Raw genomic sequence first — 110,031 nt, 5'->3', positions numbered from 1 at the left:
AAAAAATCAGAAGAGACCAGACATTTTAGTGTCCGGTATTTTCTGAATTTTTTACTGGACGGGAGGCAAAAATACCGGACGGTCCAGGTCAATACCGGACTCCTGGCAACCCTAGGGTGCAGGGTTGGGGAGGGGGTACGGGTGCAGGAGAGGATTCTGGCCTGGGGAAGGGGTGTGGGAGGAGGTGTAGGGTCTGGGTGCAGGAGGGGAGGGGTGCAGAGGGTCTGGATGGTGACCTGGGGCAGGGAGTTAGGGTGCGGTAGGGGGTGGGATGCCAGGGGCAGGCTCTGGCTGGAAGGCACTTACCTAGGTGGTTCGCAGCCAGCAGCTCAGCCGGACCCTCAGGCATGCTCCCTGCCTGCCACAGCGCTAGGCCGCTCAAAGCCACTGGCTGTTCCATGTGCTGTTCTGCGCCACATGCCAGTGGGAGGTATGTGTGTGTGTTGAGATTTCACATGCTGCCCCCGCCCCAGCACAATCCTTGCAGCTCCCATTGGCCAATTTCCAGCCAATGGGAGCTGCGACGATTGTGCTGGGAACAGGGGTCCTGTGTAAGGTCTACCCTCCCCGCAAGGGGCACACGGTACCTACAGGCACAGGGCCCCAGCAGCTGGTTGCTTGGAGTGGCCAGGAGCTAGGCAGGCTGGGAGCCTGTCTGAGGGTCCCGGCAGGCCATGGGCCGGATCCAAAGGCTCAGCAGGCTGCATCTGGCCTGCCCCTGATGGAGGGGAACACTTGTAGTTGGTCAGACCCAGCAGGCCTCAGGGCCGAGCCGATCTGAGGGTCCTATCCGGGGTGGCCAGGGGTCTACCCCAGACTGGGTGCTAGCAGCGGGGGAGGGCAGTGGGGCCCCACTAGAAGGGCCTGTCACAGTGAAAGATGCTGGGAACTCCCTCCCTTGAACTTAACAGGGAGAAAACCCGGGGGTGACTTGGTCCCAGTAACACCAGGAGCGGATCGTTACTCAGGGGCGCTGCAGTTTAGCAGGGGCAGAGCTAACACTGCGTCCCCAGAAACTTTTCATAATCACGCCCTACCCCCTGTAGCTCTGCCCGCACCCCTGCCAACGGTGGGGTCCACGCCAGGGCCGGAATCTACAAATCTACTAGCCCTGGCCCCATTAGGCGCTGGTGTGGGAGGGGAATGTGGACAGAATCTTTCTCCTTCTCAGTCACGACCCACATCAGTGCGGGTTTGGGGTTTTTTTTGGCTTCTCACTTGTATGCAGCCCCTGACTGATTTTTTCCATGGGTCAGCAGCCCCCACCCTGAAATAGTTTCCCCAGCCCCGATGTAAATGACTGTGTTTCCAATGACGTTTTCTTCCCGTTTTCAAAGCTTAAGCACTGATGGAGCTGTGGCAACACAGCCCTGCGCCTCGTTTCTCTGTTTTCGGAGGTTTATGGAGAAACAATCCCATTCCAGGCATCTCCCGTTGTCCTGTCCCAACCAAACCCTCACGTGGCTTTCATGATGGGAAGAGCAAACTCTCTTACAGAGCCTGTATTATACCCCATTTGGGGGTCCCAGATCTTAACGTTTAGGGGGAGTTCTTGATCAAACAGACAGACAAACTCTCTAAAGCCAGTGGTCACCAACCAGTCCATCGGGATCGACTGGTAGATCTTGGAGCCTCTGACAGGTGATCCTGACTGGTTGGCCAAGAGGCTGTCAAGTTAAGCACTTCAGCTGCCTCCCCCCACCCCAGACTGCTCCTGCCCCTTGCCTTGGAGCTGTTCCCCCATCCCCCAGGAGCCTCCTGCTTGCTGTACAGGACAGGGAAGGGGGGGGTGCTGATGTCAGGGTGCCCACCTCCCACCCACAGAAGGGGAGTGAGGGGCACAGGGCGTGGGTTGGAGGGTGTTTGCTGGCTGCTTTTGAGAGTGGTGCAGGGCCAGGGCAGGGGGGAGCCTGTCTTAGCCCCTCTGCAGCACCCCCCAGGCGCCACCTGAGGTCAGCAGTGGCCAGCTGGAGCCAGCGCCGATCCCTGTCCCCGTCATGAACCCCTTTCTGCACCCCAAGTCCCTGCCTCAGCCCTGAGCCCCCTGGACCCAAACTCCCTTACAGAGCCTGTACCCTGAGCCCCCTCCTGCATCCCAACTCCTTGCCCCAGGCTCAGCTTAGACCCTTCTCAAACTCCAAATGCCTTAGTTCGGGGGTTCTCAAACTTCCTCAACTGCCCTTCCTCCCCCCAACCTCCCCATAAGTTGCTCACCATGCCCCGGGGGGGGGGGGGGGGGGGGGGGGGTTGGGACCCACAGTTTGAGAAACGCGACCTTAGCCTAAGACCAGAGTCTGCGCCCCCAACCCTCTGCCCCGCCTGGAGAAAGGGAGGGCGAATGGGGGAGGAAGGGAGGGGCCAGACTGTTTGGGAGTGAGGTAAATCCGGGATGAGACTTACATTCAAAAAGTGATCTTGTGCTTCGAAAGATTGGCGACCCGGGCACAAAGGTATCTAGTCGCTACATCCCCGGCGGTCGTCTCTTGTTCTACAGGGCCAATGAATCGGAGATGAATCATGATTCATTTTTTTAAATCAAGTCGATTTGTTCTGAGTGGATCACCTGAGTTAACAGCGATTAAGAGAGACTTCTCGTTCTTAATCATGCAAAGCGAAAAAGCCAACGTGATTCTGGGCGGCAGGAACAGGTGTGTTGTGAGCAAGACACGAGGAGTCTTTCTTCCGCTCTGCTCTGCGCTGGTTAGGCCTCCGTTGGAGGATTGTGGCCAGTTCTGGGCACCGCATTTCAAGAAGGATGTGGAGAAATCGGAGAGGGTCCAGCGAAGAGCAACGAGAATGATGAAAGGTCTAGAGAACATGAGCTATGAGGGAAGGCTGAAAGAATTGGGTTTGTTTAGTTTAGAAAAGAGAAGATTGAGGGGGGACATGAGAGCGGTTTTCAGGTATCTAAAAGGGTGTCCTAAGGAGGAGGGAGAAAACTTGTTCATCTTGGCCTCTGAGGATAGAACAAGAAGCAAGGGGCTTAAACTGCAGCAAGGGAGGTTTAGGTTGGACATTAGGAAAAAGTTCCTAACTGTCAGGGTGGTCGAACACTGGAATAAATTGCCCAGGGAGGTTGTGGAATCCCCATCTCTGGAGATGCAGCATCGTGCTGCATAGTCCTGACTTTTGTTTCAGCTAGACCAGACTAACACGGCTACATCTCTATTACTATTCTTCCAGTCCTAGTATTCTATGGTTCTATGAAAGTACGCCCGGAGCTGTTCCCGTTGTCCCCCGAGGAGGGCAGCATCCACCCATTAACTTAGCTATCAAAGGGCTGTTCCTCCTCTCGCTACCAGTGGCTAAGTTCCCCAGAGGTTATTTCTAGCGGATTTTCTCGGTTTGGCTCCTTATTCCTTTGCGTTGTTCCTTGCTTGCAGGATTGATGCCACTAGTGTATAATTCCGGTGCTCAAGAGACGTTGCCTGGGGTACCGGGGATACGCGTCCGTGCAGCGCCCGGCTCTCTGGGCAGGGCCCGGCTCTCAGCCCTGGTGTCACACCCAGTGGTCATTGCACCCAAACCTGGCTCACGGACCCCGCCCCTTTCCCGCCGGTTCCACCCCGCCCCCTGCTGGGCAGATGTTTGCAACATTCTGCTGCTCCCGGCCCACCCGTGAGCTGTCGTGGTGGCTCTGTCCTGGGGGTCTCTGCTGGGCGTGAGAGCCCGGCTCAGGGCAGAGGTGATGGGGCGTCTGGCAGGGAGCCCAGGGGCATGGGCAGAGCAGGCGAGATGTCAGCGGGGATCCCGCCCCACCTAAGACACCTGAGGCGGCAGAGCCCACCCTAGCCCCAGGCCTCCGGTTCGAGAGGCTCCCCGAAACCAAGCGGCGTGGCTGCCTGTCGCGCCCGATCACGATAGCACCTTACTGACACGTGGCCCGGCAGCCCCCCCGTGGACCGGGCCGAAACGGAGCGGGATGGTGCTCAGCGAAAGGGAGAGCAGCTTGGCGGTGGGACCCCTGTGTAAGACCTCCCCCCGTTTGCAGCGACTGCCTGCCCTGTGCAGACTCTGGGGGTCCCCCCCACCCCACCACTCCCCAGCCTGTGGCTTAGGGGAACGTGGGCTCCTCTGAGGTTAATCCATGTGAGCAAAGAACACCCCTCCTCCGGCCTGTCCATCGACTCCTGGAGCAGACACAGGAAGGGGGGAGGTCACCCCCAGGCTCAGACGAGCTAGCCCCTAGCTCAGGGCTCCCAGGTACGGACACCCTCCTGGAGCAGGGGTACCCTGATGTTCAGCCGCATGACCCCGGAACCTGGGCCCTCCCGAGCACCCCACTGGTTAGACACGTCCCTCTGGGTGTGGGGGGGTGGGCAGCGCTGCTCACTAGTTAACCCCTTCCGGGGCAATGTGGCACCACAACCAGGGACACCCAGCCACGGGATTTCTGAACCTCGGCTCTCACAAGAGCATCACAGCTCTGGGGAAAGCAGCAATCTCAGGAACGCAGTCCCCACCGTATCCGCACGCCGGAGGGGAACGCAGATGGGTAGGGCCCCGTGGCGAGTAGATTTCAGCCAGTCGCCCCGTTCACCGGCGGTTCGTGCATGCGGCGTTCGGGGTCTTACGCGTGCGCAGTGCGGGGCTGGCAAGTGGTTTTCGCCGCAATCGTTGCGCCCTGCAAATGAGGCTAAGCGTGGAATATCGCCGAGCCTCATTTGCATGCCTAATGAGCCGCCATTTTTGCAGACAAGGCTCTTGCGCCAGAAGGAGCTGTCTACACTGCCCCTTCTTGAGCAACAAAACCCCTCTTGCGCAAAGCCGTTATGCCGATTATTTTCAGGAGCCTAATCCGAACTATCTAGCCCGTGCCGCATGTAGCCGCGCGGCACGGGGTTCGCACTAGCCGGCTTTTAAAAATGGCGGTGCCGGCTTTATGCTAATGAAGCCCGGGAAATTCAAATCCCGGGCTTCATTAGCAAGTTCGGTATGCATACATTACCCCGCTAGTTCGAACTAGCGGGGTAGTGTAGACATACCCTCTGACTTTGTTATTGGAAGAAAAAATATATAATTATCAATATTTGATTTGAGATTTACAAAATAGCAGAGAACAAAACGTATAATTGTAAATGCTTCATTTGACATTTAAATAGCATGAATTAAAAACAGACCATTTATTTCATAACTATAAACGTGATTTTAATTTTATATATTGCATAATTTAAAAATAAACTGTTTAACAGAGTGTATAAGGGCTGGGGATAGCAAGTGATGGACAGGAGACTAGAGAGGGCAGGGCTTCAAGGAAGGGGCGGGGCGGTAGATCTTCGCCTGTTCTGAGACTTAAAAAGTGATCTTGGGTGTAAAAAGGTTGGAGACCACTGGGTTACAAAAAGCTGGTAGAGAAGGTTGTAGAGAAGGTGTTGTAAGCAAGACTCGTGAAGTCATTCTGCCGCTCTGCTCTGCACTAGTTAGGCCTCAGCTGGAGTACTGTGTCCAGTTCTGGGCGCCACATTTCAAGAAAGGTGTGGAGAAATTGGAAAGGGTGCAGAGAGGAGCGACAAGAATGATTAAAGGTTTGGAGAACATGACCTATGAAGCCAGGCTTCATGAACTGGGCTTGTTTAGTTTGGAAAAAAGAGGATGGGGGGGGGGACATGATAGCGGTTTTTAAATATCTAGGGGGGGTGTCACAAGGAGGAAGGAGAAAATTTGTTCCTCTTGGTTTCTGAGGACAGGACAAGGAGTAATGGGCTTAAAGTGCAGCGAGGGAGGTTTAGATTGGACATTGGGAAAAAATTCCTAACTGTCAGGGTGGTCAAATATTGGAATGAATTGCCAAGGGAGGTGGTGGAATCTCCCTCTCTGGAGATATTTAAGAACAGGTTAGATAGACATCTGTCAGGGATGGTGTAGACGGAGCTTGGTCCTGCCTTGAGGGCGGGGGGGCTGGACTTGATGACCTCTCGAGGTCCCTTCCAGTCCTATGATTCTATGATTCTAAGGTGCAAATTGTTCTTAAGACCCCACTGGTTGGTTGGTTAAGTCAGGAGGCTGTGGAAGGTCGTGTGCTAGCCAGGTAAGGTCTGATGGCTCCCAAACTTGTAAATGAAGTTAAGTTCCAACCCTTCCCTGTGTATTTGGCTGGTGGAATTGGCCTGAAACAACACAATAACTTGGAGATCCATGAATGAGTGCTCAGGCAGGTTAAAGTGTTCTTCAAATGGGGGGGGGGCTGAGGCTTGGCTCCAGTGGGGGGGGGCGGCCCCTTGGTAGAAGGGGCGTGGCTTCACCCACTGCCCATGCCCCCACCTCCTTGTGTCCCCGGCTTGCGGTTCCCGCGCCCTACTGTGACCGCTAGCCCAGACTGCCTGCACCCCGGTCCCTTGCGGAGGGCCGCCAGGGCATTTCACTGGACCTGGATCAATGCTTTGCGAGACTGCAAAAAATCACCCAGAAACAGGTACCCGCGCAGGCAAGCAAAGTACATAGAAACGGTCGCGGCGCCTTTGTGAGTGAGCCGGGCGGTTTGGACAGCCGGAGTTTTAAGGATACGCTTGTAGAGTAAACAGAGGAAAATCAACAGTGGAAAAGGCAGCGCTTGGCTTTCCCGTCAGAGCGGCTCAATCAAACCGCTCACCCGCTGGGCCTGCACTGGGGGAGGCCGCATTCCCAGCATGCGCCCAGAGAGCGTAGAGGGAGACATCACATCCTTCTGCTGCAGGGCTGCGTCGTGACAGGGCTTTCTGGCTGTGACCCCAGGAGCCTGACATATGAGACCCCAAACCAGGGAGAGACGCAGCAGGCGGCTCCGCAGGGCAAGGAGGTTCAGCGCCCCCATCGCGCGCGGGGCTGGCTCTTTGCAGGCTCATCCGGCGTGGACAGGACCAGGGAATATAACGACCCCGAGAATTTAAAGTGACGGCTTGTCATGTTGATACTTTCCCACTGCAGCACGGAGGGCAGATCTCTCGATGGCTCTGGTACTGAGCTGGCTGGGCCTTGGCCTCCACCCATCTCCACTCACAGGGGTGTTTGTTTTAGTTTGTCCCAGGGTTAGCTACAGCCAGGGGAAGGGGGTGGATTTCTCCTGGCTGGAAGGACAGATGGACACAAACAAACAAACTCTGAAATATATAGTAGCTGGGGTCCCTTCGCTGCCCCCTGCTGTCCCATGGGGGTTACAGCTGTCCTGGTCCCCATCTTTAGCCCCCTGGTGGTCATTCCACACTATAACGTCCCTCCTACCAGACCCCTCCCTTTCCGTTTTATGAGAAACAATCAAATTCCAGGTGCATCTCCCACCTCTGCTGGCACCCCTCTCTCCTGACCCTTCCATCCCAGCCTGGGGATTCCCCCCCCCCGCCAATGCCCCTCACTCTCGACCCACAGCCCCCTGCTAGCTCAGCCCTGGGCTCCCTGTAGCCTTTAATGTAAGTCTCTTCAGTGTACATTGAAAATGTAAATACTAATCCCAGTTACGCTCGGCCCCTCGGTGCAGTCCCAGCTTTGCTGCGGGGAATTCTGCGGGCACCGCAGCGAGGGATGGAGCCAAGGCCTTTCTTTCAACTCGAGTCGCAGGTTCCGAGCCAGCTGGTCTCCTGGGAACGTCGTGGGTGGCTGGGCTGCTCCGAGGCGCAGAGGAGAGAACTCTGCATCTCGTCCTGAGGGGACATGTACCCAGGCAATATGGGGATAATTGAAATCCCCTAGTATTATTGAGTTTTTTAGTTTGATAGCCTCTCTAATCTCCCTTAGCATTTCAACATCACTATCACTGTCCTGGTCAGGTGGTCGATAATTTATGTGTACAGATGTGGGCTCCTCATCTCAAAAAAGATATTTTGGCATTTGAAAAGGGCAACTAAAATGATTAGGGGTTTGGAACAGGTCCCATATGAGGAGAGGCTAAAGAGACTGGGACTTTTCAGTTTAGAAAAGAGGAGACTGAGGGAGGATAGGATAGAGGTCTATAAAATCATGAGTGGTGTGGAGAGGGTGAATAAAGAAAAGTTCTTCATTAGTTCCCATAATATAAGGACTAGAGGACACCAAATGAAATGAATGGGTAGTATGTTTAAAACTAATAAAAGAAAGTTCTTCACACAGCACACAGTCAATCTGTGGAACTCCTTGCCAGAGGAGGTTGTGAAGGCTAGGACTATAACAGAGTTTAAAAAAGAGCTAGATAGATTCATGGAGGTTAGGTCCATAAAAGTTAGCTGGGGGTAAGGAATGGTGTCTCTGGCCTCTGTTTGCCAGAGGCTGGAGATGGATGGCAGGAGACAAATCGCTTGATCATTGTCTTTGGTCCACTGCCTCTGGGACACCCAGCACTGGCCACTGGCGGCAGACAGGACGCTCGGCTAGATGGACTTTTGGTCTGTCCCGGTCTGGCTGTTCTTATGTTCTAACTCGTGTGGGGCGACCGGTCGCTTGCTGAGAGGATCAGGCCGTAGGCAGACAGAGCAGAGCACTAATCTAATCCCGACTCCCTTTCTTATAATCACTTACCAGAACAGTCCCTCCCTAATTGGCTTTACAGCTGCCTTCTGCCACAGCCCTTCTGCTCCCGGGGCGCCAAGGCCGTCTGCTCCCTCGCTGGCTGCCGAAGGCTCCAGCTCACCATAATTCGCATCTGCGTCACGGCTCCTCCCGGCACGGTCCCCGCGCAGCCGCCCCACCAGGCACGGTCCATCGGCAGCGCCAGTGAGACCCGGCGGAGACGGGGCCTAGCACGTCTGGCTGGCCTCAGCACGGCTGCTTGCAAGGCAGCACCAGCTTGGGTCGGGCACCACATCGGGGCCACTGACAGAACTGTGCAAACCCCTGGCGATTTGGACAGTTCGGTATTTTGGCCTCCTGTCTGGTAAAAAGCCCCAGAGAATACCGGATATGTGAAATGTCTGGTATTTTCCGTTTTCCTCAGCCAGACGGCCGGTGGCGTTTCCTCGGACGGAAGGCTGGGGAGTGAGGAGCCTGACCAATCTGATTAGCTTCTAGGATGAGGTCACTGGCTCCGTGGACGTGGGAAAGTCAGTGGATGTGATAGACCTTGACTTTAGCAAGGCTTTTGATATGGTCTCCCCCAATATTCTTGCCAGCAAGTGAAGGGAATGTGGATTGGATAAATGGGCGGTAAGATGGACAGAAAGCTGGCTAGAAGGCCGGGCCCAGCAGGTAGTGATCAACAGCTCGATGTCAGGATGGCGGTCGGTTTCTAGCGGAGTGCCCCAAGGTTCGGTTCTAGGACCGGTTTTGTTCAGTATCCTGGAGGAGGGGATGGATTGCACCCTCAGCAAGTTTGCAGGTGACACTAAGCTAGGGGGAGAGGTAGATCCGCTGGAGGGCAGAGATAGGGTCCAGAGTGACTTAGACATATTGGAGGATTGGGGCACAAGAAATCTGATGAGGTTCAACAAGGACAAGTGCAGAGTCCTGCACTTGGGACGGAAGAATCCCAAGTATTGTTACAGGCTGGGGACCAACCAGCTAAGTAGCCATTTTGTAGAAAAGGACCTGGGGGTTACAGTGGATGAGAAGCTGGACATGAGTCAACAGTGTGCCCTTGTAGCCAAGAAGGCTAATGGCATACTCGGTTGCATTAAGAGGAGCATTGCCAGCAGATCCAGAGATGTCATCATTCCCCTTTATTCGGCTCTGGTGAGGCCACATCTGGAGTATTGTGTCCAGTTCTGGGCCCCCACTACAAAAAGGATGTGGACTCATTGGAGAGGGTCCAGCGGAGGGCAACCAAAATGATTAGGGGGCTGGAGCACATGACTTATGAGGAGAGGCTGAGGGACTTGGGTCTGTTTAGTCTGCAGAAGCGAAGAGCGAGGGGGGATTTGAGAGCAGCCTTCAACTTCCTGAAGGGAGGTTCCAAAGAGGATGGAGAGAGGCTGTTCTCAGTAGTGACGGATGCAGAACAAGGAGCAATGGTCTCAAGTTGTGGTGGGAGAGGTCCAGGTTGGATATTAGGAAAAACTATTTCCCTAGGAGAGTGGTGAAGCTCTGGGCTGGGTTCCCTAGGGAGAGGGTGGAGTCTCCATCCCTAGAGGTGTTTAAGTCTCGGCTTGACAAAGCCCTGGCTGGGTTGATTTAGTTGGATTGGTCCTGCCTAGAGCAGGGGGCTGGACTTGACGACCTTCTGGGGTCTCTTCCAGCTCTATGGTTCTATGATTCGATGAGCGTGGTAATTTAAAGGTGCAGTGACCTTTTTTTTTCTCAGAAAGATGTCCAGTGGCATCTGCAAGGGCTGGGGGAGCAATGAGTGCGGTAATTTAAAGGCACAGCGGCCTCTTTTTTTTTTTTTTTTTTTGCTTACCAAGTTTGGTCTCCCTTTTTTGTTTGCTCAACCAATTTTCCCTGCCTTTTCAGGATTTTTTATGAAGGAATCTGGCAACCCCAGCGTCCGGCTGCCTTGGGCCTCTCGCCTCTCCCCGGGCCAGGCTGGCTTGCAAGGCCTCCGGCCCCGTCTGCAGGAGTCTGTTCTCCCCAGGGCTTTTTGTGGCCTCTCCCTCTGGCACGGCTGCGAGCCAGCCTTTCCCACTGTGCTGTGGTGAGTCTTGGGTCACCCCCGGCCCTGCAGCGTCTCTGGTTTTCTCTTCCTGCCCTTTGTGCAGCTTCCCTTACCTGAAACAGACCTGCAGGAAATGAACAAGCTGCAATTTTACCCCTCTCCAGCCTCGGGTCTTTATCTGGGGTGTGTGTGTGTACAGAATTCACTTTGTGCTTGGGCGTCAGCCCTCCCCGATCCCTGCCAACACACATACCCCCCACTCCATCTTCCTGGTCCCACCGTCTTGCTACAGGTCTGCACACCAAGCTCTCCGTGCACTACCCAGCCCCCGCCCCACCGGCCGCTTGCAGCCTTCCCAGATCCACTGTTCCCAAAGAAGCAGGACCCCCCAGCTCCCAAATTTCACCTCCAGGCCCTTCTCGCCCAACACCCGGCTGTGGGCACAGTGAAACTCTAAGAACAAGCAGACAGGGTCAGACCAAAGGCCCATCTAGCCCCATGTCCTGTCGGCCGACAGCGGCCAAGGCCAGATGCCCAAGAGGGAGTGAACAAAACAGGGAATCATCCAGTGATCCCTCTCTTGTCATCCATTCCCAGCCTCTGACAAACAACAGCTGGGGACACCATTCCTACCCATAGGCTACTAGCCATTGATGAACCGAACCGCCATAAATTTATCGAGTTCTTTTTTGAACCCTGGTAAAGTCTTGGTCTTCGCAGCCTCCTCCGGCGAGGAGTTCCACAGGTTGTTTAACAAAGCGCAGAGTCAACTAGTGGCCGGTAGCGGCGTTGGAAATGAACAGTTACACACGCAATAACGTCATAGCCCGCTGGCCACTCGTGTCGCAGGTGAAGGATTCGGGGTGTTTCTTTGCCTCCGTCCTTTGTTTCTATGATTCTTTGTCTTTAGTCACACTCCAGCTTTCCAAACAGCCATGGATTTGGGGGTGTCCAAGCTGCTGAGGAGCCCCCCTGGATCTCTGCAAGGCGTGGAGGGACCCCAGTGTCTGCTGGAGTTGGCAGGTGCTGGAAGCGGGTCCCAAAACCAGAGCCCGCCCGGGACCAAGACATGCAACGAGGGAGGGGCACTGGTTGGTGTAACATGCCTGTTTCAATCTCTCCTTGGCCTGAGGCTCGGGCTGCAAACAGGGAGAGCCAGGCCATGCCCCACAAACACCCCAGCAGCAGAGAGGGCCTGTATCGGGGCTATGGCCAGGTACACCGCACTGAGGCATTCCCTGCTCTCCCGTGGCCCTTAGGGGTTGATCAGGGGGTGCAATACAGGCAGTTTCGAGGGGCACTACTGAGAAGGTTTAGAGTCAGGGCTATTTCCAGCCCCAGCCTGGGGGGTCCTTCAGCACAAGGCACCGAAGCCGGCCCACAGACACCACACAAGCACCATCCTGTGCCGACGGGAGGGGAGGAATCATAGAACACTAGGACTGGAAGGGACCTCGAGAGGTCGAGTCCAGTCCCCTGCCCTCATGGCAGGACCAAATACTGTCTAGACCATCCCTGATAGACATTTATCTAACCTGCTCTTAAATATCTCCAGAAATGGGGATTCCACAACCTCCCTGGGCAATTTATTCCAGTGTTTAACCACCCCGACAGTTAGGAACTTTTTCCTAATGTCCAACCTAAACCTCCCTTGCTGCAGGTTAAGCCCATTGCTTCTTGTTCTATCCCCAGAGGCCAAGATGAACAAGTTTTTTTCCTCCCCCTTTTAGGGTATGTCTACACTACCCCGCTAGTTCGAACTAGTCATCCGCAATTGCAAATGAAGCCCGGGATTTGAATTTCCCGGGCTTCATTTGCATGAAGCCGGCCGGCGCCATTTTTAAATGCCGGCTAGTTCGAACCCCGTGCCATGCGGCTACACGCAGCACGGAGTAGTTCGTTTGGATTAGGCTTCTAATCCGAACTAGCTGTACTCCTCGTGGAACAGCTAGTAGCCTAATCCGAACAGCTAGTAGCCTAATCCGAACTAGCTACTCCATGCTGCGTGTAGCCGTGCGGCACGGGGTTCGAACTAGCCGGCATTTAAAAATGGCGCCGACCAGCTTCATGCAAATGAAGCCCGGGAAATTCAAATCCCGGGCTTCATTTGCAATTGCGGATGACTAGTTCGAACTAGCGGGGTACTGTAGACACACCCTTAGATACCTGAAAACTGCTATCATGTCTTCCCGCAATCTTCTCTTTTCTAAACTAAACAGCCCCAATTCCTTCAGCCTTCCCTCACAGCTCATGTTCTCTAGACCTTTCATCATTCTCGTTGCTCTTCTCTGGACCCTCTCCGATTTCTCCACATCTTTCTTGAAGTGCGATGCCCAGAACTGGACACAATACTCCAACTGAGGCCTGACCAGCGCAGAGTCGAGCGGAAGAATGACTCCTCGTGTCTTGCTCACAACACACCTGTTCATGCAGCCCAGAATCATGTTGGCTTTCTTTGGAAACATGATTCTTTGGAAAACCAATCTCAGCAAATCCAAACAGGTTCTCCCAGTCCCGCATGTCCCAGCTCAATTTCTACCTCAGCTCTCACCCCAATGGGCCTGTTGGGCCCGTCCTTTAGCCTCCAGAACCAACGGGTTTCTTCATACAAGGGAGGAAGAAAAGCAGGAGAGTTACACTTGTTAAAGGAATCGGCTCATGGCCAGTGCAAAGTTCGCGGTGCCGGCTTGTCGCTGAGATGCAATAATCTGGGATTCAGTCTCTGGAATCCATCCTCGGGGAGGAAGGGTCCATGGTCCTTCCAGGCTCCAGCGTCTAGCCGAGACTTTTCCGAGGGGAGGAGCCGGATTGAAGACAAATGGAGAAGCCTCCTCTTTATCCCATTGGTCTAGCTATGAGAAAGTACGTCCCAAGATGGGGTCTGTCCAGGAGTGGTTTGAGGCCGGCTGCGGCAGCTGGCACCCCAGGCGGGAGGCGTGATTGGTGCCCCCGCCTGCATGGCCGTCAATGGCCATAACATAATCACGGGGCACCCGGGCTGGTGGCGCCCGAGGCAACTGCCTACTTTTCCTAGGCTCATGGGCTACCCCTGGGTCTGTCGTGAGCAAGTCACCTGTCCAGGCAGGACTCGGTTCCTTTTAGGCAACAGCCGTTGTTCCCATGCTGGTCTGAACGATCACAGAAACGCGCATCACATGTGGTTTGGCACCACCCGAGGTGCATTGTCAGTCAAGTGCTGCTACATACTTGACTAGCTGCCCGCTCACAACAGACCGGCCACGCCGCTGGCAGCTCTGTCCCAAAAGCAAAGATTTAGCAACACAGGTACAGAGCCGACACTCAGAACTTCCGCTCCAGCAACGAGACGTGCCTATGAGCGGCGTAAACAGAATCAGCGAATCGAGAGACTCTTTGCTTGGCCCGCTTTGTCCAAGATTTAGTGCCAACATAGAACAGTGGTTGCACCAAGGATGTGTAAGGTCATGTCGAAAGCTAATATCACTGGGGCACGGACAGGGCACACGTAGGGTTACCATGTGTCCCGTTTTTGCGGGGACAGTTCGGTATTTGGGTCCCCGATCTGGTAAAAAAAGAAAAGAAAATACCAGACATGTGAAATGTCAGGTGTTTTTCTCAGACTGACGCCCAGCAGGGACAGTTTTGCCCTCTTGCGTCTGGTGGGGGCGGGGGAGTGAGGAACACGGGGCCAAGTTATTCTTTGCCCCCAGGGCCTATAGGGGGCAGATCGGGGGCGTGGCCAGGGCACACTGCACTGTGGCTATTCTCTGCCCCCAGGGCCCATATGGGGCAGATCAGAGGCATGGCCAACATCAATTGCACTGTGGCTAGTCTCTACCTCCCAAGGCTCAAGGCTGTTGTCCACCCCTCAGGGCGGTTACCCTGGGGCGGGGGGCAGCTTTGCCTTCCCTCCCACCATCCCCTTGGAGGGGGAACCCCGTGGGCCTAGGAGGCGCCCTGCCCCCCACCGCCATGATGCCTTCTCCTTGCTGCACATCCCAAGAGGGGGTTGGATTTGGGGAGCCCATGCAGCACATAGGCTGGATTTCCAGGGGGGCTGAGCCTCCCCTTGCCTGGCTCCCTGGCTCCAGCAGACACTGGGGTCGCTCTGCACCTCGGGGAGATCTTGGGGCCCGCCGGCAGCTCGGACACCCCAGCCAATTCGGTCTGCGAGATCCTGGCTCACAGCCTGTCTGGGCCCCACTACCGCCCGGGGCAGGCGTAGGGAGGGAAGGACAGACCCCCCCCCCACCATGGGAATGCTGTGGACCCGGGCTGGGCTCAAGGCGGGGGGTTCCGATGTGGGGCAGTCCCCCGTTTTAGCGTGTGCCGGGTGCCGTGAGGCGGGGGTCCCCCAGGACGCCGGAGCCCCCTTTCCCTGGCGCGGCGGTTCGCTGCGTCTCTGTAACGATGCTCCCCGAAATAGAACCGAGAGTGGTGACAATTTCCTCATTTTCTTCAAAAGCCTCCCCCCCCCCCCGCTTGCGGGGAGCCATTTTGCTAATGTGTTTACGCGCCTCTTCCCTGCCATCAGCAGCTCCCTGTGGACTCCCCTCCCAGCGGCTCGGAAATGAAGCGTGCCTACCGCCCCCGCCCCGCCCCGCCCCGCCGAGGCTCCGGGCACCGGCTGGTGGGGGTCGGGGGCCGCTGACCCCCGGAAATATCAGTCAGGGGCCTCACACAGGCCAGAAGCAGAAAATAACAACCCGTCCCGTGGCCCCCGACTGAGGAGAAAACATTCCCCCGTTCCCCACCCAGCCCACACCCCCGGGGGCCCGGCCTACGTGATTTTGGCCTGCTCCAGCCCCATGGGGGGGCGGGGGGGATGAAAAGTGGGGGGCTGGAGCACACAATGCTGGGCCTCAGGAGCCAGATCCAGGCAAGTCAGGGGTCACATTGCCCCCACCCTTGGCCTGTGCGAAGGGGTAACATCAGGGATTTTAAGGTCGGCATCTGCTCCAACAGCGGGGACCCGTTTGTGGGTGGGGGCTGCTCATCCACAGAAAAATCAGTTGGGGGCCGCGCCAAGGGGAGACGCAAAACCCCAACCCCACCACCAAACCCCGCCCCCAACACCTCGCTGCTGTGGCCCCCGAGAAGGAGAAAGACTCCCCGCATTCCCCTCGCACACCGGAGCCTGGGGACCCCAGGATAGTGGATTTTGTGGCCTCCCCCAGGCTCTGGGGCGGGGCCAAAAATGAGGGGTTCAGTGTGTGGGAGGGAGCTGGTGGGAAGCAGGTGGCAGGGGGGGTCTGGGTGGGAGGGAGGGTGCAGGAGCAGAGTGGGGATGTGGGTGAGAAGGAGGGTGCAGGAGGGGGTGCGGGGGTGGGTGGATCTGGGAGGGTGCAGGAGCAGAGTGGGTGTGGGGGGGAAGGTGGGTGCAGGGCGGGCTGGGGTGGGTGGATCTGGGAGGGTGCAGGAGCAGAGTGGGTGTGGGGGGGAAGGTGGGTGCAGGGGGGGCTCGGGTGGGTGGATCTGGGAGGGTGCAGGAGCAGAGTGGGTGTGGGGGGGCTGGGGTGGGTGGATCTGGGAGGGTGCAGGAGCAGAGTGGGTGTGGGGGGAAGGTGGGTGCAGGAGTGGGGGTGGGGGGATCTGGGAGGGTGCAGGAGCAAAGTGGGTGTGGGGGGGAAGGTGGGTGCAGGAGTGGGGGTGGGGGGATCTGGGAGGGTGCAGGAGCAAAGTGGGTGTGGGGGGGAAGGTGGGTGCAGGAGTGGGGGTGTGTGGATCTGGGAGGGTGCAGGAGCAGAGTGGGTGTGGGGGGGAAGGTGGGTGCAGGAGTGGGGGTGGGGGGATCTGGGAGGGTGCAGGAGCAGAGTGGGTGTGGGGGGGGAAGGTGGGTGCAGGATGGGGCTGGGGGTGGGTGGGAGGGTGCAGGAGCAGAGTGGGGGTCTGGGTGGGAAGATGGGTGCAGGAGGGGGCTGGGGGTGAGGGGTCTGCCCAGGAGATAGGGTGCAGGAACAAAGTGGGGGTGGGTGATCTGGGTGGGATGGGGGGGCAAAGGGCTGGAGTGCCAACACCGGCCCCCCAATGCTGGAGGGGGATAGCCCTGAGGCCTGGGGGCCGCATCCAGCCCCCGGGCCTTAGTTTCCCCACCTTATCTAGTCTGACCTCCTGCACGTTGCAGGCCACAAGCCTCCTGAAACAGCCCCTCCCCCCCCCCCACGCCTGGCTGAGCTACTGAGCCCTCAAATCCCAGTTTCAAGACTTCAAGGTTCAGAAAATCCAGCCTGGGCTCTAGTTCAACCCTACAAGGGAGCGACCCTGCAGTGGGGGGCGAAACCTCCCCAGCGTCTCTGCCAATCTGACTCGGGAAAATTCCTTCCTGACCCCAGCTATGGTCGTCCCCTCGGCCCAGATGCATGTGGGCAAGACGTGCAGGAAGGAATTCTCTGGGAGCCGTCAGAGCCCTCCCCGCCCCATGTCCCGGCCCGCCTGGGAACTCCCCCGCCGCGCCCCGCAAGGCACTGCGAAAGCAGATCCTGCCCGCGGAGCCGGAGCCAGGGCTCAAACATTGGGAGTTGCCCCCAACCCCAATCTGCCCATCCCCTTCCCAGCAGTTAATTCCCATCACTTCTCTCCCCCAGCCTCACCTCTGTTTCCCCTGGCACTCTTCCCTCCCCTCCCCCAAACCTGGGGGGCTCCTTCCCCCTTCCAGGCTGGGGGGCAGCTCCAGGGGTTTTCCCCCACCTCTGCCCCTTCCGGGGGGCAGGGAGAAGAGCAGAGAACCTGTCCCATCTCCGCACAGCCCGGGACAGCTTCCCATGGGAGCAGCGGGGGAAGCCTCCAGGTCGTGTGTCCGGGCTCTGCCATTCCCCTGGGGAGCTTTCTCTCCCCACCAGCAAGCAGACTGTGGTGACTGGATGCAGGGACCAATGTCCCTGCTAATCTTTTCCGTCCCTGTGCAGATTTGTTTCTATCCATGTGCAGAATAAGTTTTGTTTGGCGCGCCAGGGCACGTGCGGATGTGCACCACCAGGAGGAACAACCGTGCTGTGGGCACTGTGGTAATCAGCTGGGCGGCACTGGAGTCTCTCCTGAGTGGCCGCACAAAGGCCCAGCAGGCAGGGGACACTGACAGTGGCTCTAGGCTGTGTCCCGGAGCAGTGGTCGGGCCAGATGCCTGCACCAGGTGCTGGGGAAGACGACGGACACGTCCCCCGCCCCACAAGGATAGACACAGCCAGGGGCACACACAGACCCCTGGAAATAGATGCTGTAGGCCCGGTGGGGACTGCCTGGGGCTCTCCCGGCCGTGCCCCCAGCCTGTGGTCGACAGCTGTGGGTCCTTTTGGAGACCCCCCCGGACCAGGAAGGAGCTGTCACTTCCTGCCCCATAACTTTGGAGGCCTTGCTGCTGTGCCAAGGGGTGTGATTCCCAGATGCCACAAGCACAAAGCCGTGAAACCAGCCCCCCCCACCGGATCCCAGCTTTGGGGACCTGTTGGGAGACACCCAGGTGGCGCGTGTATGGGACAGACAAAGGCTAAAGAAAAGCAGGCGCGCCCCAGCCCTGCCGACAACAGGCCCAGCCACCCAGCGCCCGGCCTGGCCCGTCGGCTCCACCACCTCCCCTTTTCTCACGCAAGCTGCCCTTTGCCTCCGATCCGCCCGTGGCGGCCAGAGACTCCCCCGCCCTTTCTGGCTGAAACCCCTTCCCCCTCCCAGGATTTTTCTTGCCCCTCCACCCCTGGTGACGCATGGGGCTTTGGAGCAGGGAAATCCGGAGATGTCTCAATATCTTCCCATTAACCTAACGGCCCATCACTGGCTTTTCCTGGGGGGAACGTGGGGGGGGGGGGGGAAGATTGTTGGTTGTTTGGAGCAGGCTTGGAAGAAGCTCCTCCTCCCAGTAAATTTCTTGGACAAGTCATGAATAGTTTTCTAGAGACAGGAACCCCCCATGCCCCCATCTGGCTGCCAGCAACATTCCCACTCATTTTTACCACCCACGTGCGGAATAAATGTTATGTGCGCCCAGGCATGTGCGGATGTGCACCACCAGTAGCAACACACGCTGTCGGTTGTGGGCCAATCAGCTGGGCGGCACTGGAATCTCTCCCCCAGTTTTGATTGCTCTCCTCTGGACGCTCTGCCATTTAAAGTGTGGTGCCCAGAACCACTGCTAAGCCTGCACCGTGCCAAATAGAGCCGGGTAATTATCGGGTACCAAAGCATCGGGGTGCAGCCCTTGCTAGGGGGCATCTAGGGCAGAAGGGGCTGCGAAGTAACTTTCCCTCTGGGCAGTTCATCCCACCTGACCCCTGGTTCTTCTCCACTAACACCACTGACCTGGATGGAGTGCCTGTAGATGTACCCCACGCGACGTGTTACTTCATGACGCTGCTAGATTCCTAGTCTTCCGCGGCGCGCTCCTTTGACGGAAATGCAGCTACTTCTGGGGTGCGCGGGGGCAGCTGTTTGACACAGCACTGGGCACAAGAGTCTCAGACAGGACGTGAAGCAGGAGAAGTTGCCCAGGTGAGACTGCAGGGGGCAGTAAAGGCCAGCGGAGTGGTTAGCCCCAGAGTTGGGGTGTTACTGAATCCAATGCCAGCTGGCCACCACTCAACCTTCCTGCCCGGCCTCCAGGAGGGGCTGACGTCAGTCCCGGGGGTGCCAGCCTCCTCCCGGACTGGGCCCGGCACCTGCCGCTCCACGCAGCCTTGACCCACAGGCTCTGGGGCAGAATTCACGCCTTGTCCCTGCACCCTGGGGGGTGGGAGGGCGTCTCCTGGGCTGAGTGCGGAGAACCGGGCCGGCGTTGTCACTGTGTAAACTTCCTGCAGCTGCGACTGTCACTGGCAGATCTCCAAGATCGGGACCGATCAATGTCTGAATGGAGCCCGGCCCCTCTGCGCCCTCCCTGGCCCTCCTGCCGCGGGCCCCTGGTGCCAGAATCGATGCAGCCTCGGCTCCGTGCGGGAAGGTTTCCAGCTGCTACAGCAGAGCGGAGGGGAGGGAGAAGTGGACTCCGTGACTAGCCGGGGATCCTGGTCTGACCTCCGATGAGATGGGATGCAGGGCAGCCCTGAATTCCTGGGTGGAACGGGGCAGCCGTGGTGCTGGAATCAATGTTCCTTCTCATTCAATGGTTCCCAAACTTTCTGGCATCACGCCCCCTTTTTGATTTTTGAGAAACCCTCCCGCCCCGCCCCGCATAACAGCAAAACTTGTTGAGCACAAAAAAAAAAAAAAAGAAAAGGAACTGACGGGGGCAGAAAAACAAAAACAGCAGCAAAACTTGAGGGGAGGAGGAATTTTAAAGGGGGAGCTGGGTCATCTCATGCCCCTCCTGGAATTGCTTCATGCCCCCCCAGTTTGGGAACCCACGCTCTAATTGTTTCCATCCTTGTGCGGAATAAATTTTATGCGCACTGATGCAGGTGCGGGTGTGCACCACCAAGAGGAACAAAAAGCAGCCACCCACATGCACAACTTGACAGGAAACATTGGCTGGAACTAATTTTAGAGTGGGGGAGCCGAGCTTTCCCCCCCCACCTGTTTGTACCCCTCACTGCCCCAGGTAGAGGTCACACCTAGAGTTGCCAACTCTCCTGGACCAGCTCTATTGGATGCCATGGCCGTGGTTCAGCGGATCCGGGAGAGTTGGCAAGTGGGAGGTGGCTGCGGAGCCCTGGGCAGGCGGTGGGACCCTGGGATGACTGGCTGCAGAGACCCTGGGATGGCCAGTGGTGGGATCCAGGGCAGGGGAGTGGCCTTTGTCTGCCAGACGGAGGAGACCAATATGAAATCCTTGTAGGTATTTATAGGCTGCGATCTACTCCCCTCTTCACTGTCTTTTAGCGGCTCTCTTTTAGGGAGGTGCGAGTCCTGCCTCCCCCGGGTTGGGATGGGATGGGCAAAAGCCAGCTGGACCCAGAGCAGGCATGATAAGCAACATCCCGATGATAAGCTGGTAGGGCAGGTTACTGCGTGGGCTAGGGTGCTTGACTGGGGAGAGGAGGATTGTAGATTTGAGTCCTGTTTCCAACTGGGTAGGTAGGATAAGGGGCACCCCCATGGCAAGGTGGGGGGGCAGGCTCCTGTGTGGCCTAGGGGATAGGGTGCTTGCTCCTGAGGTTCCAAATGTTATGCATAAAGGCTTTGACGTGGGCCTACAAGGGGACCCTGGGACCTGTTTGTGACCCAGTAATGAACCATGAACCGAGTGTCCCATTGGAGGCTGCAGCTCTTGCAGAGCTGTGAATGGAAGTCACTCCGCCTGAGTGTGGAAGGTGCTGGGCAGGTGTTCCCAGAGGATACAGGGAGAAGATCAGGTATGGAGAAAGCACTTTGTGCAAAGTATTCGCCCCAGGGGACACGGCATTTTCCTCTTGCGAGTTCGTGCGGGAACGCGCTCATTCCACCAGCCCGCTTGCGAGAACCAATCCCAGCGTCTCAACTGCCAGATTTTGACTCTAATAAATTCTTCAGCGGGCTTTTTCCGCCCTGGGCCCGCCTGTAAATTTAGACTGCTGCTGGAAATAGCTTCCCCTCGCTTTCTCTGGGTCCCGGGTAATAGGTGTTTACAGACATTTACCGGAAAACGGCTCAGCCTCGCACGCGGCGCGAGCGTGACACTCAACCCATCGCGGGCCGCACGCCGCAGCTCATCGGCACGCAGCCGTCCCATTGGCTGTGGATGGGAGGCGGCGGCGCGGGTTCGGCGCCACTCGTTTCGTGCCGTACGCAGGTGGCCTTGAACCCTCGGGCGCCCCTGGGAGGCGCGAGGCAGAACGAGTTGTTCTGGTGCATGGTGGTTTGAGAGCGAGGTTCCCGAAAAACCACCTCCCCCGAATAACAGTTTCGTAAAGGTCACCACTTTTGTGCGAGGGGCGTATCCGCCTTCCCCAGCGCTCTTGGGATGAGAAGGAGGTCAGCTGGGAAATGCTCACTTAAGACAAGTCCCCAACCTGCCGGCTGCCTCAGTTTCCCTAGCTAGATGATGATACCCACTGGCCTCCCAAAGGCTCCGTGAAGCAAGCCGCTCCCTTCCACCCCACAGGGGATGAAGCTACAACAGAGCAGCGCCAAGTGCTGCCAAGTAGCCCCCTTTAATGAGACTAATTGATGCACACGGTCCAGGCCCTGCCCCACCTGGCAAGGATCAGCTCCAGGGCAGTATCTGGCTCCTCTGCTGTTGTCATCGCAAGGGAAGTGTCAGGCTGGGAGCACACGTCAGCACGGCCACGTGGACAATTGGCCCGGTGAGCCAGTTACTGTATTGGCAATGTGGTCTCCTCATCTCAAAAAAGATAGACTGGCATTAGAAAAGGTTCAGAGAAAGGCAACTAAAATGATGAGGGGTTTGGAACAGGTGCCATATGAGGAGAGATTAAAGAGACTCGGACTTTTCAGCTTGGAAAAGAGGAGACTAAGGGGGGATAGGATCGAGGTCTATAAAATCATGACTGGTGGGGAGAAAGTGAATAAGGAAAAGTTATTGACTTGTTCCCATAATATAAGAAGGTGGAGCCACCAACTGAAATGAATGGGCAGCAGTTTAAAACAAATAAAAGGAATTTCTTCACGCAGCACATGGTCAACCTGTGGAACTCCTTGCCTAAGGAAGTTGTGAAGGCTAGAACTAGAACAGGGTTTCAAAAAGAACTAGATACATTCATGGAGGTGAAGTTCATGAATGGCTATTAGCCAGGATGGGTAAGGAACGGTGTCCCTAGCCTGTTTGTCAGAGGGTGGGGATGGACGGCAGCATTACCTGTTCGGTTCACTCCCTCTGGGGCACCTGGTTTTGGCCACGGGTGGCCGACAGGCCACTGGGTTGGATGGGCCTTTGGTCTGACCCAGTCTGGCTGTTCTTATGAGCCATGTGTGGACAGTGCTCTGTTAAGGGAAGGATTCTTCCACCCACCTGGCCGCTGCTGCTCCGAGAGCTGGCGTGTTTTAAGCATCAAAGAGCCACAGCTGCAGGGTAGGGCTTAGCTCACAACGCAGGGCACACGGTGCTGCCTCCAGGGCAGGTGACCCGGCAGGTGAGGCTGGCCTGGGATTAGGGAGGCCTGGGGTTCAAGGCCTTGTCCAGCCTGAAACTCGCCTCCTCGCTCAACCCAGCTTGGCCAAGGTCTCCTGTTGATTTGCTCTCTTGCATCAGGCTCATCCTGTGAGGGCCCTGCTGCCTGAGAGGTTCACGATTTGGCCCAAAGCCGCCCCACGTTGGGGGCCAGGCTTTGAATCAGCCTCGGCTCTCCAGAAAACCTGGCGATGGATTTTGGGTGCTTACCAGGGGCTGCTGACAATCTGTCTGCTGTGAGTGGCCCCGGTTTTCGCTCCCTCGGCCGGCTTCCTTCCCCCCCCCCCCGACTTTCCAGCTGCCCAAAGCATGTGCAAATGTGCACCACCAATAGAAATACATGCTGCTGGCTGCGATCAGCTGTGGGCGCTCTGCTAATCAGCTGGGTGGCACCTGAATCTCTCCTGGGCAGCCGCACAAGCACCCAGCTTACAGGGAACACCTCTCCCCACCCTCCCAAAAGGGCACCTAGGGGATGGGAGGCTTGGGGCTGGGGTAGTCCCATCTAGTGGGGAGGGGAGCACCCCCAGCCAGCCCCTTTCACCTATCTGGTGATTCTGTCCCTTTTCTGGTTTTTGTTTTTGTTTTTATTTTTGAGAACAGTCCCATTCCGGGCATCTCCCATTTGTCCTGGCACAATCAAACCCTTAATATGGAATTTGCTCCTAGCTCTTACCGGTTAGGAGGAGTTCTCGAACAAACAGACAAACAGACCGACAGACTCTCAAATACATAGTAGATAGATGATTTACTCAACTAGCACTAGTATGGGCTGTGTCATCTTCCAAAGATATTTTAAAAGCCATCAATGTAATGTCTCCATTATACTCTTTTTTCCCCCCACAAAAATTCAAAAAGACTAAACATCTTGGGGAAAAAACAGAACATTCACAGACTGAAATGCAGCTAAGTCCTCCTTGGGAAAACTGGCTGGCTTTCTCCTGAGCGGCCCTTTGCCTTTTGTCTTGGAGTTACGTCAGCTGTTATTACTGGCTTTGGAAAGTGTCTACCGAGGTGGAACGGATCTAAGTGGTGAGGCCGGTGGACTATTTTTTGTTACTGTTGGAACCACTTGGGGAGTTCCTACAACGGAAGTAGGTCTTGGCCCAGCAATAGAAGCTATACTTGGCTCAATCAGAGAGAAACCCACCGGAAACGTACTGAAAGAAACAAAGACTTCATCCGGAAGTTGACTAATGAAGGTACTCCAGTTGAGTCCTGGAGCGAAGAAGACCAGAAGTGTTTGTTGAGCCAGCTGAAAAAAGATCCACGTGATTTTTACAACTGTACAACAGCGACTTCTGGATTCTCCTCAACCTCTCTGTAGCTTTTATGGACGCCTGTCTTATAAAACACCAAATAGTCTGGTAGCACTATAAAGGCTAACAAAATATGTAGATCAGTGTTTCTTAAACTTCTTAAGATCGAGGAACACCAAACAATAATTTTTTTTTCCATGAGGAACACCCAGGATTTTTTGTTGAGCAAAAAAACCAAAACCAAAAAAAGGTCGGTGGGGATAAAGGGTCCGGGGACAGTTATTGAGAAAAAAAAAGGTCTCCTTCCCCTTTAAGGGTGGCCATTTTGAACTCTGTTGTTCTCCGCGGCACACCTCCAACTGCCTCGCTGACGTAGATGGTATCATGAGCTTTCGTGGGCACAGCCCACTTCTCCAGTTTTGGTTCTGGACATCCGACTGTCCAGTCATCTGGAGAAGTGGGCCATGCACACAAAAGCTCATGATACCATCTACATGTTTCGTTAGTCTCTATAGTGCTACCAGACTCTTTGGTGTTTTATAAGTTTTTCCTGTTACAGACTAACTTGGCTACCCCTCTGAAGCTTATAAAACATCTCCCATTGAGTGGAATGAGGGACAACCAGTGATGGGGTAGCCATGGGATCGGGATGGAGAATTTGAATGCAGAGTAGACTAGCATCCTGTGAACAAAGATTGGACTTCAACGTCTTTACCGTCACCCGTGGGGCTGAACCAATCTTTGAGCCCTGTTTCCTGGGATGCAAGAAATCGGGATGCATCCCTTGCTGCTCACAGTCACCACCAGCTCCCGTGGAGCGTTCTTCATCGCTGGAAAGAATTCTGCATTCTGAAAGAAGGCACCGTCTCCCTGGCTGTGTGAATGAAGTCAAGAACATCTCAGTTGAAGGCCTCGGAAGAATTGGACACCCAAGAAGCCACCACCAAAGACAAACACGCTGCATTCGAGGACGGGCGGAACCGCTCTTATCCGGCACGCTCTAGTCCGGCAACACCTGTGGTCCGGCAAATTCTCCAGTTCGGGACCGGTTATGTCCCGAGGATGCTGGACTAGAGCCGTTCAATTCATAGATCATTAACAGACCTGTGCAGACTTCCCAGAAGAAAGCAAGAGCCTTCACTGAAGGCTCACGTAGCCTTAGAGTCACTGTGGAGAGTTCTCTGACAACATCCGCTCCATGTACAGTGGCCATCAAAAACAGCAAACAGAACGGTGGGAATTATTAAAAAGGGACAGAGAATTAAACAGAGGGCATCTTATTGCCTCTGTATAAAACCCTGGAACGCCCACATCTTGAATTCTGCGTGCAGCTGTGGTCGCTTCATCTCAAAAATGTAGCTTGGCACTGGAAAAAGTTCAGAAAAGGGCAACAAAAACGAGGCGGGGTTTGGAGCGGCTGCGGAATGAGGCGAGATTCATAAGACGGGGACTTTTCAACTTAAACAGGAGAAGAGTAAGGGGGGATAGGATAGAGGTCTATAAAATCATGACGGGGTGTGGAGAAAGTAGATAAAGAAAAGTTATCTCCTTGCCCCATAACACAAGAAGGAGGGGGTCATCAAATGAAATGAATAGGCAGCAGGTTTAAAACAAAGCAAAGGAAGTTTTTCTGCACGCAACACACAGTCAACCTGTGGAACTCCTTGCCGGAGGATGTTGTGAAGACCAGGGCCTTAACAGGGTTCAAATACAAACTAGATAGATTCATGGAGGTTAGGTCCATCAATAGCTTTAGCCAGGCTGAAGAGAAATAGTGTCCCTAGTCTCTGTTTGTCAGAGGCTGGAAATGGGTGTCAGGAGAGGGATCACTTGATGATTGATTCCCTGTTCTGTTCACTCCCTCTGGAGCACCTGGCATTGGCTGCTGTGGGCAGACAGGACACTGAGCTAGATAGATCTTTCTGACCTGGTCTGGCCCCTCTGATGTTCTTATGAATCCATGGCCCTTGCCCCTCTGTAAATTTGAACCCCCTCCCCAATTTCAGTTCCTGGGGAGAATACTGCCTGACTTCGGCTGCTGCGCTTGACGCAGGAAGGGCTTTGTTCCCCAACAGTAAAATCATCCGCTCCCAGCTCTGCCCTGCGGAACCCCGGGCGAGTTAGTCCGGAGCTGCGTGCCTCAGTTTCCCCACACCCACCCGCCTGTGTGAAAACGGCAAGGGGCCTATGGGAAAAAAATGCAGCAGCTGCTGCCTCTAATCCCGCCGAAATCTGATCTTATCTTTCTCAGACACAGGCCCCCTCCGCTCTCGCAAGGGTTAACGTAAGTAGTCACCTCCGAGACTGGCACCTGCGCTGCCCAATAGCGGCCCCGCCCTCGGGCACGGGCTCTCCGCGGTGCGCCCTGGGCGCGGTGGCTGGGGTGGCCCCAGGCTCCGGCGGGACGTGCCATTGAGCTGCCGCGAGGAGGGAGAGCGGAGCCCGGCGAATTCCAGCGCCCCCCCCAACTCTCTTGCATAAACCCCCCCGCTCCTTCCCCAGTCACCCCCGCGCTGCCAGCTCCAGCCGGGCGGGGGGGGGGGGGGGAGCCGAGCGCCCCTTTAAACTTCGCCGCGCGCCCGGGTTGCGGGGCTCGGGCATGGAGGCTGCGGGCGCAAGGCGGCGCTCGGACGGAGCGCGCAGGTAAGGGGCCGCGTCCGCCGGCGGGGGGCGCTAGGGAGCTGGGGGGCGCCTGCCGGGGGAGGGCGCTGGGGAATTCGGGGGAGCGCGAGAGGGTCAGGGCAGCGGGATCGCTTCTGGGGGGCTTTAGGGGGTTACCAGGGCTCCGGCTGCCTGCGCTCCCCCGGCGTCTCTTTGGCACAGCTAGATCCAGCGCAGAGACAGCGGGTCGCTTCCCTCCAAGTTCTGGCCTCTGCCCAGCAGGAGCCACCCGAAATCGGTCTATGGGCACGGGGATCAATCCGGATTCTGGTCTGTGTATACAGGGAGCAATCCGGATTCTGGTCTCTGTGTATGGGTCCGTTTGGATTCAGATCCCTGTTTACAGTCGGAGTTCTCTGGTCTCTGTACTCAGGGATCAATCCAGATTCTGATGTGCACAGGGATCAATCCGGATTCTGGTTTCTCTCTGTATGGGTCAGTTTGGATCCAGATCCCTGTTTACAGTCGGAACTCTCTGGTCGCTGTACTCAGGGATCAATCCAGATTCTGATGTGCACAGGGATCGATCCGGATTCTGGTCTGTGTGCACAGGGATCAATCCGGATTCTGGTTTCTATGTATGGGTCCGGTTGGATCACAACCCCCTTTCCAGCGGGGGCCATGTGGACTCAGGTCTGTGTACGCAGGGATCAGTCCAGAATCTGGTCTTTGTCCGTGTGTCATTTTGGATCCAGATTTCCATTTCCAGCAGGGGCCATCTGGACTCTGTGCTCAGTACACAGGGATCAGTCCGGATTCCCGCAGCTCTGCACGGCCACTTTGGATCCGGCCCCCCATGTCCAGCAGGGGCCACCCAGGCTGTGGGCTCCGCCTAGTGGGGTGAGAGTGGGAGGATGTCAAACTCTGGTCTCCTTGCACTCTGGGGTCAATCTACGTTTGGGTGGTGGCCTTCCCAGAGTGGAGATGAACCCTGTATCAGTGCACGCTGGCTCCAGGCCAGAATGTCTCCCTTGATACAAGTGGTGCTACTGCCGGTTAAAGCGATCTGGGCTTGGCCCCACTGGTGTTGCATTTAAAGGGACACGCTTCCAGAAAGGGGGGCTTTAAAAGAGCCACAGAGGAAGCGGGACAGGCCGGAGTTGGGAGAGGGGGTGGGCTACGGAGACTCTCCCAGCCTGGATGCAGAGTCGGAAACCTCTGCCGCTTGGGGGCTGGTGTTTCCAACTGGGATGGAGGGCTGCCCCCTGGAGCGCTTTGTGGAAACTCCAGTAACTGTATGAAGGGCCCAGGAACAATGTTTTCTCTAATTTTTTTCCCACCCATGTGCGGAATAAATTTTGGCGCATGCACCAAGGTGCGTGTGAATGTGCACCACCGGGAGAAACACAGGCTGTCGGCTGTGGGCACTCTGTTAATCAGCTGGGTGGCATCTACATCTCTGCCGGGTAGCCACCCAAACACACAGCTTACAGGGGACCACTGCCCCACAGAGAGGGGGCCACAAAGCAGGCACAGACACAGCGGCCCCCGTCCATGGCATGGGGAGGCATGTGGGCCGGGGCTGGGAGGGCACAAAGGGGGGGGGGCTTGCCCTGTGGATGAATCTGGCCTTCTGCATGGCTGTGAATCAGGCACCACTGTCCCCCCAGGTGGGGCTGAGCTGGGTTTGTCAGGGGAAGCGTGGGGCTGGCGTGTGATGGCTGTTCTGGGTGGGGCAGGGGGTACCCAGCCGGGGCTTTGGGCAGCAGGGTGAGTCAATAGCTGCACCCGGGTTCATTCACCCCTCGCAGATCTCTGCGGGGTTCAGACCTGGCCGGGCGGTCTGTGGGGAGGGAACCAGAACAGACCGGAGTTCACCTCCCAGCTGACGGGATTGGGGGTGAGACCCCTGCAGAGGGGCAGGGTCCCCCTGATCCCAGCAACCCCCCAAATACAGGGAGAGGCCCCCCCCCAGAGAGACTAGCATGCAGCCTTTACCTTCTCGCTGATGCTGTTCCTCTGGCTTTACTCAGGTTCCTGGCCGAGCTGCCCGGGAGTGGAGTGGGAACAGGTGCCGGGCAGGGCGGGGGAGCGCTTGGCTCTTGGCTCCTGTGCCCAGTTGCAGCTGGGCTTTTTAATCAAATCACAATGTTTGTGTTTCGTTTAGACGTGCAGAGGATGGCAGCAGCAGAACATGCCTCTGCCAGGAGCCAGCCTGGGAGGCAAAGCCAGGCTGGCCAGGGAACTCGGGGTGTGATAGAGACGGGCCAGAGGAGACGTCCCCCTCAGAGCTGGGAAAGGAACTCAGGAGTCCTGGGCTCCTGGCTCTCTTGCTCTAACCACTAGGCCCCATTCCCCTCCCAGAGCTGGGAAAAGAACCCAGAAGTCCTAGCTTGCATGCCCCCCCTGCTCTGACCACTAGGCCTCACTCCCCTCCCCTCAGATTGGAACCCAGGCATCCTGGCTCTTGGTGCAATACCCTGCCCCCCAGACCACGTAGCCAACACTCCCCCCCCCCCCCCGTGGCTGCGTGACTTGGCTGGGTGCAAGGGACCATCCCACATGGAACAGAAGGGGGGGGGATGAAACTTCCACCCCTAGGCCTTGGTGTGCGAGGGCTTCTAATGGCTCTGGCCAGAGAGTCCCTTGCTCCCCAGGGGCTGGTTCTGGGGTCCCCACCCCCGCCACCCTCCCCCCGCCAGCTCGGCTCTGACGTGAGGGGCCGGATGCCGGGAGACGCTGAGAGTGAACATTGATTTTTTAACTTCCCCGGTGGCTTTTAGCCGAGTAAATATTATTGCGCAGCGTCCGGGGAGCTGGCGGGTGATTGATTAGAGATGGGAACACGGAGCAGCTGGTTTGCATGGCTGGCTCCGGCTGCTGCGTTCCTCCCCTGCCACCTCCTCAGTGGCGGGGAGCGTAAGAGGGGAAGCACTGCCTAATGGTGAGAGCACAGGACTGAGCATTAGGACTTCCATCCACCCCCATATACACCCACATCTGTCTGTCCATCCGTCCTTCTGTCCTCACACACACCCATCCATGCATCCATCCTTCTGTCCTTCCATCCATCCATCCATCTGAGCCCACTCATCTCCTTACCCATATATCTATGCATGCATCCCGGCACATACACATCCCTCCATCTCCATACACACCCATCTGTCCACCCATCTCCCTACACATTTGTCCTCCCCTGTCCACCCCCTCCCTAAACATCTGTCCACCCATCTCCATACGCATCTGTCCACCTGTCCACCTATCCATCGCCTTACACATCTGTCCACCCATCTGTCCATCCAACTCCCTACACACCTGTCCACCCATCTGTCGATCCATCTCCCTAAACATCTGTCCACCCATCTCCATACTCATCTGTCCACCCATCTGTCCACACATCTCCCTACACATCTGTCCACCCATTTCCATACACATCTGTCCACCCATCTGTCCACCCATCTCCCTACACATCTGTCCACCCGTCCACCCATCTCCCTACACATCTGTCCACCCGTCCACCCATCTCCCTACACATCTGTCCACCCCTTTCCATACACATCTGTCCTCCTCTGTCCACCCCTCCCTAAACATCTGTCCACCCATCTCCATACACATCTGTCCATCCATTATCCATTCCTCCTCACATTACACCGATCAGTCTCTCCAATCCCAGCTCTAGCCTTTGGTCTCTCTGTCTGCAGTGAGTGTGTGTGCGTGTTGGGGGGGCTGCATGTAGCTTACACGCTGCAGCACGGCCAGTTCACACGTGGCCACCAGCTGGTTGGCTTTGCTGGGGCAGGGTCGCTGGGGCCCCTTCTGCTCTGGGAGCCGGGAGGCGCTTTGCTCAATGCTCGGCGCTCCCTTTCCGATGGAGGCTGAAGGCCCAGCCCGGAGGGCTCCAGGGAGCCGTGCCGTTGCATCCAGACAGGATGGCCCTTGGAGCTGCCCAGCTGTGAGGCGGCGGCGGGGGGGAGGTGATGGAGCCCTGTGCATGGTGCCCCTCGCCTCCCAGCCTGCTGCCTGCTTGGCTGAGTGACCCTCCAAAGGGGCCCAGGGGTCGGGGCAGGTTCTCGAGCACCCACAGCCCCACCGCTGCCCGGTGCAGGAGCGGCCATGGCTCTGGGTGCAGACAGAGCCTCCCCGTCTCCCCGCTGCCGACGCAGCACCCAGGGCTGCCCTGACACTGAGCTCCCATACGGGAAGCTGCTGGAGGGCTTGGCGTGGGCAGGGTCCCTACCCCGGCCACTCAGCAGCCCATCCAAGGGACAAAGTCCAAGGCCAGCCACGCCGATCCCCATGTGTCCTGATCTCAGACAGGGACGCCGCTCCCCGGCTAGCCCCAGAACACGCCACTCCCCAGCAGCAGCCGCATATCCGGGTGTCTGAACCAGAGGCACCAGCAGGGGCCTGGCATGGGTCAGAGGGGGGACTGGGGTGTCGCTGGCTGTCTTGCTCTGGGGGCAGCTGGTTTCAGTGGTTTTCTACCTGGGGTTGCGGAAACCCATCTCCTTCATTTCCAAAGGGGCCGGCCCGTCCATTTGAAATGTTTGGGGCCCACAGATGCAAGAAGGTGGACCCCCCCCCCCCCCAGCTCCAGAGTGCCTGGCTGTGCTCCCCGTGGGCGGAGCATTTGGGCAGCCGCTCAGGAGAGAGTCAAATGCTGCCCAGTGGATTCGCAGAGCGTCCACAGCTGGCAGGCTGCGTTGCTAAGGGTGGTGCACATCCACACGCGCCTTGGCGCACGGAACAAAATGTATTCCGCGCACGGATGGAACAAATTAGAGGGCGCCTTGGTGCCTGCCCTCTGACTCAGTTCCCGGCCACTAGAGGGTGAAATCCCACTCACTAGGAGAACTGTTCCTCTCCCCAGACATGGCAACTTTGGGGCAGAAACTGCTGTGGGGAGTCTACCTGTGCGATACCCTGCCTTCCCAGCCCCCAGCCATAGTAGCACCCCCTGGAGGAGTCAGCCCAGCTAGGCCAGCCTCCTCTGACACGTAACACCCCAGGACATCGGGGCCGTCCTGGGCCCATTGAGCTGGTGCTGGGCTGCTGAAGGGTCCGAGTTCAAATCCTCCCCCCTCCCTCCCCCAACTTGTGGGTCTGGATTCCCTTGGGAGTTCGTTATTCCAGGCCTTTGCAGGGGGGAGTTGTTATAAGACAAGATGGGGGGGGGGGGGAATTTGCTAGTCAATTGAGGAATGACTCCTTCCCCTCCCAGAGCCAGGGGGACAGAACCTGGCACCCAGCCCCCTTGCTCCAACCAGTGGACTCCACTCCCCCTCAGTGCAGGGGGTAGCACCCAGAGGCTTTGGCTCCCAGCTTCAAACCTGGCCCCATCCCTCAGAGCTAGAGAAGAAGCAAGACAAGCCGCCTCGAGGGAGATGTTCCCCCAGGGCCTGCCCTGGGGCCAAGAACGCCTCGGGAGCATGAAGACGCCAGGGAAGGGTTTGCACGTGGATGCTGAGCTCTGGCAAACTCGGCACGGGGATGGCCGCCTCGGCCCCGGGAGCTAAGGGAGGTTCTGGCCCATGGGGCAAGAGGAAGGGCTGGGGGGGCAGCCGTGCCAGGCTGAGGGTGGCTCTTTCTTCAGGCCTGCGTCTCTCCCATCCCCGGGAAACTGGGCTTGGCAGGGCCTTTCCGCCTGACAGCGCCCGCTCCGGAGAGGGCGCCCCCCCGCCTCCTCACCGTGGTAACCCCGGCAGGGCTGCGTCAACACCAGCCTCTCGGCGGCAAAGTGCCTCGGGGCTCTTGTTTGGGCAGTGAGTGGCACCGCGGGGGGCGAGGGGGCGACGGTTCGGGAGGAGACAAGAGGCTCCACGGCCTGCCCGACACTGGGCGGGGTGGCACGTTCCACCCCAGAGGTGGCCGCATCTCAGCGCCAGGGGAGAGAGCCATGTGGAAACAGCCCCCTCTAGGCAGCACGGGACTCTTCTAGGGGCAAACCCGCCCAGCCCTCAGGCTCCAAACTGCCTCCTTGCCTGCCCCTAGGCCTGTCTGTGGATCTCAGACCCAGCCTCCCTGCCCAAAACCCCCGATCCTCCCGCCCGCTGTCAGGTCTCGGGCGAAGGTCCAACCCGCCCACCCGTGTCACTCAGCCGGGGTCCCGGACACGTTGAATGTGCCCTATAAATAGCCCCTTCTCACCAGCTGCTGCTGCTGAGGGTTCTCACGGGAACCAGGCCCTGCTCTGGAGGGTGGGGAAGCCGAAAGGGCTGGAGCCCGGCTTGCAGGTGGGATCTGTCTGTGCCCATCCCCGTGGCATCAGATCCCTTGGCAGGCAGGCCGGGTGGGCTGAGCTCACGGCCTTGCCCCCAAGGGGGCTGCTGGAGAGCGGGGCCGGTGCTCTGGGTCTCTGTTCCATCGCTGAGACTGGCAAGAAGCCCAACATGCCCCCGGGCCAACCTCAGCACCGGGGACTCCCCCTTTTCAATCCGTTCCTGCTGCTTCCCCCTAGGACGCCTCTCCCCGGGTGCGCCCCAGCTCGGCTGGAGAGGGACGGAGACGGCTGCCGGAAGCCACGCCCGCAGGATCCCTGAGCTGGACGCTGTGCACTGGCCTCATGACTGCACCGCGGCCGAAGCATGTGGGAGCCTCTTACTCTCTTCCTGCTGCTTGTGTCGCTCCGGGGAACAGCCGAGGTAAGATTGCGCCCCCCCCCCGCTCTCCTTGGCTGGCACGCAGCTCAGGGCCTCCCCCCACGCCACACCCCTCGCTGTGGTGCAATACTGCACCGCCACTGGGTTCTGCCCCACTGCCGACAGCGCCCCCTTCTGGGAGAGGCCGGGGCTGCAGTACCCACAGTCAGGATCTGCCTTGCTCCCTACAGCGCCCTCTACTGGGAGAGGATGGGACTGGAGTAGCTGGGGGCTCTCCCCACAGCCAGGGTCTGCCCTGCTCCCTACAGCGCCCCCTGCTGGGAGAGGCCGGGGCTGGAGTGCCCACAGCCAGGATCTGCCCTGCTCCCTACAGCGCCCCCTGCTGGGAGAGGCCGGGGCTGGAGTGCCCACAGCCAGGGTCTGCCCTGCTCCCTACAGTGCCCCCTGCTGGGAGAGGCGGGGGGGCTGGTGTACCCACAGTCAGGATCTGCCTTGCTCCCTACAGCGCCCCCTGCTGGGAGAGGCGGGGGGGGGGGCTGGTGTACCCACAGTCAGGATCTGCCTTGCTCTCTACAGCGCCCCCTGCTGGGAGAGACGGGGGGGGGGCTGGTGTACCCACAATCAGGGTCTGCCTTGCTCCCTACAGTGCCCCCTGCTGGGAGAGGCTGGGGCTGGTGTACCCACAATCAGGGTCTGCCCTGCTCCCTACAGCGCCCTCTGCTGGGAGAGGCGGGGCTGGTGTACCCACAATCAGGGTCTGCCTTGCTCCCTACAGCGCCCTCTGCTGGGAGAGGCGGGGCTGGTGTACCCACAATCAGGGTCTGCCTTGCTCCCTACAGCGCTCCCTGCTGGGAGAGGCGGGGGGGGGCTGGAGTAGCTGGGGGCTCCCCCCACAGCCAGGGTCTGCCCTGCTCCCTACAGCGCCCTCTGCTGGGAGAGGATGAGACTGGAGTAGCCGGGGACTCCCTCCACAGCCAGGGTCTGCCCTGCTGCCAACAGCGCCCCCTGCTGGGAGAGGTTGGGGCTGGAGTAGCCAGGGGCTCCCCTCACAGCCAGCTTCTGCCCCACTCCCCACACAGCTCCGTTCCGAGCCCTTTGCCTTGGACCCCCTCCCGTTGCAGGCGAGCTCCTCGGAGAAGACAGCCAAGGACACGTACGCAGCCTGGAGGCAGTACCAGCAGGAGTGCGAGCACAGCTTGGCGGAGGAGCCGTATCCCACAGGTGTGGGGAGCGGGGTGTCCCTCCCAGGCCGGGGCTGGGGTCGGGCACCTGGGTCCCTCGAGAGCACCCAGCGCTCGCGGGTGCAGCCCAGCCCCCCTCCCGGCATGTCTTGCCATGTGTGTGAACCCATGTCAGGCATGTGATAGCATGCTGGCGTGGTCCGTGGGCATCCATGAGCGTGGCTTGTCTGTGCGTGGCCTCTTCTCTGTGTTTGCACAGCAAGTTTCTGTGCGAGGTTCACACGTGGGGACATAATTTGCACATCTGTGTTTGCGTAGGTGAGTCTGGGCGCGTGGTTTATACTCGTGCGTGTAATTTGCACAGACTGGTGTTGGCACAAGTGAGTTTGTGTGCGTTTTACATGCCTCGTGATTAGCATGTATGATGTAGTGTCAGGGCCTTGCTGGTTGCGGTGCTTGGGCTGTGGGCTGTGGGTGACCCCTACTGGCCTCTGTCTGTAAGCACAGCCCAGCGGGGGGGGGGGGGGCGCTTTGAGGGCCCCCATGATAGTGACCAAACCGGTTCTACCGGTTAAGGGAAGGGAGGGAACAAAGGAAGTGAGAGTTGGGGGAAGGGGCAGTTGCTGGCTGGAATCATGAAGGAGACAGACTAAAGGGGGGGCTGGGAGTCTAGGGGTCCAGGGACCCCATCTCAAGGGGTCTGAGGCATCCTGGCCCGTACTCCTGCCGCCACGTCCCGTCTATGCTGTGCTCCATCCTGGAAAAGCAATAAACCCCCTGGCTACGTCTACACTGGCATGATTTTCCGGAAATGCTTTTAACGGAAAAGTTTTCCATTAAAAGCTTTTCCGGAAAAGCGTGTCTAGATTGACAGGACGCTTTTCTGGAAAAGCACGTTTTGTGGAAAAGTGTCCGTGGCCAATCTAGACGCGCTTTTCCGCAAAAAAGCCCCGATCGCCATTTTCGCGATCGGGGCTTTTTTGCGGAAAACACTACCGTGCTGTCTACACTGGCCCTTTTGCGCAAAAGTCTTTCGGAAAAAGACTTTTGCCCGAAGGGGAGCAGCATAGTATTTCCGGAAAATCACTATCGATCTTACATGAGCTCGTCAGTGCTTTTCCGGAAATTCAAGCGGCCAGTGTAGACAGCTGGCAAGTTTTTCCGGAAAAGCGGCTGATTTTCCGGAAAAACTTGCCAGTCTAGACACAGCCCCTCTGTTCTACTGGCTGGTGGAGTCTGTTCTTGCTGCTACGGGGCTGCATGTTCGGGGGAACTCTGCCACTCGGCCACAGCACGTAATCTGTGTTTGAATAGGCGTGTTTGTGGGTGTGTTTACACACCTGCCTGTGATTAGCACATCTGTGTTTGCACAAGGGTGTTTGCGTGCATGGTTTACACCCATGCCCGTGATTTGCACATACCAGTGTTTGCACAAGGGAGTTGGAGTGCCTATGTGGCTGACACACACGTTTGCACCGGCCTGCTTGCCGGGCATGGGTCACACACGTGGGAGTGTGATTTGCACACGGCGTTTGCCCATCTCTGTGCTGGTGTGTAAAGCCGCCTCTCCTCTTGGCCCCCTCCCAGGCCTGGTGTGTAACCGGACCTTCGACATGTACGCCTGCTGGAGGGACACGCCACCCAACACCACCGCCATGGTGCCCTGCCCGTGGTACCTGCCCTGGCACGACCGTGGTGAGTATCCCTTCCACCGGGGCTCAGACCTCCACACGCCCCTTTCCCGGGTCCACCCCTCGGCCGTCCTGCAGCGACCTGCTCTCTGGGCCGAAGCTGTCGCTGATCTTAGCTGTAGCGGGTGGGACCGTCACGGACTCACCCCCGAGGATGCAAACCGCTTGCAGGGGGGGTCCCTTGCACGGGGGGTCCGTGGTGGAGCCCCTCCTCACCTGCCCCTTGGCTCCCTCTGATCTCCTGCCCGGCAGTGCGCGGCGGGTTCGTGATGCGGCTCTGCGGCCCAGCTGGCCAGTGGGTGATGGACGACTCGGGGCTGCCCTGGAGGGACCACTCGCAGTGCGAGGATGTCAGCACAGACCACCCCTTCCAGGTGGGTGCCAGAGGCCAGCGCCCGGGCTCCTGCAGTGTGGGGGGGAGTCGCTGCGGGAACCTGGGGTGCAGGGTTGGATCCGTCGGTGTGTAGGAGCCCGCGACAGCAGAGGGACTGCAGGGGCCAAGACCGTCCCAAGCGGGGAAGCAGGTTCCCAGAAGTGCAGGGGCTGGGACGGCCGCCCCAAATCATCCTAGGGCTCTGACAGGGGCCGCAGTCCCAGGGTGGCCAGCAGTAAATGGGTCCCGTGCCCGATGGCGTGAAATCTCGTGCGGGCCTGTGCTTGGCTCTTCCCCCTGCCGGCCACAGGCGGCGGCTTCCCAGCCTGGCCCCGTTTGCAGATCAGTGCAGACCCCCTGTCTGCCTCCCTGCCCTTGCTCCCAGCATCTGGGGTGGGGCGGCAGGAGGGGGCGCAGGGAGGGGCATGGAGCTGGGCTTGATCCTCCGTCGCTTTGCAGATGCGGCTCCTGGAGCAGTTCCGACTGATGTACACCGTGGGCTACTCCCTCTCGCTGGTCTCCCTGCTGCTCGCCTTGCTCCTGCTCCTAGCATTCAGGTAGGGCAGCGCCCCCGGGCATGTTTTATCGGGAGCGGGTCCCTTTAATGAAGGGCCTGATCCTGGATTTGCTCCCCGTTTGCTGGAGGAGTCACTCCGGTTTGATACTCCTTTTGCTCTGGGTGTGCGCCATGTGGACGGGATGCAAGGAGCCAGGCCCACTGCAGCGCTACAACGTTGCTCGGGGGGGGGGCGGGGCTTTGAGAAGGGGACTGGGGGTGGGGTGGGGGTGCAGTGTAGACACTCCCCGAGTGACCCGGGCTGAAACCGGAGTAAGCCAGACTGGGCTCAGGCCTGGACGACTCCTCTTGATGTTCAGTTATTGGCACCAGGCTGTCACTTTCTGCCCTTGGTCAGTTTCGCTCCTGGTGCGTCAATGTCTCGCGCACGCTGGCTGGGCACAGGGGTACTCCTCAGCGCCAGCTGCAGGTGGAGGCCTGACGCTCAGCACAAGGGCCCAGGCCTGGCTCCGAGCCCGGGGACACTTGCAGACACTCAGTGCAGCTGGTCGCAGTTGGCAGTGTCAGCGCCGGAGTGTGGCTGCCCCCCATCTCCCCCCCTCCAACTCCCCCTCATTTGCAGGAAGCTGAGGTGCACCCGCAATTACATCCACGCCAACCTCTTCCTCTCGTTCATGCTGCGAGCTGTCTCCATCCTCACCCGGGACGCCCTCCTCCGCGTGCGCTTCTCCAAGGGCCTGCTCTACGAAGGGGACCTCTTCCAGCTCCTCGGAGACCAGGTACCGCCTGGCCGGGGAGTATGGCTCCAGCAGCTTCGCCCCCAATTCACGCCGGGACTTGGGAAGGGGGGATCCAGCCAGCTGGGCCAAGTTCCAGGTCCCCCCATCTCTCAGGGAAAGGAATTCCATGTGGGGCGCCGTGCCCAGTGCATGGGGGGTGAAAGCCAGGGGACTCCTAAGATCGGCGGCTTGGCAGGCTAGGCCAGACCCCACCTGCCTTAAATTCGCACTGAAATTCATGGAGGTGGGCCAGCTGCCATAGGCGGTCGGTGAAGGCAGGTGGTCAGTGAACCCACCTCCAGCCCCGCCCCTTCTATTAGGCCACGCCCCTGGGAGGCGGGGCAGAGGCCACGCATGTGTTCCCCCTTCCAACTACGGGGAGGGGAGGGGAGCAGGCGCGCGCTAGCCACAGTCTCCCAGCCCCACGGGAAGGCACGCTGAGCCCCACCCAGCCTGCATATCCATGGGGTCTCCCCACCAAAGAGTCAGGATGAAAGGCAGTCTAGGGAAACTGAGGCTGGATTGTGGGCAAGGGGCCAGGCTTGGAGATCCATGGGGCCAGGGAATTCCTCCTCCCCCAGAGGAAGGGCTGGGAACTCATCCCATGGGCCAAACCATGGGGGCACAGATCGTGGGAGATGTCCCTGCCCCGAGCAGGATGGACTGGCCGAGCCGGGATGCGGCTCCTCCGCCCGCCACCCGCCAGCGCTCCCATTTCTCTCGCCCTCTCTGCTCCGCCCCACAGGCTGTCGTTGGCTGCCGCCTGGCCCAGGCGCTGACCCAGTACTGCGTGGGGGCCAACTACTACTGGCTGCTGGTGGAAGGGCTCTACCTGCACAACCTGCTGGTGCTCATGGCCATCTCGGAGGAGAGCTGCTTTGTGGGCTACCTGCTCGTCGGCTGGGGTGAGTGGGGCCAGGGGGATGTGGCCGGGAGGGGGCACGGTGGAGGTTGGGCCGTGCTGGCCGGGGCCCAGGGAGACCTGGTTTGGTGATGCTGGGCAGTGCCGGCTGGGAGCACGAAAGGACCCCAGGATCTGTCTGCAGCCGGCAGCCCCCCGAAAGAGTCCACTTTAGATGCTCCCCCTGCCCAGCCCCGCTCTGCCGTGAACGGCCCCTGTGGGGCTCCACCCACAACCCCCGCAGTGAGTCTGGGCATCCCGGCAGGCAACGCCCCGGAGTCCCGCCTCCCCTAGCATGGGCAGCGACTTTCTGATTTCCCTGCGGGCGCCTGACCCCACCTCTGCCCCCGCTCCACCCCTTCCCCCAATGCCCCGCCCCACCCAACCGCTTCCCATACCATTCCGCCCCTCCCCTGAATGTGCCCCACCTTAGCACTGCTTCTTGCTGCCCCCTCCTTTGCCCCCAGCACCTCCTGCCTGCCCCTGAACAGCGGGTTACAAGTGGGAGGGAGGTGCTGGGGTGGGGGGGTGATCTCTGGGGCTGGCGGGTGGGTGTGAACTCCCCTGTTTTCCTTCTGGGGCACCCACGGAGTCAGTGTCGCTAACCACTAGCGCTCCCACCAGCGGCAGGGAGGCACCTGCTGGAGAGAAGGGGGCAAATGCTATTGTGCCTGATGCTGCATATAGTGCATAGGTTCCCAAATGGGGGGGACCCCTCTAGGGGGTGTGACGAAATTCCGGGGGGGGGGGGCGCGAGGCGACCCAGCCCCACTGTAAATCTCCCTCCAAGAAAGAGCCCAGTTCTGTCCAGTAAAAAAAGACCATGTGAAAATGGCCACCTTAAAAGGGCAATGCCTGCTCTGCTCTTAAAAGGGCAACTTTCTTTTTTTTTTTTTTGCTCAGCAAGTTTTGCTGCAATTTTGGGCGGGGGGGGGAGGGGGCATGAGGGTTTCTCAAAAATCAAAAAGTGGGCATGATGCCGAAAAGTTTGGGAACCACTGATGTAGTGGGCCATCTCATGGAGAATGAAATTCTTAACGTCTGCGTCTGTCTCTCCCTGCAGGAGCCCCCATCCTGTTTGTCATTCCCTGGGTGATCATCAGATACCTCTACGAAAACAACCAGTGAGTCCAGCCAGCGGGATCCCTTTGGCTTGGGTGTGGCACAGAAAGGACGTGGTTGGAAGTCTTGGAAGGCAGGGGAACAATTTCACACTCGGTTTTGTTTTCCTCACCAATGGCCAGGTTTTCATTGAAACCCCCTGTGACGTAGTGGGGGTACCTGGCTGGTTTCTATGCTGCTGGCTCTGGGGTAACCCCCACTGGCTGCCGTGGGTACCACGACCCAGCAAAACAGGATGAGTCACTATGCAAACCAGTGGCCAGACACCCCCCATGGAGAGGAACAAAGGAAGGTGGAATGCTGCCCTGGCTGGGGGGCAGGGCTGGAAGAGAGTTAGTGAGTTGCTGGCTGGGAGCATGGAGGAGATGGGGGACCCCCAACGCGCCGTCACACCCCCAAAGCCTGATTTAAAGGGAATGTGTTTTATGGTTTTCACCAGAATGTCTCATCCTCGGGTCCCAGAAACAGGGAGCAGAACATTGCTAAAAATGACCGGTCCCAGTTTGATGAAAAAGTCACTTCTTTACAAAAAATTGAATCAAACACCCTGAACAGCTCCAACCTGAGATGGACGCCGGTATCCCCATCCCTATTCCTGCCCCTGTGTAAATCTCTCTGGGTGCGGGAGCTCGCTGCTTTTGCATTGCTGGGCAACTCCGGATCCGTGCGTCTAGAACTGGAACCGTCTGCATCTGGAGCATCTGCTAATGGGTTAATTCTGTGAGCCAGAGCGAGTAGCAGATCTGAGGCTCCCATATGCTCCAGCCACCTGAGGGATTTAGGACAGAATTTCCTCCCCTCTCCCGGTGTATTCTGGGGTTGGGGCTTTTTCATCTCCACCCTCTGAAGCATCAGGGATAGGCACGGCCAGAGATGCGACCCTGGTCAGGGCGTGCCAGCGAGGGCAACCCCCAAAATTTTCTCACAAGCTGTCTGGTTCTTGATCCCATGCTCAGGGTTGAACTAATCACCAGATATGGGGTGCAGAAAGAACTCCCCCCCCATCAGGTTGGCTGTGGTTGTGGTGGGGGTGTAGTCACAGTCGTCCCCTTGGGGTTGTTCCCCAGTGTGCTGCCTTGCTCTATGAGGATCCCTGCCACCGTGTCCTACTGGGTCAGAACCTCTGGTCTCCCTCAGCCAAGGCAGAGTTGGGGTTACCACCCCGCCTGCAGAGCAACACAGATACTAAACCAGCTCACCTCCGGGAGGAGGACTTAGTTCTAGGCTCAGCACCCAGAAAACTGAACCCGCAAAGGGGATGAACCCCTCCAAAGAAACCTGTCTTTTTCTGGGTAAAACTTTTACACAGGAAGAAGCTCATAAGATTAATTCCCTTTATCAATGAAAGAGAGATATGCACAGTGGTTGCTCCCCCGGATACCAGTTATTTACACTGGCTTGTTAATAAACAAAGGAGCTTTTATTAATCATAAAAAGCAGGATTGAAGTGGTTGCAAGGGACTGCAGACAGATCAAAGTAAGTTACTACATTAAAATGAATAGAAAGCGCATGGCTGATTCTAATCCACTAAGATTATCCCTGGTAAAAGCTTCCAGTCAGAGTTGTTCTTTTGCTCTGACTTGAGTCTTCAGCCCTCTGCAAAGTTCCTTGCATCCTCTCAGTTTGGACCAGACAGTTTCCAAAGCTAGCCGGAGACATGGGATTTCCCATTGCTTAATAGACTGTCCCCCACGTTGGGAATCCTTTGATTGCTACCACCACCCCTTGTTCCCATGGAAAAACACCAGGTTCAAGATGGATTCCAGCACCAGCTGGTATGGCCACATGTCTTTCTAGACCAACCACCGTGTGGGCTGACAATTCAAACAAGGCTGTTTCCGAGGCGCTGAGTTGATCACTGAGCCTTTAGGCTTCCGGGACACCGGTCTTAGCACATTTCAAACTATACGCAGATTCACACTTCATCTTCCCAGCCTCACAGACAGGATACACGCGCCAAAGGAGGGTACCCGGATCCAACAGACTGGAACTATAAGATGGGGATGTTACATGACCTGTTTTGCATAAAGCATCTCCGAGCTATGCATATTCATATTCACAAGCCGATTCTTATAAGGCATGGGAGGGGGGGCTGTCATAGTGTTCTTGGGGGATTTTTTTTTGTCTTCCTCTGCTGCAAGGGGCATGGATCACTGAATGAACCCCCGCTCCTGGGGCATCAGGTCCTCTTTGTTCTTTATTACGTGACCCCAGTGGGGAGCAAAGGCCTGTCCTCAGCTGCTTGGGGTCACAGACAGAATCTGTGCTCCCCAGGGGAGCAGCCCGTGGTGGGGGGAGAGAAGGTGGGTGCAGTCTGGGAGGCTGCTGCCCTCCTGCCATCACCCCCATCCTGCTGTGCAGCTTCGTCCCGCCCGGCCAGATTGACTGGAGTTGGTTTTCCAGGTGCTGGGAGAGAAATGATAACATGGCCTATTGGTGGATCATCCGCTGCCCCATCCTGCTGGCCATCCTGGTGAGTCACAAAGCCCCTACGGCCTCCGCCAGCAGGGGGCGCTGCAGGGAGGAGGGTGCTGGATGTATAGGGATCGTCTAGTGTCTCCAGTCTCAGTGTTGCCCTCCAGGGGGCGCTGTGGGGAGGGAGCGCTGGATGTGGAGAGAGCACCTGGTGTCTCCAGTCCCAGTGTCATCCAGCAGGGGGCGCTGTGGGGAGTAGATTGGGGCACTGGGTGTGAGGGAGGTTCTGTGAGGAGTGGGGGGGGGCAGTCCCAGTTGCTCCAGTCCTGGTATCCCCCAGAAGGGGGCGCTGTGGGGAATAGATTGGGGGTACTGGCTGTGGGGGGAAAGGGGGTTCCGTGAGGAGCGGGAGGGACACTCCCAGTTGCTCCAGTCCTGGTCTCCCCCAGAAGGGGGCGCTGTGGGGAATAGATTGGGGGTACTGGCTGTGGGGGGAAGGGGGTTCCGTGAGGAGCGGGAGGGACACTCCCAGTTGCTCCAGTCCTGGTCTCCCCCAGAAGGGGGCGCTGTGGGGAGCAGGCGTGGGGTACTGGCACTGGGGAGCAATGCTGTCTTCCCCCCCATGTACAAACACCTCCCCTTCGTAAACACCAGCCCTGCTGCGGGGGCTCCCAGCCCATCCCCAGGGCAGAGGGCACCAGTGGGAACTGATGCCCCCGACCTCCCCACCCCCGGGTGACCCCCTCTGTCTCTCTCAGGTTAACTTTGTCATATTCGTCCGCATCATTAAGATCCTGGTCTCCAAACTCCGGGCTCACCAGATGCGCTACACGGACTACAAGTTCAGGTAGGCAGGGGCCAGCCCTTGTGGTGCCCCCGGCCGGGAGTCCCAGCTCCCTGCGGCAGCATCAGCTCCAGCTCTTCGGATCTGGCAGGCTAACTGTGCTCAGGCCTGGCTGGGCCTTGGGTGGTACCATCCCCAGCAGGGCAAATCCAGGGCACAGAGCAGGGACTCACTAGGGGGCGCTCTCCCCTGGCAGTCCGTGCTTACTGCAGTACCTCAGTGTGGCCCTAGGGGGCGCTGTGCTGCATAGAGTGGAGCTGGGGCTCACTAGGGGGTGCTCTCCCCTGGCAGTCGGTGCTAACTCCAGTACCTCAGTGTGGCCCTAGGGGGCGCTGTGCTGCATGGAGTGGAGCTGGGGCTCACTAGGGGGCGCTCTCCCCTGGCAGGCATAGCTGGCCCCACTGCCCCAGTGAGGCCCTAGGGGGCGCTGTGCTGCATAGAGTGGAGCTGGGGCTCACTAGGGGGCACTCTCCCTTGGCATGCACAGCTGGCCCCACTGCCCCAGTGAGGGCCTAGGGGGCGCTGTGCTGCATGGAGTGGAGCTGGGGCTCACTAGGGGGCGCTCTCCCCTGGCAGGCATAGCTGGCCCCACTGCCCCAGTGAGGCCCTAGGGGGCGCTGTGCTGCATAGAGTGGAGCTGGGGCTCACTAGGGGGCACTCTCCCTTGGCATGCACAGCTGGCCCCACTGCCCCAGTGAGGCCCTAGGGGGCGCTGTGCTGCATGGAGTGGAGCTGGGGCTCACTAGGGGGCGCTCTCCCCTGGCAGGCACAGCTGGCCCCACTGCCCCAGTGAGGGCCTAGGGGGCGCTGTGCTGCCGGGAGTGGGATGGGAGCTCAGAAAGGGGCACTTGTAACGTGATCCCCAGGGGAAAGCCTGGCACGGTGGAACCACCGTACCCCAGATTTCTCCAGCCCGGACTGTCGCACACAATGTTCCACTAGCCCAACCCTCCGGGCCCCGTGAGCGCTCGGTTCCCCTTCTGTGGCGCCCACCCCAGCCACGTGACACGGATGCTCTCGGAGGCGCTCGAATCCGACAGCGAGGGACCCCTGGCGTCCCGGCAATACACCAGCGGCGACTGCTCCAGCCGCTCCTGGGCAGTGCAGGCTCGTGAATTCGTTTGCCAGGCAGTCCAAGGACAGAGACCAGCCTTTGCAATCGGAGCGAAGAGTCGCCAAGCCCTTCCGCCGAAACCACCCTGGTTTAGATAAGCGGCCGAGATACCAGCTCCAGAGAGAGATTGTAGGGGACTAGAGACGGTGGACAGAGAGCTGTTACCTACACAATCCAAATAGAAACCATCTCAGTTCTAACCCTAGCAGAGAGCCATGTGCCGGAGACCTTTCCTGCCAGCAAAATAACCCCTCCCCCTGACAAGGGAGAGCGTCTCCCCCCGACAAAGCGCTGTCCACCCCGCCGCTTTGATCCGTCAACCCTTTGTCCGTCGGGGGGTGTTTCTTCCCCCGCAGACCTGATGGACAAAAGTGCAGAGCAGACGAAGCCGGAGCAACACTGGAATCTCATAACAGCTTGGGACCAGGGTCCCCGGCCTGCAGACGATCTCCCAGGGGTTGAGATGGGGTGGGGGGGAGGGTCTCTGTCCCTTTTTTATACTTTCTTCTGGCTGCTAGAAGGATCCTTGCTGGGCCATGGTCAGGTTGACTCCACTGCTCCTCCTTGCCGCATGGGACAATCTTCAGACACTCGAGAGCCAGGGCATGCCTGCTCGGGCACATCAGACCGGAGTCCCAAAATCCCCTTCTCCAGGGCTGTCCCTGGGGGGTACGGGACCCAGGGCAACACCTTCCCCGTGCAGACACCACCCCTGCCCCACACCCTGCAGGGCGGGAGCTTAGGCGGTGCTGGGCTGCAGGGAGCGGGGGAACAGCAGGGGGCGCTGGGCTGCAGGGGGCAGGGCAGTGGCTCAGCAGGGGGCGCTGTGGGGCACGGAGTGGCGTAGGGGTCCAGCAGGGGGCGCTGGGTAGGGTTGCCAGGTGTCCGGTATTCTAACAGACCGTCGGGTTTTTGCGCCCTCTGTCCAGTAAAAACATTCTGAAAATACCGGTCGGTATTTTTGGGGAGACCATCTGGCAACCGTAGCGCTGGGCTGCAGGGGGCAGGGCAGAGGGGGACTTGACCCCGCTCCTCTATTGCTGTCTCCCAGGCTGGCCAAGTCGACGCTGACGCTCATCCCGCTGCTGGGCATCCACGAGGTGGTGTTTGCCCTGGTGCCGGAGGAGCAGGCCCAGGGCACGCTGCGCTACATCAAGCTCTTCTTTGAGCTCTTCCTCAGCTCCTTGCAGGTGGGCAGCGGAGCTGGGCCCCCAGGGCTGGCAGGGCGGGAGCTGCGGCAGGGCCCACCCTGCCCCGAGGACACGGGACAAAGGGATCGCCCTACACGGGGGCTGCATTTGAGTTCTGGGGCCTCTCAGGTCGGACATAGGCATGACCCTAGCACCTCCCCAGCTATGTGGGGCACTGTCAGGCCAGCCCCCCCCCAGTCCCTTACTCCCAGGGGCCCATGGGACGCAGCTGTGGGGCTGCCAGCTTTGCAGAGAGCCAGCGAAGAGCAGCCCCACACCCAGCCTGTGGTTGGACGGGGGAGTGGTGGGTTCCCTGGGCACAGACACTCCTCAAAGGGAGCCTCCCCCTCCTCTCCACCCCGGGGTATTCCCAGGCAGGGCCCCTCCTGTGCCGACGCCCCCTGGTGCATCCCGAGGAGCTGGGCCCAGCCCTGCCTTATCTGCTCTTGTCTTGCAGGGTCTCCTGGTGAGCATCCTCTACTGCTTTTTGAATAAGGAGGTAGGTTCCCCTCACTCTGGGGCAGGGCTGGCTGGCCTACTTCTGAGTCCCATTAACCCCTCCCGCACCACCGTGCTGGCTCCCCGGTGAACGGCTGGGGGCCCATCCCAGACGCCAGCGAGAGAGAGAGAGAGCCCAGCCCATGAGAGCCGGCAGAGGGCAGAGGCGAGGTGTCGCTCCTAACCTACTGCAGGGGGGCAGGGGAGGGGCTGATCCCTTGGCAGGGCTGAAGTGGCTCTTTCTGGGCTGGGTCCTCCACTGGGGTAAATCAGCTGAATTCTGATGAACTTCAAGGGAGCTCTGCTCATTGACCCCAGCTGGGATGTGAGCCCATTGGCCTACAGCCCATTGACATGGGCTGGGATCTGGCCCATTGACTCCCATGAACCCATTGACCCCAGCCGGGGTCTCACCATTGATCCCAGTGGAGCTACGGCCCATTGACCCCAGCCGGGGTCTCACCCATTGATACCAGTGGAGCTACGGCCCATTGAGTCTCGCCCATTGATCCCAGTGGAGCTACGGCCCATTGAGTCTCGCCCATTGATCCCAGTGGAGCTACGGCCCATTGAGTCTCGCCCATTGATCCCAGTGGAGCTACGGCCCATTGACCCCAGCCGGGCTCTTGCCCATTGATCCTAGTGCAGCTACAGCGAACAATTTTCTGGGCATCCTGCTCTCTCTGCTCCTCTCCGTGCACAAGACCCAATGGGATGGCAATACCTCACCCTCATTCACCCCACACTGGGCTGCGTGACCCCTCCTTGCCCTGCTGTGGCCTCCTGCTGCCCCCCCCCCCCATGAACCAGGGTCTCCTCCCTCCTGGGCATCACTTAACATCCCCCCCCCCCCCCCACTTTGCTCTGCTCTGCTCCAGGTCCAGTCTGAGATCGGGAGGAAGTGGCAGCGGTTCCAGCTGGGCATGCTGGAGAAGCACCGGCCGAGTTGCAGCCGCGGGTCGTCCTGCCACTGCCAACTTTGCAAGCCCCCCCAGGGCAGCTGCCCCCGGTCCCCCAGCCACCTGGGGAAGGGGGGGGCCGAGGCGGACTCGAACTCCAGCTGGGAGAACTCCTTGGGCAGCTCCCAGCGGCTGCGTTGCCCCCCCACAGGCAGCAAATCCTATGGCTACCTCCCCGTCCCGACGCAGCCAGAGGGCAAAGAGCTGCTCCCCAAGGCCAGGGGGCCTACGGGCAAGGTGGCAGAGAGCTGCTGTTGAGATCAGCCGGGGAGCCGGGAGAGGGGAGCCGGGTGGGGGACTCTGACTGGCATTCCCTGTCTTGGGCGAGGGAGGCAGTTGCTGCACCGCTAGAGTGGGGGGGCTTGGGGGCTGGGGCACGGCCCAGAGGGTCTGCAGGACCAGTGTCCCCGCTCGGCCTGGTAGCCTCTCGGCAGGGGGCAGTTCCCCCGGGTGCGCCCATGGACAAATGGAGTGGGCACGAATGAGTCCACTGTGGTCCCCAGATGCACGTCTCCTTGGGCCTGAGGGGGACGCCTCTGGCCCCCTGGGATTCCACTGCCCTGTTGGGGCCTCCCTGGCTACTGTAGAGCCGGCATAAGGGCCCTGAGCTCCACCCGAAGTGTAGCAGTGGCTCGGGGCCGGCCTAGAGTTCACTGCTCCCTCTGTGGCTATTCTCTGCCCCCAGGGACTATAGGAGGGCAGCGAGAGGGTGGGGCTGGAATCCACTGGCCTCTAGGTATTGCGCCCTTGGTTAGAAGATGGAACAGCAGTTAGGTTGCCCTGAGGTCCCCTAACAGAGAATAGGGGCCAGGCAGGGCCTAGTAAGCCCCTCAGAGCTTAAATTCATCTCCAGCCAGTCTCGCCTCAAGTGCTGAGCTGGGGAACCGGGCCTCTGAGGCGCGGCCACCTCTTTGGAACCGTCTGCGGCTCTTGGCCTCGGCGACGTCCTGCAGCAGCAGGTTCCACAGGTTAACTGTATGTGGTATTAAAAAAGCATTGACTTTTGTGGTATGTGTTCCCTTAGCATGTGAGGGGGCTGGAACCTACAAAGCCACAGGGCGTTGCCTGCAACTGTACAGGGCTTATAGAGGTGAGTGAGAGGGGAACCTGCGTCCCCCAACCAAAGCTAACACGAGTGCAGGGGGCCAGCCACCAGTTTAGCCCAGGATCCTGCCGGACTGGGACAATTGGCTTTTCACACCTGGTGTTCCACCTCCAGCTCTAGCACAAGCATGTGAAGAACCCACATGTGCCTCGCCCCCTCCCACATTGCTCTACCCTACACCAGAGCCTCAGGCAGGGGGTGGAGGGAGTGGAAGAGCCTCCAGAAATTGCTCTTGCGCCCCACCCTCGCCTTTTAAAGAAATAAAATAAAACAGCAGCTCATTGCTACAGCAGCAAAACTGCATTAACAAGGCAGGGCGCTGCGTTCTAGCTCGCCCACGAGGCAGGGGCTGCACGCCTGCATCAGGGTGGGCCCTGCAGGCGTTAACTCCGTGGCTGGGCAGAGGGAGAGTACAAGGCCTGCTTCTGGCAGGTGGACGGCTCCTCGCTTAGCCCCAGTGGCAGCGCCTGGGGCTAAGAGAAGGTGAGATCTAGTCCTGCTCTCCAGGGTTATGTCTACACTTGCGGCTTCTTGCGCAAGACTCCGCAGAGCGTCCAGGGGTAAGAGCTGCCCGCCTGCTCTTGCGCAAGGAAATTTACAGCACGGCGTGGTAAGAGAGGGCTTCTTGCGCAAGAGCTACGCTCTTTTTTAACAGGTATAAGCCCTCTAGCGCCGGAGCTCTTGCGCAAGAGGGCAGTGTGGACGCTCAGCAGGTGTTTCTTGCGCAAGAAAGCCCTATGGCTAAAATGGCCATCAGAGCGTTCTTGCACAAGAGCGTCCACACTGCCATGGATACTCTTGCGCAAAAGCACATCTCCCACATGGCAGTGCGGACGTTTTCTTGAGCAAGAGTTCTTGCACAAGAACCCTTGCGCAAGAAGCCGCCAGTGTAGACATAGCCCAGATGTGGTCCACAGCTGGGCTATGTCTACACTCGCTGCTTCTTGTGCCAGACATATGCAAATGAGGCTCATTTGCATACCTAATGAGCCGCCAATTTTGCAGAAGAGGCTCTCGCGCCAGAAGGAGCGCTCTGCGCTGCCCCTTCTTGCGCAACAAAAACCCTCTTGCGCAATGCAGCTATGCTGATTATTTTCAGACATAACGGGCTTTTCTTGCGCAAGAAGGGGCAGCGTAGAGCGCTCCTTCTGGCGCAAGAGCCTCTTCTGCAAAAATGGCGGCTCATTAGGTATGGAAATAAGGCTCGGCGATATTCCACGCTTAGCCTCGTTTGCATATTTCTGCTGCAAGAAGCCGTGAGTGTAGACATAGCCCTGTAGTACCCAGACTCCCAGCCTTGGCTCATGGGTGTCCCCATGATAGGACAATTTGCCCTGGGATGTGAGATATGCCCCACCATGATGCCCCCCCCACCCCAGAAAGCCAAGTGCAAGGATGTGGTGGCTAGGAGAGTGTCAGAAACTACAGCTCCCAGCATGCCTCTGCTCAGGCCAGAGACTACAGCTCCCAGCATGCCTCTGCTCAGGCCAGAGACTACAGCCCCCAGCATGCCCCGGGTTGGATCAGCGACTACAACCCCCAGCATGCCTCTGGCCGCGCCAGAGACTACAGCTCCCAGCATGCATTACTGCTCCCTTATCTGTGCCAGAGACTACACTTCCCAACATGCCCCTGGCTGGCTCAGAGACCACAGCTCCCAGCATGCCCCAGGCCTGGCCAGAGACTACAGCTCCCAGGATGCAATGCGAGGGCGCGGCGGGCGGCCGGCGCGGACCCCGGCTGCGCCTGCGCAATGCAACCCGGAAGTGTTGGGAGGAGGAGCGGCTGGGGGTGGGCAGCGCCTGGCCCCTGCCCAGGGGTAAGAGCTGGGGCGGGGGAGGGGCGATAGGGTTTGGGTCTGTGGGTGGGGGAGGGGCGTGTAGGGTGTGGGGCAGGGGCAAGTGGGGGGGTCGGGTGATGAGGGGGGCTGCTGGGGGGCGGGGTAGAGGAGGGGGATGGGGGGGTTGCTGGGGGGCGGGGTAGAGGAGGGGGATGGGGGGCTGCTGGGGGGCGGGGTAGAGGAGGGGGATGGGGGGGTTGCTGGGGGGCGGGGTAGAGGAGGGGGATGGGGGGTTGCTGGGGGGCGGGGTAGAGGAGGGGGATGAGGGGCTGCTGGGGGGCGGGGTAGAGGAGGGGGATGGGGGGGCTGTTGGGGGGCGGGGTAGAGGAGGGGGATGGGGGGGTTGAGTATGAGTTCCCAAGGACTGTGCCATTGAGCATCCGGGCTGCAGGGCCCCCCCCTCACTCCCCCCCCCCACGAGCTGGCCATTGGTTCCCATTTGCAGTGCCAGGTGTGAGGGGCTTGTCCCTCCCCTGGCGAGTCCGTATTCACCGCCCGCCAGCCGGAGACATGGCGCTTTTCCGCCTGGTCTGTTTCCCTTGTGAGCGTTTTGGGGCGAGGGCCCTCTGCACAGCACCTTGGGGGGGCCCTGTTCTTGGCTAGACGTTGGGTGCCACAGATGAGTAACGACCAGGATGCATAACAAGGATTCCGTTGTGAAGCTGCATACACAGAACCAGCCCCTCGCTCCAGACCTCAACTAGGATGTGCTCGAGGGAGTTCGGCTTTGGGGAGTGGAAGGGATTGATTGGCCCAGCAATGCTGAGGATCGATTATTTAGCTTGGCTAAATGAAGACTAAGCCCTCGGTCTTACCTACAGCGCATTGTGGACGAAGGGGTCAACCGGGGTGAAGTTCTGTGCGGGATCAGAAGCGAGAGGGCTGGGGGGCCTAGTGGGCAGAGCACGGGGCTAGGACTCAGGATATCTTTGTCTGTCTCTGCCATTGCCCTGCAGGATAATTGTGGGTGAAGTCGCCACCCTCTAGGTACCTTAGTTTCCCATCTGTGAAACAAGGATAATGATTCTACCATCCTTTACGCAACAGCTTGACAACTATTGAAAAGTACCATGTGACAGATAGTGCTTCCCAAGAGGGATGTGAATGATTAGTTGCTCGTACCCCCACTTGCTGCCTCTATCAGAAAGAGGCAGTGGAGGGAGGAAAAGGTGTTTCAAAGAGGCAGCGCTGTGTGGAGCCCGGGGTCTGCTGGCTCCATGCGGCGCTGCCACTTTGAAACGCTGCGGGGAGTACGGGGCCAGCGGGGGACTGCTCGAGTTCCCTGCTGGCCCCGTGCTCCCTCAGGCAGTCGCTACACTTCAAAGGCAGAGGTGCCCTTATCGACTATCCGATTAGCCGATTCATCTAAATTTAACATCCTTAATACCAGCACTGAATTTTCTGAGGCCAGATCCACACACCTGTGTCAATATAGCGGTGTCACTCAGGTGTGAAAAATCCACTGACCGCTACTGCCTCTCCGGGGGTGGATCATAGCTCTCTCCTGTCAGTGTAGGAGTGTCTTCACTAACTTGCTACAGCTGTACAGCTGCAGATTTGCCTGGTTTCAGTGTCCTCTGGCCTCAGCCAACTGCACAGCCTGCACACCAGTTGTGCAGTTCCCTGGGCTCTGATTGGCTGTGTAAGGTCTGATTTGCATAACAGTGGTGTGGTTGTTTCCCAGAAACTGTGATTTATATAATCCTGGGAGTCTGGACCGTGACCTCAGCTTGCCCATAACAAACATGGCTGCCTCCGCTTCTGGCTACCCACCCATCCCTCTCCGCTTCCTGGCCATATTCCCACAACAAACATGGCACCTCTTGTTTGGCAGTGCACCCTTCCCTCTAACCAGTGAGCACATATAATCCCCCCCCCACACACACACACCCTCACCGAGAAGTTGTCTTTAAGCTGTTGGAGTGGGGAGTGTGAAACAGCGCAGAGGCAGTGCGGTGCAGTGGTTAGCAGAGGGCATGTGGCTCCTAGATTCTTTCTGTTCTTTTGTCGCTGGAGACAATGTCAACTTAATTTCTGCTCGTTGAGTTCTCTCTCATCTCCCTGTTGTTTTACCTCCTGACGCCCTTTGCCTGAAAAACACTGCACAGTGCTCAGTCATGTATTGAAAGGGTGGTGGGAGCCACGTTTGGTGGGGACGTACGGCTCACAGGGAAGGGGGTGAGAGGAAAGAAGGTCAGCATAACAACAGGCGGGGGTGTGTGAACCTGGGAACAGCCTTATTCTGGGCTAATCTGCGTCTCCGAGTTTATTCAGCTCGGGGCCTGGTGGTCAACTCGTCTCAGTGTCTCAGATACGTTGGCAGTGGTGCAGCCTATGAGCTTGAAAAAGAATCCACAGGCTAGAGATGCCAGAAACAGCCCCTCCACCCCGCCCCATGTGTGCAGGGGAAATTAACGACATTCTTCCATGTAAGGATGTAAGAGTGTCATTGTTTAAATGAGTAACTGATAAACGTGAGCTTATCAGTTACCCAAACGGCTACCTACAGCTCCTGGTCTGGTTCACAAGGAGCTGGCTGCCACCTCATGCTGCAGGGCAGCAGGCAGATGCTGGTACACCCAGGGAGCTGGTTTAAAAGCCTGCTCCCAGTGCACATTGGCTCCCAGGAAGCCGACTCCCATCAAACAGGAGATCAAAAAGGGTTAACCCCAGGGCATGCCTATGAGCAGGCTGAATGCAACTGTCATTCACCTACGGAACTCACTGCAGCAGGGTTCTCACCGAGGCAAGGCTCAAGAAAGGAATTAGGCATCTACGGGTAAGGAAAGCACCCACTATCTGATTAGTCAGTTGAACAGTAGAGGAGGGCTTTGCCTCTTCCTGAGCCAATTAGGAGAGATGGTGGCAGGCAGGAGCCGGTGCATGCCAGGAGCCAGCTTTTAAGCCAGCTCCTGGGGATCTGGCTGCCACCCTGCTTGTCACCATCTAACTTTCAGCGGTTACACAGTTAGCTTCCGGAGCACCAGTGGGTTGAGTAAGCCTTCCGCAAACAAATCAGAAGATCTCGCCGCGTTCCCAGCACCCGGCTTGTATTTTGGACTTGGCTGTGTTCTGGCTGAGACCTGAGTAGATTTGAGGGCGTTTCTGAGCAGGAAGCAGTTGAGCAAACCGGGTTTTCTCACTGGAGGCGAGGGTTTGTAGGTGCGCCGACTTCCTGCTTTGGCCTGTGGCTCGTGAGGTTGGCTGGAAAACGAGAGGCTAATGTGCTGGCCAGAAAAGCTCTGGAGAAGAGCTGGCCCAAACTGGGAAGCTGCTGCTCAGCTGGAGGAAAGAGACTGTCCAAACAGCTACTGGCATTTGGTCTGCTTCCTTGCTCTTGATCATCCTCAGCCAGGCCTGGCCAGCCTCTTGCAAGGCAGGTATTACCCCCTGTTATGGATGGGGAAACTGAGGGTCAGAGAGGGGAAAGGGGTCTCCTAGGAGGAATTGATGCCACAGCTGGGAGCTGAATCCAGCTTGCTTCTCTGGACATTTGTGCACCATTGGTGGTTCCAGGTCAGTTCAGATTCCAGCAGTCGCCTCTCCTCATTGGCTCAGGAAGGGACAAAGCTCTCCCCTACTGTTCATCTGAGCAATCAGATAGGGGGTGCTTTCCTTACCCATAAATGCCTAATTCCTTTCTTGAGCCTTGCCTCGGTGAGAATCCTGCTGCTGTGAGTTCCGTAGGTGGTTGTGCTCAGCCTGCTCGTAGGCATGCCCTGGGGTTACCCTTTTTGAGCTCCTGTCTCATGCCACCCCTCTGCTCTCCAGCCCGGGAGCGCGCGGCAGCGGATGAGGCATGTGGGCGCGTGCATGAAAGGGGTTGAGGGTTTGTAAATGTCAAATTCCTGCCTATGCCCTATGAAGCAGTTGTCACTGGTCAGGAAAGGCTGCTGCTGGGCATCGCAAGCCCAGCCCAGAGTCACAGCAGCAGCTGCTGCCCAACGGCTGTGCTGGAAGGGAGCTAATCGAAGCTCTGAGACGCTTGTGCTGGGTGGTGTCACAAAATACCACAATATCTGTCCCTGTGGGACTTACAACACCCTCTTCATCAGGGCAGCTGGCCGATTCCGGCTAGGGGTTGTCCGAAGGGCTGCGTTTGGGTGGAGATGAGGCTTGGAAACCGCAGCAAACCACACCTCTCCCGCTGCATCCCTGCGGTCAGCAGCCCTCCGGAGAAGCAGCCAGATGCTGCAGCAAGGGGGACTCTGGGAATTCTTTGTGTGCTGGAACTTGTGGTGGTGGTGGTGGGGGGGGGGGAGAGAGACTGGGTCTGAGACTGGGATGCTGGGGCAGCTCCCTGCTTGATCTGACTTTGCAGCTGGCGACAGGTGTTGGCAGCCAGATGTGGTCATGGGGGGAGGGGGTGCTGCGGAGTGGGGGTGCAGAGCAGGGCTGGTAAATCCCCCTCTGTACTCGGGCCAGTGTTTCCATGCTGAGGCTTAGCTCCCCAGAGCAGATGGCTGTAGCTTTGCCTGTGTACCAGGGGCTGCAGTCCCTTTAAATGCAGCTTGTCAATCAGGGCAGAGGCAAGGGAGTGTCTCAAATTGGCAACTTTCTTGCAGAAGCGAAACAGAAGGCAAGAGAGGCTGATGGTGCCAGAGTAGCTTAAAGGGGCGCCCCACAACTGACTGGCCCGGTCTGTGCCCTCCTGAGGCTCCTCACGTCCAGAGCCTTTTGGGAGGGGGGGCAGGCTAGTAGATTTTGTGTTCTCCAGTCCCACAGGGGAACTGGAGTGCAGTGCAGGCTCCTCAGTGCTTGGGGGGGGCAGAGCCTGAAGCTTTGGGGGGGTGGATCCAGGCAAGTTGGGGGCCACATCTGGCCCCCAGGTTCCCCTCCCCTGCTTTAGGGTATTGTTTGCTGCCCGTGTAGAGGCCTCTTGTTCTTAGCTGTTGCTGTGGTCTGAGTGCCACTGCATGGGACAGTGAGCGACACTAGGCGTGTGGGTTATACCAGCACTCACCCACCTGCTCCTCTGCCTTTCCTTGTGCGTCTCTGGCTTGCCTCCTGGTGCTTTGCAGTGGCCCTGGGCTTCAGGCAGCCAGCATCTCGCTGCTGTGTGGCTCCGGGGAAGGTGTGTGGCCTTTGGGTGAGTTTTGATGGACAGATCCCCAGACCTACCCTGGCCGGAAGTGAAGCCGTGCAAAGTCCCACATCCGCAGGCATCTCCCCTGTCAAGCTGGCCTGGCCACAACTTCTTCAGGCAGGAGTCGCTTTGGAGCCTCAGAGACTCACACCCCAGAGAGGAGGCTGAGGGGAGGACAGTGGAGACCGGCAGGGAGGCCTGGAATGGGGGCAGATCTTGCCTCTGCTGTGGTGACCTCATTGGAGGGATGGCCAGAGACTGTGCTACCCCACAGAGACCTGGACCTGGCCTTTTGGAGGCCTCCCCGCCCCAAAGGGGATATTTCTGCTGCTGGCTCCGGGAGATCAAGTGGGGAAGCCCTGAGTTTACAGAGCTAAAGGTTCAGGGTCTAGGAGTCCAGCGCTGCTGGGTACCCCCACGCAGCTGAGATTCGTTCAGAGGCTCAGTTGGTGGATCAAGGGCCCCATGGTGATAGTGTAAAGGAGGTGGGGCCGGCCTGGAGGCCAAGGAGTGAGTCTGCTGCCCCAGAAAGGCCTAGGAAGGGAAGGACCCCCCCCCCCATCCCCCAGCTGGCATAATGGGCTGCAGGATTCCCTGGTGCTTGGAGACTTTCCAAGAGCTGGGGTGGGTCTGGTTCTAGCTCACCCAGAAATATCCCCTTGGGGGGGGGTCTCTGCTGGGGGTTATGCAGGGGGGAGGCTGGCTCGGAGGGGGGGGCGAAGCGAACCAGGAGCTCCAGGGCTTTTGGGCCCTGTGCACCTGTCGGGGGAGGCTCTGGCCTTTGGCCCCCTGAGCTTCAGGCTCTGCCCCGACCCACAGCAGGAGGCAAGAGTTGAGAGAGGCTGCTCCAGGTCCCTAGGCCCCCAGCAGGGCAGTCTGCGGCTCCCAGCTGCCAGGGCAGCGCAAGGTGCGCGGCTGCGCTTGCGGCCGGGGTTGGGAACACCGCGACGCTCCCTCCGCGGGCAGCCCCTGGGTAGGCTGAGGTTCGCCTGTCATCCATATATGGGCATGCCCCAAACTCGGCCTTCTGATTGGCTGCCTGCCCCATGCATATGTCTGTCAACAAATGGCTGGAGCGGGCCGGGGGGGGGGCCGGGATCAAAGGCCCCTATTGTAGTGTAGGGACCGGCGGGCCCGAGGAATGGGGACGCGGCCCCTTTAAGGACCAGGTGCCCCCGGCAGCCGGAGGGGGGGGCCGATGCGGGGGCGGCCCGGCCCTGGGTGGCTCCGGTGTCGATCCCCCGCCCCCCCCAGCTGCTCTGCAACCGGTGGCTGCGGGGCCCGGGCGCGGATCGGGGCCCCCCCGCCTGCGGGGCTCGGGTAAGGCAGCCGGGCTGGGCGGGGGGGAGGGGCTGGGCGTGTTGGGGGGCGAGCCGCGGGCGCCCCCTCCGGCCAAGCGGGGCGCCCCGGGCCAGGGGAAGGTCGCGCCGCCCTTACAGCGGCGGACCCCGGGACACTGAACCCTGCCGGGGCTGCAGGTGCGAGGGGGAAACTGAGGCACGGGGAGACCCAAGTGACTTGCCCAAGGTGGCCGGGGTTGGCTCCCAGGGCTGAGCTGGCCGTGGGGGTGGGGATTATTATTTAGCTCCGTGGGGAGGCCAGGCAGCGCTGGATCGCTGGCCTGGGCCCGACATTTGGGTTGGGTTTCTTCCCGAGTTCTGGCGCGGAGCACCCGAGCCGCTTGTTTTAATTTCAGAGGGGACCCCACATCTTCTCCAGCTCCCGTGAATGGGGAGGGGGGGATGCCGCCTGGGGTGGGGCGGGCAGGTGCAGCAACTGGCCCCTCTGCCTGCGGAAAACGAGGCAGCTTGGGAAAAGCGAGGGGGTGGGCAGGCGAAGGGGTATCCTCACCCCCCACCCCCAAACCGCTGTCCTGAGGGAGCGAAAGGGCTCAGCAGATAAGGCAGGTTTGGGGTCTGTGCGTGGTGCAAGTAACACCCCCCACCCCCTCCCCGAAGGGCATGTGGGGTGTTTTGTGCTCTTGTCCCCCCCCCTTGCTTGAGTGCAGGGGGGGGTAGCTAGAGGACTTAGCTTCCCGCTTCCCTGCCCTGCGTCTTCAGACCAAAGCCAGCTCTGCCCTGAGCCACTCCGAGACTGCCCCGGGGGCTGGTTATCATGCCCTTGCTGCTTGGGTTTGTCTGGTGCTGGCGGTGCCCAGGACTTGCCCCACGGCTCTGATCCGATACGGGGCAGCACCTGTCTCTCTTGCAAAGGGCGCAGCCCCTGATGGAAAGCTGGCTGCGTGCCCTTGGGCTCCTGTTGTGGCCCGGGGGCGGGCATGCCTGGGAGCCCTCAGCATAACAACAACTAGAACCCCGTCCTCATGTTACAGATGGGGAAACTGAGGCACGGAGGGGCAGTGATGTGCTAAGAGTCAGGGCAGAGCTGAGAACAGAATCCAGGTGCCATCCACTGGGGCACGTCCCTGGCCTGGGATGTTGGGGGTGCCTGCTTTTAAATACCCCTCTGACATCTCCTTTTAATATCAGCTCCCTGCTGCCCTCTCCAGCCCACGCCCACGGCTGTCAATTCTGCCAGGATTTCTGCCCCCGCCGATGTTCCCTCTCGTTTTTTCCATCCATGCCCGTAATAAATTTTGTTCTATGCACTCAAGCAAGTGCAAATGTGCACCCCACGGCTTTGCCTGGCAGGCTGGGTGTCTGTCTTGCTGGCAGTGTTGCCCACCGCACAGGGAGGAGTTTAACTGGCCGTCTCAGAGCCTTGCATGCGCCATGCTTGACTGGCCCCGGCTCCTGCGAGGGCCCCTGGCAGCTACCCCTTGAGCCCTCTGAGCTTGGAAGAGGAGCCTGCTGCTCTGTCCCCTAGCTCCTGTGACGCTCCCAACCCGTGGAGCAAGACTTGTGCCAAAGGCTGGTTGCTTTTTCTCCCTTCTGCCCCTCCCTAGCAGGGGCAGGGCAGCGAAACTGAGCGTATAGTGAAAGGAGGCTGGGAGTTGCCCGATGAGCTTGCGGAACTCATTGCCACATGATGCTGCGGAAGCCAAGCGTTCGATTGGCTCCCAACGGGAACGGCCCACGGAGGCTTGCTAGGCTCTAGGTGCATGTTTCGGCGAGATTGGAACTGACCATTAACTGATGGGGGCAGCTATTCTTGCACCTTCTCCTGTGGCAGCCGGTTGGAGCCGGGATACCAGGGCAGATGGGCTCCTGGTCTGATGAATTCTTTTACGCATCTCTAGCCCTGCTGGCCTAGGGAGGCGGGTCTGTGCCCAGTGTGTCTCCCAGAAATTCCTTCTGCTGCCCAGGGGGCGAATGTGCCAGTTGCTTCTGCGACCACCGCCTGGAGAGGTAGCAGAAGTGGAGGCTTCAACCTGCCTCTCGTCCCCACTTGCCATGGCTCCCCCAGAGGTACGAGAAGACCGGCAGGAGAGAGCTCTTCTAGTCCTGTTTGGCAGCTTCATTGTCCTAGAGCTGGAGTGAGGAACCTCAGGCCCCGGGGGCCGGATGCGGCCCTCGGCATGTCTGGATCCGGCCCCTGAGGCTCAGGGCCCAGCCCCAACGCTGGGGAGCCCCTGCTGGCCCCTTGGGGGCTGGTGCACACAAAATCTCCTAGGCTGCCCCCCCCCCCCCCCCCCCCCCCCCAGGCTGTGGTGTGCAAGGGGAATGTGGAGACTGTTTTTCTCCTTCTCGGTCGGGGGTGTTGCGTGCGGCCCTCAACTGATTTTCCTGTGGGTCGGTGGCCCCCAACCCAAAGCCGGGAGACACAGGGAGACGTAGCGGGCCTGGGGAAAGTGCTGCGTGCGGGTGCCTATCCCCGAGCTGGGACTGGTTCACACAGGCTGGATTCCCCAGGGTCCTGATCCTATGGGGGAGAGCAGCAGGCCAGGCCAGCTGCGGCCCTTCAAAGACCTTTCTTTGGGTTAATGAATTGACTGAGGACTGCATGCTGGCTTCCCCCCCCCCCAAATGATGGCAGAATGGTCCCCCCCACTCCCGGCCACGTCCAGACCCAGGGCTTTGACCCCGTGGCCGTGTTGGCCACCTGGGGCCTGCCTGGTGGCTTGATGGGATATCAGAGCCGTACTTTGCCACCCCTTCCTGGCAACTCCCCTTCCCTTCTGCTGGTAAATGACTCGGGATGGTCCTTGGCCCTGAATTGGGAGGGGAGCGGGTGAAGGCCGGGGCACTGTACGCTGCCACCGGCGCCTTGGTGCAAATCGGGCACGGAACAGGCTCCGGAACGCCCCCAGCTGGGGCACTGAGTCTGCTTTTCCACACTGCCACAGGCTCCTCTCGGAGAGGGACTGGGATGGGGGGAGCTGCTTTCCCGATCACCGGCTGGCTCGGGACCACCGAACGCGTTCCCTCTCTGGGAGAGGCGGAAATCGCACGAGCTGCAGAGTATCTGGGGCGTCTCCCATCTGTCAGGCAGGGATCGGTTGTGCAGAGACCGGCCTGGGGACAACGTGCTCGCCAGCTTGTCCTGCAGCCCCACGCCCTGGCCAGCCCCCCTTCGGCCCTCGCCTGTCTAGCTTCTCTGGCTGGCGAGCCTGGCGCTGAAGTGGGATGGAGGGACGGGGGGATTGGAGTAGGAGCAGCGAGGTTGTTTTCCTTTGGGTTTGGTCCTGTGGCCACTGCCGTGGGGATCCGGTTCTGAGCACCACGTTTCAGGGAAGAGGTGGAGAAATCGGAGAAGGTTCAGAGAAGAGCAACAGAAGTGATGAACGCTCTAGGAGACATGTCCTAGGAGGGGAGGCTGAAAGAACTGGGCTTGTTTAGTTTGGAAAAGAGAAGACTTAGAGGGGACATGAGAGCAGTTTTCAAGGACCTAAAAGGGCGTCACAAGGAGGAGGGAGAAAACTTGTTCTCCTTGGCGTCTGAGGCTAGAACAAGAAGCAATTGGCTTAAACTGCAGCAAGGGAGGTTGAGGTTGGACATTAGGAAAAACTTCCCACCTGGCAGGGTGGTGAAACACTGGAATAAATTGCCTAGGGAGGTTGTGGAATCTCCATCACTGGAGATATTTAAGAGCAGGTTGGTCAGGGATGATCTAGACGGTGCTTGGTCCTGCCGTGGGCAGGGGGCTGGACTCGATGGCCTCTCGAGGTCCCTTCTAGTTTGAAGATCTATTGGAGAGGGGTCAGGGAAGAGCTACAAGAATGGCTGAAGGCTTAGAAACCTGCTTTGGAGAGATTCCCACAGCGCCGTCTCTTTAACAAAGAGCGGGTTTGGGGCAGGGGAGCTGTTGCCGGAACACCCTGGTCTAGGGAACCGGAGGATCCGCTGTAAGAACCGGGCCCGTTGGGATCCAGGAGCTTGCGGGCGATGGAGCTCCTGGCTCTTTCCTTAGTTGGCTCCGTACAGAAGCAATGCTTTGCGGCCCACGATGCTGATCCTGGGTTTCCCTAAGGCGCTAGGATACACTGCTGCTGCATAGGGTGCAAAAAACTTGGGGAGTGGGGAATGTTCCCTCTGATCTTTTCCATCCATGTGCAGATTTTGTGCGGAATAAATGTTTGATGTGCACCAAGGCGTAGAAACCAAAAAACCACCCCAGTGGCGGGCGGTCTGCTAAACAGCTGAGAGACATCTGACTGCCTCCTTAGGGACCGCTCAAGTGCACGGCTTACAGGGGACACTGCTGAGGCAGCCCCCACTTCCCCCCGGCTTCCCTGCCCCATTGCTCTTCAAGGCTTGACAGGGATAGGGCCCTTCCCGAACCCCATGTCGTCAGGGTCCTCGGGTTTGCTGCTGTTCTGCCTCGGGTGCTATACCCCCCCAATCCCCCCGGGCAGCGACTGATCCCGTTTTGTTCTTAGCTTTGGTGGTGTCCAGTGGCAGAGAGTTCCGCAGGCTCGTGTAGTGTATTCCCTCTCACCCGTAGGAGCTTGCTGTCTGTCCTTTCGGCTGGCGGTCCTGCCTGCTTGTCCCAGGACATGGGGCGAAGGGACGCACCCAATTCGCTTTCCCGGCTGTGCTCCATCCCCTCTCAAAAGGGGGTGATCGCCAGTGCCCCCCCCCGCTGTGGGGCCACCGGAGGGACGGGGGGTCAGCAATGGGTTGGTGCTGGAAGGCTCCCCTCCTGCCCAGGGAGAGGGGACCACCCCAGGTTGGCAGAGCACGACAGGTTCCCGCAGCCTTGCTGATCGACGTGTCTCTCTCCCTCCCCAGGTGGCTCCGAGCCGGTGACGACCTCGGGGGCCGGCGCCAGAGCGCCATGAGCTAGGGGGGCCCGGCCTGCGCCGTGCGCCCGTGATGGAGCAAAACGCCTTCCCGCACGTCCAGCTCTGGTGCCCCCGGCCCTTCGGCACCTACTCCCAGAACAAGCCCTGCAGCGGGGGCGGTCCGGTGAAGAAGGCCTTTGGGGACTTCGCCTGCAGGACCAAGGAAGGGGAGGGCAGTGGGGAGGCCTGCTCCGAGAACACCCCGCCTGCCCCGGCCCCGCCACCTCCCCCGGCCCCCCCCAGCCCCAGCCAGGGGGAGGAGGGCCGGGTGCTACTAGACACCTGGTACGTCATCAAACCGGGCAACACAAAAGAGAAGATCGCCTTCTTCGTGGCCCACCAGTGCAGCAGCGCCAGCCGCGCCAGCGCCATGAAGGTCAAAGGGAAGTGGGGGAGCGACAGCTCCAAGGCCAAGCGCCGCCGGCGCTCACACGACCCCAGCAGGGGCAAGCCGGGCCCGGGGAAGGAGAAGGACAGCAGCAAGGAGGCGGAGGACGTGTTCCTGTGCCCCGAGGCCCCCGCCGAGCCGGCCGGTGACACGGACCTGCTGTCCGTGGCCGAGATGGTGGCCCTGGTGGAGCAGCGGACGGCGCTGGCGCTGCAGAGCTACTCGCGGCCTGGCCCCGGCGGGGCGCCCGCCGCCCCGGCCCCCCCCGTGGTCTTCCTGGCCACGGAGCAGGAGAAGAAGGCGGCGGGCGGCGGGGAAGGCCCCGACTGCAGCCGGGTGGCCGAGGCGGTGGCCCATTTCGAGTCGCAGCAGCAGGAGCGGGGCGCGCTGCGGCCGAACGGGCTGTGCCGCGAGTCGGCCGAGTGCGTGGCCAATGCCCAGCACAGCCCCGGCGAGGTGCGCATCGCCTTCCGCATCTCCAGCAGCCGGGACCCCCGCTCACCCCCCGAGGCGGGCGCCGGTACCCGCCCCAGCTGCATGTTCATGAGCTGCGGGGCCGGGGGCGCGCCCGCCAGCGCCAAGGACAAGATCACCTGCGACCTCTACCAGCTGATCAGCCCCTCCCGCGACGCCCTGCCCAACAACGTGGACTTCCTGCTGTCCAGCGCCGCGCCCAAGGGCGATGGGGCCGGCGAGCCGCCCGACGTGGAGATGAGCTGTGGCGAGAGCCAAGCCTTGCCGGGCAAGCTGGAGGCCGGGCCGGACGGCAGGGCCGGGGAGAAGCTGGGGGGGCCGGCGGCCGCGCCCCGGGACTGCGTGGCCGGCTTCCACGTGGACGTGGTGGTGACGGGCGTGGTGGATCAGTGCGTCTTCTTCGGCAAGGACAGCACCAAGAACATGAAGGAGGAGACGGTGTGTCTGACGGTGGGGACCCCCACCCCAGACGGGCTGTGCTCCTCCTGTGAGGACCCGCCCCCTGGCCAGCTCTTCTTCCTCCACGCCCCCAGGCCCGAGGACACCCGCGAGGCCACTGGCTCTCTCCTGGACAGCAAGAACAACACCTGCGACGGGGGCGCGGATTGGCCGGATGGGCCCGGGCTGGAGCCGGCCAGCTCGGACACCTCGCTCTGCCGCCTGTACCGGCACGTCTCCCACGACTTCCTGGAGATCCGCTTCAAGATCCAGCGCCTGCTGGAGCCCCGGCAGTACATGCTGCTGCTCCCCGAGCACATCATGGTGAAGATCTTCAGTTACCTCCCCACCCAGTCGCTGGCCGCCTTGAAATGCTCCTGCCACTACTTCAAGTCCATCATCGAGACCTTCGGCGTGCAGGCCACGGACTCCCGCTGGAACCAGGACCCACTGTACCGGGACGACCCCTGTAAGCAGTGCAAGAAGCGGTACGAGAAGGGGGACGTGTCGCTGTGCCGCTGGCACCCCAAGCCCTACCACCACGACCTGCCTTACGGACGCTCCTACTGGATGTGCTGCCGGCGCACGGACAGAGACACGCCGGGCTGCCGGGTGGGGCTGCACGACAACCACTGGGTGCTGCCCTGCGACATGCTGAGGGACCGAGCGGCCAGGCGGGAGGACGGGAGGTGAGGGGGGCGGGGGGCAGAGGCGGGGGCCTGCGAGGCCGCGTGTGTGTGTGTGTGTGTGTGTGTGTGTGTGTGTGGGGTTTGGTTTGGTTTGGTTTGGTTCGAGTGCCTGGTTGTCTGGGGCCGATCAGAACGGAACGGCAGTCCCCTGCCCGAAGAAATTGACTCGCCCACGTGCAAAGCTCTATGGGGCCCGATCGCCGGCTCCCCCCATCACCCGCCTTCCTCAGGCGGGAGCCGTGGTGTGCGCCGGCCTTGCAGCGTGCTGGTGGCTCGGGGGGGACCGACTGGGACGTCTGCCTACGCCCGTATCTGGCCCCTCTTCCGCCGCTCATCCCCGGGGGTGACCCCTGGTAAGTGAGGGCTGGTGGGTTTGCCCCCATTCTCCTCCTCCAGCCCCCTTTTCCGGAGCAGAGCCTGGCGGCGGGCGGGAGCGTGGGCGCGGAGCTCAGATCGGCCTCTCCGAGAGAGGGCGCTGTGCCCCCGGCCTGCCCAGGGGCCCGTTTCCCACCCGCATCGCTGGCGCCGGCACGGAGCAGGGGCGAGAGGCAGGCAGGCGGGCCTGGCGCTGCGCGGGAGACCTTGGCAAGCCAGGACTGGGCAGGCCTTGCCCACGCCTGCTTTGTTGCCGCCCACAGCCGGCTGCAACTTAACAGGGTCCTAGCAAGCGGGGCCGGGCGTTGGGGGTGGGCACGACTGGGCTTGTCTCCATTTCAAGGGTGCTCAGCGCCTCCCCGCTGCGTTGGCGGCTCCAAGCCCGGCGCTCCCCACTGCGTGGTCCCCCCCAGCCCTTCTCCAGCGGCTCACAGCGGCCAGGGACTGGTGGGGGGGGTCCCTCGCCCTCTCTGGTGCCCCTCCCACCCCCGTCCCTGCCTACATGCGGCAGCTTCTCCGGAGCCGAGGGCCCTGCTTCAGTTTGTGGCTGCCAGTCTGCGGGGGCGGCGGCTACGGGCCATCGCCTGGTCCCTCCCCTTCTAGCCGCATTGCCTGGGGGGGGTTCAGCAGGGGATGCCCCAGCCTGGCCCCGATCCTATCGGCCGACATCACTGTTTTGGGGTCCAGCTCTGTAGCTCCAACCCGCTTCTGCACTGGTGGGGAAAGGGACCCAGCTCGCCCCACCCCAGGCTACAGCGTGACCCAGAGGTAGCCCAGAGGCGTTTCCGATGGGCCCTGCCGCCGGCTGGAGGTCGGCCGGGGCCTGTTGGCTTCACTGGGGCCCTCAGCCTGTGCCTGGAACTGGGGCAAACAGCTATCACGGCCTTCACCCTGCCCCTTCGCCCTCCACACGGCCTTATCCCCCATCCAGCCTCTGGCAGCCGGCAGTGTGATGCCACCAGCGGGTCCAGGGGCATTTCTCCCCCGGCTACCGACTGTTCCTGGCCGTCCTTTTCGCAGCCTTTTCATTTGAACCCATAAACTCCCCCCCCCCCCCCCTTCCGCCACCACAAGTTGCCTTGAAATCCTCTTTCCTGGTCCCCCGGTTCACACTCTAGTAGGGTCCGTCTACGCTTGCTCCCTAGTTCCAACTACGGCTGCAAAAGTAGGCGACCGAACTTGCTAATGAAACGGGGATTTGAATATCGCGCGCTTCATTAGCATGATCTTGCCTGCGCGTTATTCCGATCGCCAGCTGATTGGAACCAGGAAGTGCGCTCCGGGCCTCATTTTTTGAGGAGTAACGTGAGTTCGAACCAAGGGGTTTGATTCACACTAACGCGGCCCGGAGCGCACTTCCTGGTTCGAATCAGCTGGCAATCGGAACAGCGCGGGCGAGATCACGCTAATGAAGCGCGGGATATTTAAATCCCCGCTTCATTAGCAATGTCGGTCGCCTACATTTGCATCCCTAGTTCGAACTAGGATGCAAGTATAGACGGACCCGTATAGTGGGGCCGGCGCCGGGTCTCGTATCGCTGAGCCCCCGTGGGCTAGGGCTGCGCCTCAGGCCCCAGCTAATATGCTCCCAAATCGGGGAGGGTCTCCCCCACCTTCCCCCCCCCCCCGTGCCCCAAGGAAGCCGCCAGCCCGTGGTGCTCTGGTCCTCCAGGTGCTGATCCGGTTTGGGGTCCCCCTGCACGGGCCCGGCGCCGCCTGGTATTTATACGCCTGTCTCTGCATGTGTGACATTTCAAATGACTGTTGAGTGGAAAACAAATTAAACGGCAGAAAAACCGACCGGGGGGAGCGTGTGTGACTTTTCTTTCTCGCTCATGGTTGGTCTCGGCCCTCGGCGCAAAGAGGCTTGTGGAAGTTGGGGCGCTCGCTTCCCATACTTTGCTGTGCGAACGGCCGTCCCGCCGGACCCAATCAACCCCGTCCCTCTGCCGCCCAACCGGGTGCCGTGAAAGGCTGGCTGTGCATTTCCCATCGGCTCGCCTGCCTTTCCCTGGGCTCGTTCCTCAGAGCGGGCTCCGCTGCCCCGTTCACGTGCTAGTGGCATTGAGGGCTGCCTCTGGGGTAGCCCCATTGAAACGAAATGGGCAAACCAGCCGTTTGACCCCCCGTGTCCGGCTCGCTGCAAATTCAGGCAGGCACCTGCCTCACGTTTGGGTCACGGGTGGGAGGAGCAGCTAGAGCCAAAGAAATAAAGTGAGACGCAAGAGGGGGACAGGCGGGAAACTTTCTAAGAACGAACAACAGAATTTTTGCCAAAATTTGCCATGGGAATGTTGGAACTGTGGGGGGGGGGGGGAGTTAAAATATTGCAATCGGGCTTCCCTGCTGCAGTGCCTCATGGGAGTTGTAGTTTGGATGTGTCACCTTGTCACTGGGAACCCTGGCTTTCCAGATGCACCTTGCACGCTGCTCAGGTCTACGCTGCACCCGGAGCTGAAATAAGCAACCCAGTTTGAGCGCCGCAAATGGCCTCGCTTATTTCGAAACAGCTTCTTCCGTACGTTTCGAAAGAACCCGCGGTTCCGAAACGACCCTTCTTCCACGTGGAACGAGGTTTGCGGGGACGTCGGAATGGCGCGCCCGTTGTACTTCGAAATAACGGGATGCTGTGAAGACGCAGGAGAGCTATTTCAGACCCTCCGGTATCTCGAAATAACGCCGCAGTGTCGACGTAGCCAGAGAGGGGCTGCTGAAGTTGGAAAGTCCAGCCTGTAAAAGGTAACGGGCATATTGGCGGGGTTAAAGTTGGGGGGGATCTTTTTTGAATCTAAGCTGTCTGCTGGAAGCAGCTAGCTGCCTTTTGTGAATAATTTTGTTAACAGCCCAGTTTTTTGTCCAAAAAGTGGGGGTGGTAATTTGTGGCCACATTGAGGGCTGTCTCTGCCCCCCAGTCTGGCTAGACTTTCCCTTCCTCTGCACTCTAGGAAATACCCACATCCACATTTTATGGTGGCAAGATTTGGCTGGGTCCCTGGGGTGATTATGGGAAGGTGGAGGACTCGCAGTGCTCGTCCGGAGCTAGCCTGCCACCCCCACTGCTGGGCATGAGTTGTGCTAATGCAGATGTCAGCCCTGCTGCGCTGTGGATGAGAGATGAATGAGGCGCAATGCTCCGGTTCTAGCTCGATCAATAACTCTGCAGTGAAGAGATGTGTGTGCATTCCTAGCAGGCATGGTGCTAGGTACGTGCCACCCGCCCTCCTAACTTTCCGCCTGTGTTGAGGGGCACTACAATTTAAAGGCGACCAAGTCAAAACTGATTTAAGCCAGGTTGCTTCCCATGCTGCTCCACTGACTGGTGGAACTCCCTGCTGCATGATGCTACAGAGGCCCAAGAGTTGAGAGAGCTTCTGGAAAGGACTGTGTGCTGCTATGGCTAACAAGCCTCTCAAGCAAATGCTGAACAAGTCCCGGAAGGTCTCCTCATGTCAAAAAAGATATTTTGGCCTTGGAAAGGGTTCAGAAAAGGGCAACTAAAATGATTAGAGGTTTGGAACGGGTCCCATATGAGGAGAGGTTAAAGCGACTGGGACTTTTCAGTTTAGAAAAGAGGAGACTGAGGGGGGATATGATAGAGGTCTATAAAATCATGAGTGGTGTGGAGAGGGCCGATAAAGAAAAGTTATTTATTAGTTCCCTAAATAGAAGAACTAGAGGACACCAAATGAAATTAATGGGGAGCAGGTTTAAAACTAATAAAAGAAAGTTCTTCACACAGCGTGTAGTCAACCTGTGGAACTCCTTGCCAGAGGAGGCTGTGAAGGCTAGGACTATAATAGAGTTTAAAGAGAAGCTAGAGAATTTCATGGAGGTTAGGTCCATAAAAGACTATTAGCCAGGGGATAAAATGGTGTCCCTGGCCTCTGTTTGTCAGAGGCTGGAGAGGGATGGCAGGAGACAAATCACTTGATCATTGTCTTTAGTCCACCCCCTCTGGGGCACCTGGTTCTGGCCACTGTCGGTAGACAGGATACTGGGCTAGATGGACCTTTGGTCTGACCCAATACGGCCGTTCTTATGTTCTTATGTAAGGACTGTGAACCAGCCTGCTTCTGGGCAGGAGGGAATTCGCCGAGGGTAGGTTATCCACTAATGATCCTTCCACAGGGATATGTGCACCCCCCTCTGGCACTAGTCACCAATGTTCCCTCTAATTTTTTCCATCTGGGTGTGGAATACATTTTATGTGCACCAAGGCACATGCCGATGTGCACCACCAGTGGTGGGTGTCCGTGGGTGCTCGTTAATCGGTTGGATCTCTCCTGAGAAGCCACTCAAGTACTCAGCTTATAGGGAACACTGCTGACTATTGGGTGGCCCCGCTCACCTGCGGGAATGGCTCACCTTGGTGGCTGGGAGCACAGGGCCTGCGGCCTGCCTTCCTGCACCCCCTCTCTGGTCTTACTTCCCCAGCTTGATGCCCAGCAGTTGCTTTACCAAGCTGGTGGGGGTGGACAGGGCTTGGAGGGAGAGCCGCCTGGAGTTTGGGCTTAGCAGAGAGAAAGGGAAGAGGGTGACTTGCTCCCGGTCCGGAAGAACCTACCTGAGGATCAAAACTTTGCTCCTGGCCACGCAAAGGACGTACCTCAGGGCTGGAAGGTGCCGCCGGAGGAACTGCGAGTGGAATTTCGTAACAGGTAAGAGGCCGTCTGTAAACCATGTAACCTTGGGCGACTGATTTCTCCAAAGCCCCCTTCTAACACGGAAACAACCGGGCAAAACTAAGGAGTCCGTCCTAGGGGTTAGGTAACGCACGGACCGCTCCTAATGAACAAGTTGCGCAGTTTCCTCGGGTGCATAGGGGAGTCATGGCAGCTTTGAAATCAGGGCTGGGTTTCTACCAGCTCTGCCTTAGGAACAGATCTCTGGCCCGTGCTATCCAGCAAGGCTGGATCCCAGCTAGCAGATCTCTGGCCCATGCTATCCTGCAAGGTTGTGGTCCCAGCTAGCAGAGCCAGTCTTAGGGGCGGGTGAGCCAGGTGGCCTTAGAGCCATCTCCGGGCTCCCCCGGGCTGGTAATGTGCTTTAGGTAACCACCCTCGTGTCCAGAAGTCTCAGGGGGAGCCGTGTTAGTCTGCAACTGAAAAACCGTAAACAGCCAATGGTCCTCGGGGATGTTAAAATTAGATTAATCATCTGATCGAATCGTGGATGGAATTTCCATGGACAATCTGATGAGTCGATAAGGGCGCTTCCCCTTTGAAAAGTAGCAAGAGTCCGCCCGGCTGTTGCTACCTTTCAAAGGGGGAATACTCTGAGTCCCCCACTGCCCCGGGCTCCACACGGCTCTACGGCTTTGAAATGTACAAGAGCCCCAGTGGAACACCACCACTGCGCCCCCTGCTTCCTCTCACGGAGCTGGAGCTGGGGGGGGGACCGGCTTTTAAGCCAGCTCCCCCCCAGCACCCCTTCCTCTCCCCCCCCCTTTGCTGCCTCTTTCTGATAGAGGCAGCAAGGGGGAGAAGCGACGAGTCGCCCAGTGTGTCGATTAGTCGCTTACATCCCAAACGGTCCTGCAGCACCTTATGGACGGTATCGTGAGCTTTCGTGGGCACAACCCACTTCTTCGGATGACTGGAGCAAGGGGTCCAGAGGGACAAGTAAATCGCAGAAAAACAGGGGACGGGGAGGGAAAGAGAAGGTGGAAAAAATCTTGTCAATTAGAGTGTCCATGTTACATGAGGCTACTAGAGTGGGCTGTAAGTGCCCGATACTTGGCTTTGGATGTCACGAGGGGCTGGAATGGATCTTTGTTCAACTTTGATTAAAGGTGTCATATTGCAGATGAAGGCAAGTTGGGCAGTTTCTCCCTCCAGCGGGTTTTTGAAATGGCTCTTGGATCCCTGAGAGCCTTTGGCGGGTGATCCCGACAGGTTTGGCCGGGAGGCTAAGCGCTGGCCCTTCATCTCCCCATCTCAGCTCTGCCCTGCCGCTCCTGCCCTCTGCCTTGGAGCTGCCCATTGCTTGATGTGCAGCACACAAGAAGAAGAAGAAGAGGAGGAGGGGGCACTGACATCAGGGTGCCCCTTCCTCCACCCTGGACTCCATCCCCACAGAGCAGAGGGGGGCAGGGGTAAGGGGGCAGACTCTGGGGTGTGTTTGGGGGTGTGATGGACCCAGGGATGAGCTGGGGGTAGGGGGTCAGACCCTGGGGTGTGTTTGGGGGTGTGATGGACCCAGGGATGAGCTGAGGGTAGGGGGTCAGACCCTGGGGTGTGTTTGGGGGTGTGATGGACCCAGGGATGAGCTGGGGGTAGGGGTCAGACCCTGGGGTGTGTTTGGGGAGTAGGGGGAGGCCCAGGGGTGTGTTTGGGGGTGTGATGGACCCAGGGATGAGCTAGGGGTAGGGGGTCAGACCCTGGGGTGTGTTTGGGGAGTAGGGGGAGGCCCAGGGGTGTGTTTGGGGGTGTGATGGACCCAGGGATGAGCTGGGGGTAGGGGTCAGACCCTGGGGTGTGTTTGGGGAGTAGGGGAGACCCAGGAGGTGCAGGGGGGCGCGTGTATGACGCTTTTCAACATGCCCGTGTGATGAGGTGTCCTTATCTGGCCCTGCCCCCATGTGGGCGTGTCCTGATTTAACCCCTCCCCCGAGGGCGTGGCCCTACCCCCTTCCCACGCCCCGCTCCCATGGCCCCGCCCTGGCTCCCCCTCTTGTGGGCGGGTCTTCAGGCTCGCCCCGCCCACAAACGGGAGGGGGCCTTTATCGGGAGCGGCCGCGCGGGGGGCGTGGTTGGATTGTGCCCCGCCCTCCGGCCGGGGCTCCCCCTCGGTGGGCGGGGCCTGGCCATGCCCCGCCCAGGGGGCGGAGCTCGCGGTCCGCCGGCAGCGCCATGCGGAAAGGGCCGGCTGCGGGGGCCCGGCGCGTCCGGGGAGGGGGCGGCCCGGAGCCCAGCCCCCCCCCGCGCCGCGGCCCCCCCCGCCGCCTCAAGCTCCTCCTCCTGCCCCCCCTGCTGCTCCTGCTGCTGCTGCTCGGCGCCCGCCTCTACGGGCAATGGGGGGCCGGCGGGGGGCAGCCGGGGGGCGCGCCCGGGGCTCAGGTGAGGGGGGGGGTTAAGGGAGCATGGGAGTGGAGGAGGGGCTTACGAGCTGGGGGGGGCGTAGTGCCTGGGGGAGTGGGGATAGGGAGTTGGGGGTGGCTGAGGGGGTGTTTGGCCAGGGTGCCCAGTGGTGGTGGCGGGCATGGTGGGGAGGCGAGGACGGTGCGGGGGGGCTGGGCGATGGTGCCCAGTGGTGGGGGCGGGCATGGTGGGGAGGCGAGGAGGGTGCGGGGGGGCTGGGCGATGGTGCCCAGTGGTGGGGGCGGGCATGGTGGGGAGGCGAGGAGGGTGCGGGGGGGCTGGGCGATGGTGCCCAGTGGTGGGGGCGGGCATGGTGGAAGGTGCAGGGGGGCTGGGTGAGGGTGCCCAGTGGTGAGGGCGGGCATGGTGGCCAGGAGTGGAAGGTGCAGGGGGGCTGGCCAGGGTGCCCAGTGGTGGGGGCGGGCATGGTGGCCAGGAGTGGAAGGTGCAGGGGGGCGGGGCCAGGGTGCCCAGTGGTGGGGGCGGGCATGGTGGCCAGGAGTGGAAGGTGCAGGGGGGCTGGCCAGGGTGCCCAGTGGTGGGGGCGGGCATGGTGGCCAGGAGTGGAAGGTGCAGGGGGGCTGGCCAGGGTGCCCAGTGGTGGGGGCGGGCATGGTGGGGAGGCGAGGAGGGTGCGGGGGGGCTGGCCAGGGTGCCCAGTGGTGAGGGCGGGCATGGTGGCCAGGAGTGGAAGGTGCAGGGGGGCGGGGCCAGGGTGCCCAGTGGTGGGGGCGGGCATGGTGGGGAGGCGTGGAAGGTGCAGGGGGGCTGGGCGAGGGCGCCGCCATGTGGGGCAGGCCTGTCTCGGGGTGCGGTGTGGATGAGCCCAAGGGCAGCCGGCCTCTGGCAAAGGGGCTGGCCTGGCTGTGGGTGCCCAGAGCCCTCCGAGAGGTGCCAGGATTGCGTCTTGGTCCCTCTCCCCTGTCGAGGCTCTTTCGTTCTCGCCGGCTCTTCTGCGCCCTGCTGGGGGGTGGCCCCACCTCCTCGGTTCTCACTCCCTGCCTGTCTGGGCCGCAGGCTGCCTGGGGAGCCCTGGCCAGCGAGCAAGGGGCCGTCGTGCTCCCAGGACACGGACCTGGAGACCCCCCTCTGCTTCCGCCTGAGTGCTCTAGGCCCGGCTCCGTCCCCGGTGCGGGCGTTTGGAGCAGGCCCTTGGATTCGAGCCGCGTTCCTTCCCACAGGCCAGCCACAAGCCCCGGAGCCTCTCCAGCACCCAGGTGAAGCGGCTGACCTCCCTGGTGGACCTCCGGCGCCTCTGGAGCTCCTTCCTGAAGCCCATGCTGATTGAGCGGTACCCGGGCAGCCCGGGGAACAAGAAAGTGCGGCAGGTGAGTGCGGGGGCGCCGTGCCGGAGACCAGGGCCTGTCCCGGGCTTGGCTGGACTCCCAGGACCCCGGAGTCACACCCCAGGGCTTTGCCCCAGCTGCAGCCAGTGGCTCAAAGCCGGGAGTTGCTGTGGGCAGCCTTGCTTTGTTTCAGGCTCCAGTGCAAACGAATTAGCCGCTGGACAGTCACTGCCGCCAGTGTTCCCTGAAAGCCAGGCGCTTGTGTGGCCGCGCAGGAGAGAGTCCGCTGCCGCACAGCGGAGTAGCAGGGCGCCCATCCCTCACTATTGTGTTTCTGTGTGTGGTGCACATTTGCACATGCCTCGGTGCACATGCAAAAATTATTCCGCACGCTGGTGGCAAAAAGCCTAGCAGGAAAGTTGACTGCCGCTGGTGTGAAGCGGGTGTGCAAATCGAGAGAGCTCGGTGCCCGCACGGCCCTGGTGTTTGCGATTGCACGAGGGAGCGTTCAGCCGCGAGGCGCGACATGACCCTTGGTGACTGGTGCCTGTGAGGGGAGACGGCATGAGGGAGCACCCCATTTAGCGATGAAAATTTTAGTGCACCTCCTGGGCTTTCTGCAGTGGGGGTGGGGTTACTCTGAACCCTTGCCTTCATCAGTGTTTCTCAGCCAGCAGTACGAGTCCCCTTAGGGGTTCTCGAGAGAAGTCTGGGGGTGAACAGACTTCAACAACTGAAATTTGGAGAAAACGGAATTTTTGTTTTAAGTTTTACAGTGTTTTTATTATTTTTGTACTTTTTACACCCCCAAATTTCATCGCCCGCCAAGCTGCGATTAAGTTGTTTAAACAAATGCGTTGCAATGGGAGACAAACAAACAATTTATGTGTCTGAAAACTGTAGGTACTGGGGGTTACTTATAATTTTTTTTTTAAAAATAAGGGGTACTCAAAAAAAAAAAAAAAAGGATGAGAAACACGGGTCTACACTACTCTGCTAATCCCGCGAGCTGTCCGCGCAGCACCCCCTAGTGGAGATGCCGGGAAAGCTGACCGATGCTTCAGAACAATTTCCCTGAGGGGGAAGGGGAAGCAAGCGCAGCTGTGGCAGCCGGGGGCTGTGTCTTTTCCACCCCCCCCCAAACAGCAAAGCGACGTTGAGCTGCAGGAGTAGCCCTGGTTTAAATCCGAGAGGTGGAAAGTCTTTGGGGTGGGGGCTGTGGGGAGCGACGCCCTGTGGAGCGCCCTGTCTCCATAATTCACTAGGCTGTCTACCTCAAGCTTATTAGCATATATGTTAATTAGCTACCATTGGGTTCCTTTGGCTGGACTGCACAAGGCCTTAAGCCACCTGCATCTGTGGAGACTGCTCGTTGGAGCGCTCGGCCCGGCGTGCAGCTGGGAGCTAATGAGGTGACAGCGGAGAGAGTTCTGCGACTCTGGGTAAATCAAAGGTTGAGTTGGATTTGGTTAATGAAAACACCCCTTGATGTGGTGCGTGATTGGCCTGTGGAACTCCCCGCCACTGGAAGTCACCAGGGCCGAGCACTTACTAAGATGCCCAAAGGAAGAGGAGGCTTGTTTGGAGAACAAGGCTCTCCGGCGCGGTGGGTGGTGAGAACCAGCGACCTGGCCGGGGGAGTGAACCCGCGCCGGTCTCCGACTCCGGATGAGCCCAGGCGTGGGAGGCAGATGGTCCCACGTCGGCTCCTGCAGGGTTCTGTTGCCTCCCTCTGCAGCAGCTGGCGCTGGTTGGAGGTGGGATGCCAGGCTGGGCAGGCCATGGAGCTGGTCCTGTCGGGCAGCATGTGGGGTCCGTCTCGGAGCCTCCCAGGCCCTTTGCATCTCTCCAGCTTTTCCCCATAGCTTAGAGGAAGCAGTCCCCCCTTTGCCCCCCCAGACCTTCCTGCTGGCAGCCTCCCCTTTCCTGTTGCCCCCTGACTTCCCCAGCCAGCACCCTGACGCCTCTCTGTCTTGCCCCAGCACATTGTGGACAGCCTGGGCAGGCTGGCCGCGGGCTGGCGGGTGGAGCTGGACGCCTTTGAGGACCGGACCCCGCGGGGTGTCGTGGGCTTCGCCAACGTGGTGGCCACGCTGGACCCCGCGGCCAGGAAGCGCCTGGTCCTGGCCTGCCACTATGACTCCAAGTACTTCCCCCGCGACCGGCAGGGCCGCACCTTCCTGGGGGCCACCGACTCAGCCGTGCCCTGCTCCATCCTGCTGGAGCTGGCCACGGCCTTGGACACGGAGCTGCTGAGGGCCAAGAAGCAGGTGAGAGCTCTCAGGTCAGGGGATCTATTCTCTTGGCTCAGGGAAAGGAGTGGGGTCTAGTGGTTAGAGCAGGAGGCCTGGATTCCATCTCCGCTCTGGGAGGGGAGTGCGGTCTAGTGGTTAAAGCGGGAGGGGGGGCTTGGCGCCAGGTACCCGGATTCCATTCCAACTCTGGGAGGGGAGTGCGGTCTAGTGGTTAGAGCAGGGGGGCTTGGTGCCAGGTACCCGGATTCCAGTCCAACTCTGGGAGGGGAGTGCGGTCTAGTGGTTGGGGGGGGTGGGGGGCTGGGAGCCAGGAACCTTGGGTTCTATCCCAGCTCTGCTGCTGTCCGGGGTGCTGTCCCCTCGCCTGCCTGGAAAGGCCGGGTGCTGAGCCAGCCCCGTGTCTCCCCCCAGGGCTCCGAGGTGACGCTGCAGCTGCTGTTCCTGGACGGCGAGGAGGCCTTTGGGGAGTGGAGCGAGACGGACTCCCTGTACGGGGCGCGCCACCTGGCCGAGCACATGGCCAAGGCCTGGCACCCGGCGGGGATCAGCCAGCTCCAGGCTGTGGTGAGACCCGTCTGCCTGCCCTGCCCTGCGCGTGAGGGTGGGGGGTCCCCATGGACAGACTGGAGGGGATGGGGGGGCTTTTCCTAATGGGGGGGGGCACTGTCTATACTGGAGCGTCCACCAGTCCCTGCCACTGCGGATTTAACCCCTCGGTGCCTCCCCGCAGAGCCTGTTTGTCCTGCTGGACCTGCTGGGGGCCCGGCAGCCGACCATCCAGAACCACTTCCCCCTCACGGCCTCCTGGTTCGACCGGCTCGTCGGCATCGGTACTGCACCGTCCCTCCTCGCGGGGGAGGGGGGAAGGGGAGGAGAGAAGGGGGCGGTGGCCCCGCCAGTGCCCACAGGGGCACCACGCCGCCCCCGCCCTTGCCCGGCGGCTACTGCTTCTGTTGGACTGAATACAAGGGTCTGGCTTCTAGCCCCAGCTCTGGCAGGGGAGTGGGGCTTAGTGGTTAGAGCCGGGGGGGCGCTGGGAGCCAGGGCACCTTGTGGGGGGAGGAGTTGGGGATTCCATCCCCCCACAGCGGTGGGCCGGGCCCCTTTCCCCAGCTCTTGACTTCCATCAGACAACTTGTCAGGCTTCAAATGCCCCGACCTCCCTCCCCCATGTTCCTTCCTGCCCCTGGGGGCAGCAGCGTCTCCGCGCCCCCTGGGGGCTCTCCAGCCTGAGCAGCCAGTAAGCCCTGTGGGTCCCAGCATCCAGCCCTGTCCTCACTCTTTGTCGCCCAGAGAAGCGTCTGCACCAGCTGGGCCTGCTGCAGTCCCACCCCCGGGAGCAGATGTACTTCCAGCGGGAGCCGATGTACGGGCCAGTCGAGGACGACCACGTTCCCTTCCTCCGCAGAGGTACCTGCCCTGCCCCGCCCCATGCTCCTGGGCAGCCGGGCATAGAGCCTTGTGGGATGGGCAGCCGGGAGGGGGGGGTGGGTATGTGCAGACAGTCCACAGTGAGCTCTCCCCTGCCCCAACATGGTGTCATGGAGAGAGCAAGGGATCAGGTCCTGGCTTTGCCCCCTTCCTGCCTCAGTTTCCCCATCTGTGAAGGGGCAGGCATCCTGCAGCCCCTCCCCTTCTTGGAAAGTGCTTTGAGATCCACCAATGACAAGGGGCTGTGTGAGAGCTTCGTGGATATGATTGGCCGGCCTGGCACGCTTCACCCAAGAGGGGGCTGCATTTTGAACTGATCTTTGAGGGGGTGAAAGACTGTAAATACATCAGTGCTATCTCGCCGCTTGGCCCTAGTCCACGTTCTGTGTCTGGCCAACCCAGTTCCCACAATGCACCAGGCCAGCTGCTCCATGCTAGCTCGGGAGGATGTCACACGTCGCCCTCTAGTGGCTAAGGCACATGGGGGTAACAACCTACTACTGCTGGCGGTAGCGGCAGCAGTAGCAGTCTGTGCTTGCTGAGCTGCCGGTCCCCATCGGGATCCCTGCTGACCGTCTGTGTGTCTGTCTGGCCGCAGGAGTGCCGGTGCTGCATCTCATTGCCACCCCCTTCCCATGGGTCTGGCACACGATGGAGGACACGGAGCAGAACCTGCACCCCCCGACCGTGGAGAACCTCTGCAAGATCCTAGCCGCCTTCCTGGCCGAGTACCTGCGGCTGTGAAGGCCGGGAACTGACCCCGCCTTGGGCCGAGCGCCATGGAGCCACTGGCCAAAACACTGTAGGGACCAGGCTGGCTGCGTGGGGCTGGGCGGCCCAGGCTGGGGCAGCCCCACAGGCTGGGGGAGAGGAGTTGCTGTGACGTGGGCGTGCCAGGAGGAGCACGGGAAGGAGACTACTTCTTGCTGAGGCCGGCCCAGGAGTGAAACTTCTTGCTGGAGCCCTTGAGGGGTCTCTGGTGCTGCCCAGGCTGAGTGGGCTTTTGTGGGCGTTCACACTCCCTCTGGAGCTCTGGCCCCCAGCTGATTGGACTCTGCGCCCCCAAGCGCTGGGGCCTGGACCAGCCTCCTCCCAGCAGGGCCCCGGCCCCAGCTGGTCGCATCCCCCCGGGGCCAAGATGTGGAAGCAGGAATAACTAGGCTGAACCGTGCTGAGCCGGGGCCAGACACGGGATTGTGGGGAACCCTGGCCTATGCTGCAGTGAGGCCCCCCAGCTGCCGGCCCACCAGGCTTTGCTCCGATAGACGGGGCCCATCCAGCCCGGAGGCACGGGGGCATCAGGCCACAGAGGGTGAGAATCATGAGGCTGCCCCCTGCTGGCGGGCAGAGGTGCTGCAGGGGGAGGCAGAAGCAGCAGGGACTCAGGCTTTGAACGGGGGCCGCTGGCTGATGCCCCCGTAGAGGGCGTTGCCGGGGTAGCTGGTGGGTCTCCCGTTGCGATGCCCCTTCAGGGTGTAGCTGCGGCTCCACAAGCCCCGGGCGACGGAGCATCGGGCCAGGCTCCTGGCAGCTTTCAGGGCAGCGGCCGTGGGGGCTCTGTCTGCAGGACAAAGGAGCCCCAGTGAGTCTCGCCCTGGTCCCGTCTGCACCCAGGGGCCGTGCTGGAGACCACAATAAAGAACCTTCCCCTGTGCACACTGGATTGGCCACCTCAATATCCCCCCCCCCCCCCAGGCTCAGGGTAGAATCTAAGGGTCCCAATGAACAAACTCCCTCCCCCCTCCCCCCGTGCCCGCAGGGTGCTGTTTCCAGCCAGGTCTCTCTGTAGCAGTGACCATCCCTGCAGCACCCGGCGCTGGTCCCTGCCCAGGCATCTGGGGGCAGGAGCCTGCAGAGGGGCCCTCGCTGGGGAAGGGGGGGACCCACGTACCGGAGAAGCTGCCCAGGAAGCTGAGTCCCAGCGACTTAGGGTGAGTGATGCTGGCGTGGGACCCCCTCGTGCTCCAGCCGCGGCCCTCGTAGACTCTCCCGTCCTCGCCGACCAGGACGCTGCAGGCCAAGTAGGGGCTGACGGTGGGGTAGCCTGTGCTGAGTGGGGGAGGGGAGAAAGGGCTGGATGAATGGGGGTGCCTCCTACCTGCCCTGGCCACGCAGCAGGCTCAGGCCCAGGGCCGGTGCTCCGAGTGGGGCCGGAGCTGCTGCGATGGGGCCGGCCGGCCAGCAAAGGCCGTGGGCTGGCGGTCCAAGGTCACCCTGGCCTGGGGAAGCTCCTACCCAGGGCGTGCGGCTCAGTGGCTGCCTGTCTCCTCTGCTCCCTGCGGCCATTTGCACCCCTGCGGCCTGTCCCCTCCCCTCTGCAGCCTCTTCCCCCCCCCCAGCCCCTGAGCCTTCCGCTCTCCCAATGCAGACGCCACCTCCCCCTCTCCTTCCCGGGACCTTCCAGAGATGGGGCGACCAGGGGGCCATGGAAACAGAGGAGGCTCCTTCCACCGGCGGAACTCCCTGCCCCTGGCTGTCGCTGCACCAGGAGCAGGGACCAGCCACAGAGCCGAGGTGTCTGGAGCATGAGAACACGGGTGATGCTTAGTGGGTAACAGTTAACCGGTCCCCAGGAACAGCCCGTCGCAGGCGCAGTCAACCAGTTAAACTTCACAGTAGCCCACTTAACTAATCAACGCAATGGGACGCGGATGGGAAGGAAATTCTCCAGTGGCTGGGTGATCCCACCATGGGCCACTAGGGGGCGCCTCACACCTCTCGGAACAGCTGGCCACTGGTGCAGACCAGACGCCGGGGTAGATGGGTGCTCCCCGGACACACGGGCTACGTCTACACTGGCATGATTTTCCGGAAATGCTTTTAACGGAAAAGTTTTCCGTTAAAAGCATTTTTTGGAAAAGAGCGTCTAGATTGGCACGGACACTTTTCCGCAAAAGCGTTTTTTGCGGAAGAGCATCTGCCAATCCAGACGCGCTTTTGCACAAAAAAGCCCCGATCGCTATTTTAGCCATTGGGGCTTTTTTGCGCAAAACACATCTGGGCTGTCTACACGGGCCCTCTTGTGCAAATGATTTGTGCAAGAGGGCTTTTGCCTGAACGGGAGCAGCGTAGTATTTCCGCAAGAACACTGACGATCTTACATGAGCCGTTGGCCTTCTTGGCTACAAGGGCGCCTGTTGACTCATCTCCAGCTTCTCAGCCACTGGAATCCCCAGGCCCTTTTCTGCCGAATGGCTGCTTAGCCCGTCGGTCCCCAGCCTGTAAGGATGCCTGGGATTCTTCCGCCCCAAGGGCAGGACTGTGACTTGTCCTTGTTGAACCTCATCCAATTTCTTCTGGCCCAACCCTCCAGGACACCCTGGGAGGTGTGAGCCTCAGGGTCCAGCTTCCCCTCTCCAATCTCTCTGCCTTTACTCATAGACTTTAAGGTCAGAAGGGACCATTATGATCATTTAGTCTGACCCCCTGCACAGTGCAGGCCACAGAATCTCACCCACCCCTCCTAGAATAATCCTCTCACCTGTATCTCAGATATTGAAGCCTTCAAATACTTTGAAGACCCCAAGATGCAGAGAATCCTCCAGCTGTGATCTGTGCCCCATGCTACAGAGGAAGGCGAAAAACCTCCAGGGCCTCTGCCAATCTACCCTTTACGGAGCCCCTGGGCACAGCTCCAAGAGGACCTGCTGGCTCAGGGGTTAGAGCCGCTGTGCAGGTCTCTGCTTCCCTTTGGCTGAGGGGAGAATGGCACCCGGGTCTCCCACCTCCCAGGGAGCCCTGATCACTGGGCTCAGATCTGGGGGGGCACATCTCTGGCTGGATTCTGCCTGGGACCCTCAACCGTGGCCACCTACGTACGCCAGCCCTGCAAGGCACTCGGGCAGATGAATGCCAATCTCTCCCCAGGCTGTGGAGCAATGCCTGATTTTCTAGGTGCCTAAATCCTCCCCCTTCCCCCCCAAAAAACACAGCTGGTGTTGCAATACTCCCGTTCTTTGGAGGAGCTGGGCCCTCCCTTCCCACCTGTCTGCCAAACACTTCTGGGGCAGCCCGGAGGCCTGGCTTATTGCCCAGGGTATTTCTGCTGGCAAAAGTTACAGAGCAGCCGGCTGGAGCTGAGCGGGGTGGAACTGGCCAGTGCCGGGACTAGGGGCTGCTGCCACGCGGCCCCTGGTGTGACATGGTTCCATGATGCACAGGTTTGGGTCAATGTGCGCTCAGTGCCGCCGCTGTGCAAACCATCCCAGCAGCTCTGGTGGCAGCTTTTCGCTGTTCCCATGGCTCCCCAAACCTCAGAGGGATCAGGCTAGGCTGTAACTTTCAAACCAGCGTGTGGTCCTGGCACGCTTTGGAGCCTACCCAAAATATAGAGACTCATGAGCTTTGGTGGGCAACACGCACTTCATCAGATGAGTTGGAGTGGACGTAACAGAGAGAGCTATAGAAATCAGGGGACCCCGTCCATTGCAGGACCCCTGTGAATGAGGCTACTGAAGTGGGCCATTCATAGCTTTCCATGTGGAAATGCAGATGTTAAAGGCAGGAGAAACGGGCTTTGTAATGCGCCAGCAGTTAATGTCTTCATTCAAGCCCAGATTAGCGGTCACATCTGTAGACGAATTCCAGTTCTGCAACCTCCCTGTAATTGGCCTAGTGCAATTCCTTTGTAGCATCCTGGAAAACGCCGCCTGGCTCTCATGACCCCTTTGGGGGAGACGTGACGCTCCGGCAGAGCCGGCGCGAGCCATTCCTGCGTCCCGGGCAGCCGGCGCGCGCCGCATGCGTGGCTCCGCCCTTGGGCGCACGGCGCATGTGCAGCCCTGCCCCCCGGCACGCTGCACACCTTAAAGCTGCAATCGGGCACGTGGCGCCTGATTGCAGCTCTAAGGGGCGCCGTGCGGCTCCCGGCCCCGGGTGCACAGCGGCCTTTACAGCTGCCATCAGGCACCTTCCATAGATTGGCACCCCCGGCAGCTGCCTGGCTAGCACCCCCTCTTAATCCAGCCCTGCCTCCGGGAAGGGTCAGGCCCTTCGCAGGACACTTGGGAGCTAATGGACCGTCCAAGAAGGTGCCGCTGAGCCATACCAAGTGAGGACCGTTTCCGAGGAAGCCCATACATGGTGGGGAAGCTGAGATGCTCCAAGGAGCCAGCCGATGGCTGCAAAAGTCCCATTCTGGGCTCCGGGGCCTGGCCTGCCCCGCAGGGATTCCTGGTGGGACATATTCAGAGCTGCAGCTCTGCTGAGCTTGGAAGCACCGAATAGCCCCTGGGTGGGGATGGAGGGGCTGCATCCCCCTCCGGAGCCCTGGCTGGAATCGGGAGGGACCCCTGGACAGTTGATTAGCAGGTAGGTGGGTTTGGTCTCTGCAGCGTTGGCCCCGTGACACCGGGTGTTGCTGGGCGGGGCCAGAGCTGTGCTACTCATCAGGCGTGTAGCCGCTGCGGGGGCTGGACAGCAAGGGTATGTCTAGACTAGGCTCCATCGACGGAGCCATGTAGACGAGTTTACTAGACATAGGGAAATGAAGCGGCGATTTAAATAATCACGGCTTCATTTACATCAAAATGGCCATACTGGAGCAGTCAACAAAGGGGTAGGGCAGAGGAGCGGCCAGGGACGCCAGAGGACGATGTCACCCAGCGCGCCTCAGGGATGACGCGGCCGGGTGCGCCCGGGGACGCCGGGGGCGTGACGTCAGCCAGGGCCATGGAGAGAGATTTTAAAAGCTGCACAGGGCAGAGGAGGGGGGAGGAGCGGAGAGCGTGGAAGGAAGACCGGGGACGAGAGACCCAGAAAGACCGACGGACGGGGGAGGTGGGGAGGTGAGTGGTGAGTCTGGCCAGCCGTCGAGTAGGGCCGTGAAACCCGAGAGCGGATGGGTTTGGGGCTACAGCCCCGTCTGCTGAGCAGGGACAAAACTCCCTGCTTAAGGGCCCTGGGTCGGGGCTTGGAGTGAGGGTGGGTCCGATCCCCCTTTTTCCCCACCCCGGGGAGCGATTCACGAACCCCCCCCCCAGGCGAGGATGGAGAGGGCGATACGGGCGCCTAATAGGCCCACGGAGACCCGCTTGGGTGAGCATCCGGAGGGTGGATTTAAAGAGACGATTTTTTTTGTTTTGGGAAAAGAACCCGACGAACTAGATGGGGGTTGACTCGAGATTCCTCCCGGGAACTTGGTACAGGCTGTCTGACCGGAGATGGGACAATTCTACAGGGTCCCGGAAAGCCTCATCTATGTACCTCTGTGCCTCCCTCAGCTCCTCCAGGTCAGCCGCCCTGGCCTCCAAAGCCCGGACGCGGTCTCAGGGGGCCAGGAGCTCCTTGCACCCAACGCACACAGACGCCACCCGCCCCCGGGGCAGGGAATCGTACATGCTACACTGAGTGCAATAAACAGGAGAGCCCCCACTCTGCTGCTGGCCTTCTGCCTGCATTCCCTCCTACAGCTACCAAGGTTTTTATTTAAGTCAGGAAGTTTGGATTACCGTTTAGTTTAAAGGTTTTATAGAACGGCGAGTGTCCCTCACCCCCTTCCCACCTCCCTCTCCAAACTCCCTGTTTGCTGCTCCTGTTCGCAAAGCTCCCTGGTCGCTGACTCACTGTTTTAGAAGACCCTGACCTTCCTGATAGCCCCGCCCCCTGTCTAAGGCTCAACCAATGAACAGAGGCGTCTAGATTTCAAACCTTGTTTAGGATCTCACAGCTTCCAGCTGCCGGCCACAGCACAGGGTCCTTCAAACAGACAGACTGACAGACAAACACACGCTCGGCACACAGCAAGTAACCCCTGAACACAAGCATGCACTACAGACAGCCAGGAGCGCCCTGAGGCGGGCTGCGGCAGCTGGAGCCCCAAGCAGAACGCGTGATCGGCGCCCCCCGCTTGCACGGCCGTCAGTGGGGTGATGTCATCATCGGGCACCGTTGAAGGCTGCGCCCTAGGCGATGACCGAGTTGGCCTGTAGCCACAGGCCGTCCCTGCAGACAGCCACTTCCCTCCAGAGTCCTGTACTTGCTTCTCCTTCACCTGGAGAACTCCCTCTCGAAACTCCTTCTTAGCTGCTCCTGTTCGCCAGAGAGGCACCAGCACAGGGGCAGACAGCTCCACGGGAGCTCGTCTGTACAGGAGCCAGCTTGAAAGCCACTATCTGCACTTACCAACCACTTTCTGCATGTACCAGCTCCCAGCTCCCTCCCCATCCCCTCTGCCTACTGCTGCCTCTTTATCAGAGGCAGCAGCACCAGAGGGAAAGGGAGGCAGCTCCATGGGAGCCAGTGTTCATGGGGACCGTGTGTGGAAGGCAGCAGCAGGGCGAGCAGGCGGCTCCGGTTTATTAATTAATTTTGTAAATGGCTACAGGCTAACACCTGTACCGTGGACCAGGACTTCTCTGCGGGAGCAGCCCGGGCTCTCCGTGGACAGAGGCTGCTGTGGATGCCAGAGCACCCCGATTTCAGGGCGCCCGACACACCACAGATAGGGGCTGCGGTAAGCATTGCCCGAGTAGGGTGCTACTTACCGGATAACCAGGTCACCCGGTAACCTTGCACATCCCTAGTTTCCAGGGCCACTTGCGACTCCTGTGGTGTGGAGGGAATCCCGTCACTCTTCCTGGGGAACAGCACAGCACGAAGGCAGGGAGTGATGAGGGGTTCCCAGACACCTCGCCTGGCGCACACGGTGCAAGCTCTGTTGCAAACATGAAACCGGGTTGCCACAGGGAACTACAGAGTCATGTACTGCTAATCAGATAATAACACCTGCGCCCAGGTGAGAGGGCGGCTGCGGTGCCAGGAGCCCAGAGCAGTGCCTTTGCCAACCTGTGGCGGGGCAGGACAGGTGCAGTCACCCTTCATGCCCCTTCCTCAGCGACACGGGGCACCAGCCATGTCCCAGCCTGGGGTGGCTGCAGCGCCCCCTGCTGAGCTAACAGCGCCGGGTGCTCCCTTAGCCCTTCTCAACAGCAGATCTCGCTGCCCTGGGCAAGAGAGGCTGAACCACTATCCCTGCTTCGAAAGGGGAAACTGAGGAACTGGGCGTGAGAGGGATCTTAAAGGCCGGCCTCGTCCACACACAGCTGCAGTAGGCGTTTAACTGTCCACAGCCTCGTCTCTACATTAGAGTCCTGGCAGGGCCACAGTTCTACCCCGCCATGGGCTAGAATTAACCCTCTCTGGGAAAGGGAGATGGGCCTGGGCCTAGGACCAGACACCTTTACCAAAATGCACGCTGGTAGAACTGTACCAGTAAAACCAACACCACAGCTACACTGATTAAAAAAACCCCAGTGTGTACGCTAAATCTGAAATGTTGGGGCCCTGATCTCGGTCACTGTGTGTCTGGGCGGCACCCGGCCCGACGGGCCCTGATCTCGGTCACTGTGTGTCTGGGCGGCGCCCGGCCCGACGGGCCCTGATCTCGGTCACTGTGTGTCTGGGCGGCGCCCGGCCCGACGGGCCCCGATCTCGGTCACTGTGTGTCTGGGCGGCACCCGGCCCGACGGGCCCCGATCTCGGTCACTGTGTGTCTGGGCGGCGCCCGGCCCGACGGGCCCTGATCTCGGTCACTGTGTGTCTGGGCGGCGCCCGGCCCGACGGGGCCCTGATCTCGGTCACTGTGTGTCTGGGCGGCGCCCGGCCCGACGGGGCCCTGATCTCGGTCACTGTGTGTCTGGGCGGTGCCCGGCCCGACGGGGCCCTGATCTCGGTCACTGTGTGTCTGGGCAGCGCCCGGCCCGACGGGCCCTGATCTCGGTCACTGTGTGTCTGGGCGGCGCCCGGCCCGACGGGGCCCTGATCTCGGTCACTGTGTGTCTGGGCGGCGCCCGGCCCGACGGGGCCCTGATCTCGGTCACTGTGTGTCTGGGCGGCGCCCGGCCTGACGGGCCCTGATCTCGGTCACTGTGTGTCTGGGCGGCGCCCGGCCCGACGGGCCCTGATCTCGGTCACTGTGTGTCTGGGCGGCACCCGGCTCGACGGGCCCTGATCTCGGTCACTGTGTGTCTGGGCGGCGCCCGGCCTGACGGGCCCTGATCTCGGTCACTGTGTGTCTGGGCGGCGCCCGGCCCGACGGGGCCCTGATCTCGGTCACTGTGTGTCTGGGCGGCGCCCGGCCCGACGGGCCCTGATCTCGGTCACTGTGTGTCTGGGCGGCGCCCGGCCCGACGGGCCCTGATCTCGGTCACTGTGTGTCTGGGCGGCGCCCGGCCCGACGGGGCCCTGATCTCGGTCACTGTGTGTCTGGGCGGCGCCCGGCCCGACGGGCCCTGATCTCGGTCACTGTGTGTCTGGGCGGCGCCCGGCCCGACGGGCCCTGATCTCGGTCACTGTGTGTCTGGGTGCTTTAGACGGGAGCAAAACTACCCCGGCTATAATATAACAGATTTATAGGAAACTGGGAGAATTCCTTAACAACAGGGCTACTTACAGTCCAGGACTGGGAGTCCTTCACTGTAAGGCATTAGACCAGTCACACAGAGCTCTTCTGCTTGCCCCACTAGCCAGCAATCAGTCCCACACACAACTCCCCATCCCCTTCTCCTGTGCACAACCAACACCGCTTCTTACCCACTGAGAGGGCATGAAAACCAGTCTCACCAAATCCAAACAGGGACTCCTGCTCCCAAAGGACCAGCCACAGTCCCAGGTCAATGAATACCCCTGGGCCGGTCCTTTAGCATCGAAAAGCTCGCGGTTTACTAACAAGAGGAGGAAAGGGATGGCGGAGGGTAAAACGGGGAAAGGAAACAAACCCATGTACCAGATACAAAGTCCCTGGTGCAGGCTTGTAGCAGCGGTGGAATAAACGGCTCCCTGAAGAGTCTGGAAGACGTCCTTTGTGCGCATGGGGCATCGGTCCATCTGGGCTCAGGTCATAGCAAAGATGCTCTTGAAGTAATGAGCCGGAATGAAGCCGGAGATGGCGGTTCCCCCTCCCCGGTCCTCTCTAGCCTGGCCCTGGGGAGGGAATCCCATTGGTCTTGCTATGGAACGGTAAGCCAACACGATGGTGGTTGCAGGCACGTGGCCCGGCTTGGCTCGGGTCCTCCCAGGGGGAATCCCCGGCTCCCAGGCTCGTCGGAGCACCCGCAGGACGGCCCAGCAGAGGTGGACGGGCACCTCCCAAGGCCCCTTGTCGGCACTTTACGAGTCCTTCCCTCGCCGGCCAATCGCTCAGCCTCCACCCCATTGGCAGCCCAGTCCATGGGCAAAGCCCAGAGCTTCACCCACACCCCTGCTCCCTGCAGCCATGTGGCGTTACCCGCAGCAGTGAGTCACGAGCGGTTCCCAGACACCCCGCCTGGCGCACACGGTGCAAACTCTGTTGCAAACATGAAACTGGGGTTGCCACAGGGAACTCTAGTGTCATGTGCTAAACAGATAATAACACCCGCACCCAGGTGAGGGGGCAGCCGCGGTGTCCGGAGCTCAGGGCAGTGCCCCTGCTAACCCGAGGAGGGGCAGGACGGGTGCATGGCCCTGAGCTGCGACGGCCTCGTTAACCCTGCTGCAGGGACACGGGGCTCCAGCCCTGTCCTAGCCTGGGGCAGCTGCAGTGCCCCCTGCTGGTGCTCCCCTAACCCTTCTCACCAGCTGCCCTGGGCAAGAGAGGCTGAACCGCTATCCCTGCTTCAAAAGGGGGAAACTGAGGAACTGGGCAAGAGAGGGACCTTAAAGGCCGGCCTCGTCCACACACAACTTCAGTAGGAGTTTAATGATCTCAGGCTTGTCCGTACATTACCCTGCCATGGGCTAGAATTATTCCTTTCTAGGAAAGGTAGATGGGTCTGGGCCTAGGATGGGCCCAGATCTCGATCACTGTGTGTCTGGGCAGCGCCCGGCCCGACGGGCCCTGATCTCGGTCACTGTGTGTCTGGGCGGCGCCCGGCCCGACGGGCCCTGATCTCGGTCACTGTGTGTCTGGGCGGCACCCGGCCCGACGGGGCCCTGATCTCGGTCACTGTGTGTCTGGGCGGCGCCCGGCCCGACGGGCCCTGATCTCGGTCACTGTGTGTCTGGGCGGCACCTGGCCCGACGGGGCCCTGATCTCGGTCACTGTGTGTCTGGGCGGCGTCCGGCCCGACGGGCCCTGATCTCGGTCACTGTGTGTCTGGGTGGCGCCCGGCCCGACGGGGCCCTGATCTCGGTCACTGTGTGTCTGGGTGGCGCCCGGCCCGACGGGCCCTGATCTCGGTCACTGTGTGTCTGGGCGGCGCCCGGCCCGACGGGGCCCTGATCTCGGTCACTGTGTGTCTGGGTAGCGCCCGGCCCGACGGGCCCTGATCTCGGTCACTGTGTGTCTGGGCGGCGCCCGGCCCGACGGGACCCCGATCTCGGTCACTGTGTGTCTGGGCGCCCGGCCCGACGGGCCCTGATCTCGGTCACTGTGTGTCTGGGCGGCGCCCGGCCCGACGGGGCCCTGATCTCGGTCACTGTGTGTCTGGGCGGCGTCCAGCCCGACGGGCCCTGATCTCGGTCACTGTGTGTCTGGACGCCCGGCCCGACGGGGCCCTGATCTCGGTCACTGTGTGTCTGGGCGGCGTCCAGCCCGACGGGCCCTGATCTCGGTCACTGTGTGTCTGGGCGCCCGGCCCGACGGGCCCTGATCTCGGTCACCGTGTGTCTGGGCGGCGCCCGGCCCGACGGGCCCTGATCTCGGTCACTGTGTGTCTGGGCGGCGCCCGGCCTGACGGGCCCTGATCTCAGTCACTGTGTGTCTGGGCGGCGCCCGGCCCGACGGGCCCTGATCTCAGTCACTGTGTGTCTGGGCGGCGCCCGGTCCAACGGCCCCTGATCTTGGTCACTGTGTGTCTGGGCGGCACCCGGCCCGACGGGCCCTGATCTCGGTCACTGTGTGTCTGGGCGGCGCCCGGCCCGACGGGGCCCTGATCTCGGTCACTGTGTGTCTGGGCGGCGCCCAGCCCGACGGGCCCTGATCTCGGTCACTGTGTGTCTGGGCGGCGCCCGGCCCGACGGGCCCTGATCTCGGTCACTGTGTGTCTGGGCGGCACCCGGCCCGACGGGGCCCTGATCTCGGTCACTGTGTGTCTGGGCGGCGCCCGGCCCGACGGGCCCTGATCTCGGTCACTGTGTGTCTGGGTGGCGCCCGGCCCGACGGGGCCCTGATCTCGGTCGCTGTGTGTCTGGGTGGCGCCCGGCCCGACGGGCCCTGATCTCGGTCACTGTGTGTCTGGGCGGCACCTGGCCCGACGGGGCCCTGATCTCGGTCGCTGTGTGTCTGGGCGGCGTCCGGCCCGACGGGCCCTGATCTCGGTCACTGTGTGTCTGGGTGGCGCCCGGCCCGACGGGCCCTGATCTCGGTCACTGTGTGTCTGGGCGGCGCCCGGCCCGACGGGGCCCTGATCTCGGTCACTGTGTGTCTGGGCGGCGCCCGGCCCGACGGGCCCTGATCTCGGTCACTGTGTGTCTGGGCGGCGCCCGGCCCGACGGGACCCCGATCTCGGTCACTGTGTGTCTGGGCGCCCGGCCCGACGGGCCCTGATCTCGGTCACTGTGTGTCTGGGTGGCACCTGGCCCGACGGGCCCTGATCTCGGTCACTGTGTGTCTGGGCGGCGTCCAGCCCGACGGGCCCTGATCTCGGTCACTGTGTGTCTGGGCGGCGCCCGGCCCGACGGGCCCTGATCTCGGTCACTGTGTGTCCGGGCGCCCGGCCCGACGGGCCCTGATCTCGGTCACTGTGTTTCTGGGCGGCACCCGGCCCGACGGGGCCTGATCTCGGTCACCGTGTGTCTGGGCGGCGCCCGGCCCGACGGGCCCTGATCTCGGTCGCTGTGTGTTTGGGCGGCGCCCGGCCCGACGGGCCCTGATCTCGGTCACTGTGTGTCTGGGCGGCGCCCGGCCTGACGGGCCCTGATCTCGGTCACTGTGTGTCTGGGCGGCGCCCGGTCCAACGGCCCCTGATCTTGGTCACTGTGTGTCTGGGCGGAGCCCGACCCGACGGGCCCTGATCTCGGTCACTGTGTGTCTGGGCGGCGCCCGGCCCGACGGGCCCTGATCTCGGTCACTGTGTGTCTGGGCGGCACCCGGCCCGACGGGCCCTGATCTCGGTCACTGTGTGTCTGGGCGGCACCCGGCCCGACGGGCCCTGATCTCGGTCACTGTGTGTCTGGGCGGCACCCGGCCCGACGGGCCCTGATCTCGGTCACTGTGGCTACGTCTAGACTGCATCCCTCTGTCGACAGAACTCTTGCATTAAAGAGTATTTGCACAAGATCATGCCAATGTAGACGCAGCCCCAGAGTTTTGGCAAGCACATGCCAGGCCGAATGGAAGTCCTTTGTACTGGAAATGCTCGTCTGCTACTGTAAAGCGAAGAAATCGTCTGTGCGCCACTTGTATTGCCATGTGGAACTAGGCATCCTGTAAGTCGAGGACTGCAAACCAATCTCCTGCGTTCAGAGCTGGTATAATTGTAGCTAGGGTGACCATTTTGAAGCGTTGTTTCCGGAGGTATTGGTTTAGATTTCGTAGGTCCACGATGGGTACCCATCCTCCATTTTTCTTTGGAGTGAGGAAATAGCGAGAGTAAAACCCTTTCTCCTGAAACTCCTTGGGCTCTCTCTCTATTGCTCTAACGGTGAGCAGACGATGGACCTCTTGGTTCAACTGAGCCTTGTGAGATGGGTCCCTGAAGAGGGACAGAATGGGTGAGGTGGTTGCGGGAAGCGAAATGAAGGGAATGGTGAGGCCGGAAGCTACAATTTCCCACACCCATTTGTCCGTGGTTATAGCCGACCAATAATGGTAATAGGGCCTTAGACGGTGTTGAAAAACACACGAGATGGGAATTTTGTTCACATCCTCGACTGCACCTTCAAATGTGCCGATTAGAGGGACGGTGAGGCTGCTGTCGTCTGCGCTGAGGACGCTGACGGAATTGTTGATGTTCCAGGGTGCGAGGCTGCTGTCTATGGAAGGAGACATCCTATTGTCTTTGGTAAGTATAGCATCGCTTTCGTTTGAAGGGGGTGTATATATCCCTAGTGTGCGAAGCGTAGTTCGGGAATCCTTCCCTGATTGCAGGACCTCGTCCGTCTTGCTAGCGAAGAGCTTGTGCTTGTCAAAGGGTCAGTCCTCAACCTTATTCTGAAGTTCCTTAGGGACTCCTGCAGATGATGGCCATGAGGTCTTCTCATTGCTACCCCTGTGGTAGTGGCTCTTGCAGCAGTGTTAGCCACGTGCATGGCGATCTGTAATACAACTCTGCAGGACGCATACCCCTCTTGCACTGTGGATTTGAGCAATGGTCTTTTTGAGTCGGGGAGATGTTGTAGAAGGTCTGCCAGTTTTGAATAACTGTCAAAGTTATAGTGATAGAAATGTAGCCGTGTTAGTCTGGGGTAGCTGAAGCAAAATGCAGGACAATGTAGCACTTTAAAGACTAACAAGATGGTTTATTAGATGATGAGCTTTCGTGGGCCAGACCCACTTCCTCAGATCAAATAGTGGAAGAAAGTAGTCACAACCATATATACCAAAGGATACAATTAAAAAAAATGAAAAGGACAAATCACATTTCAGAACAGGAGGAGGAAGCAGGGGGGGGGGGGGGGGAAGGAAGGAAGGTAAGTGTCTGTGAATTGATGATATTAGAGGTAGGGAGAGTGGGATGTTTGTGAGTTAATGGTATTAGAGGTGATAATTGGGGAAGCTATCTTGGTAATGGGTAAGATAGTTTGAGTGTTTGTTGAGTCCTTTTTGGAGAGTGTCGAATTTTAACATGAATGACAGTTCAGAGGATTCCCTTTCAAGTGCAGATGTAAAAGGTCTTTGTAGCAGAATGCAGGTGGTTAAGTCATTGAGAGAGTGTCCTTTCTGGTTAAAATGGCAAGAAACTGTTTTCTCTTTGTGATCTTGTCTGATATCGGTTTTGTGGGCATTAATCCTTTGGCGAAGTGTCTGAGATGTTTGTCCAATGTACATAGCAGACGGACACTTTCGGCACATGATAGCATAGATTATATTTCTGGATGCACAGGAATATGTGTTCTTGATCTTATAACTCACTTGGTTGGGTCCAATAATAGTGTCAGCAGAGTGAATATGTGGACAAAGCTGGCAACGGGGTTTGTTGCAAGGGAAGGTACCAGGGTTGGTATTAGCGTGGTATGTCCTGTGGTGGTTGGTAAGAATCATCTTGAGGTTAGGTGGTTGTTTATAGGAGACTATGGGTCTGTCTCCCAGAGCCTCTTGGAGTATGGTATCCTGTTCCAGTATAGGCTGTCAAAGTTATGTCAGCCGACGGTCAGGGCTCCCTATATCTGTCCCTTAAGACCGGCTGAAGTTCTTTTAAATTGTGCTTGGTTCTGTTACAGCAACTGAAGGAGTCAGGTTAAAACTTAAACAGTTACAGGTTTATTGAGGAAGCTTATAAATCATATGGTTGCAATGGCTATTGTTCTATTTCTTAACTATTAGCAAAATATAGATACTGCTAGCAAAATATAGATCTTAAAAATGGTTACAAAGAAGATAAAGATAGAAAAATAGAAATAATGGTACCAAGTAACAGCTAACTCTTTCTATGTGTACACTTAAGACAAAGGACCACATCCAGGTACAATTTTTACCCCCTTCTGCGCCTCTCGACTCCAGCATGTCAGGCCAGGGCCGGTCCCTCAATTCCTAGGAAAGACGAAAATACGAGGTGGGCGTCCCCATAGAACCTCGGGAGGTCAAACACCTAACCCGACCAGCAGGTAGAGGGTAGAATGACACTCAAAAGAGAGTGTGTGCTGGGCCTATCTTATATACCCATGGGGTCACGTATTTCTCTTTCTTGTCTGTCATGCCAAATGGGGCTGGTCTGTCTTTTGTGAGACCAGTTCTTACAAGGGAGTTGTTAACTTAATTTACACTTGTAAGAGAGATAACTAAATTGGAATTACTGGGGATTCTTTTCTCAGTGGGAAATTCCTCTTCCAGGGACTGTGTGTGTGTTCGAATCAACATAGGTGCCAGCCGGTGGCAGTCTCGCATATCCTGATCTCTCCTCATATCTATGTTTCAGCTTCTCAGGATCAGATGAGCCAGCATAGACTATGCTGATTTTACTGCTCCTTCTCTGCCCTGTATGCTTCAGAGAGGCAAATAAGATGGATGAGATGGGGTGTGGCTGTCTGGCTACAAGTTATGATTGGAAAGCAGAGCAGAATAGTTGGCAATACGTAGTAGTAACATGGCTGAAGAGTACACTCTCCTTCCAAAAATATCCAACTTTTTATTATCTTTTTCTGGAGTGGTATTTCTGTATTGTGGTGTTTTTGAAATTGTTTCAGGTCGTCTGGTGGGGAGACATCACCTGGAATCACCACCTCATCTGGAGAAGATGATGCATGGTTGTGACGACGCGTTGGGGTTTTCCCGTCTCCTGCACTCCCGTAATGGCACGGACAGACTCCACCAGCCAGTAGAATAGGCTGTGTCAGTAGAACAGAGGGAGTTTATTGCTTCTCCAGGATACAGCACAGCACAGATGTTATCTGATTACAGGAACTGGGGCTAAGAGGCCTCAGTGCCCCCCCTTGAGATGGGGGGTGGCTGGGCCCTACAATCCCAGCCCCCTCCCTAGCTCCTTCTCCCCTGCTTCCCAGACAGAAACTAACTCACTTCCAGCCCTGCCCCCCAGCCAGGGGTGACATTCCACCTTCCTTTGTTCCTCTCCCTGGGGGGTAGCTGGTCGGACAGGTTGAGAGCCCCTTTTTGCATAATGACTCACCCCTGGCCCTGCTGGGCCGTGCTGCAGACAGCAGCCAGTGGAGGTCACCCACTGCCCAGCATAGCAACCAGCAAGGTACCCTCACTACGTCACAGTGGTCTGCTGGTAATTGACCCTCTTCGGGCTCCGACTGCTCCAGCTGAATTGTTGGGCTTTTTGGAGGAGCAGGTGGTGAAGGATCGCAGTGAGGCACTGCGGGTAAGTGTCGAGAATCGGTAGATGAACAGCAACATGTGCGTTTCCTGTGGCATTGGGAGGTCCGATCATGATGAGCAGGGTCGTAGTACCTCTGGTAATGACCATAGTATCGTTCTGAGCGTGCCGGCGATGAACGTCGAGAAGAGTAGTTATTAATGGTTCACAATCCTGCTGGGAAGGTATGCTGAAGCAAAGGCTTCTCTCTGTTTTGGCAGCTAACAAACAGCTTTATTGATCAATAAGGCACAGAGTGAGTCAAACTTGGTCCCAAGTCCCCTTACTAAAGAGGCCTCTGTTTTCATAGAATCATAGAATAGAATCATAGAATAATAGGACTGGAAGGGACCTCGAGAGGTCATCGAGTCCAGCCCCCCGCCCGCAAGGCAGGACCAAGCTCCGTCTACAAGCTCCGTCTACAAGCTCCGTCTTTTATTCTGAAAAGACCCTGTGTGCTACAATCCAGACTACAATCCCATGAGCCCTGGGGAAAAACAGGAAGGAAGGACTCTGGTGGGAGAGAGGACTGCTCTCTCCATGTGCTTGAAGAAAGAGGCCTGGCAGTCTGCGACTCTGCCTTGGAGTTTGGAACCGAAGGGGGAGCCAGGCTGCTGCCAAGGACATGGATCCAGTGCAGGGGCTGTTGGGTGCAGCTACTAGATGCCTGTTGGAACTGGGTTTTAGCTGCTTCCGATAGGCACAGCACGAGGCAGTACGTTTCTGGGCCTTGTTGGAAAAGTGCTGCCTGGGACAGAGCTGCTGTCTAGCCTGGATCGAATCTCCACTACGGCTGCAACATCAGCGCGCCCACGCAAGCAAGTGCCTGGGGCTGAGAGTCCAGGGGTGTGCACGCTCTGGGGTGGGGTCACTGTTGTGTAGCTATATAAGCTTCAATTATGGTGATGTGTTTTGTTAATGCTGTTCCTTGCTAATCTGTTAATCCCTGCTGATTTAAGTTAAGTAAAGATTGTTTATTTTAAAGTGTTCTATTAGGTGTCTGTGATTTGTAGTTGTTCTGGAATTAGATCCAGATTTATGTTGGGATGAGTATATTCCTGGAGGCTCTCAAGGCACCAGTGTGTGTACAAGGCCAGCCAGCTGGAGGCACCGCCACTTTACATTCATTGCCAGCAAGGGACTGCAGCAAGGGGGTGGATAGGGCTTTTCCCAACTAAACCCCATCACCACTGGGGTGCTCAGGATCTCTTTTGGGTTAAAACACCAGGCGCCCAGGCACACCTGTGAGTGTGACCTGCTCCCCAGTAACTCGGGGAGGAAAAGGGGGGTTATGGCGGCTAACAAACAGCTTTATTGATCAATAAGGCACAGAGTGAGCCAAACTTGGTCCCAGCAGAGCCGGGCCCAGTAAGGCTGCTAATACAATCAATCCTAGTATCTTTATACCCTTAACCAAACAAGTCTGACGTCAGGGTATCCAATTACAGAAATCCTCAATTAAACTGAAAAGGCAAACCCCTTATCAGCAAGAAAGGGGGGCAGGTAAAAAGGAGTGAGCGCTCCCTTGCAAACCGCTCAATAGCCTGGCCTGGCACATGGGGTGGGGGAAAGTTCACTCTGGACTACGTGCAAGAGCAAGAAGCTGAAATGGTTTCTGTTATACAAGATGGTTTCTAGCTAAATATGAAAATGGTTTCCAGCGGTATAACAAGTGGGGTTCCGCAGGGGTCTGTTTCGGGACCGGCTCTGTTCAATACCTTCATCAACGATTTAGATATTGGCATAGAAAGGACGCTTATTAAGCTTCCAGATGATACCAAGCTGGGAGGGGTTGTGACTAATCTGGAGGATAGGGTCATAATTCAAAATGATCTGGACAAATTGGAGAAATGGTCTGAGGGAAACAGGATGAAGTTTAATAAAGACAAATGCAAAGTGCTCCACTTAGGAAGGAACAATCAGTTTCACACATACAGAATGGGAAGCGACTGTCTAGGAAGGAGTCCGGCAGAAAGGGATCTAGGGGTTATAGTGGACCACGAGCTGAATATGAGTCCGCAGTGTGATGCTGTTGCAAAAAAAGCAAACAGGATTCTGGGCTGCATTAACAGGTGTGTTGTGAGCAAGACACGAGAAGTCATTCTGCCGCTCTACTCTGTGCTGATTAGGCCTCAGTTGGAGTATTGTGTCCAGTTCTGGGCACCACATTTCAAGAAGGATGTGGAGAAATTGGAGAGGGTCCAGCAAAGAGCAATAAGAATGATGAAAGGTCTAGAGAACATGATCTATGAAGGAAGGCTGAAAGAATTGGGTTTGTTTAGTTTGGAAAAGAGAAGATTGAGGGGGAACATGATAGCGGTTTTCAGGTATCTAAAAGGGTGTCATAAGGGGGAGGGAGAAAACTTGTTCATCTTGGCCTCTGAGGATAGAACAAGAAGCAATGGGCTTAAACTGCAGCAAGGGAGGTTTAGGTTGGACATTAGGAAAAAGTTCCTAACTGTCAGGGTGGTCAAACACTGGAATAAATTGCCCAGGGAGGTTGTGGAATCCCCATCTCTGGAGATATTTACGAGCAGGTTAGATAAATGTCTATCAGGGATGGTCTAGACAGTATTTGGTCCTGCCATGAGGGCAGAGGACTGGACTCGACCTCTCGAGGTCCCTTCCAGTCCTAGTATTCTGTGATTCTATGAAGAGAACACACTACTATGCCTTGTATAGTAATGACGCCTTGGTGGCCGGATTGGCGAGCGTGAATAATGCAGTGTGTGCCTTGGAGATGGAGACTGGGAGAGAGACATCCTCCTCTCTCTGTATCTTGGCTCCCTATAGCAGGAGTAGCGATCAGGAGACACTGCGCTGTGTGCCGTGTTGTAATGCAAATGATGTAATTGTGGGCAGAGGGGTGGCCCCGGAGAGAAAGTTGGAGAGAGAATTGAGCCCTGTATACATGCTTCTGTGTGTAAGGGCTTCTTCCGGTGCTGCTGTGAGATTAGCCTGCACTGGTCCCCGGGCATACAGTGCTGAGGGCACTTTCTCTGGTGCCGGCGAAGTCACCTGTGGTTTCAACATTGCCGGAGCTGGTAACTCTAGTGCCGCAGGCATCGCAGCTGCTCCTGCTGCTGGTGCCGATGCCCCCGGTGCGGCTGGTGCGGCTGTCAGTTCCCGCAGTCCCGATGGTGTCGGTGCCGACTGTACTCTCGGTGCCACCGCCGGCGGGTTTTTTTCCATTGTCGTTCGGTGCCTGCTGAAACTCTGCCCCAGCTACCCCTGATGTGCCCAGGCCATCTTTTAAACCCTGTCTGGTACCAAGAGCCTCTGGCAGAGACCGGGTTGGGGACAGCTTGGGCTTCTTTGACGCAGAAGTCTCGCTGCCCATAATGGTGCACTTGTGCCCAGAAGAGGTGGACGGCTCAGCAGGCTGTAACGCTTTATTTATTGAAAGCATTTTCAAACGCTGCTCCCGATCCTTGCGGGCTCTGGCTGTCAGCTGACAGCAGCGCTGACACCGCTGTGGTGCATGTGCCTCTCCCAAGCACCGTAGACACGCCTCATGCCCATCCGATACTGGCATGGGCTCCCGGCAGAGTGAACATTTCTTAAAGCCTGGGGTCCCAGGCGTTCCTCACAGAGAGTGTATCCTCCCGTTGAGTAACACATTTTTATTTTATTTTTTTTAAAGAATTTTGAACCAGACTAAGAACAGATAAGACTAAGAGAAACTTGGTTTGTCAGTAACTATTTACAGGTCTGAGGTCAGGAGAAACCCTGAGGGAAAGATGGAGCTCCGTTCGCGACCGAGGGTGGTTGGAAGGAAGTGAGCAGGGGCCGGACTTGCGTGCAGCGGATCAAAGGCGCGAACGGCGCGAGCCACTGCTTGCGCTTGCATGGTCCAGCGGAGCACGGCTATGCAAGTCTCCGGATCCGTGGAGCCGGGACGAGCTTGACACCACGAGTGGAGCACCCACGGGGACCACTCGAAAAAGAAAGGAGGTTTTTGGGAAAAAAAACCCGGCAGTCTAGATGCGGATCTGTCGAAAATAAAGCCTTTCTCGACAGCTCCTGTATTCCTCAAAGATACAGATACTGAGATTTACAGGATCTGTCCAAAAAGGGTTTATTTTTGACAGCTCCACGTCTAGACTGCGTTTTCTTTTTCAAAAAAGCTCCATTTAAAAAAAAAAGGCGGCGGCCATGTTTATGCTAATGAAGCGCGGGATGTTTAAATACCTGCGTCATTAGCAATTTCGATGTGCCTAATCTACATCTCTCTGTCGACAGAGAGGTGTAGTCTGGACGTACCCACAAAGTCCCTGGTGCAGGCTTGTAGCAGCGGTGGAATAAACTGCTCCCTGAAAAGTCTGGAAGGCGTCCTTTGTGCGCATGGGGCATCGGTCCATCTGGGCTCAGGTCATAGCAAAGATGCTCTTGAAGTAATGAGCCGGAATGAAGCCGGAGATGGCGGTTCCCCCTCCCCGGTCCTCTCTAGCCTGGCCCTGGGGAGGGAATCCCATTGGTCTTGCTATGGAACGGTAAGCCAACACGATGGTGGTTGCAGGCACGTGGCCCGGCTTGGCTCGGGTCCTCCCAGGGGGAATCCCCGGCTCCCAGGCTCGTCGGAGCACCCGCAGGACGGCCCAGCAGAGGTGGACGGGCACCTCCCAAAGCCCCTTGTCAGCACTTTACGAGTCCTTCCCTCGTCGGCCAATTGCTCCCCTGGTGCCACTCAGCCTCCACCCCATTGGCAGCCCAGTCCATGGGCAAAGCCCAGAGCTTCGCCCGCACCCCTGCTCCCTGCAGCCATGTGGCGTTACCCGCAGCAGTGAGTCACGAGCGGTTCCCAGACACCTCGCCTGGCGCACACGGTGCAAGCTCTGTTGCAAACATGAAACTGGGGTTGCCACAGGGAACTCTAGTGTCATGTGCTAAACAGATAATAACACCCGCACCCAGGTGAGGGGGCGGCCGCAGTGCCAGGAGCCCAGGGCAGTGCCCCTGCTAACCCGAGGAGGGGCAGGACGGGTGCAGTGTCCCTGAGCTGCGACACCCTAGTTGCTCCTTCCCCGGCCATGTCCTAGCCTGCGGCAGCAACAGCACCCCCTGCTGAGCTAACAGTGCCTGGCCCCTAGCCCTTCTCACTAGCTGCCCTGGGCAACAGAGGCTGTGTTACTACCCCTGCTTCTGAAGGGGGAAACTGAGGCACGGGGCAGCGGAAGAATGTGGCTAATGTCACCCCCACAAGCTGAACTTGTCCACACACAAATGCTGTAGGAGTGATACTGAGCCATGCTCGCTCAGACATTACCTGCCAGGTAGGTAACCCTTGCTACAAGGCGAGAACTATTCCCAGGTGGGATGGGTAGATGGATCTGACTGGAGACCAGGTGCCTTTATTCTGGTATCACTGCACGGGCACTGCTGTCGTACTGATACAACCTGATCAGTAAAACCAGCCCCATTCCCCAAAGGACACTGGGACAAAAGGTGTGGGGAGTAGACTGGAAACTTCGGGGCCCTGATCTCGGTCACTGTGTGTCTGGGCAGCACCCGGCCCGACGGGCCCTGATCTCGGTCACTGTGTGTCTGGGCAGCACCCGGCCTGACGGGCCCTGATCTCGGTCACTGTGTGTCTGGGTGGCGCCCAGCCCGACGGGGCCCCGATCTCGGTCACTGTGTGTCTGGGCAGCACCCGGCCTGACGGGCCCTGATCTCGGTCACTGTGTGTCTGGGCGGCGCCCGGCCCGACGGGGCCCTGATCTCGGTCACTGTGTGTCTGGGCAGCGCCCGGCCCGACGGGGCCCCGATCTCGGTCACTGTGTGTCTGGGCGGCGCCCGGCCCGACGGGCCCTGATCTCGGTCACTGTGTGTCTGGGCGGCGCCCGGCCCGACAGGCCCTGATCTCGGTCACTGTGTGTCTGGGCGGCGCCCGGCCCGACGGGCCCTGATCTCGGTCACTGTGTGTCTGGGCGGCGCCTGGCCCGACGGGCCCTGATCTCGGTCACTGTGTGTCTGGGCGGCGCCTGGCCCGACGGGCCCTGATCTCGGTCACTGTGTGTCTGGGTGGCACCCGGCCCGACGGGGCCCCGATCTCGGTCACTGTGTGTCTGGGGCACTTTGAAGGGTACACAAACTGCCATGGTATAAAATAACAAAGTTCCTCAGGCACCACTGTGAAGTTCGAATCCAGGAGAATTGCTTAAAGACAGGGCTACTTACAGCCCAAGACAGGGGATCTTCCACAATCAGGCGTACTAAATTAGGGTATGTCTACACATCAAAGTTATTTCAGAATAACAGCCGTTATTTTGAAAGGACTTTCCTAGCGTCTACACAGCCAGACCGCGATTTCGGAATTAATTTGAAATAGCAGAACGTTTATTTTGAATTTGGTGAACCTCATTCCACGAGGAATAACGCTAAAATCGAAATAGCTATTTCAAAATAAGTGCTGTGTAGACACTTCTATCGAAATAGGGGGCCTCCAGCCTTCCCAGGGTGCCCTGGTGGCCACTCCAGCCTCAACCAAGAACACTCCTCTCCCTCCCCCCTCCCCAGAGCCCTTAAAGGGGTCGACTCTGGCCACAGTGCCTGTGCCAGCTCCAAGCCTGCCAGCCCGGAGCCAGCAGTCACTACTCAGTGGCCCCAAAACATGAGCCAGCAAGCCACTAGCAGCCAGCCCTCCATCGCGTCCCAGGACCAGTCTGCCGGCTCCCAGGAGCCTGACAGGGCCCGGAGTAGGCAGGCGCCTTCCTAATCCAGGGTGGAGATCAAGTTGTTCCAGAGAGACCCCCAACCCTGAGCCCTGAGCTTCCCCTCCCCCTTCTTCCCCTTGCTTCCCCCTTCCAGCTCCCTCCTCACAGGTTTCCCCCTCCCCTCTCCCGCTTACTTTCCCAGTCTCACCGGAGTTTCATCTCCCCCCCCCCTTTGGTAAATAAAGGGAGTTTGTGTTCATGAAAATACTTGTATTTTATTTGACATCAGGAAGGGGGGTTAGGGAGGGGTAAGTGAAAGGACGTGAGGGAGGAAAGAGGCACAAGCCCCCAATGGGGCAGACCAGGGAGGCTCTTAGTGCTCCTCAGGGTGGAAGCTCTCCTGCAGGGCCTCCTGGATACAGACAGTCCCCCACTGGACAGCCCGGGTGGCAGCCTGCAGAAAGCGCAGCCAGGCTCGCAGCAACGAATCCATGAGAAGCACCAGAGAGCCCAGGGGCAGCTCTGGCTCCATGTTGCAGAGTGCTGTGGTGTCCCGAGTGAGGGCAACCAGAGCATGCAGAGACAAAATGCTTTGCTGTTCCTCATGAGGTAGGCAAGCAAGCAGGGAAAGCTGAGAACTGGCTGTCCAGGGGGGTCCCTTTAAGCACAGACCTCAGATAGCCTCAGGCAGCAGCCACACAAAGTAACTCCTGACCTGATGCCCTTCTGGACCTGGTTCTGGCCGGCCTTAAATGTGATTCAACGTCCACTCAGTGTGGACGCGCTATTTCGAAATAGCAAAATGCATTTTGTGTGTAGATGCCTTATTTCGAAATAAGCTATTTTGAAATAACGCTGTAGTGTAGACATACCTGTAGTCATTTCTGTGTGCCCTACTGGCAAGCAAGAATTCACCCAAGAAATCCCATTAGGCACTCCAGCTTCTCCTCTGCACAGCCAGTACCCCTCCTTATGCAGAGAAGAGGGTACGAAAACCAGTTTCACCAAATCTGAACGGGTTCATCTGATCCCAAAGGACCCACTGCAATCCCAGGTCAATTTGTACCTCAGATCTCACCCCAAAAAGGGCCAGTCCTTTAGCCTCTAAAATCTATAGGTTTATTCAAGAAAGAAAGAAAGAAAGAAAGAAAGAAAGAAAGAAAGAAAGAAAGAAAGAAAGAAAGAAAGAAAGAAAGAAAGAAAGAAAGAAAGAAAGAAAGAAAGAAAGAGTTGAGAGTAAAATTAGTAAAGGAAACATATGACATGCACCCAGTACAAAGTTTCTGGTGCAGGCTTGCTGCAGAGATGGAGCAAAGTGCTAACTTAAACGTCTCTGGAATACATCCTCTGTGAGCAGCAGTCCTTTCCGGCTCCATTCCTAGCAAAGATGCTCCAGAAGCGATGAGCTGGAATGAAGACAAAGATGGAGGAACCTGCACGGGCCTTTTTGTACCCTCGCCCACATAGAGGGAATCCTACGGCTCTTGTGTGAAAGTTCGTCCCAGGATGGAGTTTGGCACATGACCATGCACGACTCCATCTTTTTTGGGGGGCACCAGCCATTACTTACGTGCCGGTCAGAAGGTTCCCCACAAAGCTCCTCAGATGTGGATCGGCACCGCTCAAGGTGCATTGTCAGTCAAGTGCTGCTAGTCGCTTGGTGGGCAACCCTTTCACGAGAGATTGGCCAAGCCTAGAGATTGCACTAGAAGGAAACATCTGGAAAACAAGAACAGAGCCAATAGTCATCACTTCCAATACAACCATCATACCTACCTCGGAACGGGGTAAACTGGAGCAGTGAATCATCGGCTTTCCACAGACACCTCGCTTGGGCTCGTTTTGTCCAAGATCTGGTGCCAAGAACACTGGGTGCAGCAAATGGTTTGTAGCTCCACATCAGAATCCCATGCTCCCAGCCCTGGAGAGGGAGGAGTGGGGGAACCACTCAGCACACTGGTGGCAGAGTGGGTAGGGATATTGCAGGGAATGCCCCTTCTGTTTCCATTTCCATGTGTGATTTGCTCAGCGAGGAAGACGCCTGGCAAACACAGGTCCGCCCTGCTTATTGACGATGTGGATGAGGAAGTGGGGTGGGGAGCAATGGAGAAACAACCCAGTGACATGGGAAAATACGGCGCTGGCAATACTTCTGGCAGCTTTGCCCTGACCGCCCACAAGACCTGCCCAGCCAGAGGAGGAGCTTGGCAGGGGATGGGGAGCAGCTCCCTTAAAAGGCTCCTGAGGAGGGGAGCACAGTCGGGATCGGCAGCTCTGCAGCAGGAGGAACCCAGGGCCACCTTGCAAGGTCGAAGACATCTGAGTATTCTGCATAGCGGTAAGGATGGTCCCAGGACCAAGAACAGAAGCACCAGGCAGCCAAAACAGCATTATTGAGGCAATAACATTCCAGCCTTCAGCACTTCACAGCTGGCACGATGGAGCTGTGATCTCAGTCATTCATTGTCTGGTGGAGCCTTGATCTCGGTCACTGTGTGTGTCTGGGCAGCACCCGGCCTGACGGGGTCCTGATCTCGGTCACTGTGTGTCTGAGCGGCACCCGGCCCAACGGGCCCCGATCTCAGTCACTGTGTGTCTGGGCGGCACCCGGCCCGACGGGGCCCCGATCTCGGTCACTGTGTGTCTGGGCGGCGCCCGGCCCGACGGGGCCCCGATCTCGGTCACTGTGTGTCTGGGCGGCGCCCGGCCCGACGGGCCCTGATCTCGGTCACGGTGTGTCTGGGCGACGCCCGGCCCGATGGGGCCCTGATCTCAGTCACTGTGTGTCTGGGCGGCGCCCGGCTCGACGGGGCCCTGATCTCGGTCACTATGTGTCTGGGCGGCGCCCGGCCCGACGGGGCCCTGATCTCGGTCACTGTGTGTCTGGGCAGCGCCCGGCCCGACAGGCCCTGATCTCGGTCACGGTGTGTCTGGGCGGCGCCCGGTCTGACGGGCCCTGATCTCGGTCACTGTGTGTCTGGGCGGCGCCCAGCCCGACGGGCCCTGATCTCGGTCACTGTGTGTCTGGGCGGCGCCCGGCCCGACGGGCCCTGATCTCGGTCGCTGTGTGTCTGGGCGCCCGGCCCGACGGGGCCCTGATCTCGGTCACTGTGTGTCTGGGCGACGCCCGGCCCGACGGGGCCCTGATCTCGGTCACTGTGTGTCTGGGCAGTGCCTGGCATATCAGGACCCTAATCCCGGATCTCTCTTAGGCTATGTCTACACGGCAACACTATTTCAGGATACCGGAATATTCTAAAATAGCTATCCTGCGTCTTCCCAGAGAGCCCATTATTTCGAAATATAATGGGCTTACTATTCCGATGTCCCTGTAAACCTCATTTTGCAAAGAGGAAGGGATGTTTTGGAATAGCAGGTTATTTCGAAATTCGGTGAGGTGTAGAGAGCGCCAAATTAGGAAATAAGCTATTTCGAAATAAGATTGAAATAAGATACACAAATTGCACAGCTCAAATTGCGTATCTCCACATTTCTCAAACTGTGGGTCTTGGGAGGTCGTGAGCAACTTAGAGGGGGGTTGCAAGAACCCCTGGCGTATCTTATTTCGAGTTTCGGTGCAGTGGGCAGAAGCCAGCACCGCTGTGTCCCCCATGGGGCGTCAGTCTCCATTGAAGACTCTGCCCCCAGCACAGCTCTGCTCTGTGCAGCCCCAGCTGGACAGGGGCTGTGAGTCCAGCCAGGGGCAGCTGCTGCTCCAGGAAGGGACATAGGGGCAGGGCTGGGAGGCTGCGCACAGGTGACAGGATGGGCTTGGAGCCCGAGGCAGCCTGAGCGCAGGGATAGCTGATCCCCAGGGGCTCAGAGTGGGGGTGGGGGGTTGACTCCAGCCCAGCAGCGCCCCCTCCTGGGGGTAGCAGGACGTGACGGGTGCATGTCCCCACAGGACCCAGCGAGAGGACGATGCTGCTGCTGACACAGGTCGTGTGGTTCGCCGCGCTCTGCGCCGTGGTGCTTGGTGAGTTCGTTTCCCCCTAGATCGGGGTTGGGGGTCAGCACTGTGGAAACCTCCGTGCAGCTGAGAATGAGGGGGCAGATACAAAGGACTGGGAAATGCATGATGGACACCCCCAACTAGCACACCCCCTGGGCTGGTGCTCGGGGCTGGATCTGCCTCTACAGAACTGGAGACGCCCCTCGGCTCCTGCCCAGCACACCCCTCCACCAGGCAGGGCCGCATCCTCACCCTGCTGCCGAGTGCTTATCGACCCCAAGCAACCTGGCCCTGCCCATGGGGCGCTGATCGCAGACTGTCACCCACCTCCCAGCCAGGCTGTGTCTCCTGCTAGGCTAGCTCCATCCGGAGCACCACAGGGGCAACCGAGAGCTAGAAAGTGCCAGCAGCTGGGAGGGTAGGGGGGATGATTTGAGGTTGTGTGGGGAAGGGCACGAGCAAGGGGGCTTGGGGAGAGGGAGAACAGGGGCAGAGGGGTGGGGGTGGACTAGTAAAACCACTAGCTGGTCCCCGTCTCCCACCAAAGCCTCGTTATCCGGGTTCATGCTGGGAATGTCCCTGCAGCCTAGAAATCGTCTCCTGCATCCGAGCAGGGCCCATCTACCCCGGTGTCCCGTCTCCCGCAGCCGCCAGGGCCAGGTGCTCCCCGGGGAGGGGTGAGACACCCCCTAGTGGCCCGTGGTGGAATCACCCAGCCCCAAGGGGATTTCCCTCCTGAACCTGTCAGGTAGCGGCTGTACCAGGCCCTGGGGTGGGAGCCCAGCCAGTGCCCCCCACTCCCAGCCTGGCTGCTCCTAGTCTCCATGGAAACCTTTAATCCACTGCTGGTTCCGCTGGTGGCCCAGCAGCAAGGAGTTCCACCGGCTGCTTGTGCACCAGGAACCTCTTCTCAGGACCAGCTGTTCTGAGCTTCTGATTTCTGGGGCAGTGGACTCCACCCTGGGCACCCCGACTCTGAAGGGCTCTGGCAGAGGGGCAGGGGGGAGCAGCAGGAGACCAGAAGGACCAGGGGCCTCCGGAAGCAGAGCGTGAAAAGGCTGCAGAGCGGAGGGGACAGGCCAGAGGGAGGCCAATGACCACGTCACCATGCCCGGTCTTTGCTGGCCTGCCCGCCCCAGCTCCACACCGAGTGCCGGCCCTGAGCCTCGGGCTGCCAACCCGCCCGGCCCCGCCTGCCCCCTCCCGGGATCAGGAGCATGACGGCCCGGTGGGGGTCAAAAATCTCCCGGAACGGCCTCAGTCGGAGTCGGCAGCCCTCTGGGCCTGAGCCTGCTGCGGGGGCTGGGCCAGGTTGGGGGGACACCCACCTTAACCCAGCCCTTTCTCCCCTCCCCCGCTCGGTGCAGGATGCCCCACCATCGTCTCCCGCAGCCAGTGGGGGGCCCGGCCCCCAAAGAGCAGGGTCCCGCTGAAAACCCCGGTGCCCCTCCTCATCATCCACCACACGGACGGGAAATCCTGCTCCTCGCAGGCCGCCTGCAGCCGGGTGGTCAAAGGAATCCAGAACGACCACATGGACAGGAATCGCTGGGCCGACATCGGCTACAAGTGAGCGGGGCTCGGTGGGGTGGGAGCTCCCCACGGCAGGAGGCTGAGTCGGGGTCGCTGCCCCAGGCAGCCACAGGGAGCAGCAGAGACTGCACTTGGGGGAGAGAGAGAGCAGATGAGAATTTAGTATTTCTGGGGAAGGGTGCACCCGGACCGCCAGCTGCGGGGGGAGAGGGAGTGGGGGGGGGGGACACAGAGCGCCCTGGTCTGCGGGAAGGTGAAGTGGGGGATATACCGAGCCCCTTCCTTCAGGAGGTGGAAGCCCCCTGTGAAGGGGGAGGTGGGCGAGAGATGAGGGGGCCCAGGGATGTACCAAGATGGGGGGAGGAGGGAGAGGGCAGGAGCCGGGTCCAGGCAGCGCCAGCCCAGTGGCTCCTACAGCTGTTTCTCAGGCAGTGTCTTGACAGCTGCCCCCCCCCGTGCCCTGCCCAAGCGCCAGTGCCCCCCCCTGCCGCCCCCAGCGGCTGCCTCACGTGCACCTAGGCCAGGATCCAGGGGGCTGCAGGACGGGACCGTCTGGGCTGTGGGCCTGTCTCCCAGCACCCGGCCCAGCCCCCCCCAATCCTGCTGTCTCCCCTTTGGACACCGGGGGGGGGGGGCAGAGGAACACACGGGGGTGCAGGGAAGTGTTGGCACCCCCAGCTCTGCCCACCCTTTTCTATGAAGGAGGGTGGGGGGCACCGAGCCCTTGTCAGAGAGAAGCCAGGGAGGGGCTGGGGGAGTCCCTGAGGCAGGGGCATGGGAGGGGGCAGCGATGGAGCGGGTGGAGGGGAGGGCACAGGGGGCCCCTGGGTTGTCCCAGAGCTCGGCCGATAGACCCCGTGTCGCCTGTGCCCAGCTGGTACGTGACACCGCCCCCCGCCAGCGTTACCAATGCGATTTGCTGGGGCCGCCTTGGCCCCCCGAACCAAAACCTGTCTGGAGAGTTTGCTCCGTGAACCGTCTTGAGCAGTGATGGAGGGGACGGAAACCCAGCTGGGAATTTCCCGTGGGGTGGGAGGTCCCTGTTCTGTTCCCCCGATGCCCATCTGGGACAGCTACAGCCCACGCTCACCCCCCAGCTGTGTCCCGTCGGGGTCCAGGGCTGCGGCCACAGGGGGTGTTCCACACAGCGCCCCCTATTGGCCAAACAGGGGCAATACAGGATACCCCCCACACACACCAGTCCACTGGGTCTGTAGCTGCACAGCAGAGCATTGAGGGTCTGGCTCCGAGGGTCCCAGGTTTGAACTTGGGCAGGGTGAGTGATGTAGGGAGGGGTGTGTGGCTGGTATACGGGTCTCACGCTGCTCTCTGTCTGCAGCTTCCTGGTTGGTGAGGACGGCAGAGTCTACGAGGGCCGCGGCTGGACCACAAGGGGGGCACATGCCCCGTCCATGAATAAAATATCTCTGGGAGTCAGCTTCATGGGCAGTTACACCGGTACGTGGGTCCCTTCCAGGGGTGACAGTAACTTAAATTTCTTACAGATACTGTAGTCTCACGACCACTTCTTCTGACGGGGAGTTGGGCTACAGCAGTACCTGTACACATTTATGTGTGGGGCGGAGTGCAGGGGCATAGGGTGGGGGGCCGAGGGTGTCACTAAAGGGTGGGGGACTATAGGATTGGAGACCCTGCCCTGCACTGCTCCTGTTCCCAGCCTAATGGGAGCTGTGGGGCAGGGAAGGGAACTAGATGTGCGGAGGGGGCAGGGGGCTGTAGCTGGGGGGGGTCATTACTGAACACTGGGGGGGGAAGTGACACTGACAGGGCCAGTCGATGCCAGGGGGCGGGGGGGCTTTATTGTGGTTACGTCACATCCCCTGGGCACAGACAGGGCCAGGCTGAGAGTCACTGGGGGCTGCTTTGTCCTGCAGGCAGAACCCCCAGCCCCGCCGCCCTGAACGCCGCCCGGGGCCTGATCCAATGCGCCATCTCCCGGGGCTACCTCAGACGCGACTACACCCTGAAGGGGCATCGCAACGTGAACCCCACCGACTGCCCCGGGAACGCCCTCTACAGGCTCATCACCAAGTGGCCCCATTTCAAAGCCTGAGACCCTGCTGCCCATCGCTGACCCCGCCTGCCGCTTCTGCTGGTCCCTGCAACACCTCGGCCCCCCAGTAGGGGGCAGCCTCGTGTTCTCGTCCACCTGCTGCCCCCTGGGGCCCGGAGAGCAGGGAGCTGAGAGTTGGGGCCGCGCTCCCGTCTCCCCTGGGCTCTGCTGCCCTCCCCCAGGGCTCAGATTTCCAGCCACCTGCCTCCCCAGCCTGTTTCCTCCACCCGGCGCCAGGCCAGGCCCCGGCTCAGCCCGGCTCCACACCCAGCCCAGCCCAGGGCCTTACAGCCTCCAGCGGGGGCGGGGCCAATCCGCAGCCCAGCTCCGTGGCGACGGCCCTGCCAATCCCTGCGCAGCTTTGGGAATGTCGTTTCCTTGCCCGTTTTACACCCCCGGGCAGTGACCAATCCCAGCGTGGAACCGTCCTGGGCCCCCAGCCCCCCCTGAATTCCGCAGCTACAATTTCTCCTGGAAGCCCCAGAAATGGGTCCCTGTTGAACCCGCCCCCACGCGGAGCCATGTGTCCCCAAACCCTGACCCCCAGCCCTGCCCTCTCTGCCGCCCTGTCTGGATCTCTAAGCTCAGCCCAGCCCCCAGTCTCGCTCATGAAAGGGGGGGCAACGTGTTTGGATCTTCACAGGGCCCCTGCCCGGGACGGCCCTGGTAGGGGAGGGGCTGTGGAACCCCACAAAGGGGGGGTTAATTCAAGAGCAATTTTCCTCTCACCCAGCACCCCTGCCGCCTGGCGCTTGCTTTGCCTGGGAGCTACTGAGCAGAGACAATAAACCAGATTCTAGCCCGTGACAAGCTGAAGCGCCGTCAATCATTTCTCTTGCTCTTCACACATACCCATGTCCCCAGGCATTGGGGTGGGCGGGGCAAACTCTGAGGGTGTGATTGGGCCCCCCACAGGCCCTACTCTTGCTGGGCACCGTGCACACAGACCAGACCGTAGATAGTCCCTGCCCTGAGGAGTTTGCCGTCTGGGAAACTGAGGCACGGGGAGGGAAACTGAGGCACGGGGAGGGGAAAAAGGAGTTGACCAATCTCACAGGCCAGTGCGTAACAGAGCAGGAAACACCCCGCATGCTCTTCCCACTAGGCTGTGCTTCCTCTCAATTCAACAGTCAGGAAAGTAAGCCCAAAATGGACAGAGGGAGGGGTCACAAGGGCCCCGTGCCCAGAATACTACAACCAGCCGTCTCTGGGACATAAGACACCTTCCTAGTCGTCTCCTCACCATCCAGGGGCGGCCTTGTGCCCTGACGCTCAGGGAGCTGGACCCTTCCCGCCAGCATTCGCAGGGGCGCCTTGTACAGAGGGGGTGGGGGGGCGCACCCCTCTGCTCCCAGGTTCTCTTCACCCCAAACCGCCACCCCCAGGACTGCTACATGGACCTGAGCCCAGCTGCAGGACTCTGCCTTTGTCTTAAGCACCTGCCCCTTGGTTTGGGCTGATCTCACTTTCTTCCCTAGAAACCTGGCGATCACAAAAGGAAAACTCAGTGGCTCTGTCTCTCTGCCCTGCTCCCAGTTCTGTCTGGCTCACCCCAAGCCCTGGGGACCTCCTGGGCCAGCCATGGGAGTCCCGATCCCCCTAGGGATTAATTGATTGAATGTAGGGGAACCCTACTTGATTGTAACTAATAAACTCAAGGAAGAGCCGGGAATCTTCCCCCCTGACTTTTAATACCAGAGATTTTCCACGAGCTGGTGGGGGTGAGACAGGAGCAGGTGGGGCAGAAACCGGATGGTGTTTCTCAGGCCTGTACGATTAGGAGTTGGACGGAATTTGCCTATGTGCAGAATAGGTCTCGTAAGCTACCACTGGAAAGCTTGGAACCCGCTGCTTGTGTGTGTCCTAGCTGTGTGCATGGACTGTTTCTGGGTTTGAAGTCAGAAATACGAAATACAGGAAACAAAGGATAGGAATAAATGGTGAGTTTTCTGAATGGAGAGAGGTAGCTAGTGGGGTACCCCAAGGGTCAGTCCTGGGACCCATCGTATTCAACTTATTTATAGATGATCTAGAGAAAGGGGTAAACAGGGAGGTTGGTAAAATGTGCGGATGATACCAAACTGCTCAAGATAGTTAAGACCAAGGCAGACTGTGAAGAGCTTCAAAGAGATCTCGCAAAGCTAAGTGATTGAGCAACAAATGGCAAATGAAATTTAAGGTTGATAAGTGTAAAGTGATGCACATTGGAAAACATAATCCCAACTATACATAAAATATGATGGGGACTCATTTAGCTACAACTAATCAGCAAAGAGATCTTATAGACGCATAGACTCTTGGACTGTGTCTAGACTGGAAAGTTTTTCCGCAAAATCTTCTGATTTTGCGGAAAAACTTGCCAGCTGTCTACACTGGCCGCTTGAATTTCCGGAAAAGTACTGACGATCTCCTGTAAAATCATCAGTGCTTTTCCGGAAATACTATGCTGCTCCCGTTTGGGCAAAAGTCTTTTTCTGAAAGACTTGCGCGCAAAAGGGCCAGTGTAGACAGCACAGTACTTTGAAGGCCCCAAGATGCAGAGAATCCTCCAGCTGTGACCTGTGCCCCATGCTATAGAGGAAGGTGAAAAACCTCCAGGGCCTCTGCCAGTCTACCCTGGAGGAAAACTCCTTCCTGACCCTAAATATGACGATCAGCAAAACCCTGAGCATGTGGGCAAGACTCACCAGCCAGACACCCAGAAAGTTCTCTAAAGTAACTCCTATCATTCCTCCATTGACCTATTTACCTCTGATAATGAATGGTCAATTAGTTACCAAGATCATGTTACCTCATCAAACCATCCCCTTCATAAACCCATGTAGTTTAATCTTGAAGCCAGATAGATCTTTTGCCCCCACTACTTCCCTTGGAAGGCCGTTCCAGAACCTCACTCCTCTAATGGTTAGAAACCTTCGTCTAATCTCAAGTCTAAACTTCCTACTAGCCAGCTTCTATCCATTTGTTCTTGTGTCCACATTGGTATTAAGCTTAAATAATTCCTCTCCCTCCCTGGTATTTATCCCTCTAATATATTTAAAGAGAGCAATCATGTCCCCCCTCAGCCTTCCACAGGTTTTTCATTCCTCGGATCATCCTAGACTCCATTCCTGGTGTCATTGTGGACAGTTCTCTGAAAACATCCATTCAGTGTGCAGCAGCAGTCAAAAAGCAAACAGAATGTGAGGAGTCATTTAATGAGAGAGAATAAGACAGAAAATACCGTTGGGTATGTCTACACTACCCTCCTAGTTCGAACTAGGAGGGTAATGTATGCATACCGCACTTGCAAATGAAGCCCGGGATTTGAATTTCCCGGGCTTCATTTGCATAAGCGGGGAGCCGCCATTTTTAAATCCTCGCTGCTTCGAACCCCGTGTAGCGCGGCTACACGGGGCTCGAACTAGGTAGTTCGGACTAGGGTGCCTATTCTGAACTACCGGTACACCTCGTACCGGCTCCAATGAGGCTCCAATGAGGGGCTCAAAGGCTCCAATGAGGGGCAGGGAACAAGTCCCATGTGAAAAGATTAAAAAGACTGGGACTTTTCAGCTTAGAAAAGAAGAGGCTAAGAGGGGATATGATAGCGGTCTATCAAGTCATGATTGGTGTGGAAAAAGTGAATAAGGAAAAATAATTGACTTATTCCCATAACATAAGAACTAGGGGTCACCAAATGAAATGAATAGGCAGCAGGTTTTAAACAAACAAACGGAAGTTTTTCTTCACTCAGCGCACAGTCAACCTGTGGAACTCCTTGCCAGAGGAT

The 110,031-nt window shown here is 59.0% G+C and overlaps 5 protein-coding genes across 10 annotated transcripts; 4 read left to right on the top strand and 1 right to left on the bottom strand.

The window, feature by feature from the left end:
- The first annotated feature begins 25,984 nt into the window (after positions 1-25,984).
- GIPR (gastric inhibitory polypeptide receptor) lies at positions 25,985-47,719 on the top strand. 3 transcript variants are annotated; one of them, XM_075915344.1, is made up of 14 exons: positions 25,985-26,383; positions 32,799-32,982; positions 34,020-34,161; positions 35,709-35,816; positions 36,065-36,186; positions 36,645-36,742; positions 37,325-37,481; positions 38,227-38,386; positions 39,446-39,506; positions 41,909-41,978; positions 42,679-42,767; positions 44,930-45,068; positions 45,526-45,567; positions 46,445-47,719. In XM_075915344.1, the coding sequence occupies exons 2-14, from the start codon at positions 32,926-32,928 to the stop codon at positions 46,781-46,783; spliced, it is 1,584 nt and encodes a 527-aa protein (XP_075771459.1). In that variant the 5' UTR covers positions 25,985-26,383; positions 32,799-32,925; the 3' UTR covers positions 46,784-47,719. The 3 variants fall into 3 exon arrangements, with proteins under 3 accessions (XP_075771459.1, XP_075771461.1, XP_075771460.1); XM_075915346.1 differs by having other exon boundaries at positions 25,992-26,383; positions 34,062-34,161; XM_075915345.1 differs by lacking the exon at positions 25,985-26,383 and adding an exon at positions 31,676-32,103.
- A 1,636-nt stretch (positions 47,720-49,355) lies between these two features.
- FBXO46 (F-box protein 46) lies at positions 49,356-64,904 on the top strand. Of its 4 annotated transcripts, XM_075915042.1 has the most exons (3): positions 55,432-55,876; positions 57,756-57,924; positions 60,688-64,904. In XM_075915042.1, exon 3 carries the CDS (start codon positions 60,772-60,774, stop codon positions 62,731-62,733), a length of 1,962 nt encoding a protein of 653 aa, XP_075771157.1. In that variant the 5' UTR covers positions 55,432-55,876; positions 57,756-57,924; positions 60,688-60,771; the 3' UTR covers positions 62,734-64,904. The 4 variants fall into 4 exon arrangements, with proteins under 4 accessions (XP_075771156.1, XP_075771157.1, XP_075771155.1 ...); XM_075915041.1 differs by lacking the exons at positions 55,432-55,876; positions 57,756-57,924 and adding an exon at positions 49,356-49,449; XM_075915040.1 differs by lacking the exon at positions 57,756-57,924 and having other exon boundaries at positions 55,434-55,876.
- A 5,031-nt stretch (positions 64,905-69,935) lies between these two features.
- On the top strand, positions 69,936-76,809 carry QPCTL (glutaminyl-peptide cyclotransferase like). Its single transcript, XM_075915159.1, has 7 exons — positions 69,936-70,162; positions 71,365-71,511; positions 73,452-73,739; positions 74,136-74,288; positions 74,455-74,554; positions 75,018-75,134; positions 75,754-76,809. Exons 1-7 carry the CDS (start codon positions 69,956-69,958, stop codon positions 75,897-75,899), a joined length of 1,158 nt encoding a protein of 385 aa, XP_075771274.1. The 5' UTR covers positions 69,936-69,955; the 3' UTR covers positions 75,900-76,809.
- LOC142823766 (peptidoglycan recognition protein 1-like) lies at positions 76,538-82,293 on the bottom strand. The gene is made up of 3 exons (XM_075915090.1): positions 82,278-82,293; positions 77,047-77,199; positions 76,538-76,716 (listed from the first exon to the last, which is right to left on the bottom strand). The coding sequence occupies exons 1-3, from the start codon at positions 82,291-82,293 to the stop codon at positions 76,538-76,540; spliced, it is 348 nt and encodes a 115-aa protein (XP_075771205.1).
- An 18,498-nt stretch (positions 82,294-100,791) lies between these two features.
- LOC142823810 (peptidoglycan-recognition protein SC2-like) lies at positions 100,792-107,076 on the top strand. Its single transcript, XM_075915269.1, has 5 exons — positions 100,792-101,041; positions 102,608-102,679; positions 104,023-104,224; positions 105,528-105,646; positions 106,084-107,076. The coding sequence occupies exons 1-5, from the start codon at positions 100,807-100,809 to the stop codon at positions 106,260-106,262; spliced, it is 807 nt and encodes a 268-aa protein (XP_075771384.1). The 5' UTR covers positions 100,792-100,806; the 3' UTR covers positions 106,263-107,076.
- The last annotated feature ends 2,955 nt before the right edge of the window (positions 107,077-110,031 follow it).

Source organism: Pelodiscus sinensis, unplaced genomic scaffold (assembly GCF_049634645.1).
Source record: "Pelodiscus sinensis isolate JC-2024 unplaced genomic scaffold, ASM4963464v1 ctg34, whole genome shotgun sequence".
In the NCBI taxonomy this organism is placed as follows: Eukaryota; Metazoa; Chordata; order Testudines; family Trionychidae; genus Pelodiscus; species Pelodiscus sinensis.
The sequence above is the reverse complement of the archived record's forward strand: the minus strand, read 5'-3'. Positions and strand labels throughout refer to the sequence as shown.

Excerpts from the sequence above, each read along its gene's own strand:
- GIPR (XM_075915344.1), top strand. The coding sequence starts at position 32,926 with ATGTGGGAGCCTCTTACTCTCTTCCTGCTGCTTGTGTCGCTCCGGGGA. Across the intron at positions 36,187-36,644 it reads GCACAGACCACCCCTTCCAG|ATGCGGCTCCTGGAGCAGTT; the intron begins GTGGGTGCCAGA and ends GTCGCTTTGCAG. Across the intron at positions 45,568-46,444 it reads ACTGCTTTTTGAATAAGGAG|GTCCAGTCTGAGATCGGGAG; the intron begins GTAGGTTCCCCT and ends GCTCTGCTCCAG.
- FBXO46 (XM_075915041.1), top strand. The coding sequence starts at position 60,772 with ATGGAGCAAAACGCCTTCCCGCACGTCCAGCTCTGGTGCCCCCGGCCC.
- QPCTL (XM_075915159.1), top strand. The coding sequence starts at position 69,956 with ATGCGGAAAGGGCCGGCTGCGGGGGCCCGGCGCGTCCGGGGAGGGGGC. Across the intron at positions 74,289-74,454 it reads TCAGCCAGCTCCAGGCTGTG|AGCCTGTTTGTCCTGCTGGA; the intron begins GTGAGACCCGTC and ends GCCTCCCCGCAG. Across the intron at positions 75,135-75,753 it reads CGTTCCCTTCCTCCGCAGAG|GAGTGCCGGTGCTGCATCTC; the intron begins GTACCTGCCCTG and ends GTCTGGCCGCAG.
- LOC142823766 (XM_075915090.1), bottom strand. Across the intron at positions 76,717-77,046 it reads CTTCCTGGGCAGCTTCTCCG|ACAGAGCCCCCACGGCCGCT; the intron begins GTACGTGGGTCC and ends TTTGTCCTGCAG.
- LOC142823810 (XM_075915269.1), top strand. The coding sequence starts at position 100,807 with ATGGAGAAACAACCCAGTGACATGGGAAAATACGGCGCTGGCAATACT. Across the intron at positions 104,225-105,527 it reads TGGGCCGACATCGGCTACAA|CTTCCTGGTTGGTGAGGACG; the intron begins GTGAGCGGGGCT and ends CTCTGTCTGCAG. Across the intron at positions 105,647-106,083 it reads CTTCATGGGCAGTTACACCG|GCAGAACCCCCAGCCCCGCC; the intron begins GTACGTGGGTCC and ends TTTGTCCTGCAG.